Here is a 121896-nt window from a genome sequence, read left to right as displayed (position 1 = left end):
ACAGGGTGGGCCGGGCGCGGTGGCTCAAGCCTGTAATCCCAGCACTTTGGGAGGCCGAGACGGGCGGATCACGAGGTCAGGAGATCGAGACCATCCTGACTAACACGGTGAAACCCCGTCTCTACTAAAAAAAAAAAAAAATACAAACAACTAGCCGGGTGAGATGGCGGGCGCCTGTAGTCCCAGCTACTCGGGAGGCTGAGGCAGGAGAATGGCGTAAACCCGGGGGGCGGAGCTTGCAGTGAGCTGAGATCCGGCCACTGCACTCCAGCCTGGGCGGCAGAGCGAGACTCCGTCTCAAAAAAAAAAAAAACAGGGTTCAGGAATTCCAAATGTCGTCCTAGCTCTTCCTGAAGCATATTGAATCCTCCAAGTATATCCCGTTGTGCTAACTAGGCTTTAAGTCTTGTCTGTAGATTCATTCTCAAAGTTTCTCCCTCAGAACAAAGAGCATGCCATCCTCTAAACTACTCTCTCTGATTTTTTTCACCCAATTTCTTAGTTTCTTTCCGTTGCTTTTCAGACCCTCGCAGCCAGATTCTGCCCTCATCTTTCCAGTGACACTCTTGGGGCAGATTACTAAAGACCAATTTGTAGACCTGTCCACGTGGCCTCTCAAACTCAACACCGTGGATGTGACGTTGTTCATACTGCCTCTCTGACCACTTAATATTGTCCCTTAGATGTCAAAGGTCCTTATATTAATAGTTTTATTTTTAGCTCCTTTACGTTTTACATTTTGTCCTGAGTCATCTCAGCTACATGCATGGTCTTAAATATACGCTGATAATTCTAATTCACGTAGCTCTCCTGCTGGCTCTTCCCCACTCGTTTAAGAATAACTTCACTTTGCTGGACTCCACCTTGAGTGTCTCATTTTCAGCTCAAGCTCATGCTGTGCTCACACTCATGCTGTGCCTTTACTTAGATTTGTTGTGGTTGTTGGTTCCCCACAATCTGGAAAGCTCCTTAACCTAAATCCTATTTATTCCTTAATGCTTAGCACAATTTATTACTCTTGTTTCCATGGCACATTGTACTTCTGTTTTAGAGACTACCTTCCTTTGAAGCATATGGCAGGTTCATTTACTATCCAGCCCACCACAACTCAGTTTTTGAGCTCCTCTGTGTTCATCCTTTTATGGCTAACCCTCACCGGCATGAGTGCTTAGTAAATGTTGCATTGGGATGAATTTATTCCTACAGGTTGCACTTGTTCTCTCGCCAAGTTTTCTGGCCAAATAATTCTGGAATGATTTCCTTACCTTAAGGGAGTCTGATCTGGGAAGAGCCTGGGACGTGATGTAACTTCATAGGCTGTAGAGTCGAATATTCATTTACTTAAGCTCTTAGCTCCGTTAGAAAGCAGTGTTGATTCAGAGGCCGGGCGTGGTGGCTCACGCCTGTAATCCCAGCACTTTGGGAGGCCAAGACGGGCAGATCACTTAAGGTCAGGAGTTCGAGACCAGCCTGGCCAACATGGCAAAACCCCATCTCTACTAAAAATACAAAAATTAGCCAGGTGTGGTAGCGCGTGCCTGTAATCCCAGCTACTCGGGAAGGCAAGGCAGGCGGAGGTTACAGTGAGCCAAGATCACACCACTGTACTCCAGCCTGGCCAACAGAGTTAAACAAACTGTCTCCCAAAAAAAAAAAAAAAAAGCAGTGTTGATTTAGAGCTACGGTCACCTGATGCTCAGGCCAGTAGTATTTCTCCCTGCACCATGCTCTTGTCCACGGCAGATGCTGTAATGCTCTACACTAGTGAAAAACTAAGCTTGAGATGCATAAAAGAACACGTAGAGATGGGGAGTCAGTTCTCCATACATTTGGTGAGTAGAGGCATTGGTGTTTTGTTCCAAACTGTACAATCGAGAATGTTCGTATAATGACCGCTTTGGAAGATGGAGACTGTCTTCCTCTGGAGCATAGGACAGGTTTGTTTACTATCCAATACAATAAAAAGTGTTTCCCTCTGATGCAAAACCCAGGTCAGTTTGCTTGTGGCCTCATTAGATTTGGGCTGTGGCGCAAACCCACTGCATGTGCAGTATCCACCTAGATCGCCCCGTGTCGCTCCCATGGGATCTGGGGCTCAAGCTCATGTTGCATGCTATGTTCTAAGTAATTAAGTCTATTGTCTGACCCAGGAGTCATTCTACTTTAGCATACTCAAAGGAATTCCTTTATACCATTTATCGGCTTGTACACAATAGCCAAAGGAATATTCCTATCTATGGCTGATGTAATAAACTATCACAAATTTAGTGGCTGAAAAAGTTATTATCTTCCACTTTTGGAGTCCAAATTCATGGGGCCAAAATGAAGGTGTTGGTAGAGCTGTGCTCTGCTCTAGGGCAGGATCCGTTTCTTGCCTTTTCCAGTTTCTGGTAGTTGCCAACATTATTTGGCTTGTGGCCACATCACTCTAGGCTCTGCCTCTGTGGCAACACTGCCACTTCCTCTTCTGTCTGAAACTTTCCTCTTATGTAGACATTTGTGACTGCATTTTAAGGTCACCAGATCATGCAAGATAATCTCCCCTTCTCAAGACCCTTCATCACATCTGCAAAGCCCATTTTTTGCCAACTAAAGTAACATTCACACGTTGCAGGGATAAGGATGTGGCTATCTTTTGGGGAATCATTACTCGTCCGATCAGCATGGTAAAGCTTGCAAGTAAATTAAAATTTTGTCACTTTGTTCACAAATCAATTTAGCAGAAGATGGGAATAGGACTAATTATAACCCGTATCCCCACAACAACTCCTAAGTTATTTCCTTATAAATACAAATCCCATACAGGACAGTCTTGGGTAATTATTATTCTGTACTCATAAGTTTCCTGGTTTGGTGAGATTATGTTGTCCCTCTGTTTATAGTCTTACGGTAACAATTAGTTGACTTCTACAGGTCCAAACTGCTATTTAAACTGCAATTTGAGTTCCCAGAGGGCAGAAAGTTCTGTTTGAATTGTTCTACAGCCAAAGTTGCTTTTTATTGTTTTGGGATGTATTCTCTACTTATACCACAATTTTCGAGGATTATTTCAGGTATGCTTTCTGAGAGACTCCACGTGGTTGACAACTATGATCAATCCCACTGGTGAAACCAGATTCGAAATAAACTTATCCGCAGGGTCCATGTCTGATTGGCAACCTTCCAGGCTGCTGTGCATGTATGGGTAAGGTAGAGGCAAAGAATGAAGAAGTGAGTCGGCTCTACCAGCTCTCTGTGGAGCCTTGGTTCACAGTAGGAGGGGTGGATGCTCTCGAGAAAACTCCACCATTCATACCAACAAACTTATTCTGCTTCATATACTAACATTTCCAGATATTCCTATTTTCAAAGTTATTTTGAGTTGACAAGAGATTCACTGTGAATTTACCCAATAGCATAATAAATGAATAAACTACCTTTTTTTTTTTTTTTTTTTTTTGAGACAGAGTCTCACTCTGTCACCCAGGCTGGAGTGCAGTGGCGCGATCTCGGCTCACTGCAACCTCCGCCTCCCAGGTTCAAGCAATTCTTCTGCCTCAGCCTCCTGAGTAGCTGGGACCACAGGCGCCCTCCATCACACCGGGCTATTTTTTGTATTTTTAGTAGAGATGGGATTTCACTGTGTTAGTCAGGATGGTCTTGATCTCCTGACCTTGTGATCCGCCCACCTCAGCCTGCCAAAGTGCTGGGATTACAGGCGTGAGCCACCGCGCCCGGCCTGAACTACCTATCTTTCTATTTAAAGAACAGATAGAAGAGCTTGAATGTAATATTTATTTGGTGAATTTACATGTGAGGTCATTTACAAAAGAAAGATACAGACAGATGCAGCTTTCAGTGCAGTTTCAAATATTTTCACAATAGGCAATACTCCATGAAAATTTGGAATGACAGTATAGAATGGCACATGCTTCAGTTTCCTTTGTGTTTCCCTACCCAACCCCAAGGTGAAAGAAGGGAGAAGAGTAGAAGAAAATGTCGGTGTTAATGTAAATACAGCCATGCAAATAAAAACTTTTTTAAAGTCAGAGATCATTCAGAGATGTAGAACATTTCTGTATTCGGGGCCTATCAGAAGGTGCATAATTTAAAAGCAAAATGCAGAGGTCTCAAACTTTCCATCATCCAAATCATCTTGAATTATATTAACTGCACCAACTAATTAGTGGTCTCCCCAATATTTTCCAAAGATTGACTTTGAAAGGGAGTCATTTCTAATAGTTTCTTTAAAAGATAGCATTTGTAGACAAATCTTTTTGGTTTCAACAGAATTAAGCACCCTTAAGGGGTGTAAAAATGCTCCTTTACTCCCAACAGTGTAAACCATAATTATAATTCGTTCTTAAATAAACCTCTCCCCATCCTGAGTATTTCAAAACAAAAGACCGCTGAAGAACACAACCCTTCCCTCACCAGAACAATCTAGCATATAAGCACAAGGATGGTCTATAAAAGTGGAAATTCGAAATAAATCTTAAAGTGATTTTTAAGTAAGGGGGCAGAGTAAAGATAAAACACTGCTGTCAGTATCCCTAGTGAAGACCTGGACCTGGGTGGGTAGTTAGTCCTTAGAGATCAAGGTTCGCTCACTACAAAAAAAGCACTCTACATGTCCTCAGCATCTTCAAAAATAAGTGGCTCAAAATTCCTTAAGCACATGTAGCCATAGTTAAAGCACTAAACTTGTTATTTCAGGAAATACTATGCTCTGGCTCCAAGTCTTACATCCTTTTTGACCCTTTAGCCACATTTTCTTCACTAGAAATTTTAAGCTATTTCAATACTCCCATATATCACACTTACTCTACCTTTATTTGGGTTATACATACAAGCAATCTGCACTTTGATTTTTAAAAAGTTCTAAAATTTTTAAAGACATGGGGTCTCACTATATTGCCCAGGGTGGAGTGCAGTGGCTATTCGCAGGTGCAATCATGGCACATTACAGCCTCGAGCTTCTGGTCTCAAGCCTCTTGCCTCAGCCTCCCAAGTAGCTGAGACTATAAATAGTATATACAGTGCCACTGTACCCTCTATCCTACACTTTTAAAAGCACATCATTAAATAGTACTAATTATTATAGAAAATAGTTACAGACAATTATAAACACACTTCTGTTTCATCTTACCTCTTTGTCTGGTCCACTCCCCCATCAATACTCAGCCTTCCAGCACATATATCAATCAGAATATTTTGCATCTGCATAATTTGCTGTAAGAAAATATGCTGTTGTGGACTTTAAGAAGAATGTACATTATCCATTAGAGTGGAAAGGGGCCAAGAGGATTAATAAGTGCCACCAAGTTTCTAAAACTCTGCAGAATCAGAGGCATTGTGCATGCTGACAATGGTTTAAAGGGTCTCTCAATTTTACTTTAATCCCCCCATTGAACCTGTTTCTTTCAAAAAATCAACTGAAAGCGGTTAATTGAATATAAATCTATTTTACAGCATTTACTGTTAATTTAAAAATCAACATGCTGTAAAATACATTATTCACACATATATATAAAGACGAAATCATCCAGAACATAATCAACTCCCAACCCCCATTAAAAAAAAAAAATCAACAAATCAGTTTTTATTTGCATGGCCAATTATCACTTGTACTCTTTGCAACTTTATTTAAATATCCCTTTAACATGTTCTAATCTTTTGTTGCACAGGGAATAAAAGCTGCAAGACTGCAAACTTCCTTCAACAGCCACACCCACAACACCTAGACATGAAACAGATGTAACAAGTAACAACACCACAAACAGAAATACTAATTTCCACCATTCAACACAGTTCATGACAGTGTCTTTAGGGTTCAGTTGAAGAGGGGTAAACTTTTAAAAAGAGGGTCAGTCTGCTTTCCCCCTATTTTATAATGTTGGTGGTTTTAATCCGTATTTCTTTGCAACTTCTGTCTGGGCATGGGCGGCATCGCAAAGTGAATACAGATGGGCCATCTCCATTTCCGATTTGGCCAGGTTAATAGCTTTGTTGAACATGTCAATGGCTTTCTCCATGTTTCCTCTAAAAGAACAAAATTTTTAAGTCTCAGATTCAACAAGCACTTCACAATATTCAATGAAGGTTGTAAGTGATGCTACATGAAGTCTGACCACTAAGTTTCTACTATGATTCTGGTAAAATGCTTCTTTTATAATAAACAAGAGTACCTACCACATTGAAAGCACTCAATGAATGTTAACTACTATTACAAATATTATGTGCTTACATTATATCTCTTGTATTCTGTGTTTACTGATAAGAACAGTGAGACTACGGAAATTAATTGGCTTATCTAAAAATCACAATTCCGTCTGGTTCCTAAATTCTGCATGTTTCTACTGTTATAACATGAGAGTCCTTTGGAAAGCAGTAACATAATCTTGGGACACTAATGACATGCAAGGCCCTCACCTTCACAGACTGATGTGGACTCCCCTCTTTCCGCTTCATCTCTTACCAGCACGTCCCCAACCCCATGCACCTCTACTCTTCAGGCAGTCTATGTGAGTTCCCTGATGTACTGCACACTCATACCTACATACAATACTCAGATTTACTGCCTCTGCCTGATTCTGGTCAAATCCACAGCTATCTAAGAACTGTTTTAAGTAACTAGTATTAGCTACATATATATGCGATCCTACAAAGAATATTAAGTCCCTACTATATATATATACACACACACACACACATATACACCTACCTGCATATATAGTTTAACTGGCATACATGTTAGTAAGGTACATTTTACCGGCATATGTGCCAGTTAGACTCTACATATGCCAGTAAGAAGTACCACTAGGGTGACTATATTTAATCCCCTATTACAATATATGGCAACATGATAGACTTATTTTTTTTTAAAACTTTTTTCAAGAGTTCATGTTCTGGCATTAGGCCAAGAGCAAGCAAATCTGCAAAATCCTAGGATAATCTGCGATTTCATTTATTCAAATTCACTTATTTAATTGTAAGGTAAGGTTCAGAATGGATTTTTTAAAAGTTCAATTAACATGTGAACAAAATTCCATCAAACCCTAAATCAGAGGTCTTTAATTAACCCAGGATCTATGAAAGCCTTAAATTAAAAGCAAAGTGTTTTTGTGTGCATTATTCTAAGAAGAATCCACAGCGTTACTCAAAAAAGATTAAGAACTACCACCCTATACTATTCTAGTACAAGAATATTTTATTCACATTAACAAATTAGCAATTAAGAAACAATTTAGGCTGGGTGTGGTGGCTCACACCTGTAATCTCAGCACTTCAGGAGGCTGAGATGGGCAAATCACTTGAGGCCAAGAGTTTGAGACCAGCCTGGCCAACATGGCAAAACCCCATCTCTGCTAAAAATACAAAAAGTTAGCTGGGCATGGTGGTGCATTCCTGTAGTCCCAGCTACTTGGGCGGCTGAGGCACAAGAATTGCTTGAACCCGGGAGGCAGAGGTTGCAGAGTCAAGATTGCACCACTGTACTCCAGTCCGGGCTGGAGACTCTATCTCACAAAAAGGAGGAAAAAAAAAAAAAAAAAACTTAGTATTTACATGCCACTGTGGATACAGAATGGTTCAAAAGAACACAATTTTTTTTTTTTTTACCAGCCTATATATATTCTGCCTACTGTAGAGCAGGGAGAGGACTACAGGAGGGGCTGAATGATAGGGAATTAAGAAAACTCATGCTGCTTCCTGACAAGTGATAGTGTCAAGATCAGTGACTTTGGCATCAGTGATATCAGAGCTCAAACCCTGTCTTCTCTATTGGCTTACTGTGCAACCTTGTAAACCTAAGCAGTCTGGGCATCAGTTAAACTAGGCATCACATAATCTCCACCTTTATTAAAGATGGGGGTGAAGATTAATTGAAAGAGTACTTAGAAAACATCTAAATTTCAGTACTTGGCCTAGAGTAGGAAACTCAAATGAATGGCAATGCCAATATTAAGATGGTACACAGTAAATCCCATATATAAAATAGTTGTCACCTTTTAATGGTGGATCTTAAGAGCAATTCTGGATAAACATTTACACAAAATAAGAGGTTAAGGACAGAGCTGCAAAAAAGATTCTTATCCAACTCTGATTTTAAAGAAAATTCAGGGGCTCTGAATTGATGTTGCAATTTGCCCTGTTATTTGGCTGGACGCTTCTTTGTAGGAAGGTCCAGATTTTCTGGCAACTTGGCTACCAATCCTTATGTCACTGCCTAAGCATATTACGGGCATTTTTTCCCCCAACAGGAATAAAAAGGAAAGAACATAACAGACTTTAACACGTATATAACAAGAACAAAACGCTAAATATCTATGGAGCTGCCATACGTTTCCTAATAACAGACTCCAGAAGTTACCTTTGTACTTCAATAGTTCCCATGGTTTCATAGGCAAAATCGCATTTATTGTCAATTTCAATAGCCTTGCTGATAAGTTCCAAACCTCTATCCAGATCTTGCTTCCACTGAAGTTGAAGTAAACTGCAAATGCAAAAAAAGAGTCAGATATGACTATGGCCTAGTATCAGTAGAAATACACATGTATTAATATGACTCAATTTCTACCTTCAATGAACTTATAAGTTAACAGCATCAAATTGTGTTTTTTTTCTCAACTTATATTGGTTTTCTAGTCTAAGTTCCTTATTATAAAAAGTGTTCAAGGTCTAAGCTCTATTACTAACTTATCTTGCATCCCTTATTTTTCACTTTATATAAATTTAAGTGAAATTTCTTAGGATAATTCAAGTACACAAAGGCCACAAACACTTGTGTATGCTTCCTATTTTGATATAAGCAACAGCTGACAGGATATTCAGTTTGAAATTAAAACCCTTAACATAGAGCAAAAATAGTACGTTAATTTCTTTCTTTTTTTTTTTTTTGGTTGAGACAGAGCCTCACTCTGCCGCCCAGGCTGGAACGCAGTGGTGCAATCTTGGCTCACTGCAACCTCCGCCTCCCAGGTTCAAGTGATTCTCACTCCTTAGCCTCCTGAGTGGTTGGGAATCGGGCATGTGCCACCACACCCGGCTAATTTTTTGTAGTTTTAGTAGACACTGGGTTTCACCATGTTGGCCAGGCGGGTTTCGAACTCCCAACTTCAGGTGATCCGCCCGCCTTGGCCTCCCAAAGTACTAGGATTACAGGTGTGAGCCACTGCGCCTAGCCTCCTTAACTAATTTCTGTAAGAATGAAAAGACATCCAGGAGCATTAAGAAGTTTGTCAATTAACTTCTCTACCACAGTCCCCTTCCTCAGTGGCCAAAATAAATACATTTTATTACTATGCAAGAAATTCATTATCTCATTGGAACAACCACAAAAATACATACCCTTTATGAACATATGTTGTGGCATTATCTGGTTCCAAATCAATACATTTATCATACATTTCATCAGCTTTACCAAACTGTTGTTGATCTGTTAATGCCTATGTGAGGAGATACTTCAGTTATATTAAGGTAACTGTCAGCCTAAGCAGTTAAAAGTGTATTTATTATTCATTATAAAAATTTACTTCATTTATTCATTATTACAAAATTATCATGTTTTGGGGATACAGACTGATTTACATTTTACAACTTAATTGTTGGAGTTTTTAGGTGGCACTGCTATAAATATAAAATCTTAACTGTCCTCTTTCTTCAGCAAGTGGTTACCTGCCATAGCAGATAATCTCTGGTAAACTGTTCAATACAGATAATCTCATTCTTAGTGACAGCTCTAATATCACATTCTCATAGGTACAGTCACATCACTTATTCATGATTTATCATAATACAGCTCAAGGGAATTTTTTTTTTTTTTTTTTGGAGACAGAGTTTCATTCTTGTCACCCAGGCTGGGGTGCAATGGCACAATCTCTGCTCACTGCAACCTCCGCCTCTTGGGTTCAAGTGATCCCCCTGCCTCAGCCTCCTGAGTAACTGGGATTACAGGCACACAACACCTTGCTTGCCTAATTTTTGTATTTTTAATAGAGATGGGGTTTCACTATGTTGGCCAGGTTGGACTCAAACTCCTGACCTCAGGTGATCCACCCACCTTGGCCTCCCAAAGTTTTGGGATTACAGGAGTGAGCCACCGCACCCAGCCAGGGAATTATCTTAAGGGCAATATTCATCTGGAGGTATAAATTAAGATGTATGTGTTAAATGTCTTCAGAGGTATGTCTCTGAAATTACTGATTTTTTTTTTTTTTTTTTTTTTTTTTTTGAGGCGGAGTCTCGCTCTGTCGCCGGGACTGGAGTGCAGTGGCCGGATCTCAGCTCACTGCAAGCTCCGCCTCCCGGGTTTACACCATTCTCCTGCCTCAGCCTCCCGAGTAGCTGGGACTACAGGCGCCCGCCACTTCGCCCGGCTAGTTTTTGTATTTTTAGTAGAGATGGGGTTTCACCGTGTTAGCCAGGATGGTCTCGATCTCCTGACCTCGTGATCCGCCCGTCTCGGCCTCCCAAAGTGCTTGAGCCACCGGGCCCGGCCGAAAGTACTGATTTTTTAAAAAGCAGCTATAACTGCTTCAACTAATACATCTCCAAAAATAATTTCCTAATATTATCTAATACCTAGCCCGTATTCGGTTAACCCTGGTTATTTATAAGATGACTTTTAAGAACTATGTGAGTCATTATATTTGGCTGTATGGCTCTTAGTCTTTTCATACCTAAAATAAGCTAACTTAAATGAAATATTTTTAAAATCTCTCTTAAAAATATCAACGAAATATTGTCAGCACATCCTCTTTATAATAAAAATCAGAAAGATGTAGAAAGTAGAAATATTTTTATAGCTTCTGCCATTGTGAGCATGGATGCCTTCCTGATATATTTATCTATCTCTATTTACCTCCCTATTCGTTTTCTTTCACATGGTTTAGTTCATTTTGTATACAATTTTCCCTTTAATAACAGGCAGTGCTATATCTTGCTTTGTTAACTTTAATGTATTTGTAACTTTTAATGGCTGCATAATATACCATTAAGTGAGTGTACCACAATTCTGCAAACATAATTCAATCTTCTGTTGAACATTTACGATTTTCCCCAATTGTTTGTCACAGTTAACAATAATGTAATAAATACTTATTTTGAAAACAAAGGAAGCAGCTATAATCAGCTATCTTAAGGCAAATCCCACAGCTGAAATGTAAGGCACAGTTCTGTGGATATCAGACTATGCTCAAGTTGTAACTTTGCGAGTTGGCCAGCATCTAAACCAAAGCTTTGAGGGCCAAAAAAGTTACACTAAGTATATACACACACACACACACATACATACACGTACTGTATGCATATATAAAGTTACATATACTATATAGTGAAGCTAAAATTAGAAAGCAGATCAAAGAAAAGAAATCGGAGTGCAAAATGACTGTAATAACGCTAGTGCTGATGAGAAGACAGCTCATACACACCACACCTATCTTGAAGGCAGAACGGCGATAGGGAAATATGCTATTGGTAAAGCTCTGCAGAAGAGTTGTGCCCCAGCAGCGGCTGCTACTCGGCGGCCTTTGCTCTTCCAGATGCTTAGAGAAATCTGCACCAAAAAAGCCCTTCTGAATTCCAAGACAATGATGAAGATGTTGCTGTCACTTCCCAGTGTGTTACTAATGATAAGGCATCAACTCAAGTGTGCCCATTCATAGGATTAAAATGTACACTTCAATGCAGTTATATATAAGACCTACCTCTAAAGAAGTGATCCAACACAAACCAATTTTCTCATAGTTCCACCCTCAATAAACCCTTAAAATCCTTGTGAAATTGTTCTTATAACCTGCCTAGCGATACCATGAAGGAAATTAGAAACAAAATAAGCAACCTTAAGAATGGTGTAAGGAGGGGGGTCAACCAGGGATGGTAATATATATATATATGTACATATATATATTTTTTTTTTTTGGAAATACAGTCTCACTCTGTTGCCCAGGCTGGAGTGTAGTGGTGCAATCTCAGCTCACTGCAACCTCTGCCTCCTGGGTTCAAGTGATTCTCCTACCTCAGCCTCCCAAGTTGCTGGGATAACAGGTGTGCACCAAACCACACCCAACTAATTTGTGTATATTTTTAGTACAGATGGGGTTTCTCTGTGCTGGCCAGGCTAGTCTCCAACTCCTGGCTCAAGTGATCTGCCCGCCTCAGCCTCTCAAAGTGCTGGGATTGCAGGCAGGAGCCACCACGCACAGCCAGGGGATGGTAATTTGTTATTGTTTCCTATTTCTGTGCTGTGGAGAAAAACCCAACATGTCTTTTGTAATTAAAAAGAAAAATTAAGTATATAGAGCATCAGTCCCCAACACTTTCCCAGCACTTCTGGCACCACGGACCAGTTTTGTGGAAGACAATTTTTCCATGGATGGGGGTGGGAGGAGGAGGGATGGTTTTGGGATGAAACTGTTCCACCTCAGATCACCAGGCATGAGAATCTAATGCTGCTGCTGATTTGACAGTGACAGGAGGTGGAGCTCAGGTAGTAATGCTTGCCCAATGCTCACCCGCTGGGCGGCCCCATCCCTAAGAGGCCACGAAGCACCTGTACCCTGATATAGAGTATTGAGATGGCTAGTTTATGCAGATACCAAAACCAATTTTCAGCTTTAAGAAAGAAAACTGAGTCATTCAGAGGTCATTTATTTGAGGGGAAAATGTATGACCATGACCTACAAGAAGCTAATCATTTTCATTTAAATGGATGATTTAAAACTAAGAAGTTTTCAAGAATTTCAGACAACAATAAGAAAGTTAAAACAATTCAGATATAAATCCTGCTTTCCATACCTTCAATCCTAGACCAAGAGAGTTTCAAGAATTTTAGATAAAGCAAAGATAAATTAAAATAAACTGTTACAACAACCTAGCCATATAAAAAGGCAGTGACCAAACAGAAAGAAATGCCTTTCTGTGGATATTTTCTCCACCAATTGCATACGGTAATTTTTTCCTAAGGCAATTACTTTTTGCAAAACCAATCCAAACGAGGATAGGAGAGAAATTTTTGCCTGAAGCTTCCCCATATTGAGTTTAGGGCCATGATTTCCAAACTGTGTAACAAAGGAGCCTCTTCTGAGGTGATTCAGGACCAACCAGGAGCCATGAGAATCAATCAGCAACAAAGCCACCTGCTTCCAAAGAAGCTGCAACCATGACAGCACTGTTTTCTGATTTCCACACTGAGATGTAGCATACGTTTGCAGTTATTTTTTAAAAATCTGAAAAAACATTTACCTGGGCATATAGTGCATAGCCTTCGGCACACCTTGGAAATTTCTTTATGACTTCTTCAAAACCTCTCATAGCTGCTTGGATTTGTGAAGAGTTGTTTCCCGTATATGCCTGGCGGTACTATAAAAAAATCAAAACAGGCCTGTCAAATCAAGAACTCAAAAACTCATGGGATGTTAACATAAACATACAAAATTACATACATATTTCCAAAAAACAGGTAATTTGCTAACATAATCTGCAGCATCTAAAAGGGTTCCAAGTAGGTATCTCAGCAGCAGACAGCCAAACATTATGTACAACTACGACTCCATGGCCACTATACCATTTCAAGATGTTCAATATTGTAGAATAGGGCATACTAATCTGTAAGAAGTGAACTTTGCAATAAATGAATTTTAAAGCTAGTAAAATTTTTGTCATTTTTTTCATTTATAATATACATTTGTGACACAATTTCTTCCTTTAAATGGAAAATTCTTTTAGAACTCTAGCCATATAGCTAACTGGAAGTACCTTATTTTACTAGAAATGCACTTTAAAAAAAAAAACACAGCCTTTTGAGCTTTGTGTTTCTGAATATTAAGAAATAGTTCTATGAAACAGGGGTGAGAGAGCAAGTTACATGGTGTCATATTTACAAAGTATTTCCTCAAAATGTTTTTGCTCTTTATATTGATTTATGGTGGAGAAGCAGGGAGACCAGTTCTGTTTACCGAAATATAAAATCAGGGACAAACATCCATCAAGATGAACCCAAACAAATGTCTAGAGAAATACAAGAGCTAGGTATTAATAAGCACCTTTTTTCCTCAGTAGTTATCCTTTGGGAAAGAAAGAAAGAGAAGACTTTGTAGACAATGAGATACTGATTTCTGTTGACACTGGAAAATAAAGGTGATGTTTAGGAAAATACAAAAGATAGTAGTACCTACCAATGCAAAACATTTCTGTGCTTGTGCCAGAGCAGACTCAGGTCTTAACCTAATACATTCATCAAAATCTGCCACTGCTTCTTCAACTTGATCAAGGAGTATTTTCAGCTAAGAAAAAAATATGTAAATAAATGTAATTCAAATAGGTCCACCAGTTAAGTATGTGCTGTGTCTCATCTCTATTATTACAGCTCAGCATAATGCTGAGCATGTAGTAATTATTCAATACATAATTACTTTCTAGAAAGAGAATTTAAAAATCTTGAAATTTAAAAGGCAAGATTCCAAAACTTAAAAATGTTATCCAACTTTTAGAAAGGACTACAAGCCAACCATTTCTGCACTGCAATTCTGACCACTATTAAGCAAGAAACCCCTTCTTCTAGAAAACGAAACATCCTGTACATTCTAATATCAAGGCAGGTTAGACATCAGATAATTACCTTTCAAATTAATCTTCAGACACTACCAGTAAAGATTAAAATGTCAAGAATTTTAAGAGGTTATCTCAACACTTAACACCCTTCTGAAAGAAATAGTCATGCATAATTACATTTCAATCAACAGACCGCATATACAACAGTGGTCCCAAAAGATTGTAATACTGCATTTTTACTGTACCTTTTCTATGTTTAGATATGTTTTAGACACACAGTTACTTACCATTGTGTTACAACTGCCTATAATATTTGGTACAGTAACACGCTATATAGGTTTGTACCTTAGGAGCAACAGGCTACAACATACAGCTTAGGTGTATAGTAGGCTATACCACCTAGTTTTGTACAAGTACACTCTATGATGTCCGCACAACAAAATCGCCTAATAATGCACTTCCCAGGCAGGACCCATGCTCCTATTAGGTAAAATTCTCCATTAGAAAGAACTTCAGCTCTTCTGTTATTATCATGCATAGCCCACACTTTCTACCATAAGGCATTCTAAGAAGCCATGTTAAGCCCATTATAAAGCCATGTTTTCCCCACCTGAGGCAGTAATTGGAAACTGTTTCTTCTCTATATATTTCCACTAAAAAACTAATATGCCTGTTACAAAACTTCAAAAGATAAATATATTTATTTTTACTATTTGGACAGTCCAGACTATTTCCTTATATAGCAGGAAGCTCACAAAAATCATCCTGTTGATTCTAGAATTAACTCAGATTCCTTACTAAATGTTATTAATGTTTCACTCATTGAAAACCTATGAACCAGAAACACCAGAAAAACAAACTTGAACTAGTAAGCCAACAGTTTTTGCCTGCCTTTACTCTTTTTTCCTAAGTAAATACCAAAATTAAAGACAAATATTCAGGACAAACAAAGGCCAATTCAAACTGTAAACCACTGTGCTACTTTGTTCACAGCTATCAGAAATTATAATAAGAAAAATCAAGAAAATTATACAAGAAATTCTCAAAAATGTTATCAAATAACTCAATCCAAAAGTCAGACCTCTAGGTAAGAAAACAGACTTACCTGTCCTCGGTGGTGATAAACATCTGCATTCTGAGGATCGATATCAGCAGCCATGTTAAAATCCTGAGTGGACAGCAAAGGCTGCTGCTGTTGCATGTACATGCTGCCTCTTTTGATGAGAGCATTTGCTCGAAGCTATACACCCCAAATGAGGAAAGGTTCATCATTACTTTTTTCTCCTCCAATCTAGTTTCTTTAAATAACAGCTTTTTTCTATCATCCACATATCACAAAGGTCACCCTTTTAAAGTATGCATGTCAGCTGTTTTTAGTATATTCACTAAGTTGTGTACTGATTACCACTATCTAATTCCAGAACATTTTCATCACCCTTAAAAGAAATCCCATACAAATAAGCAGTCACTCTCCATCCCCGTTCACCTCCTACACTCTTCAGCCCCTAGAAACCACCAATCTATTTTCTATTTCTACGAATTTGTATATTCTGGATGTTTCATATAAGTGGAATCATATATTATATATAGCCTTTTGTATCTGGCTTCTTTGAGTTAGCATAATGTTTTCAAGGTTCATCCATATTGCAGCATGTATCAGTTTTTCATTCTTTTTGTTATGCCTGAAAAATATTCCATTGTACATATCCATTCACCAACTGATGAACATTTGAGCTTCTTTCACTTTTTGGCTACCATAAATAATGCTGCTATGAACATTCATATACAAGGTTTTTTAAAAAGTTTTTTAAAATAGAGATGAGATTTTGCTGTGTTGCCCAGAGTAGTCTAGAACTCCTGGGTTCCCAAAGTGCTGGGATTACAGGTGTGAGCCTCCATACCCAGCTCTCATGTACAAGTTTTTGTGTTAATGAATGTACTAAATTCTCTTGGGTATATACCTAGGAGTGGAATTACTAGATCATACGGTAACTTTTTGAGGAACTGCCAAACTAATTTCCAAAAGGGCTTTCCCATTGTATTAATACATTTCCACCAGCAATGTATGAGGGTTCCAATTTTCCACATCTTCAAAAACACTTATTATTATCCACCATGTTTTTTATTAGAGCCTTATTGTCTTTTTGATTATAGCCATCCTAGGAGGTGTGAAGTGGCATCTCACTGTGGTTTTGATTTGCATTTCCCTAATGGCTAATGACGCCATCTCGTCATTTATTATTGGTCATTTGTATATTCTTTGGAGAAATGTCTATTCAGATCCTTTGCCCATTTTTAACTTAGGTTGTCTTTTTATTGTTGAGCTCTTAGCAGAGTTCTTTATTCTGGATACAAGCTCCTAATCAGATACATGATTTATGAATATTTTTCCCATGTTGAGTGATGTGTTTTCTCTTTCTTGATGGTGTCTTTTCACACAGAAGTTTTGTTTTGTTGTTTTGAGACAGGATCTCTGTCACCCAGGCTGGAGTACAGTGGCACAATCACGGCTCACCACAGACTCGACCTCCCAGGCTCAGGTGATCCTCCGACCTCAGCCTCCTGAGTAGCTGGGACGACAGGCACATGCCATCATGCCCAGCTAATTTTCAAGCATGAGCCACCACCCCCAGCCAAGCACAGAAGTCTGATCACGTCCAAGTTATCGTTTTTTTTTTTTTTTTTTTTTTTTTGGTTGCTTGTGATTTTGGTGCCATATCTAAGAAACTACTGCTTATCTAAGGTAACATTTAGTCCTCTATTTTATCCTAAGAGTTTTATAGTTTTAGCTCTTACATTTAGGGCTCTAATCCATTTTGAGTTAATTTTTGTACATGGCATATGGTAGGCATCATTACTACTTGCCATTAAAAGTCATGTGATCATGAAAACAATATGTTTCTTTAAAATTTTGTTCAAAGCAATAGTACATACATATAGAACAAATAGTAACATCCTCCACAATTATAACAAAAACATATAACATATAACCATTATAATCATTAGGAAAATCAGCAGAATATTAAAGATAATATTATGAGGGTATCTTCAATTTGAAAATCTCATTTTGAAAGAAACTTTTAACAATATTTAGGTCATAGAAACAACTATTATATCCCCCCAAATATAGCAGATGAGAGAGGCCACAGAGTTCATTTAATGCAATGAGGAAACAGGTCAGAGATGTTAACAAACTAATAAGTAATATAGTTAATTGGTGGTTAAATTCTGTTTTGTTACACTGAATAGAATGTAACAATTCAACAGATGCCCCTGAATCTTAATTATGAAATGCATAACATATAGCACATTAAGAATACTCAGGCCGGGCGCGGTGGCTCAAGCCTGTAATCCTAGCACTTTGGGAGGCCAAGGCGGGCGGATCACGAGGTCAGGAGATCCGGTGAAATCCCATCTCTATAAAAAAATATATAAGAAAATTAGCCGGGCGTGGTGGCAGGCGCCTGTAATCCCAGCTACTTGGGAGGCTGAGGCAGGAGAATGGCATGAAACCGGGGGGGCGGGGGCACAGAGCTTGCAGTGAGCCGAGATCGCGCCACTGCACTCCAGCCTGGGACACAGAGCAAGACTCCGTCTCAAAAAAAAAAAAAAAAAGAATACTTAGAAAATGTTAGGCTATTTCAACTGTACAACAGCAAAACTTTTGGCTTATTTATACATTCTATTTTTAGAACCTTTTTTCATGTAACATAAAACCTTTCTGAATATATTAATGTGTTAAGTGTTTTATAACCTGGTGCTACATATTACACGTTACTTAAAGCATTATCTATAGAATTGCTGTATCACTTTTACCACTGCCCAAATACAGTCCAATACAGTAGGCAGTGGTTACAGGGCAAAGATGAAACTACCAGATGCTATAGGAAAAAAAAACGTTCTTTTCTAAATAAAGATAAATATCATTGACATTTATATTTTCAGATTCACTGCACTAATTACGTTATTGTTAAGAGCAGTTTCTTCAAAAACAAAAACAGCCCTTCGAAGAATGGCAGTTGAAATGCTTTAAAAAATCTGGCAAAACATAATGAAAGGCATCACCTTCTATTTAATAATTTCTTCACACACATTTTTAAATGTACCTTCACATTAGCTTCTTTCAAACTGATGACTTTATCTAAATCTGGTTTGGCCGCATTGGCATTGCCAATAAGCAGGTAGAAGGTAGCTCGTAGTAGTAATGCTTCTGCCATGTATTTGCCTTCAGCATCTATTTCTTTTGAGCATTCACTTATGATTTTATCGTAGTTTTCTTCTTCCATATACTGTTTGGCCTTTAAATATCCAGAACTGAAAATAAAAACAAACATAGGAAATTATTTACTAAGAAAAAATTAAATGTGCCCGGGTTTGGTGGCTCACGCCTGTAATCTCAGCACTTTAGGAGGCCGAGGTGAGCGGATCATTGAGGTCAGGCGTTCAAGACCAGCCTGGCCAAAATGGTGAAACCCGTTTCTACTAAAAATACAAAAATTAGCTGGGCATGGTGGCGTGTGCCTGTAATCCCAGCTACTCTGGAGGCTGAGGCAGGAGAATTGCTTGAGCACCTGGGAGGCGGAGGTTGCAGTGAGCCGAGATGGTGCCACTGCACTCCAGCCTGGGTGACACAGCGAGACTCCATCTCAAAAAAAAAGAAAGAAACAAAAGAAAACAAAGAAAAGAAAAAAAAAGAAAAGAAAGAAAAAAAATTAAATGTTAAAACATGCTATATTTAGCACACCTGAGTACATTAAGCAACTGTCTATTTCCCCTTAACAAGATAATCAGCCAGTGTGGGATGGAGCTGGGGTGGGGAAAGGGCGGTGCGGTTAAACAGATTAGGATTTTTTATGTAGATGGGGATTTTCTTGAAACCTTGGACAAGGAGTTTTAAAAAGGAAGCAGCACGGTCCTGAGTAATACCTCAGCTTAGACATTTAGATACTGAAAAGATGAGCTAATGAAAGAGAGACTGATATGCAATATGGGTAAGGATCCTGTCTTATTCACCTTCATATCTGATGCACATCAACGGTATTCAACAGGTGTTTAATGGTTAACAGAAGAAACAGGGAAATAGGAAATAAGTGAGTTTAGAGTCACAGAAGCTAAGGCAAGAGGTGTGAGCAGACCTAGAATTAATAACTGAACTTATTAAAGAAGCGAATTTAAAGGAAGACTCTTCCATCAATTAATACTTTAAAAAACAGCCTTCTCTATGTTTTAAAGAGCAGTGAACACAGTATCTCTTATTATTCTTCTAAGATGATGACTTTTATGGAGATGCTTGTAGATGTAATCTTTTTAACTGAAATTTCTACTAGGTGTCATGAGGTACATGAGATATCTTCCAAACATAAGGCATTGTAAATTAAAGTACATTTTCTTATTTCAGTTGTTATATCTGTATAGAGAAAACTGGCAAATGACTTAAAAGTTACGTCAGGCCAGACGCGGTGGCTCATGCCTGTAATCCCAGTAGTCTGGAAGGCTGACGTGGGAGGATCACCTGAGCCCAGGAGTTCAAGACCAGCCAGGGCAACATGGCAAGACCCCATCTTCATAATTAAAAACAAAAAAAAATTAGCCAGCCACGGTGGTGTGCACCTAGAGTCCCAGCTACTCAAGAGGTTGAGGCGAGAGGATAGCTTGATTCCAGGAGTTGGAAGCTGCAGTGAGCTATGATCGCACCACTGTAGTACAGCCTGAGTGACCCCCTCTCTCTCCTTTTTGTTTTTTGAGACAGAGTCTTGCTCTGTTCCCCAGACTGGAGTACAGTGGCATGATCTCAGCTCACTTCAACCTCTGCCACTGGGACTCAACCCATCCTCCCACCTCAGCCTCCCCAGTGCTGAGACTATAGGTGGACACCACCATGCCAAGCTAATTTTTGTTAAGTCTTCTGTAGACAGGGCTTCTCCATGTTGCCCAGGCTAGTCTCAAACTCCTGGGCTCAAGCAATCTGCCCACCTCAGCCTCTCAAAGTGTTGGGATTACAGGCATGAACCACCATGCCTGGCCTGACCCTGTATCTTAAAAAAATAAATAAAAAAAGTTATGTCAGTGAAAAATCTTATAAGCTCTATCCTAACCTCTCCTGTAATTACATTCAAATGTTGCATACATTCTAGTTTTGTTTCTCAGGTCACCAGGCTAAGAAAACACAAACAGGCCAGGTGCAGTGGCTCACACCTGTAATTCCAACACTTTGGGAGGCCAAGGTGGGCGGATCACCTGAGGTCGGGAGTTCGAGACCAGTCTGGCCAACATGGTGAAACTCCGTCTCCACTAAAAATACAAAAATTAGTTGGCATCGTGGCGTGTGCCTGTAATCCCAGATACTAGGGAAGCTGAGGCGGGAGAATCGCTTGATCCCAGGAGACAGAGGCTGCAGTGAGCCAAGACTGTGCCACCACCGCACTCCAGCCTAGGCGAAAGAGACTCCATATCAAGTAAAAAAAAAAGAGAGAAAAGAAAGAAAACACAAACAATGATTTAAATCAGATTAAAAGTAATGTCACTTACTGAAGAACATAAGTGCTACTTATTTATAAGGATGATTTCTACACCTCGCAATAACTTCGTAAGGTAAATATTACTAGCTCCATTTAAAGGATGATAAAGCTAACGCTCAGAGTAAAATGGCATTTAAAACTTAGGTCCAATTCCAGTTAGTGTGCTGATGATAGCTAGCTACATCCTACCATCTCTCAATAAAGCTTTTAGAATAATGGTATTAAATTCATTATAGTTTTTCTGGGACAAGGACTACTTCCTAACCAGAAGAAGAAATTGTTGGCATAACAGTCACAAGAGCTAATATGACATCTTAAACATTTACTTCCCAACTACAATCTTCTCAAAGATTGTGTATCAATGAACTAAAATTTGTACACTGCAGTATAATTATGCATAGTATCTTCTCTTAAAAGGTCACCAACAATGGTAGAAAAATTGGAAGATAAAAATCAAAAGCAATTTGTTTCTTCAAACCCTGCAATATGCTGCAGATGCAAAACCCAGTTATGCTCAGCTACTAGAACAGTATTTCCTTTTCTTCCTAACTCATTACAAAATATCATGTTGATAATAATAATGTACCTTCTCTCAGGGAGGAGGGCTACCCTTGACAGAAAAATACAAGTATTGACAACTATGAATGGAATAAAGCAGGCTAGATGGCTTATACGACATTATATCACTAGGTGTCCAGCTAGAAACATAGTATCCTGTACTTTTCAGCTCTCTACAGACCCCAACAGGAAGCCCTCCAAAACAGGCATCTTCCTAGATAAGCAGAAAAAACCTTGAAAAAACTCACTCTTTGGACATCCCTAAAAGTATCTCAGTTTACAAATTAAAAACTTCCCTGCACTAGAACATCTGCATGTTGAGCTATACAATAATTTTCAAGTTATTGCCTCTATTCAAACACAGTCAGTCACTGGATTCAATGGGAGTCCTCTTGAGAAGATCACACAGGAACTTGAGTAAAAGCAGGGCAGACTCCTGGCAGTAAAACCTTGAGTCACCAGAGAAGTAACAGACATATGCTAGAAAGAAAAGTGTTTTTATAATAATAATAATATTATATAATTTTAAATTATATTTCTGTCTATCTCTATCTGTAGATAGAGAGCTGCTGTTGTGACATGGCTCAGAACCCATCTGGGCCCTAAGGAATATTCAAAGCCACCAGAACACCACTAAGCAGACACTATGCTTGATATACTTACTTTTCTTTCACTTCTAAAGCCTCCCCTTCCTTGTCTTTATCTTCATCAGACTTCTCTCCTTTAAGCATGGGCTGGGAAATGATATCATCCGTGAAAGAACTGAAGTAAGATTTGATAAACTGTGGAGATGGCATCAGAGGTTCACGATTCTGAAATTTAGTCATGTTCAAAGACATCAGAATGGGAAATACTAACCAAAAAAGCAGGTACATTGTAGAACACTAAGAATAACTGTCATAAAAATTGGATTTTCATTTTTCAAATAACTAAAATTAAGCTCCAAGCCACAGAACAAAAGACAGTGGAAAAGGTGAAGCTGCCAGTCCCAGCTGGTCAAAGCAGGTTTTAAACAAGAGCCTTTTCCCTCTACAAAGATGTAAGACCACATCTTACACAGGTGCTGAAAATGTTAAGTCCATTTACCTTGGGCTTTCATCTAAAGATCTTTATTACAGGTAAGTGCCACTGAAAACCATACTGAAATCACATTTCCTGTTTTGATTATTTATTTGAGGCATAGCAACCTAATTCACAATTATGGGAGTATTTTGTTCCTCCCGAAACACAATTATCATTATAAAGTTTTAAATGAAATGGGACCACCACACCCAAAGGGCTCTCATAATGTATTTTGCATCCTTTATCTACACAATTCAGCCCAAAGAGTTTAATGGAAACACAGAATTTTACATTGTATGTGTAACAAATATCATTACTGTTATTTTGGTAATGTCTTCATATTCGAAGTAAGAAAAAAAGGAATTGGCTTTGTAAGTAAATTATCTAATCTAGGATAGATCAATGAGGGATCCAAAGAGAACTAAAAAGGAAACCTAAGAGAAAACCCACACTGATCTGTGGGCACTCTCTGGGGAGAGATTCAATTTGTTTTAATTTAGGATAATAAAATATTTTAAGTCAAATGGTCATCTATCAAGTGATATATATGCCTAACTTTAGTACTTTATACTAAAGACACTCTGAGAAGAAATACATAGTGGCAATCATTTACCATTTTAGGGGAAAAGCTTAAATAGAAATTTAAACAGCACTTACCTGAAGCTAGATAAATCACTAATGTTTTTTAGTTTCCTATTTCAGCTTAGAAAAGAAGCTATCACCTCCCTGCCTTCTATACAGAGTTATAAATTTAAAGTGAAAATAAACTGTTACAAGAAAGGGATTTAAGTATCAAAGGAACACGATACAAATTCTAGTTCTGCCACTTATTAGCTATGTGATATTATGTATGTAATTAAACTTCTAGTATCAGTGTTCTCATCTCTAAAATGGCAATAGAAATACTTGCCTTATTTATCTTATACAGTTGTTATAAAAAATCAAAACAATAATATAGAAGGTATTATGTGATTTACAAAGTGACAAACAGATTAGAAAATGTGGAAACTGATCTGTAACCTATGTAAATACACATTATTTTCTATTTTCTTACCATCCTGCAATCCAACCAGTCTAATTACTCCACACTATGTATAAGGAAACTAGACTCCTTCGAGGTTCAATTTATGGACCCTACCATGGTGTTTTACAAAGTGATTTCGAGAAACACTAGTCTTATGAGATGCTCAAGGGAAAAAAAAATTCATAGTTTAAAAAGACTGGGGCCAGGCGCAGTGGCTCACGTCTGTAATTCTAGCACTTTGGGAGGCTGAGGAAGGTGAACTGCTTGAGCTCAGGAGTTTGAGACCAGCCTGGGTAACATGGTGAAACCCTGTCTCTACTAAAGTACAAAAAATTAGCCAGGCGTAGTGGTGCATGCCTGTAGTCCAGCTACATGGGAGGCTGAGGCATGAGAATTGCTTGAACCTGGGAGGCAGAGGTTGCAGTGAGTCAAGGTAACAACTGCAGTCCAGCCTGGGCGACAAAGAAAGAAAAAAAAGAGAGAGAGAGAGAGAGAGAAACTGGGAATCACTTCAGCTATACCCCTCTTAAGAGATTCATGACACGCCTTAGTAGATTATTAAAGTCCTGCAGTGAAGAAACTTGTTTTAAGTGTTTCACTCAGCTAACATCCAGAGATGTAAAATTAAAAATACAGATTACTAAAACCAATTCAAGAAAAAAGCAAGCAAGCTATTATTAAAGGAAAAAGAAACAATTACCTGGCTATTACTGGGATTTAACAATGAATCTCCAGTGATGTTTACTGATGCAAAGAGAGTATGTAAGTACTCTCTTTACTTACATCTCACCTTGGGCACTTAACTATAGCATGCCTTTTATACATAGTAACAGTCAGTCTCTCTCACTACATTTTAATTCTATAAGGGCAAAGGCCATGTCTTTGAACCCATCCCTCCAAAATGCCAAACATGTAGCTTTGTTTAATAAGTGATCGTTGAATTAAACTACCTGTTAATAATAGTCTAATGCCAACTTACACAGTATATCTTTAAAAACTTAATAATATAGAAAAATATTTTTCTGTAAAGGGCCACATAGTAAATATTTTAGGCTTTGGAGTCTATACAGTCTGTCACAACCACTCAACTCTGCTGTTGTATCTCAAAGGCAGCTGAAAACAACATGTGACTGAACATTTATAAAAACAGGTAGCAGACTGGATTTGGCCTATGGGCCACAGTGTGGCAATCCCTAACAGAGATGAATTCCAATACTCTCCAGGTAGAGTACTGGATAGAGCATATATTCTTACTGAAGAAGGACAAGCCATAAAAGCCCAAGATAATAGGAAGAAGAAATATAACCCAGTTCTAATTGCAGTTGTTGCCATTACCACTATGCCTAAGCTTAAGTAGCATAAACGTAGAAAATACCCCTCACAATGTACATAGTACTCCCTCTATTCCCCAAATCAGATAAATTTACCTTATATTTTTCTTTGGCTTTCTCTTTTCCAAGGAGTTTAAGAACTTTATCGGCTAAAAGCATGCTTTGTTGATTTTGGAACCCTTCTAATATACACACAGCAGTGACATCTAGAAATGATGAAAACCACAACAGTAAATATAAAATTACTGCAAAGATGGTCAGCAGCATCAAATGGGTACAATGTAACTACAGAAAGCCAAACTAAATTCATGACCAAATGGGACTGTTTCATTTCCAATTGACTGATTCTTAATACCTAACTTTATATTCTCTATGACCAAACTGAAAGCTCAGAAAGTCACTCCACTTCTCTGGGGTTTGCTTTCTTTACCTGTGAAATGAAAGGGGCTATGCTGCATGATTTCTGGTGTTTCTCACCACTCTAACATTCTATATATAGCAAATAAAACAAGGAATCCAGGAATATTCTCTTCTGGCTAGCAACTCTAAGGCATATCAACATAGTGTGGCTCTCTCACGTCTGGTGTTTTTTATAGGCCTCAGAGTTATTCCTTGTCTCCAAAGCCATCTTGCCACAGAGCTCTCAAATAAATCTGCCTCCATACCTTTTCATCTGGTTATGTCACAGCTCAAGACGCACGCAGTGGTTTGAAATTCAAAAGATAAGTGGTTCCTTAATCTCTCAGTCTTTCATTCAAAGCACTCAAACAATGACGTCTCTTCTCTTTCTGAATTAAATTTCTTGTAATTCCACATCCTTGCTCCACCAAACAAGTCAATCTGCTGTTATATTCCCCTGATAACCATGGCTAGTGCCAATGTCAATGTCTTTTTTCCCCATCCTGTTTCTTCTACGTGACACTTCAATCAACCTCCTCTCTACCAGTTATTATGTTAGCAACTTCAAGGTCTGGTTCAAAACTCAGGATTCCCTTTTCTAAAACAATACTCTTTCCACATACTACCAAAGTATGTGCCACCACAAAAACCTCAAATTTTGCTAAAATGTTCTCTAAAATACCCTCATTTGGGAATCTATACTTTTCTTTTCAGAAAGGGGCCTTTTCCTTTTACTGATGCTTTTAAAGCAGACTTAAATATGAAATGGAAAGAACTTTTAGACTGTAGAAAATTATACTTTGGTTTTGCTTCATGTCACCTAGAAGAATGTACTTCAAAGGCCAGAGGTATACTGTAATTGCAGCTTGGGAAGCAGAGAAATGACCAATCAGAGATCACAGAATATTTATGGCATTTACTGAGAATGACAAATTCACTCTGATGCTTTGTACCAACTACATCATTTCCAGTTAGGTGTAAATTAGGTATAAAACAATTTCCAATTGGGTATAAAATAATGTTTGAAAATGCCGAGGGCAAAAAACAACGTTTTCTTTAATGATTCATCTCAAAGCTATGTTTATACATATTATACATATGTTTATAATATGTATAAACATAGCTCTCAAAGCTGTATTTATACCTATTAAATGAAATATGTAGAACCTTAGAAACACTATCACTTGCTAAAACCTCTTTTCTGATTTCTTTATTCAGAGAATTATACTAATGCTGATGAGCTGCTAAGTTTAAAATGTGTAGTATATAAACTCGTAATCTTAATACTCATTTAATTCCATAGTTGAGAACAGAGACAATACTTAAGTATCAGCAATCTTAATTTAAACTAGAAGACACAGTCTTAATTGCAAAGGAATCCAACTTCTAAAAACAACTGATTCTTACACTCACAAGGCACAGTTTCATATACATTTACCAATGACTACAAAATCTTAAGTAATTTTCATATGTAAACACAAAATGACCCTCACCTTCTAAACATTCCTTCTTATTGTCTAGCTTCTCATGGGCTTTTGCACGTCTAAAGAGAGCTTTCACATATTTGGGATTAAGTTCAACAGCCTTTGTACAATCTTGTGCCACTTCTTTCCATTTTTGCTGGAATTGAAAGTATTCAAAAAAAAAATCACACTGAAGAAAGTACTGTTCAATAGAAATCAGTTCAAACTTAGTAGGCTGAGTATTAAAAGTCCTAGAATAAAAAAGTATTCCTAATAGAAACAAAGAGTTAACATCTGCAATACATTACAAAAGCACATATCAATATCAAAAAGTTAAAGAAATAGCCTCAAACTGTTGAGGAGAATAGAGTCACCAGAAACTTCCTATACTATCTAATTTTATAAAATCTGAAATATACTTAACTTTGGAGTATATCTGCAGTCAGCAAAACTACAGAATTTGTTCTTTAAAAAGTTTTGCAATTAATGGAAATAAAAACAACATCCCACAATTTTGAAACAACTTCAAAAAATACATTAGGTTTATTTAAGTAGCATTAACTGAAAATTTAAGCAAATAAAGAGAAACAAAAGGAACAGAAGAAACAACCTACAGTACATACCAACTGTTCAAAGGCAGCAGCTCTGTTTTGATAAAATGTAGAAAGGTCGACATTCTTCTCTGTAGGGCACAAGCTAATAGCCTCAGTATAGCACTGAATAGCTTGTTCATATTTTCCTGCTTTAAAATATTTATTGCCTTTATTCTTGGCTGCTTGGGCTCTATCAAGAGAGTTCTGAAATGAAAAGAAACAATTTATCAAACACTAATCAACATTCACAGACTCCGACCACAGTAATTAAACAATAAACTGATAAAAACAGGAAGACAGAATGACCGTTTATAATGTAAGTTGCTTCATACAAATATCTTCACGGACTAGATTCTAACTAGTAGGACTGTTGAGTCAAAAAGCACATTGTGGCCAGGCATGGTGGCTCATGCCTATAATCTCAACACTTTGGGAGGCTGAGGCGGGCAGATCACTTGAGGCTAGGAGTTTGAGACTGGCCTGGACAACGTGGCAGAACCCTGTCTCTACGAAAAATACAAAAAATAGTTGGGTATGGTGGCACACGCCTGCAGTCCCAGCTACTCGGGTGGCTGAGGCTTGAGAACTGCTTGAACCCAGGAGGTGGAGGCTACAATGAGCCGAGATCACACCACTGCACTCCAGCCTTGGTGACAGACTGAGACTATGTCTCTGCCCACCCACCCCTCCCCCCAAAAAAGCATGAGAGGTGCCCGGCTATATTGCCCAGGCTAGTCTCAAATTGCTAGGCTCAAGCAATCACCTTACCTCCATGTTCTGGGCAGATGGGATTACAGGTGCACACCACCATGCCCAGCTAAAAGACACACACACACACACAGATATACATATATACTTCTTTTTCCTCTCTCTCTGTCGCCCAGGCTGGAGTGCAGAGGCACAATCTTGGCTCGCTGCAACCTCCACCTCCTAAGTTCAAGTGATTCTCCTGCCTCAGCTTCCCAAGTAGCTGTGGCTACCGGCGCGCACCACCACATCTGGTTAATTTTTTTATTTTTAGTAGAGCTGGGGTTTTGCCAGGTTGCCCAGGCTGGAGGTTTTTAATTTGTGTGCTATATGTTTTTAATTTCAAAAACACTCAGACTTTTTCAAAAAGGCTGTAGAACTTTAAAGTTTTTAAAGGATTTAAAGTGTGCAAAGGATTTCTAGGAAGCTCTAAGTATCTAAGCTCAGAATATTACATAGCTACTTTAAGTTAGCTAGTGTCAACCAGAATGTATATTTTAAAACTGATGTGGGGGGATGAAAGGAACCAAGACAAGCACATATAAATTAACAGATGAACTTAAAATCTTCCATTTGTCAGTAGACTTAATTATCTTCCAAAAGCTTTGAAACGTAAGCTTAATTTCAAGGATACACCATGTTTCAGGACTATGAAAACGTGCCAGGACTAAGAGAGACTGCTACAGGACTGACAGAGAAACACCCACAAAACACCCACAATAAGCAAAACTAGGAATCCCTTATGTAGCTGTAGGCTCTAGGGGGCAATCATCAGGGTGATTGCTAGAAAACTTGCATTTGAGACAACCTCAACAATCCTCCCACTCCACTGGAGGAAGGAGAAATCACAATAGAGTAGGGCTGTGTCATTCAGGAGTGAGGATCTTCTACAAGAGAGACAAGTGGCCGGGTACCATGGCACACACCTATAGTTTCAGATACTCGGGATGCCAAGGCAGAATTGCTTGAGCCCAGGAATTTGAGATTAGCCTGAACAACACTGAGACATTGAGACCAGACCCTCTTTAAAGAGACAAGTGACAGTGACAGGGCATACCATACCTTGCCTCTGTTTTTAAAAAGACCACACTATCAAGAATTGCTAACAATAAGGGAAAACCAACCCATACAAAAAGAGGCCCCCAACTCAAATACAAAAGCAGTATCTGAGAAAGCAGGATAAGCCAAGCAAACAAAAAATTTAGTTTCAAAAAAATGAGAGGCTATCTTGCCATCATTAAAAAAAGGTTCCTTTTAAAGAGCACCAATTAGAAATTCTGAAAATGAAAAAACTTTATTACAATTAATTCAGCAGATTGGCTATATATTAAAGGAGAAAGCTGAGGAGCGAATTAACAAGTAGAGAATGGGGGAAACCTGACAGAATGCCATGGAAAGAGAGGATAGGGAGATGGGAAGTTTGGAGAAATGAAATGACACAAAGTATAAATCCAGAAGTTCCATCATTTGCCTACCTGGAGTTATAAAACGAAAGGCATAGGAAAAAAAAAAAAAATCTAAGGAATCAGAGAAATTCTTGGAGTTGAAGAAAAATGACATGCATTTTTAGACATTATGGTGAAATTTCACAACAAAAATCTTGAAAGTATTTAAAAAGAAAAACAATCCAGTGCCAGACTGTCACCAACATTTAGTACTAAAAACCAATTAAGTAACAATTTCAAAATTCTAAAGCAAGATTATTTTGTAACTAAAGTCTTATACCTAGCTAAACTAACATTTGAGATTGAACACAAGAAAAGAAATAGAAATGTACAGCTTCCTTACTACTAAAAATAAACCCCAAATAGGGAAATGACCAACACAACAAAAAGCAGAAAGGAAGGAAAAATAAGAAACAAAAAAGCAGAGTAAACATGGCAGTAATCGCTAAACATGTAAATAGTAACGATAAATGTGAGTAGTTTAGATCCCTGCATTAAAAGACTTTCGAATTGTTTAAAACCAAAACTAACTACCTGCTGCCTATAAGGCATGATGTAAAACCAAATGACATACTAAGGCCAAACAATTTTTTTTTTTTTTAAAAAAGGAAATGTAAAAAGTTGTGGAAGGTGAATACCAAACAACAAAAATTTTAAAAAAGGCAATATAGACAAAATACCATTCAAAAGCATCAGATGATGTCCAGATAGTTTTACTGATAAAAGGTTCAATCTGCCAAAAAAGGCACAACAATCATGAATCTTCAGGTATCTAATAAAGGTTTAAAATATACTCAATCGGCTGGGCACGGGGGCTCATGCCTTTGGGAGGCCGAGGCGGGTAGATTACCTCAGGTCAGGAGTTCAAGACCAGCCTGGCCAACATGGTGAAAACCCATCTCTAAAAAAATAGAAAAATCAGCTGGGATGGTGGCAGGCACCTGTAGTCCCAGCTACTCAGGAGGCTGAGGCAGGAGAATCACTTGAACCCAGGAGGCAGAGGTTGCAGTGAGCCAAGATCACACCACTGCACGCCAGCCTGGGGGACAGAATGTGACTCCATCTTAAAAAAAAAAAGAAACAAAGGAAACAGACTCAAGTATCACTGTCTCATGCACCACTGGCTCCAAGACAACAGGTCATTAAAGTGAAAGACAAACAGAACAGTATAATTACATTTTTTCTTTTTGCCAAGCAAGTACAATTGAATTTTAGTTGATGTGATTCTACTATACAATAACCAACAGTGTAGTCTTTATCCTGAAGGACCATACTGGAGACCAGTGTAGGAAACAAACAACTGTCATTCTCGCAAAAGAACTATTACTGACAGAAACACTAAAATCCCATTATGAAAATGTACAGTTATATTCAACATAACAATGTTTTAGTCAATGACAGGCTGAATATACAATGGTGGTCCCATAAGATTATAATGGAGCTGAAAAATTCCTACTGCCTAGTGATGTCACAGCCATTGTAATGCACTCCTTATGTGTCTGTGGTGCTGCTGATGTAAACAAACCTACTACAATGCTAGATGTATAAAAGCATAGCATATATTGGGGCTGGGTGCAGTGGTTCATGCCTGTAATCCCAACACTCTGGAAGGCCAAGGTGGGTGGATCATTTGAGGTCAGGAGTTCGAAATCAGCCTGACCAATACGGTGAAACCCCATCTCTACTAAAAATACAAAACAATTAGCCAGGCGTGGTGGTGAGCACCTGTAATCCCAGCTACTAGGGGGGCTGAATCAGGAGAATCACTTGAACCTGGGAGGTGGAGATGGTAGTGAGCCAAGATAGTGCCACTGCACTCCAGCCTGGGCAACAGTGGGAGACTGCATCCCAAAAACAAAGAGAGGCCGGGCGCGGTGGCTCACGCTTGTAATTCCAGCACTTGGGAGGCCAAGGCGGGTGGATCACGAGGTCAGGAGATCGAGACCATCCTGGCTAACACGGTGGAACCCCGTCTCTACTAAAAATACAAAAAAAATTAGCCAGGCATAGTGGCAGGTGCCTGTAGTCCCAGCTACTCAGGAGGCTGAGGCAGGAGAATGGTGTGAACATGGGAGGCGGAGCTTGCAGTGAGCCAAGATCACGCCACTGCACTCCATCCTGGGTAACAGAGAGAGACTCCATCTCCAAAAAAACAAAAGTATAACAAATACAATAATGTGTAGTACATACACTTGAGAATGACAATAAACAACTATGTTACTGGTTTATGTGTTTACTATACATAACTATCCTTTTTGTTATGTTAGTATACTCCTACTTTTTTTTTTTTTAACTATAAGATAGCCTCAAGGCAGGTCTTGAAGGCAAGAGCTACTCCAGAAGAAGGCTTCTTATAAGAGATGACAGCTCCATGAGTCCACGCGTGTTAATGCCCTTGAAGATCTTCCAGTGGGACAAGATGTAGAGAAGGAGGGCAGGGATACTGATGATTCTGACCTTGTGTAGGCCTACACTAACATATCTGTCTTAGTTTTTAACAAAATGTTTAAAAGTTTAAAAAAAATTTTTTTTTAAAAAAAGCTTATAGAGTAGGGATATAAAGAAATAAAACATTTTTGTGAAGCTGTACAATGTGCTTGTGTTTTAAGCTAAGTGTTATTTATTTTTTTAAGAGGCAAAGTCTCTCTATTTGTCCAGGCTGGTATCCAATTCCTGAGCTTAAGCAATCCTCCCACCTTAGCCTTCCAAGTAGCTGTACGTTAAGCTAAATGTTATTTTAAAAAGTTAAAAAGACCGGGCACGGTGGCTCATGCCTGTAATCCCAGCACTTTGGGAGGCTGAGGCAGGCGGATCACCTGAGGTCGGGAGTTCAAGACCAGCCTGACCAACATGGAGAAATCTCGTCTCTACTAAAAATACAAAACTAGCTGGGCATGGTGGCACATGCCTGTAATCCTAGCTACTAGGGATGCCGAGGCAGGAGAATCGCTTGAACCCGGGAGATGGAGGTGGCGGTGAGCCAAGATCACGCCATTGCACTCCAGCCCGGGCAACAAGAGTGAAACTCCATCTCAAAAAAAAAAAAAGTTACAAAAATTTAACAGTTCATAAAGTTAAAAAGTTACAGTAAGCTAAAGTTAATTACTGAAGAAAAGGGCTGGGTGCGGTGGCTCAAGCCTGTAATCCCAGCACTTGGGGAGGCCGAGACGGGCGGATCACGAGGTCAGGAGATCAAGACCATCCTGGCTAACACGGTGAAACCCCGTCTCTACTAAAAACTACAAAAAAAACTAGCCGGGCGAGGTGGTGGCGCCTGTAGTCCCAGCTACCCGGGAGGCTGAGGCAGGAGAATGGCGTGAACCCAGGAGGCAGAGCTTGCAGTGAGCTGAGATCCGGCCACAGCACTCCAACCTGGGTGACAGAGCAAGACTCCGTCTCAAAAAAAAAAAAAAAAAAATTATTGAAGAAAAGTATTTTATAAATTTAGTGTAGCCTAAGGGTACAGTGTTTAAACAGTATACTACAGTCGTATTCAGTAATGTCCTAGGCCTTTACATTCACTCACCCACTGACCCAGAGCAGCTTCCAGTCGACAAGCTCCATGTTAAGTGCCCTAAACAGGTATACCATTTTTTATCTTTTATACTGTATTTTTACTGTACCTTTTCTACGTTTAGGTACCTAAATATTTACCATTGTGTTACAGTTGCCCACAGTATTCGGCACAATAAAATGCAGTACAGGTTTGCAGCATAGGATCAATAGGTTATGCCATATAGCACAGGTGCGTAGTACACTGTACTATCTAGGTTTGTATCAGTATACTTGATGAAATCCACTAATGATGCACTTGTTGGAATGCATCTCTATTGTTAAGTGATGCCTGACTACATATTAGGTGGTTGGTAAATTTTTGAGCCAACAAGCAGAAAACTATTAAAGAGTAGCGATTGCATATACACATACACATAAATCCAAAATTATTCAAGTGAGACACATGATCTAAAGTAAATACTTCAGGTAATACACCTAAGAAAACATTGGGAAACATATGTTTTCTAACAGTATGGAAATTTCTTTCCTTTCTTTCTTTTTTTTTTTTTTGAGACAGAGTCTTGCTCTGTCACGCAGGCTGGAGTGCAGTGGTGCGATCTCGGCTCACTGCAACCTGTCTTCTGGGTTCAAGCGATTCTTCTGCCTCAGGTTCCCGAGTAGCTGGGATTATAGGCGCACGCCACCATGCGAAGCTAATTTTTGTATTTTTAGTAGAGACAGAGATTCGCTATGTTGGCCAGGCTTGTCTCAAACTCCAGATCTCAGGTGATCCACCCACCTCGGCCTCCCAAAGTGTTGGGATTACAGGCATGAGTCACCATGCCCAGCCTGGAGATTTCTTAAAGAATTAGAATAGATCTACCATTCGATTCAGCAATTCTACTACTGGGTGTCTACCCAAAGGAAAAGAAGTCATTATATCAAAAAGACACCTGCATGTGTATGTTTATTGCAGCACAATTCACCATTACAAAGATATGGAACTGGCCAGGCGCAGTGGCTCACGCCTGTAATCCGAGTACTTTGGAAGGCAGAGGTGGGTCACCTGAGGTCAGAAGTTCGAGACCAGCCTGGCCAACATGGAGAAACCCCGTCTCTATTAAAAATGCAAAATTAGCTGGGCATGGAGGCACATGCCTATAATCCCAGCTACTCAGGAGACTGAGGCAGGAGAATTGCTTGAACCTGGGTGGCGGAGGTTGCAGTAAGCTGAGATTGTGCCATTGCACTCCAGCATGGGCAACAGCAGTGAAACTGTCTCAAAAAAAAAAAAAAACAGATAGGGAATCAACCTAAGTGCCCACTGATAGAAGCGTAGTATATATACACCATGGAATACTACTCAGCCATTAAAAAACAAAAATGAAATAATGTTTTGCAGCAACTTAGATGGAGCTGAAGGCCATTATTCTAAGTGAAATAACTCAGAAATGGGAAACAAAATACCGTATGCTCTCACTTATAAGTGGGAGCTAAACTACAGGTACACAAAGGCATACAGAGTGATATAATGGACTATGGACACTCAGAGGAGGAGGGTGGCAGAGCATGTGAGTGATAAAAAACTACATATTGGGTACTATGTACACTTGGGTGATGAGTGCACTAAAATCTCAGACTTTACTACCATACAATTCATGTGACCAAAAACCACTTGTACCCCAAAAGATATTGAAATAAAAAATAATATATATTTCCTCTCTTCAGTGTACTGAGACTTGTCAAATGAGGCAGAACCTAGGAACATGCCCCTCAGCTCTTCATGACACCAAATCTACTCTAGAAAACAAGTTCATTTTGAAATGAAAGCTACAATATTAAGGTACAATCTAGCTAAATCTAGTGGAATATGAAGTAAGAAAATCAGGTTTTGCTTAGGATAGTCAGTGAAGGCTACTCATGAGAATCTGCTCTGAAATAAAAATGACTAACAAAAGACAGGAAAGTACTCCAGGAAGGAAAAACAACCCTAAAAGGATTAGCCCACGTATTGAGAGATCAGAAAAGCACCAGCCTCTAAAAACAAGTCCTGCGACATGATTACATGACTACGTTGCAAAAAGCTGTCAATGATACACATCTAGCAATAAGAAAACTATTGTAAATTCTCGGCATTTATAAAATATTAACCTGATGATCATGCATAGTCACTGTAAAAGAAAATGAGCTAGAATTAAGTACATTAATCTGCATGTGAGAAAATAAAATGGGTATTAATTTGTCATCATGACACACTTACACCCAGGTCAAATATACCTGAGGTGGTTTGAAGTTTCTCTTAAAATGGTTTTATGGTTTTAAATTTCTCAAACTCAAAAAGCATATACTATACTTGAATCACAGCTTTATAGAAGTAGGAAATAACTCTGGAACACTTGCTGTATGAGAAACAATGTTTCAATACTTATTGACCAATTGTTACTTTCTTTTCTTTTCTTTTTTTTTTTTTTTGAGACAGTGTTTTTGCTCTGTCACCCAGGGGGGCACAATGTCTGCTCACTGTACCCTAAATAACTCTGGAACACTTACTGTATGAGAAACAATGTTTCAATACTTATTGACCAACTGTTACTTTCTTTCTTTTTCTGAGACAGAGTTTTTGCTCTGTCGCCCAGGCTGGAGTGCAATGGCAGGATCTCAGCTCACTGCAACCTCAACCTCCTGGGTTCAAATGATCCTCTCCCCTCGGCCTCCTCAGTAGCTGGGATTACAGGCAGCCGCCATCATGCCTGGCTAATTTTTGTATTTTTGTAGAGATGGGGTTTCACCATGTTGGCCAGGTCAGTCTTGAACTCCTGCCCTCAGGTGACCCACCTGCCTTAGCTTCCCAAAGCGCTGGGATTAAAGGTGTGAGCCACTGTACCTGGCCAACCAATTGTTACTTTCATATGAATCAAACCTAGGATAATAATACCTAAGATAATAAGGATTCAAATCTAGTAAGGAATAAAGCCTAAGACAATAAAAAAGTCCTTTCCCATCTCACGTCTTGAAATTTTAAAAATCTACAACCAACCCCACCTACTAAATCATAATAACTCTTTGCCTAGGAAGAATATACTTGCATAATGACTGCTTCTGCAGGATTATGGTTGCAGGTCATACATAATCAACTCATTTACAAAAAGTATGCCCAAATGAGGTTTAAGACTCACACGGGGCCAGGCACAGTGGCTCACGCCTGTAACCCCAGCACTTTGGGAGGCAGAGGTGGGTGGACTGCTTGAGGTTAAGAGTTCAAGACCAGTCTAGCCAACATGGTGAAAAACACCTCTTATTAAAAATAAAAAAATTCGCCAGGTGTGGTGGCTAGCTACTTGGGAGGCTGAGGCAGGAGAATCGCTTAAACCTAGGAGGCGGATGTTGCAGTGAGCAGAGACTGCACCACTGCACTCCAGCCTGGGTGACAAAGCAAAACTCCAACTCAAAAAAGAAAAAGAAAAAGAAAAAAAGATTAACACGGAATCCAGCATTAACCGGTAGAACAAAAATGAAGAGCTGGAAAATCTGAAAAAATAAACCACTTGTGAGATTTATACACACACACATACACACACATATATAATATAAGCTTAGGGATGTCAAAGGAACCCTTAATTATTAGTCAAAAAATGAAACTTCATTCATTCAACACCTGCTATGCACCTGTATTAGGTCCTGGGAATACAATGGTGAACAAGATAAAGCCAGTCTCAGCCTTCACAGATTCAAAAGCATAGCAGGAAACAGGAATGAGTAATTCTAGTACCACGTGGTAAGTGCTATAAAAGGGAAAAGTCCAGGGTGTTACAAAATCACATAGCGGTGAGCCTAGGTAGAGAGAAGTTTCCGAAAAAGTGAGACGACTTCTGTGTTGTGATAAGGAGACTAACAATCCGTGAGGCTGGTATTTGTTTGTTTGTTTGTTTTTTAAATCAGGAAAAAGTAGTATCTCAGAAGCAACAGGAAAAGTTATGACATTTAGCGCACAATGTGAAATACTGCCAAGGATTAAGATGCAGATTGAAAAGTGTAAACTAAACTTAGAGAGGAATGTCATTGGTGTCCCTGATTTTAAAAAAATAACTCAAAACAGATCATTTGCGGGAGACAATAATTTCATTTCAAACAAGATGACTAATAACAAGTTTATGCAGTCCTTGACCCTTTACTAAAATGTGTAGGTACATCTTTCCTTCCCTACTGTAGTAGGCTGGCTTAGATTATTGGTTCCTAACCATTTCATGTGGGTTAAACTCTGTGTAATGTTAAATACGAACACAAGAATGACTGCATTTTTTATCATCAGATTAAATAACAATTGGACAAAAAGTTACTATGAAGTCAATAACGCTTTTAAATAAGTGCATTTTTCTAAAGAGTCACAGAATGTTTGAAAAAGAGGTATTGAGAAGTACTATGGATAATATCATCTTCTAAAAAGTCTTGCAATTTAAAATTTTTAAAAATTTTTTAAGTCGAAAAAAATTACTGAAGCAAAATGGCACATCATGGTAGATTTCATAATGGTCCAAAATGGAATATGATCTAACACTTTAAGCACCTCAGTCTGAGACACTATCAACTGTGACTAAATGCTTTTCTTTAGTGATACCTCAATATTTCCATTAATTAAAACAACTATGAATATCCTTTGCACTTCCTGTACAAGTTTTTGCTATCCCAGAAAAAAGGTAATTGTACACTCTAATTGTAAAAGAAAATCTGAAACCCAAAAGAAGCCCAATAATTCTATCAGATCATTTTACATTAAGGTAAACATAAGTCAAAAGACAAAAATGCAGATTTTCCATTCTACTTGCTGATATCAAACCCTAAACAGACAATATCTGTCTATTTATTCATTCCCTTAAAAACTGTAGTTATTGCTGGGGTGGAGAAAGGACAGTTAGGGCATCGGGAATTCTGCCAGTTTTCCATCAGTGAAAGCAAATGCTTCTGGTTGCGACACCTATAGAGGATGCCAATTTAGAGGTGCTATTCAAAATGTACAGCAATTTCTCCAACCACAGATAAGAAATTACAATTACTGATCAATTATATTTAGAGAGTCTAATAATAACTCTAAGGACCAGACTATTAAAAGAAGACAAAAGTAGTTTTTCAACATTTACTGGTCACCAACAGTTAAGATAAAAATTTCTGTTTAAAAAAACCACAAAGACCTTCTTATTGTTGTTTTACCAAAGAACAATCTAGTAATTCAAAGATTCCAGGTGTAGGCCTACAAATTCCACAAGATGAACAATGGTAAATGCAAATGCTTTGCCCTGTTTTATTTGGGGCCAAAAATACATCATTTTAAAGCAGTTTAAGTAACATAAACAGTCCAATCTTAAATTCTAATTTTTAACAGCAGTCAGATGAATAAAAAGGTATTTGTAGTCGGGGGCGGTAGCTCACGCCTGTAATCCCAGCACTTTGAGAGGCCAAGGCGGGCGAATCACAAGGTCAGGAGTTCAAGACCAGTCTGGTGAACATGGTGAAACCCCATCTCTACTAAAAATACAAAAATTAGCCAGGCGAGGTGGCGGGTGCCTGTAATCCCAGTTACTCGGGAGGCTGAGGCAGGAGAATCGCTTGAACCTGGGAGGCGGAGGTTGCAGTGAGCCGAGACCTCGCCATTGCACTCCAGCCTGGGTGACAGAGTGAGACTCTGTCTCAAAAAAAAAAAAAAGGCCGGGCGCGGTGGCTCAAGCCTGTAATCCCAGCACTTTGGGAGGCCGAGACGGGCGGATCACGAGGTCAGGAGATCGAGACCATCCTGGCTAACACGGTGAAACCCCGTCTCTACTAAAAAAATACAAAAATTAGCCGGGCGAGATGGCGGGCGCCTGTAGTCCCAGCTACTCGGGAGGCTGAGGCGAGAGAATGGCGTAAACCCGGGAGGCAGAGCTTGCAGTGAGCTGAGATCCGGCCACTGCACTCCAGCCTGGGCGACAGAGCGAGACTCCGTCTCAACCAAAAAAAAAAAAGTTATTTGTAAAGTAAAACTAAAAAACTCTGAAATATCATTAAATTTAAATTCATCAGTGTTGATCCAGACAACGTGGAAAAGAGTTAGAATTAAGGAAATCTAAAATCTGAAAAGGAGTTGGCTAAGTTTTATTAAACACCAATGGTACAGAACCCCTGGGATGAGGTGGGGTGGCTGAAACCACAATGAAATGTTAAAATTTAGTTTCGGCCGGTGAGGTGGCTTGTGCCTATAATTCCTAGCACTTTGTGAGGCCGAGGTGGGTGGATCACCTGAGGTCAGAGGTTTCAGACCAGCCTGGCCAACACGGCGAAACCTTGTCTCTACTAAAAATATAAAAAGTAGCCAGGCATGGTGGCACATGCCTGTAATCTCAGCTACTCTGGAGGCTGAGGCAGGAGAATTGCTTGAACCCAGGAGGCAGAGGTTGTGGTGAGCTGAGATCGCGCCACTGCACTCCAGGCTGGGTGACAGAGTGAGACTCCGTCTCAAAAAAAAAAAAAAAAATCGAGTTTCATGTATACAAACTATCTCTATTTTTAATGTTTACAGAACTGAAAACTTTTTGGATCTTTCATTTTACCTACTATTCTTCCATGATTAAAACTAAATTAACAAACGAAATAGAAAATGACTGGAGAATTTCAGACATCCAAAAATGATGTAAGACAAGTGATAATTAATTCAAAGAATCCTCTTCATAACTACTTTTAATAGCAGCAGTGAGCTATTATAAATGATCAGAACCAGAATCATCAATTTTTAGTACTGGAAGAAACAGAAGAGATCTAATATTTTAATCTTCTTATTCCACAGGGATGACGCTAAGGTCAAGGAGATAAAATGACTTTCCCAAAGTAGCAATGCTGGGGAGCCCACTATAAAGCTCAGAAATCCTAGTTCTCACAGTCCATAGGTTCTTCTATTATCCAGTCATAAACCTTTTAGAAAACAGGCAATGCTTCACCCTCCCATAGGAAAGATCATACGGTTTTCTCATGGCCTAGCACAATGCCTCACACTGTAGATAATAGTTTGTTCATTCCTATACCAAAACTTCCTTTAAAGCTAATTTGACATCCTAGTAAAAATATCTTCGCCCACGCACGGTGGCTCACACCTGTTACCCCAGCACTTTGGGAGGCTGAGGCGGGCAGATCACCTGAGGTCAGGAGTTCAAGACCAGCCTGGCCAACATAGTGAAACCTCATCTCTACTAAACATACAAAAATTAGCTGGGCATGGTGGCGCACGCCTGTAGTCCCAGCTATTCCAGAGGCTGAGGTAGGAGAATTGCTTGAACCCATGAGGCGGAGGTTGTGGTGAGCAGAGATCACGCCACTGCACTCCAGCCTGGGCAACAAAGTAAGACTCCGCCTCAAAAAAAAAAAAAAAAATCAACATGAATAGTATAAGATGGAAATGACTTGCATATGTGTTTAAGTGTATACACTTGGATACAATTGGAAGTTACTTGACCAACTGTATATACATATGTATAAAACTGGGAGATATTTGACCAAACGTTTCTCTGACCTCGACTTACTCTGGTACTATCACTGAACAACTCCAGACCCAGATAAAATCCACCACACCCAATCCCAGTAGTGTCAAATGCAGCCAGGCTAATTCTCTGCACAGCTGTCAGATACCAAAAGGATTTAACAGTCAGTTCACCAAAACCATACAAAGCTATTCACGAAATACTCCAATGCTTGGACTAACATCAGAGAAATTATATCATGCATATTAGGCTTGGTCATGTACATTTCCAGGTGAAATGGAAAAACTGAATTTAAGATGCTTCCAATCAAAAAGTTTAAGAAGTCACTCCCATTGTTTTGGTATGTGTGTGTAGGCCTGGACCTGGGGCAGTGGGCTGTGTGCAACCAAGCCTGGTGAGCATTGCTGTGGCTGCTACTCTTGTGCAACAAGAGGGAACAGTGCAGTGCAGAGCGTTTTCTGAGAAAGGCCAAGGGGTCCGGAGTGTAAAAGGACACCTCGGGGCTGGGGCATGGCAGGGGAGGTTCCGGGGTCGCTGAGCGCTTGCAGTCAAGGGGGCTTCCGGGCCGCTGAGAGAGAACGAGCCTTGGGAGCTTGATAGTTCTGCTTACAGTTTAGAGGCTGTAAAACAAATGCCACTGAACACCATTTCACTCTTTAGAGCCTGTGTAGTCTTTCTTTTTCTATGCACAAAGCCATCTAATCGGTTGTTTGTTTTTTTTTTCTGCTTTTGTCAACTAACCGTCACTGCAGTTGCCCACTTACCCCCAGAAAAAACACACTCCAAAAGGGGGAGTGGCTCGTTATTAAAGGCTCTTACCGATTAAGTTGTAGGCTTTGGGAATCACAGAAACAGTTCGTATCACAATGTACCAATTGTTAATGGAATTAATGGAATTTAGCTTCCTTCACTTATTAAATACAATCATCACATTTGCAAATGCCCCACTCCCATCTACAACACTAGGAATAAATGCTGTGTCACTGAGAAGAAAAGCAAAAGATTTTTCTGAAACCAAAAGGAAACTGTCAAAGAATGCCAGTAACCTGTCATCGGGCTACTCTGTGCCCTCCTCCGGCAGCCAGAAATGAGTCTCCCTAAACCCATGTGTTGCGCTGCCGCTTGGCAGCTTCCGTCTGATGGGAAGCCCCTTCACCGACACAGCTCGCCAAGGAAAAGCTGTACCCGCGTTTCCACCTCTATGGCCTGGGGCTACTTCTCACCATGTCCAAGTGAGCACCGGGACCTTCAGGGTGTCCGCTGCCTGGGGCCGGACTGGCCCTGCCCTCCGGGGTCTTCCGTTCGCTGTTGCGCTTCAGGCCGCTGGCGTCGCCCCGGCCTCTGGACTCCCGGCGCCGTTGCTGCCGACTCCACAGGTATATGGCACCCGCGCCTAGCAGCAGGGGTGCCCCGACCGCCAGAGCCAGCTGCCATCGCGGCAGTCCCCCCGTGCCCGGGCCCGCAGTCCCGCCGCCGCCCACCCCACTCCCGGAGCTTGGTGCAGCTGCTGCGACCACCGCCGCCTCCACAGGCTTAGAGGCGGCCATAACGAGTGTCCTCCGCCACCGCCTCCCTGCCTGTCGCGAGCGCCACAATCACCAAGCAGCGTGCGAAGGAAGACCCAGGGAGGGAAGGCAGGCAATGAGCGAGCGAGCACGCTAGGCAGAGAGAGCGGACGACAGAAAAGGGCCAGAGGTCACCGGAAGCCCAGGGCATGCCGGGCCAGACCTGGCCGTCTTTCTCCTCCAGTCTCAACCGTAGAGGGAGAGGAGGGGCGGAAATCACTTCCGGGTTAAGAGAAAGCGTGGGTGTGAGTGGAAGTCCTCGGAAATCCTTTTTCTTTCTTTTCGCCCCGCTGCTTTTCGAGAGATTGACTTCTGGAGTCCCGTCGTAGCTGGTGTTGTCCCCTTTACTTTCAGGAGAGAAGCGCAGATGGCCCTCTTGCCTATTGAAGCCGAGGAGGGGCGCCTATACAGCTGGCTAGCGGCACTCAAGAGATCAGAGCAGAGGAAAAAGCAGCGCCGTAGCACTGGAATGGGCGGGAGTGGCAGACGAGTTGTGAAGGCTATTGGCTGGCAAGGATGGTGGGCGGGGCGTAGAGCTAGCTACCCAGTTTACTGGTTGATTTCGGATCCAGTTTTCCCGTTATAGCCACGTTGGCACCTCTTGAACCTCTGTGGCCGTTAGCTCGATTTTCTGCCCGCGTGCCCGGGAAACCAACAGATTGGAAGGACTTTTAAAGATGTGTGAGGAAAGAGCTCCCTGCTGAAGAAGCCTGCTGCATCACTGAACTTCTTATCACTAACACAGCCAGATTTTAGTTTGGACGAATTTGAGGTTATAGGGGAGGTTAGCGATGGCAGAAGACTAGGTGGAAATGGCACTTCTAGGTTGGCTGCAGTCGAAACGGTTTGAGCGTGGTCGCTATGGCTTGTCGTCGGCACCAAATTACGAAAGCGATGACTTCTACGTTGTTAGGGGTTTCTTAAACTGAGTTGGTAGAAATGCGAAGCGTCAGGGTTCCCGCCGGCTTCCAGCCTTTCTTGACGTATTTGTATCTTGAACTGATATCTACGTGACACACCAGCCCACATCTCGCTCAGGTCCGCACACCCCCCGGGTTATTTTGCAATAGCTGTCTCAGCCCTCTTCTCTCATTCCCAGGTCGTAATTTCAATTCATAAACTTTCGTTTCTGTAATAGCTTTATCAACTCTTTTTCCGATGCTCTGCCCCAGATCTCTTAAAACATAAAATTACCTTGCAAGGCATTGTTTGGAATTCACGGTATTTTCATGAAGAAAAGACAACTATTAATAGAAAAAGTCCAGAACTATGGCGCTCCATTTCTGGTATACTGGTTTGCGGAAGCCTTACATTAAAATTTCGTAAATGATTGTTTTGCTTTCAAGTGCAACAACATCACAGTAGAGCTACAAAAAGATTTAAAGGAGATATTTTACCAAGTGGCACCAAAATGGACTGATTAAAATAGAATGGCCTGATTTGAAAGAATTTCAGGATCACCGGTTTCTCCTGCTTCATGTAAGTTCCTATTAGTAAATTGCCTTCGGGCAACAGGGTTTCTTAGCAACAGACTAAAAAAATGGGCTAAAAATAGGAATGGAATTGAGTTGATGATTGCAGGCAATCGGCTTCTCTCCCCTCCTGATCCCCCAATCCCCAAAGGCAAATTTTCCTCCCCTTAATATAAGCTCTGCCTTGCCTTTTTCAGAACAGAAGTTAGGATTTTTTGTTTTCTGAAATTTCAGTTTTTCTGTGGCCTGTTGGAGGATTGTAGAATGCTAACAATTACAAACTTGATAGGAACTAAAACATATTTAAAGTTTTTTTTTTTTGAAAAACCTTTTTCTTATTTATTGGAGTAAGCAATACACTGTTATGGTTAAACTCCAAAAGTTACAGAGTTCACTGTGAAAAGTCTTCCTTCAATCCCTGTCCCCAGCTGCACAGTTCCCCTCTCCAAAGGGAATCGCTGTTATTTTCTTGAAACATTTTTTAGATTAATATTTATCTGAAGGCCTCATTTTGTTTGGCTTTATTTTGAAGGTTGGCATTAGTAAACGAATCTGTTCTGGTTACTTTTATACTTAAATAAACATCTCATTTCCATTCCCTAGCCTATGCTGCTCTCTTCTTTTCCCCTCCATTTCCTAATTGATGGTAGTGTAGAGCCACGTTGAGGATGTCGCTTACTGGCTTTGGGACCTTACTGATCTGCTGCATGTTTTTCTAATCTGTGAAATGATGAAAACATCTACCTCTCAGGCTATAGTAAAGATTTACTTAGATAATATTTAAAGTTCTTTTGATGTTTGTTACAAAGTAATAGATACAAAGTAATGCTTAGTTCTCAGTTTTTCTAAATGTTAAAGTCAATAAGTCATGTACTGCATTTCATTTCTAAAAAATTGAAGTTGTGTATATGTGAACATAGACATTATCATTTTCTTGGTAGATTAGTGGAACTCAACTGAAGAAGCTTTCTTCACCTTTGATCTGTGTCTTAGGAGGCAGTTGAATGAGTTAGTCTAATGGACTAGGTTGTGGAAGACCTGAGTTACTTTATTTTTATTTTTATTTTTTTTGAGATGGAGTTTCTTGTTGCCCAGGTTGTAGTGCAGTGGCACCATCCTGGCTCACTGCAGCCTCCACCTCCAGGCTTCAAGCAGTTCTCCTGCCTCAGCCTCCGAGTAGCTGAGATTACAGGCCACTACCATGCCGGGCTAATTTTTTGTGTACTGGCCAAGCTGGTCTCGAACTCCTGAACTCAGGTGATCTACCCACCTCAGCCTCCCAAAGTGCTGGGATTACAGGCATAAGCCACCATGCCCTGCTGACCTGAATTCATATTCTAGATTTTAATACCACTGAGTTGTGTGTGTGACCCTGGGCAACTCTGCTTTCTTTATAATGTGAGGAGGGGTGGATTAGATTATTTTTAAGGCTCCTTATTGTTTTAAAATGATGTAATTGTGCCCCTTCAATTGTCATTGCTACATGAAAATCCTTTCAGATTGCTAGAGTTGGTAAATAGCTGGTTGACTGGCGTCCAAGCCTTCCAGCCAGTGCACAAATCTGCTTATATTAAGCACGTACATATAGAACAGTTCTATTCTCTTTCAGCTGTCTGATGTTTTCATTCAGTTTTTCCTTACTGAAAAATTACTGAAAAGAATTGTCTACATCTGTTACTTATTTGGCACCCATTTCATCCAAAATCTGTTGTAATCTAGTTTACAACTTTATAATTAGTCTGAAAGTGCTTTAGAAGTCATAAAATTCATTTTTTTATTTTATTTTTTTTGTGGGGGAGAGGTTGGCTGTCACTCACTTTTACTTGATACCATTGATTATTCTCTCCTTGAAATGTTTTTTCCCTTGGCTTTCAGGAGAATAGATTCTTGTGGTTCTTCTACACTCTGACCAAACTCTAGATCAGTGCTGTCCATCACAGCTTTCTATGATGTTGGAAATGTTTTATATTTATGATGTCCAATATGGTAACCACTAGCCACATGTGGCTATTGAGCACTTGAAATGTAGTGTGACAAGGACTACAGCTTTCATTATTTAATTGACTTAAGTAGTATCATGTGGCTAAAGACTACCATATTGGACAGCACAGCTCTAGATATTCCTCAAGTGAGGAATTTATTAGAATATGTCTTCTTCTTTATCTTCAATCTCTCCATTAGTAACCAAAGTAAATCTCATTGCTTCAGGTACCATTTCTGTGCAGATAATCACAGTCTATATATCTTTTGGCATAGCTTCTCTTTTTACCTCTAGCCCTATGTTTCCTACTAATTACTCAGCAGTTTTTCTTGGATTTCTGACTTTTGTCAAAAATACAACTCATCATCTTCCCCCACTCATTCTTTCTCTGTGTTATCCTTTTTTCTTTTTTTTTTCCAAGACAGAGTTTTGCTCTGTCGCCCAGGCTAGAGTACAGTGGCATGATCTCGGCTCACTGCAACCTCTGCCTCCTGGGTGCAAGCGATTCTCCTGTCTCAGCCTCCTGAGTAGCTGGGACTACTAGCGCCCGCCACCAGGCCCGGCTAATTTTTTGTATTTTTAGTAGAGATGGGGTTTCACCGTGTTAGCCAGGATGGTCTTGATCTCCTGACCTGGTGATCCGCCCACCTTGGCCTCTCAAAGTGCTGGGATTACAGGCATGAGCCACTGTGCCCAGCCTGTGTTATCCATTTTTTCTAATAATACCACTATTACCTGAGCAGTTACTCATATTTGAAACCATAGACCTTTTTAGATCTCTCTCTTTTTCAACCTTACCTACCCAAGCACAAATGATTATGTTGTTGTATTTATATATACACCTAAACACAAAATCAGCTGTTAAGTCTTCAACAAATTCAACTTTGTTGTAGTATCTTTCTTATAGTTTTCTTTTCACATCTTCAGACACTTCTTAGTTCATGTAAGTGAAAACTCCTAAGAGTACGTATAACACATAACAGATGCTCTATAAATAGTTTCTTCCCATCTTACTCAGTTCAGGCTGCTATAACAAAAATACCATACAGCTACTTAGCTAATAAACTACAGAAATTTATTTCTCACAATTCCTGAGGATGGGAGTTAGAGATCAGTGTACCAGCATGGTCAAGTTCTGTAAGAGCCCTCTTCTGGGTTGAGGACTGCAAATTTGGTTTGTGTCCTCAAATAGTGGAAAGGGGCAAGAAAATTCTCTGGAGTCTCTTTTATAGGGGCACTCAGGCATTCATCCCATTTTTAAGGGCTCCATCCTCATAATCTAATCACTTCTCAAAGGCCTCAACACCTAGTACTATCACATTCCCTTCTTTTTTCTCTTTTATTCATTTCGTTCATCTTCCCTAACGCCTATATTTGCTTGCTTCCCAGATAACTTCTCTGCCTCTAGTTCCTCTCTTCTATGTGTTACCCTGAACCTTGATATCAGATTGTTCTTCATATAGCATAACTGTAATTTCACTCTTGAGCACAAAGACTTTTAAATCCTTTTCACTTTCACTATAAGGTTCAATGTTTCTGCCCACCCATGCCTCCCTTCATACACCTCTTCTCTTTCCTTGGTCTAAGATATTAGCACCTAGCACTATTAGAAATTACCTATGTGGGCTGAGTACAGTGGCTTGTGCCTGTAATCCCAACACTTTGGGAGGCTGAGGTGGGCAGATCACCTGAGGTCAAGAGTTCAAGATCAGGCTGACCAACATGGTGAAACCCTGTCTCTACTAAAAACACAAAAATTGGCCGGGCGCGGTGGCTCAAGCCTGTAATCCCAGCACTTTGGGAGGCCGAGACGGGCGGATCACGAGGTCAGGAGATCGAGACCATCCTGGCTAACATGGTGAAACCCCATCTCTACTAAAAAATACAAAAAAAAACTAGCTAGGCGAGGTGGCGGGCGCCTGTAGTCCCAGCTACTTGGGAGGCTGAGGCAGGAGAATGGCGTGAACCCGGGAGGCGGAGCTTGCAGTGAGCTGAGATCCAGTCACTGCACTCCAGCCGGGGCGACAGAGCGAGACTCCATCTCAAAAAAAAAAAAAAAAACACAAAAATTAGCCAGGCGTGGTGGCACACGCCTGTAATCCCAGCTACTCAGGAGACTGCAGGAGAATCGCTTAAACCAAGGAGGCGGAGGTTGCAGTGAGCTGAGATCTCCCCACTACACTCCAGCCTGCCAATAGAGCGAGACTCCGTCTAAAAAAAACCTCTCATTTTGTACAGCCAGAGCCCAGAACAGAGGTGGTGTCATGGGTAATTTCATGTGTCAGTTTGACTGGGCCATGGGATACCCAGATACCTGTTTAAACATTATAAATGTGTCTGTGGTGGTGCTTTTGATTCCTTGATTTTTATTTTTTTATTTTTATTTTTTGAGACGGAGTCTTGCTCTTGTCACCCAGGCTGGAGTGCAATGGCATGATCTCAGCTCACTGCAACCTCCCCATCCTGGGTTCAAGCAATTCTCCAGCCTCAGCCTCCCAAGTAGGTGGAATTACAGGCGCCCGCCACCACGCCTGGCTAATTTTTGTATTTTTAGTGGCGATGGGGTTTCGTCATGTTGGCCATGCTGGTCTTGAACTCCTGACCTCGTGATCCGCCTGCCTCGGCCTCCCAAAGTGCTGGGATTACAGGCATGAGCCACTGCATCTGGCTGATTTTTATTTTTAGTGTATGAAGGGGTGGCCTGCCCCTCCACAACTGTGGGCGTTTCTCGTTAGGTGGAACGAGAGACTTGAGAAAAGCAATGAGACACAGAGACAAAGTATAGAGAAAGAAAAAGTGAGCTCAGGGGACCCGCACTCAGCATACAGAGGACCCCCGCCCGCCCGGTCTCTGAGTTTCCTCAGTATTTATTGATCATTATCTTTACCATCTTAGAAAAGGGAAGTGGCAGGATAATAGGATTATAGTAGGGAGAAGGTCAACAGTAAGACATATGGATAAAGATCTCTGTGACATGAATAAGTTTAAGGTAAAGTGCTGTGCCTTGATATGCATATGCAAACATCTCCATAAACCTTTTTAGTGCATAAAGAGCAGCATTCCCGCTAGCATGTCCCACCTTCAGCCCTAAGGCGTTTTCTCCCATCTCAGTAAATAGAATATACAATTGGGTATTTACACCGAGATGTTCCATTGCCCAGGGGCGGACAGGAGACAGATGCTTTTCTCTATCTCAACTGCCAAGAGGCCTTCTTTCCTCTTATACTAGTCCTCCTCAGCACAGACCCTCACGGGTGTCAGGCGAGGGTCGAGTAGGTCTTTGCCTTCCCACAAGGCCATATTTCAGACTATCACATGAGGAGAAACCTTGGACAATACCTAGCTTTCCTAGGCAGAGATCCCTGCGACCTTCCACAGTGTATGTGTCCCTGGGTACTTGAGATTAAGAGAATGGTGATGACGGCCGGGCGCGGTGGCTCAAGCCTGTAATCCCAGCACTTTGGGAGGCCGAGACGGGCGGATCACGAGGTCAGGAGATCGAGACCATCCTGGCTAACATGGTGAAACCCCGTCTCTACTAAAAATACAAAAAAAACTAGCGGGCGACGTGGCGGGCGCCTGTAGTCCCAGCTGCTTGGGAGGCTGAGGCAGGAGAATGGCGTAAACCCGGGAGGCGGAGCTTGCAGTGAGCTGAGACCCGGCCACTGCACTCCAGCCTGGGCGGCAGAGCAAGACTCCGTCTCAAAAAAAAAAAAAAAAAAAAGAGAATGGTGATGACTTTTAACCAGCAGGCTGCCTTGAGGCACTTGTTTAACAAAGCACACCCTGCACAGCCCCAAATCCGTTAAACCTTGAGTCACCTCAGCACATGTCTCTTGCAAGGACAGGGTTGGGGGTAAAGTCACAGATTAACAGCATCTCAAATACAGAACAAAATGGAGTCTCTTATGTCTACTTCTTTCTATATAGATACAGTAACAGTCTAATCTCTCTTTCTTTTCCCCACAGTGTATCTATTATAGGTTTTTGCTTCAAAAAACATAGATATAACAGGTTATTTTAGACTGATAACCAGTTAACTTTGATTATTTACATGTACACACAAACTACTACACTTTAACTCCACTTCCTTTTCTCAATATTTTGTGCTTTCAGTTTCACAATTTACGTATTTTTATATTGCATATCCATCAACAAGTTGCTGTAATTATTATTTTTAATACTTCTTTTTGCCCTACTAAAGATATGTGATTTACACATCCCCTTACAGTATTTAAATGCTACCATTACAGTATCAGAGTATTATAAATTAAATTTGGCTATGTACATATTTTTACCAGTGAGTTTTATACTTTCAGATGTTTTTGTGTTTCTCATTAGTGTCCTTTCAGCTTGAAGAACACCCCTTAGCATTTCTTGTAAGACAGGTCTGGTGGTGATGAACTCCCTCAGATTTTGTGTGACTGGGAAAGTCTTTATCTCATGTTCATTTCTGAATGACAGTTTTGCTGAGCACGGTATTCTTGATTGACAGTCTTTTTTTTCCTTTAGCACTTTGACTATATCATACCACTCTTTCCCGGCCTGTAAGGTTTCTGCTGAGAAATCTGCTGCTAGGCATATTGGAACTGCCTTACATGTTACTTGCTTCTTTTGTCTTGCTGCTTTTAGGATCCTGTCTTTGTCTTAGATCTTTAGAGTTTGATTGTAATATGTCTTGTGGTAGTCTTATTTGGACCGAATCTGATTGCAAATCTTTGACCTTCCTGTACTTAGCCATTTATATCTTTCTCCAGGTTTGGGAAGTTTTCTGCTATTACTTCTTTAAATAAGCCTTTTACACCCTTATCTTTCTCTACTCCCTCTTGAATGCTGATAACTTGCATATTTGCTCTTTTGATACTATCCCATAAACCCTATAAAGTTTCTTTGTTCCTTCCCACTCTTTTTCTTTCTTCTCCTCTGTATATTTTCATATAACCTGTCTTCAAGTTTACAGATTCTTTCTTCTGATCGATCAATCCTGCTCTTGATGCTCTCTATTACATTTTTTCATTCATTGTATTTTTCAGCTCCAAAATTGGTCTGATTTTATTATTTCATTTTATCTGTTAAATTTCTCATCTGACCCTTTATTGTTTTCCTAATTTTATTGAATTGTTTCTCTGTATTTTCTGAAGTTCTTTAAGCTTCTTTAAAACAGCTGTTTTGAATTCCTTGGCAGATAGTTGATATATCTTTGTGTCTTTAGGGTCTGTCACTGGCATCTTATTTTGTCTGTTTAGTGATGTCATGATTCCCTGATTGTTCTTGATCCCTATGGTCGTGTGTCAATGTGTGTGCATTGAAGAAGCAGTTACTTATTCCAGCCTTCACAGTCTGGCTTTGTCTGGGAACATCCTGTAACAGTAAGCCTGTCCAGATATTCTAGGCAGGTCATTTGGTGTGGTCCCTGAGCCTGTGACCACTGCATCCCTTGCAGCTCTAGGGAGTGCTATGTACTCCCTATGGTGACCAGCACAGTGCCAGGCTGAAACCCCATTAGCCACTGAAGCTGACTTAGCACTGGGATGGAATCCTGTGGCTGCTGAGGATGGTGCAGCACTTGGGTGCACCCAAAATCCACAGCTGCTGAGGCTAGTGCAGCACTGGGGTACATCTGAAGCTTGCAGCCACTGAGGCCTACCTGTTGCTGTGGATTATTTGGAACCAAACCACTGTAGTTGGCTGATGGTGATGTGGGCTGGAACTCAAGTTTGTCTCCCAGGGGCTATAGTTTCCCATCTGCTGCTGGGATGGGTCTAGAGTCTCAGTCTGCAGTTACTGGCTTGAAGTCATGGGGCATGGGGGTCTACCCAGTGCTGAGTTTTACTGTGGCAGGCCTGGTATTGGGGTCCAAGGCAGTGTCTTACATTTACTTTCCTCTCTTCCTCCCAAGCAGACAATATCTTTTTCCAGGCTGTGCTGCCTGGTCTTGGGGGAATGGTGACATGGGTAATGTAAAACTGTTCTTCCTACCCACTTAAATGTGTCTTTTCTTATTATTATGCTATAACCAGGTGCTGTAATCTCTCACCTGGTTTCCTTAGCTCTTGTGAAGGTATTTTGTGCATGGATAGTTGTTCAAATTCATGTTTCTCTGGGGGAAAATGGTTGGAGAGTCCTATTCCATCATCTTGCTCTACTTTCCTGTGTGAGAGTGTTTTGGTTGAGATTGATATTTTAATTGGCACAGTGAGTAAAGCAAATTGCCCTCAATGTGGCTGGCCCTCATTCAATCAGTCGAGGTACCAAATAGAACAAAAACTTGACCTTCCCGTGGGAACTCCTCCTGCCTAAGTTCCGTGAGCTGGGGTATTTGTCTTTTCTTGCCTTTGGACTTGAAGTGAAATATCAGCTCTTCTTAGGTATAGAGCCTAGTGACTTTCAGACTGAAAATACACTATCAGTTCTCCTGGGTCTCCAGCTTGCTTACTATAGGTCATGGGACTTCTTAGCCTCCAAAATTGTGTAAATAAATAAATAAATAGGCCAGGTGCGGTGGCTCACGCCTATAATCCCAGCACTTGGGGAGGCTCAGGTGGGTGGATCATGAGGTCAGGAGTTCGAGGCCAGCCTGGCCAAGACAGTGAAACCCTGTGTCTACTAAAAATACAAAAATTAGCTGGGCATGGTTGTGGGCGTCTGCAGTCCTACACATACATATATCCCACACACACAGATATATATACACACACACACAAATATCTATATATGTGTGTGTGTGTATATATATCTGTGTGTGTGTGGGATATATGTATGTGTATATATATATTTTGTGTGTGTGTGTGTGTATCTCTTGTAGCCCAGGCCAGAGTGCAGTGGCGTGGTCTTGGCTGACTGCAACCTCCGCCTCCTGGGTTCAAGTGATTCTGCCTTAGCCTCCCGAGTATCTGGGATTGCAGGTACCTGCCACTGTGCCCAGCTAATTTTTGTATTTTTAGTTGAGACGGGGTTTCACTATGTTGGTCAGGCTGGTGTCGAACTCCTGACCTCAGGCGATCTACCCACCTCAGCCTCCCAAAGTGCTAGGATTACAGGCATGAGCCACCACACACGGCCTAAATATATATTTGTATATATTTAATAAATATATTTGCATAAATATATGTGTACATAGCTTACCTCTGTAGCGATCTATCTATCTATCTATCTATCTATCTATTTACCTATCTTATTTGTCTATAATTAGTCATGTTTCTCTGAAGAACCCTAATACAGATTTTGGTACTAGGAGGGGGGTGCTAATGTGACAGAAAAATACCTGAACGTATGGAATTAGCTTTGGAACTGGGTGATGGGTACAGGTTGGAAGAGTTTGAAGTACCTGCTCAAAAAAGCCAACGTTGCTGTGAAGGAGGTGTTGATAGAAATATGGATGTTAAAAGCAATGTTGGTGAGGGTTCAGAAAGTAAAGAGGAGAGCTAGAAACAAAGTTTCTATTTTCTTAGAGAATACATAAATACATGAACAGAATATTCATTCAAATGTGGATGTTAAGGGCCATTTTGGTGAGATCTCAGATAGAAACAAAGAACAAACAATTGGAAACTGGAAGGTGATCTCTATTATAAAGTAGCAAAGAATGTGGCTGAATTGCGTTCTAGTGTTGTGCAAAGTAGAACTTGCAAGTGGTGAAATTGGATATGTAGCAGAGGAGATATCTAGGTTAAGTATCAGAGGTACACCTTGGGTCCTCCTTACTGCTTATAGTAAAATGCAAGAGAGGAGAGGTGAATTGAAGAAGGAATGGTTAAGGAAAAAGGAGCCAGAACATGGAGATTGGGTACAACTTATGGACTTAATCAGCCATCTCATCAGAAGCCAAGAATAGAGATGGGATTTTACCAGCAGCAACACTGCCAGCTGAGACTAAGGAGACAGAAAAAATGAGACAGGATGAAGGAAAGCTATCAGATTTTCTGGATGGGACCATCCATTTTACTGGATGGGACCATAGAGCTATTTGGCTCTGAAAATACTTTATGCTTCAAGAAAAGGGAAGACTGACTCCAACGGCAATTCAGAAACCCTCAAGGCTGCCAGTCCCACTACAGGCCTGGGGAGTAGGTCCGGCCCCTCCCGTTTTTCAGAGAGTGGGTCTGCCCTTCCAGTTTTGGTGGGTCAGGAACCCTTGCCTACTACATCAGGGTCAGGGTTGCCCTGGCAGACAGCTTGTGGACTGGCCTTACTCCTTAAGCTGAAGGGGCAAGGCTACCCTGGAGAGCTGTGAGAATGGTGCTACCACCCCAGTTTGGCTGGGGGGCAGAGAGATGAACCAAAGAGGATTATTCTCTAGTTTTAAGATCTAATGGAATTTTCCTTGCTAGATTTTGGACTTGTTACAAGAGCCATCTCCTCTTCCTTCTTTGCTATTTCTCCCTTTTGGAGTGGGAATGTCTATCCTATGCCTTGTCTCATCATTATATTTTAGAAGCCCATGACTTGTCTGGTTTCACAGGTTCACACCTGGAGAGAATTTTGCCTCAGGATCAATCACACCTTAGTTCTCTCCCATACCTGATTTAGATGATATTTAATGAGACATTGGACCTTAGGCTTTAGAGATGATGTTGTAATGAGTTAAGACTTTTAGCACATTAGGTTGAGATGAATGATGAATGTATTTTGTATGTAAGAAGGACATGAATTTTGGAGGTCAGATGCCCCACTCTTAGTACCAAAATCTGTAGTACTCTACAAGTGTTGCTATAACAAACAGAGTGAGTGGCATAAACCACAGAAATTTGTTTATCATGCTTCTGGAGGCTGGGAAGTCCCAGATCAAAGTTCTGGTCTATTTGTTTTCTTGTGAGGGTTCTCTTCCTGGCTTACTGTAAGCCACCTTCCCTCTGTTTCTCACATGACATCTTTTATGCATGCGGAGAGAGAGAGAATAAATTCTCTGGTGTTTCTTCTTATAAGGGCACTAATTTCATCAGACCAAGGCCCTACCCTCATAACCTCATCTAACCCAAATTACCTCCCCAAAGTCCCATCTCCAAATACCATCGCACTGAGGGTTAGGGCTTCAACATGTGGATTTTGGGGGAACATGGGGGACAAAAATACTCAGTCCATAATAGCATATAATAGGTACTCAATAAATATTGTTTTAAGTAAATAAATATTCACTAAAGGTATCAAAGAAGGAAAAAGTGACATTCAAGATTGTGCTAGCCATTTTTGTGTTGCTATAACAGAATACCTGAGGCGGGGTAATTTCTAAATAAATTTATTTAGCTCATGGTTCTGCATGCTAAGAAGTATGGCACTGGCATCTGCTTGGCTTCTGGAGGAGGCCATGTACTAGATCAAAATACAGCAAAGAAGTTCAAAGAGGATGCGAACATGTGTGAAGACAAACCAAACAAGAAACCTTGCTTTGTAATAACCCACTTTCTTGGGAACTAATCTGTTCACAGAGAACTAATCCAGTCTCTAGAGAGCAAGAACTCACTACCATGAGAACAGCACCAAGCATAAGGGATTCACCCCATTGACTCAAACACCTTCCATTAGGCCCCACCTCCCAAATGCCACATTTGGGATCAAATTTCAACCTGCGTTTTTTTTTTTTTTTTTTTTTTTTTTTGAGACGGAGTCTCGCTCTGTCGTCCAGGCTGGAGTGCAGTGGCCGGATCTCGGCTCACTGCAAGCTCCGCCTCCCGGGTTCACGCCATTCTCCTGCCTCAGCCTCCCGAGCAGCTGGGACTACAGGCGCCGCCACCTCGCCCAGCTAGTTTTTTGTATTTTTAGTAGAGACGGGGTTTCACCGTGTTAGCCAGGATGGTCTCGATCTCCTGACCTCGTGATCCACCCGTCTCGGCCTCCCAAAGTGCTGGGATTACAGGCTTGAGCCACCGCGCCCGGCCGTCAACCTGCATTTTGGTGGGGACAAACAAACCATATCCAAACAATAGTATGGACGGAATAGGTAGGATTTGCATTTACTTAAAAAAAATATTTATTGTCTCTTACTTGCTTCCCCTAAACTCCCAAAATACTTTTTCTGGGACTTTCTCAAAACTTATTACTTTTCTGCCTTGTTTTATAGTATTATATTTGTCCTAACTCATCTACTGGATTATAAGTATCTCAACGTTAGAAGCTGTGTCTGATTTATTTTGTATCCTGTACAAAATCTACAATGCCTTCTCTAATTCTGTATGTCAGAGCAAAGTAATATGTTTTCTCTTTTTGTATTAGATCATACCTCAGTTTCTATTTCTTCCTCATAATTACTATATTGCCATAATTATTCATTCTCATATCTGCTGCCTGTGCTCAATTCTGAGTCCCTGAAGGGCAGGGACCATATTCTAGTCATCTGTGTACTCCTGTATCTATAAGAGGGTTGGGCATATGATGGGTGCCTGTTAACTTTATTTATCCACCCAACACAATACCTGAAACATGGTCAATGCCAAATAAAAAGTTGATGAAGTGTTTGTTGAACAAGTTTCTAACTGATATTGTTGTCAATATTAGCAGCCTGGCGCCACCATTGCTGTCCAGTACCACGGGTGTCAGCTGGGACACCAATGCTCCTGCTGCTGCGGCTGCCATCACCAGAAATAGTCTACTTCCATCACAACCACCTCTGTAGCCTCTAGCTAGATCCCAGTCCCTAGCATGCTGTGGTCACTGCTACCACCTCCACTACTGAAGCTGCTTCCTGGAAGACCTGATTGGTTTGTGCTTTGTATCTCATTTATGATATATAGAAGCCTGTTTCTTTTGAGCCCTTATGCCGTTATTTTTTTCCCAATCCTGATGGTTTCTGCATTATTCAACTTCCATGAAAGCATCAGTTGAGTGGGTGGTACTGCTTCACTTCTCAGAGGGAATGTCACTTTATGATTCAATCAAGTGGTTGCCCTTTTTGCTGTCAGAAGGAGCATCTGCATTTATCTTCAGGGAACAATCTGTAGTAACACTAGTTTCCTCTCCTTAGCTGTGACTGATAGCTCATATGTATATTTTATGCGCTCATTTGCCACCTTTCTTCCCACTCACATGAATTTATAAGATCTTTCCATCTTCATCAATTTAGTTCATTGCCACCCACAAGAATTTGTGTCATTTGTAAATGCAGAATTGTTGCCCTGCACTTTAATTTATAAAGATATTACATACAGATTATGCTCATGGTGCCCTACACAAGGATGCTGGGGCAAGTGGGGATTGAGGTTCAGCCTGCACTTTGCTCAGCACAGCCTTAAGTCAGACTTTGTCTGCCTGGAGAAAGGTGCTTCTTTTTATGATTTGCATGAAAATGCTGGTCCATTACTAAGTGATGGGCCTACAGTATTCACTCATAAAAGGCATTCAGACTAGTAGCCATGGTTACGCAGTGCTGATCTTAGCATTGCTCTAGCACTGAACCTGAGAGCCTCTAGTCCGTGCTTTTCCATCTTTCTGCCATTTTTTCCCACCAGTGGAAAATAGCCTTAACTTCAACAATGAAGAAAAGACCCAATTTTGTCAAATTTTGAGAAACATTCAAAACTGCAAAAAAAAAAAAAAATTGTTTTTGTAACTATGTTCTGACTATCTGTTGCTGCTTCACAAACTACCCCAAAACTCGGTGTCTTGAAACATTGTTTTATTACATATCATAATTTTGTTGCTCAGGAATTTGGACATGGCTCCTCTGGTAATATCAACAGAGATCACTCCGTGTTATTCAGCTGCTGAATGGGTTGGTCTGAAGGGTTCAAGATGGTTTAATCAAGGTTAATGAAAGGGGCCAGGTGCGGTGGCTCACACCTGTAATCCAAGCACTTTGGGAGGCCGAGGTGGGCGGATCACTTGAGGTCAGGAGGTTGAGACCAGCCTGGACAACATCGTGAAACCCTGTCTCTACTAAAAGTACAAAAATTAGCCAGGCATGGTGGCAGACACCTGTAATCCCAGCTACTTGGAAGACTGAGGCAGGAGAATCGCTTGAACCTGGGAAGCAGAGGTTGCAGTGAGCCAAGATCACACCACTGTACTCCAGCCAGGGCAATACAGCTAGACTCTTAAAAAAAAAAAAAAAAGTTAATCAAAGGGCAGATGATCCCGAGTATACCTGATCTAATCAAGATGAGCCCTTCAAAGAGGTCAAAGAGATTGGAAGTGAAAGATTTTTCCTGCTGGCTGTGAAGAAGCAAACTGCCCATGGAGGGGTCACATAGCAAGGAACTCTAGGAGCTTAGAGTGATCCCTGGCCAACAGCCAGCGAGAAAATGCCCCACAACTACAGGAAACTGAATTCATCCAATAATGGGTGGACTTGGAAGACACATGAGCCTCAAATACCTTGATTTCAGTCTAATGAGACCCTTAATAGAGGACTCAGCTAACCTGTGTTCAGACTTCTAAGTCTTAGAGACTGTAAGATGATACATTTGTGTGGTTTTAAGCTGCTCAGTTTGTGGTAAGTTGAAATACAGCCAAAGAAAACTAATAAAGATACCTAAATAACAAAAATTAAAGGAGAATTCTACCCCATACCATACACAAAATGGCAAATAGATTAAAATCCCAGGAAACTAAAACTTTAAACTTTTAGGAGAAAATATGAGAGAATATCTTGATGACTTTGTGATAGGGTAAAGGATAAGCTTATGAAGAAAAAGATCAGTTTGGGTACATTAAAAGATTTTAACTTACAGAAAACATATACTGCAAAGGGTCGGAAGATAAGACATACTGGGAAAAGGTATTTGTGATGTTTAAAACTTATAGAAGGTTAATATACAGAATACATGTAGAACTCCTATAGATCAGTAAGAAAAAGACAACTCTGAAGAAAAATGAGCAAAGGATATAAACAAGCTACTTGTAAAAGAAGTGCAAATGGAAAATATACATATGAAAACATCCTTAATCTCACTAATAAATAGGGGAATACAAATTAAGACACCAATGAAATTTCATTTTTGCATCTACAATATTGGCAACAGTTTTTAAATCCAGCAGTACCAGTGAGGCAAGGATGTCAAAAAATGGAATTGTAAATTGATTTAACTACTTTAGAGAGCCAACCATTATGAATACTTTTTGTGAGTTCCTTTTCTCAACTGTTACGGTTTAATAAAATGGAAGAGTCAGATACCTCCAATCCAGAGATTTCACCTCTAGATAGAAAACACTGCACACACAAAAAACCTGTTTAGGGCACCATTGCGTGTAATAGCAAAAAGTGGAAATTACATAAAAGCTTACCAGTAGAAGAATGGATAGATTATCATAAAGATAACACCCTTGATGTTATCTTTCACCATTGAAGCCAAGAAATAGAACTGTGCCACCGCCTTAGAAGCTTCTTCTATGACTGCTATCCAAATCACAAATCCTCTTCTACCACTTATAAGTAACCATTATCTTGACTATCAACAATAGTTTGCTTGCTTTAAAAAAAAAAAAGAAAAAAGTTGTGTTGTCACTCAAGTGTGCAACCCCAGATGCCGTGGTTTAGTCTTGTCCATTAGCAAAAATTGATGTTTTCTAAGTTTCTTGTAATCTATATTGGTAGATGCACCTAGAGTCTGAACTAGACCAAGGTTTGATTCCTTTGCAAGGCAGAAGGCAGATAATGTCTGATTGTCTCTCTGTAATATTAGCAACCCTTTATGCTTAATGCTCACTAATTCAGTGGTGATCACAAAATGGCAATATTCTAATTCTCTTCTCACGTTTTCATTTATTAGTTGATATTTTTATAAGGGGAAATTGAAATTCAGACTGTTCCATCTGAGGCTTTGAGTCTTTTTGAAAAACAAACAAACAAAAAAATCCTACTTGTCATTCATAGTTTCCTTGTTCTCTATTATGTCAAGAGGTTCCAAGGTCATTTTGTTTATTTCCTGCAACAGACCAGGAATCAGCCACTTTTTTCAAGAAGCCCTGTTTTGTTTTGTTTTCTTTGTCTTCATTTATTTTTTAATCTTTTGTTGCTGCTGCTGCTGTTGTTGTTTAATGAGAATTGGCATTTCAAGACCACAGTCTGGGTTTTCACTGCATTTGGGTTGGCCCTTGCTTCTAGGCCTTTTCAATGGACAGAGTCAGGATATAAATAATACCTTGAGTATAACTTTTTTTTTTTTTTTTTGGTGTTTTTGGTCCTTATTGTAAAAAAATATTTTGGTTAAATATATAAATACTTTTTTTGTTTGTTTAGTTTTTTTTTTTTACATTAAGTTCCAGGATACATGTGCAGAATATGCAGGTTTGTTACATAGGTATACATGTGCCATGGTGGTTTATTGTACCTGTCAACCCATCGTCTAGGTTTTAAGCCCTGCATGCATTAGGTATTTGTCCTAATGCTCTCCATCCTCTTGCCCCAACCCAGTAACAGGCCCAGGTGTATGCTGTTCCCCTTGAGTTCATCTTGACATGTCCCATTCAAGTTCATTTCTGCCACAGTTGATTTTGCTAGGTATAAAATTCCTAGCTCATACCTTCTTTCTTTCCTTGTTTATCTTTTTGCTTCTGTGCATATTTTTTATTCTAATTGTGCTGACAGTATGCTTTTTGGCAACCATACTTCCAAAGCAATGTTTCCTTGGTATCTTAAGTTCATATATTTTCCTTGGCCATAAAACATTGCTAGCAAAAGGTCTGCTGATAATCTAATTGTCTTTTCCTTATAACTCATGCTCTCTATTACCTCCCTCTCCCCATCTCTGCCCAGGTTCCCTTAAGGAATCTTTCTTTCTCTCTTAAAATATAGCAAACATACTATGATATGTCCTGGTGTTGGTTGTATGGGGTTGATATTTTCAAATATATAGTTTCTTTTTCTTTTTCTTTCTTTCTTTTTTTGAGACAGGATCTCACTCTGACACCAGACTGTAGTGGATTGGCGCGATCTTGGCTCACTGCAACCTCCGCCTCCTAGGCTAAGCACTTCTCCTGCCTCAGCCTCCTGAGTAACTGGGATTACAGGCCCACGCCACCATTCCTGGCTAATTTTTTTATATTTTTAGTAGAGACGAGGTTTCACCATTTTGGCCAGGCCAGTCTTGAACTCCTGACCTCAGATGATCCACCCACCTCGGCCTCCCAAAGTGCTGGGATTACAGACGTGAGCCACCTCTCCCTGCCAGTATACTTTTTCAATATGTAGTTTTAAATCTTTTTTTTCTCTTCAGGAAAACGTTTTTTTGAGTTACGGTATTTGCTCCGTTCCCTTGCTTTGCTTTTCTTTTTGGGGGAGTTCATCATCTATAATGTCACTCTCCTTTGCATATCTTTGTAATGGTTAGTCTTGAATTCTTCTGATTTCTTTCTTCATTTATTAAAAAAATATTTTTTATCTTCTATTTATTTGGAGACATTATTGATTGCATTTTTTACTCATTCCTTCTAGCTTAACCCTTTCTGACATGATTTTTTTCTCTTTATTTCTGAGTATTTCCTGAGTTTTATCATATCATTTGTATGTTATTCTAATTCTGTTTTGTTCTTTCATGTCTCATACTATTTATTTATTTATTTATTTTGTAGATGGAATCTCACTCTGTCACTCTGGCTGGAGTGCAGTGGTGCGATCTCGGCTCAGTGCAACCTTTGCCTCCTGGGTGCAAGCAAATCTACTGCCTCAGCCTCCTGAGTAGCTGGGATTACAGGCACCTGCCACCACACCTGGCTAAGTTTTTTTTTTTTTTTTTTTTTTTTGTATTTTTAGTAGAGATGGGGTTTCACGATGTTGGCCAGGCTGGTTTTGAACTCCTGACCCCAGGTGATCCCCTGCCTCGGCCTCCCAAAGTGCTAGGATTACAGGCATGAGCCACCGTGCCTCACTTCATATCACTTTGTAACTATCATTTAGTTCATGTTGAAATAGTGGCTAACAACACTGATCTGTTTTGTAGGTACTTTTTTTTTTTTTTGTCATGCTTTCATTGTCTGTAGGTCTATAGTCTCATTTTTAAAACAGAAATGCTATGTGAGATTCTACCTAGATATTTTCTGTCCCTCATTTTTATGTACAATTCTGGAACTCTTAGAATGACATAGGGTGCAGGAAAGTTTTTGAAATTCCACAGAGCTTCCTCTTCTGTTGTGCTTGTGTAGTGTTTACAAATATGGCAGCTTGCTTTCTAAGATGTGCTGGCTGTGTTCCCCATCCCATTTTGTTTTAGATCAACTCTTTATCTCTGTTGTCCCTGTCTACTGCAGTTTTGATTCCACTCTTCACAGTTTCTCCTCAGTGTGAGCTTTGTCCTAGCAGGTCAGATTTGAGAGTTTATGGTGGCTGGACAGTTCAGCCCTTTCAGTCCTCCTTACCACAGGCTTTTTGTACTCACTCAGTATTGGAGAGGACAAATCCTTCCCAGTTTCAGCTACTATTCTCCAATTGGTTCCCTGTGCTTTCCAAACTATTGGCTATTTTGTGGTTCTCCTGTTCTCAGGTCTGGAGGATGCCCTATTGCTTCTTTCCTCTTCCTCCTGCATGGACAACCATACCAGGTCTATAGCTATATTGGTGGTTTGACCTCACAACCTGCACTTGGGAGTAGAGGACATCTTGGGGGTCAACTTGTCACTTAGTTTTGTTGTAGAGCTGTCCATAGGTTTCTTTCTTTTTTCTGCTACAGTTGCTCTATTAGTTTTCATGTGGGGATTCAAAGAGATTAAAAATCTGTGTCGTCATTATTGCTTTTTTCCCAGAGTACCTCTAACTCAATGGCATTTGGATCCTGTAGCTACCCATTTAGAGAAGTTTCTTTTTCTTGATATGTCATTTTTCTTTTTTACATGAAATAATGACAAGAAGTTGCAAATAAATATACACGGAAGTCCCATGCATTCTCCACCTACTCTTCTAATGTTGACATCTTGTATAACTATAGTATAATGTCAAAACCAGGAAATTGACATTGGTATAATCCATATAACTTACTCAGATTTCACTAACTATGCACACACTCATTTGTGTGTGTGTGTGTGTATGTAGTTCTGTGCAATTTTATCACATCCATAGCTTTGTGTAATTGTCACAATCAAAGTACAGAACTGGTCTATCATCAGAAAGCTTCCTCAAACTAAACTCTGATAGCCACTTCCCCAATCTCTAACCCATGGGAACCACTAATCTGTTCTTCATCTCTATGATTGTGTTATTTGAAGAATGCTATATAAAAATTATTTGTATTTATATAGGATTATATTTTTATTTATACAATTATAAAATTCCTTTTGAGATTGAACTTTTTTACTCAACATAGTTCTCTTGAATATGTCAAGTTGTGTGTGTTAAGCCTATACATTCATGTGCAGGCTCTTGCATGAAGATAGGTTTTAATTTCTCTGGGATAATTGCCCAAGAGTACAATCACTGGGTCATATGGTGGATGTATTTTTAGTTTTAGAAGAGATAGGCAAACTATTTTTCAAAGTGGCTGTACCATTTTTTATTCCCATCAGCAATGTATGAATGATCTAGCTTCTCTGCTTCCTCTTCAACATTTGGTGTTAATACTCTTTTTAAATTTTACACATTCTGATAGGTATGTAGTAATATTGCATTGTGATTTTAGTTTGTCTTTATCTAATGGCTAATGATGTTGAACATCTTTTCATGGACTTATTTGCCATTTGTATATCTTGTGAGATCAGATGACATTGGGTACATTCAGGGTGTTATGGCCATAGACACCATTTGTATATCCTTCTTGGTGAAATGTCTTTGATGTCATTGGCTTGTTTTCTTGTTTTCTTTTCTTTGCCTGACTGCCTGCCTGCCTTCCTGCCTCCCTCCTTCTCTCCTTTCCTCCTTCCCTCCTTTCCTTCTTCTCTCCTTCCTTCCTTCCTTCCTTCCTTCCTTCCTCCTTCCTTCCTTCCTTCCTCCCTCCCTCCCTCCCTCCCTTCCTCCCTCCCTCCTCCCTCCCTCCCTTCCTTCCTTCTTATTGAGATGGGATCTTTACTGTCACTCAGGCTGGAATAAAGTGGCATGATCACAGTTCACTGTAGCCTCAACCTCCTGAGCTCAAGCCATCCTCCCACCTCAGCCTCCTGAGTAGCTGAGACTACACATGCATGCCACCATGCCTGTCTAGTTTTTTTAAAAAAAAAATTTATAGAGACAGCATCTCCCTGTGTTGACGAGGCTTGTCTCAAACTCCTGGTCTCAAGCTATCCTCTTATCTTGGCCTCCCAAAGTGCTGGGATTACAGGTGTGAGCCACCATGCTTGGCCTTTGTTTTCTTTTCTTTTCTTTTTTTTTTTTGAGACGGAGTCTCTCTCGCTCTGTCTCCCAGGCTGGAGTGCAGTGCCTGGATCTCAGTTCACTGCAAGCTCCGCCTCCCGGGTTTATGCCATTCTCCTGCCTCAGCCTCCCAAGTAGCTGGGCCTACAGGCGCCCGCCACCACGCCTGGCTAGTTTTTTCATATTTTTTTAGTAGAGACGGGGTTTCACCATGTTAGCCAGGATGGTCTCGATCTCCTGACCTCGTGATCCGCCCGTCTCGGCCTCCCAAAGTGCTGGGATTACAGGCTTGAGCCACCGCACCCGGCCTGGCCTTTGTTTTCTAATTGGATTGTTTGTTCTTTTAATGTTGAATTTTGAAATTTTTTAAAAAAATATATTCTAGTTACTATTCCTATGTCAGATACATGGTTTGTAAACATTTTCTCCCAGTCTTTATCTTACTTTTTCATCCTCTTAACAGGAGCTTTCATAGAGCAAAAGTTTTTAATTTGGTGATGTATAATTTATCAATTTTTCCTTTTATAGATTATGCTTTTGGTGTCAAGTGTAAGAACTCTTGCCTAGCTCTTGATCCCAAAGATTTTCTCCTATGCTTTTTTTTTCTAAAAGTCTTTACAATTTATATTTAAGTCTGTGATCCATTTTGAGTTCATTTGTGTGTAATGTTCTTTTTTTATTTTTATTTTTATTTTTATTTATTTTTTATTTTTTGATACGGAGTCTCGCTCTGTTGCCCAGGCTGGAGTGCAGTGGTCGGATCTCAGCTCACTGCAAGCTCCGCCTCCCAGGTTCACGCCATTCTCCTGCCTCAGCCTCCCGAGTAGCTGGGACTACAGGCGCTCGCCGCCGCGCCCGGCTAATTTTTTGTATTTTTAGTAGAGACGGGGTTTCACGGTGTTAGCCAGGATGGTCTCGATCTCCTGACCTCGTGATCTACCCGCCTCGGCCTCCCAAAGTGCTGGGATTACAGGCGTGAGCCACCGCGCCCGGCCCTAATCTTTTTTTATTTTTTGAGATAGAATCTTGCTCTGTTGCCCACGCTGGAGTGCAGTGGCATAATCGTGGCTCACTGGAACCTCAATCTCCTGAGCTCAAGTGATCCTCTTGCCTTGGCCTCCCAAACTGCTGATATTACAGGCATGAGCCACTGCACGAGGCTGAAGACGCATTTTTAAATCTGTGGATGTTCAATTGCTCCAACACCATTTGTTGAAAAGGCTATCCTTCCTCCATTAAATTGCTTTTGTACTCTTTCCAAAATTCAGCTAGAAATACATGTGGGTCTATTTCTTGATTATCTTGCTGGGGCAGTTAATCTGTATTCTATTCAGGCCTTCAACTAATTGGGAAATCTGCTTTACTCAAATTCCACCTATTTAAATGTAAATCTCATCAAAAACATCCTCACAGAAACATCCAGAATTAATGTTTGATCAAATATCTGGGCACCATAGACCAGCAAGCTGACACATAAAATTAATTATCACCCTGTATTGTATTTTATTTTGTCACCTATTTTATTTTGAGAAGTTTCCTGTGTCATTAAATCCTATGATTGTTGATGATTGCATAGAATTCTATTGTAAAAATATAATGTATTAGCCTGATCTCCAGTTGTTGTACTTTTAAGATATTTCCACATCTTACAAGCTTTAGCCATTTTAAATAACGTTATATGAACAAACATCGTTGTATGTTTAGTATCTACTTGTAAAAAATAGAGAAATTTCTGGGTCAAAGGATGCAAAAATTTTTTAAAGCTTTTAAATGCGTGTTGCCATATACCTTTCCATAAAGACCTTATTCCTACTAATAACATATGACGTTTGATCCTCAGAAAAGATTGTTATGGAGCTTCATTTAAGTTTTTTTGTTTTAATAGTCTGAAAACTTCACATTATTTTTTGACACAAACTTTAGTTTTTGCATTTATTTTCCTAAATGTTGTCTTTTGTCAGTTATCTTTATGTGTATGATGATCCTCTTCTTTATTGTAAATTGCAACATTTTGTCCCTGTCAAATATGAGGCACCCAGGACTCTGAATTCCCCCAGTTCTTGTTTGGATCACTTCTTTTTTTTTTTTTTTTTTTTTTTTGAGACGGAGTCTCGCTCTGTAGCCCAGGCTGGAGTGCAGTGGCGCGATCTCGGCTCACTGCAAGCTCCGCCTCCCGGGTTCCCGCCATTCTCCTGCCTCAGCCTCCCGAGTAGCTGGGACTACAGGCGCCCGCCATCTCGCCCGGCTAGTTTTTTTTTTGTATTTTTTAGTAGAGACGGGGTTTCACCGTGTAGACCAGGATGGTCTCGATCTCCTGACCTCGTGATCCACCCGTCTCGGCCTCCCAAAGTGCTGGGATTACAGGCTTGAGCCACCGCGCCCGGCTGGATCACTTCTTATGGCGAGGCTTGTAGACTCAACAGAAGTGCTGAGACATTACCTTTAGATTCTGTGACATTGCAGTTAATAACTGAAAGGAAGCCTTTTCTGAAGTATAGCACACTGATGAACTGGATTGATAAAGTGGCTTTTTTTTTCTGAGACGGAGTCTTGCTCTGTCGTCCAGGCTGGAGTGCAGTGACATGATCTCGGCTCACTGCGAGCTCCTCCTCCCGGGTTCATGCCATTCTCCTGCCTCAGCCTCCCAGGAGGTAGCTAGGACTACAGGCGCCCGCCACCACGCCCGGCTAATTTTTTTGTATTTTTAGTAGAGACGGGGTTTCACCGTGTTAGCCAGGATGGTCTCAATCTCCTGACCTCATGGTCCGCCCGCCTTGGCCTCCCAAAAAGTTTTTTACATAGTAGTAAATTTTAACAGTAGTAGCTCATCTGTTTTAGGATAATTGGTGCCTTCGGGATTGAAGAGACCTTGAGAGGTCAACCAACTAATAACATTTCTGGAGACAAAGCTGCACAGATTTCATCTTTGGCAGATGAGAGTAAGGGCTGTGTTTGAAGGTCTGTTGTGGAAGAGATGATTTATTGGCTCTTCAAAACCTCTTCCAATGTCTAACAGTATTATGAAGCCCACCATTAACCAAAATCCTGAAGAATTTAATGATGCTTAATGCTAAGGTAACTGGATATTTATTTATTTATTTATTATTTATTTATTTTTTTTTTTTTTTTTGAGACGGAGTCTCGCGCTGTCACCCAGGCTGGAGTGCTGTGGCCGGATCTCAGCTCACTGCAAGCTCCGCCTCCCGGTTCACGCCATTCTCCTGCCTCAGCCTCCCGAGTAGCTGGGACTACAGGCGCCGCCACCTCGCCCGGCTAGTTTTTTGTAGTTTTTAGTAGAGACGGGGTTTCACCGTGTTAGTCAGGATGGTCTCGATCTCCTGACATCGTGATCCGCCCGTCTCGGCCTCCCAAAGTGCTAGGATTACAGGCTTGAGCCACCGCGCCCGGCCTAGGTAACTGGATATTTATATAACCAATATTTTGTAGGCAAATCTCTGAAAACATACTTTTGTCTCCTTTTTTTTTTTTTTAACACCACTAGTGGTATAGTTTAAAAACAGTTCTTATAATACATGCTTCATGGCTTTTTAGAATAAAAAATAATGGTGATATACCCTTAGAGACATGCTTCAGGACGCTTGGTTAAAAAAGGTGTGTCTGATGACCACCTCAAAAGAGTGGCAAACTTCACAGTATAACGTGATAACATACATGGAAATGAATGATTATACTATGACACATTGCCACTAAACAAGATTCTGGCAATCAGGTCATTGAATAGAACATAGCACACAGTTTCAAGTATTTAAGCACTGCTTTCTGGGAAGTAAAAACTGACTCAAAACCATTGATGTATTTTGGCCATTAAAAAAAGAAAAGAAGATGTAGCAGTTTAGCTCTTCTGGACATAGCATTTCCTTTCTAGAATGAGACCAGTTCAGTCAAACCTGAAATCAGTATGAACAATGATGCCTTCCCTTAACTGTTAAGGAAAAAAAAAAATTGAAATTAAAAAAAATAAGTTACTACTGCCACAGAGGCATGGCACTGGGAAAATGAAATAAATAAAAGGAAAATTGGGTGGGCGTGGTGGCTCACTCCTATAATCTCAACACTTTGGGAGGCCGAGGTTGGAGGATTGCTTGAACCCAGGAGTTCGAGACCAGCCTGGGCAACATAGTGAGACCTCGTCTCTATAAAAATAAATAAATAAAATAAATAAAGGGAAAATCATTTTCTCATCATTGCATAGTCTCCTAAGAGAGAGGGCACTGAGAAGCCACTTGACAGCCCAAGGATCATTTTCACTGATTACCTGGGCACCCACGATGTCTGGTCACTTTATGAGAATACATACACCACAAACTTCCTATTCTCTAAGAGAAGGTATTTTTTTCACATTCAGCATGATAAGAAAATACTCAAACTCTCAGCTCAGAAGGTGCAACTGTTGGCAGCTTTTGCACACATCCTGTAGGCTCAAAAAGGTGCAGGGTCAAAAGGGCAACTCCCTTTGGTACATGTCCCCAGCAGCAACTCCTCAAGGCAGGTGCCCAGGGCCCTTGCTAGGGAAGCAGGTGTCTGGGCTTCAAGGGTGGGCTGGAGCCTCCCCTCAGGCCAGGGCTCCCAAGAAAGCCTAGAAGAGCTTCTCTCCCAGTGCTGAAAGACTTGACACTTTCTGCTGTTGATTTTTGCTGCCCCATGTTTGTTTTTAAGAACCTTAGCGTAGGCAGAGTAGGGAGCTATTTTTCCTCATATTTTTAAAGAAGAAATAGGCTTAGCTAGGGAAGAAATGGAGTTGGAAGTCTCATTTTCTATAATGTAGTCGAAATCTTTTTTTCTTTTTTTTTTTTTTTTTTTTTTTTTTTTTGAGACGGAGTGTCGCTCTGTCGCCCAGGCTGGAGTGCAGTGGCCGGATCTCAGCTCACGGCAAGCTCCGCCTCCCGGGTTTACGCCATGCTCCTGCCTCAGCCTCCCGAGTAGCTGGGACTACAGGCGCCCGCCACCTCGCCCGGCTAGCTTTTTTTGTATTTTTTAGTAGAGACGGGGTTTCACCGTGTTAGCCAGGATGGTCTCGAACTCCTGACCTCGTGATCCGCCCGTCTCGGCCTCCCAAAGTGCTGGGATTACAGGCTTGAGCCACCGCGCCCGGCGAAATCTTTTTTTCTTTCTGGGGTGTATTTACATCTTGTTGTTTTGGGATAATTTTTGGTTAAAGATTTGAAGAGTTCCCTTTCATTCCAGTATTAGGAGGTTCCCCAGGACCACTCTTAGGTTCTTGACTTGCTAAAAAGGACTGACAAGGCTCAGCATATAGTTGTACTTATGGCTAAGATTTATTATAGTGCAAGGATACAAAGCGAAACAAGTAAAGAGAAAAGTTGCATAGGGCAAGTCTGGAGGAAATCTGGCTGAAGCTTCCAAGAGTCCTCTCCCAGTGGAGTTACAAAGTGCACACCTAATTCCTCCAGCAACGAGTTGTGGCACATGTGCAAGGCAAGTGTTTACTGTGGAGGCTTAATAGAGACTCGGTACCCCAGATATTTCCTGGGTGTTGGTCAGGTCGGCACACTCTGCCTACCACATACACAAACTCCAGATTTGCAGAAGAAAGTCAGTTGTTCAGCATAAACCACATTGGTCGGGCAAACAATTTAGACCACTCTTATAATTTAAGGAAAATGTTATGTTACTGCAAGAACTGTTTACCAGCCAAGTTCCCAGAAGCCAGCTAAGGGCTAATCTTGCAAGCCGGTCCTTCTAAGGATCAGCAGTTTCAGGCCTGCTATGTTAACCATTTTCTGTGTAGCTGATCTCCTTGGTCAAGGCATTTTATAGCAAAATTATTATCAGTAGGGTCCCACGACACAGTATGAAACTAACCTGAATATTGACTTTACTTAAAATCCGGAGGTCTTGGATTTAGCCAATTAAAACAAATCCCATTAGCTATAAAGGTTAATTTTAGGAAGCCAGGTGGCTTTCTCCTTACGTTTTTGTATTAACCTTTTTTAACCTAGCCGGAGGCATCAATTCAAGCACAGCACATCTCTGGGTAGTAAATTGAAGCTGACCTGCATGCCTTCTTGGGCTGAGGCAGGCCATGATAGTCAAGATATTTACACAGGAAGTACAATCCCAGGGAGCATTCTTAGAAACGAAGAATTCAAATTCAGTTACCCCGTGAAAACATGCGTTAGTCAGGTAGCACAGGTTAGCGGAGCTCCCAGTATGGCTTCCCACTGTGAGGACTTCAGCCCACAGTTTCCCTGTCCAGTCTAAATAATTCAGTTAAGTTCTTTGTTTTAGTAGGACTGCCTGAAGGCAGTTTGTTTCTGTCAGTTTTGCTCATAAGCGTGGACAATATCTGGAGGTGTTCTTGGAAGCTAGAGGAGCTGGGGCCAGTTGCTGCTCTCTCATAATCAGTACTGTTGGGTGTGATCATAGGCTCAGCAGTCAGTTTGAATTCAAGCCCTCACAGCATCCTGGAAAGGCAGCATTGGTGTTCAGGAGCAGTTCTGAAAAAACAGATCATTAATGTCCTCTTTCTCCTGCCCCAGGTGCCGAGTTTTTTTCTTCTTTGCTATTACACAACAGTGTGATTCATTCAGAAATCATAACTTCACCAGCCATTGTTTATTCTTATCTAGACCTTTTATGAGGAAGGGTAGGAAGGGTTGGGTGTTAGAGGGACAAAATGATTTACATAGAAAATCACTGTTTCATGTAACAACCAGAAAAACCACATCATGTTTCAGAATGGGCTAGGACAAAATCCTGAATTTTAAAAAATGTTCAGACTGTGTTTACATTACCCTATCCCTTTTGTCCTGATTATTTATTCAGGAAGCAGCCTAGAAAATATCAATTTCTGTCTAGGAGCAGCTGCATTTAGCAATCAAACTGCCTAACTAAGAAGAGAGGTGAGCAAAGAAGAGTCAGACTATCAATCCATCATTGCAAATTTCAAAATACTCTGGCAAGCTGAACACAAATTAATAGCAGTAAGCTATCCCTAGAATGGGTCAAGAGCCCTATCTGTCAGGAGTGGATGGAGGGGTCCCACTCTCTGCGATGTGCTCTCCCCCAGCTTGCAGCTTTTGACAGGGTTCTTGGGATCAATCATTTCTGGTGCAACTAGTTCCGTTTCAAATGGTCCTATCAAAGAACAAACGCTTTCCCGTAGGCATCTGCAAGTGAGCCATGTGATAGCATAGTTTATGGCCCCACAGAGGAGTGTTGTAAACAAACCTGCAATAGTTCCAGAGACTGAGTTCTGTTCCTTGAGCCTATGCCTGTCTTCAGAGATTGAAACAGTCCCTCACAGACAGTATCAAGTTTCAGCTTCGCATAAGCTCCAGGCAGTTAGGATCTGTGACTTCAGGATTCCAAACTAGCTAGCAACTTTTCTTCTTTAGCAGCAGCAAAGCCAAGAAGATACAGGGCCAAACAATTGTATTCCAAGTCCAGTTGACAAGACGTGTTTTCTAAGCCCTTTTTATATTGGCAGGTTTAGAGTCCAATTGACCCGCTCCAAAATAAGCACATTAGGCTGGAAAATCACTAGCCTCTGAGGGTCAGACAGACACCTGATTTTATAAGAACTTATTAGCAAACTAAAAACCGCTTTTTAAAACTCAAAAGGTGTTTTTTCCAGTGGAGATGCACTATCCTTCTATGTTGTCTACCTTTTCCCGTAGGCTCCAACAGGCCAAAATTATAGCAAAATAATCAGTTATGGAGATTTCAGTATTTAAATACTCAGAGTTTACATTGTAATTCATCTACTAGCAACAAAAATCAAGAGGTGCATATTCTCCTAATATTTCTTACAGAGTCACTTTCCCTAACTGGGGTAATCCCTCAAGCATTTATGAAATGATCAGCATATAATATTTTACATCAGTTTTTGTCATATGTTCACTCAGGTGCAATAGCCACAAAATAGAAGCCATTTTTTAAAAATCTCTTTTTTTTTTTCATTGCAGGTTTTCTCAAACTCCTAGTAGTACAGTGGTAAATTGAGCATGTATGACTTACATTATACCTGCTGAGAGATTTCTAGTTGGAATGCAAGGGGCTGCTGTACCAGGCGATGGGGTATTATTCCCCCCACTCCCCTTTCTTGCTGGTTTGTCTAAAGTCTTGTTCTAGCTCTTGGAACTGACTTAACAAAAATGGTAGAAGTCTGCATTGCTTTCTCTTCCTTCCCACTTGGAAGAGAAAGCAATGCAAACTTTTAACATTTGTGGCCCATGCAAAATGTGTTTTGGGAATGTTTGGGCCCTTTCTCTTCTCATCTAGAGGAGAGAGCAAAACCCAAAGGCATCAGCCAGGCTGCACTTTTTAATCCCTTCATTTTAGCTACCCGTGGCCAAAAGTATCCAGGGAATCTAATGAGCCAGTTGTCCTGGGGTTGAGTCTGTTATTTTGAATTCTGTAGGTAACTTTTACCTCTCACAATAGACATCATCTCAGCAGCTGATTCGTACTACAGATGGCTAGGTAGCCACTGGGCATTGAAGATTCACCATCATGTCCTCTTCATCCTCCCTTTTCCCAAACCCTGCTTTAGCCATATTTCAGTGATTTGGGTTGTTTTTTTAGCAAATCCTACTTGTGATAGTAGCTGTCATCCCAGTTTGGGGATTTGCTAGAACTCAGCATATATAGTCGTACTCATGGATAAGATTTATTATGTTGAAAGGATACAAAGTAAAACTGAGAAAGAAAATAGAAAAGGCATATGGGGTGCAGTCTGGAGGAAATTAGGCACACTCTTCCAAAAAGTCCTGTTCCAGTGAAGTCCCACAGGATGTGCTTAATTCCTCCAGCAATGAGTTGTGATAACACAGGAAGTCTTGGCCATTTGCAAAAAATAAAAATGTTACAAGATATGTTAAGCTTTGGCTACTTTTCCTTAGTAACATAAAAGTTGTGATACCATGCTCTACAAACATTGGTCACAGTTACCAAGCTTATCTTTTTGCAGCTCAAGGAAGGATTTTCGTATGGCAAATGGCCAAGAATTCCTGACTGAAAATGCAAGACTTCTCCAAGTTCTCTTGAAATACTGTCAGGATGGTGGAAAGAGCCTGGACTTTGTTTTTCTATTGCCCACTTCAAACTTGGCTTTACCACTTAGTATTAATTTCACTTTGGCAAGGGGTGATCTATTTGCATCTCAACTTCCTTATCAATAAAATGTCATACAGATCTCCCAGTCACAGGGTTGTTATAAGAAAATTAGCATATATGGGGTCTGGCGTGGTGGCTCATGCATGTAATCCCAGCACTTTGGGAGGCCGAGACAGGTGGATCACGACGTCAGGAGTTTGAGACAAGCCTGGCCAACATGGTGAAACCCCGTCTCTACTTAAAATACAAAAATTAGCTGGACGTAGTGGTAGGCGCCCATAATCCCAGCTACTCAGGAGGCTGAGGCAGGAGAATCGTTTGAGCCCGGGAGGTGGGGGTTGCAGTGAGCCGAGATCCTGTCATTGCACTGCAGCCTGGGCAACAGGACAAGGCTCCATCTCAAAAAAAAAGAAAAGAAAAGAAAAGAAGAAAAGAAAATGAGCATATATGGAATACTTGGCGGCTCCATACTTGATGCAAAGTAGGAGTTCCATAAACATAATATTCTCTTTACCTTGAAAAAAATGCCCAAATGCCCACTAAAAGACAGGGACTATAAAATTTATATAAACTTTATTTACAAAAGCCCCGACTAGAAAAAACCTAAATGGTAGGCTAAAATGACCATCACTGGTAGACTGAATTTTTAAAAATTGTGGCATGTTGATGCAATGCAATACTACACACAGCATCAACTACTGTTACTGCAAAAACATGGGTATATCTCACTGACATAATGTTGAATAACATAGGATAATGCATACTGTGTAATGCATTGAAAGTAAATTCAAAAACAAGGTGACACAGATCATTAATGGTAAACTTTTGAAGGGAGTATGGATTGGAAGGGGGATACATGGAGCCAATTGGGGTGCTGGCAGTGTTCTATGTCTTTACCTGCATGGTGGTGGTAACACAGGGGTATACGTGTATAAAAATCCATCAAGCTGTGCACTTATGATTTGTACATTTTACATGTATATTATTTACATTTGTACATGTATAAGTAATACCTCAATTTTAAAAACTACTCGTTTTGATCCAGGAGCTGGATTTTATATCAATATCATTTTATATGGAGAGTATCTAGCTCTAGATATGACATGGCAACAGCTGGCTACCTGGCAAGCTGTGGTCAGTGTGTTCCTTGTATGTGGCCCCATTTCAGAGCTTGCCTGGAGCTGACAGGCATATTGTGAGGGTCATGCTCCATCATCATTGACAGCTGGAGATGCCATCACATGTCATTGGCAGCAAAGCACAGGGAAAACCAGGCAGTGGACTCTGCTTCCCACCCTTAGGCTGTGAGGCACAAGCCCCAGCAATGGAAGGATTAGAAAGCCTCTCAATTTAAAAAGACAAGGGGAGGGGAATGTGGGCTGCACAATTTATAAATAGACATTGCCCAAGGCTGCCTGATGATGAAGTGGTTGTTTAGTAAATCTTTCTCCTTTAAGGATGCCAGTATCGGAGACCATTTTAAAAAGACCAGTTTCATTTTGTCTTTTGGGGAGATCCTGAGTTTCATTGTCAGCCCTGTTGGGTGATATTTCCCTCTGTCGGATTTAGGGGCAGGCCTTCAATATTTGGCATCACCTTTACATGGAGCACAAAGATGATGATGATGATGATGTGTCTTTTGCCAAATGGATGAGCAGCTTCTGGGGCCACAGCTGGAGAGAGGAGGATCAGAGAGGACTCCGGGAACGCCACCGACCACAAGCCACCAGTCACAGGAAAACCTCCCTGCCCTGCCCAGTGAGTGATTGTCATGGAACCAGAGGGGAGAGCTGGAATAGGGGAGGGGGTTTCTCTTAAATAATTTTTTGAGGAGTCTTTGGATATAAAGTTTTCTTTGGTTTAAAACCAGTACTTCCAAGTCTTTCTCATACCCACAGAAATCTCTCTTATTATTCCATCTTATCTTTCAAGGGACCTGATTTTCATCTAATGGGTAATGATTTCTTCATTTTTAGTTATCTGAGATATCTTTAACCACTCTCCAGAGCTCCTGATAAGACTGAGATAATCCCACTGAGTGACAGAATTTAAGCCAAAGGAAAGAAACTTAATGCTATACTTAGTCTGTGTAGCCTTGTGGCTCAATGTGTGATTTCCATTTAAAATACTGAAAATTGTTCCACTCTTTGGTAGACCTTCTAAGGAACTGGGGATCCCACATAACAAGTCACTACCTTTGAGACATTTGACATACTTGCTTTTCTTTCAGGGAGGCCATTTGGTTTCTAGATGGGAGAGGGAGCTAACATTCTCCTGCCCTCGGCACTGTTTTGTTATGGCTAGGCAGAGCACCTGGTATCTGGGGCACAAGATGCAGAAAAGCTCCCAAGAGGGGAATGGTTGGGCTTGGTCAGCTGTGGACTCAGTGGCAGGTACAGGTGGCTGTTCTCTCTGCTCTCCTGTGATGCTAGAAGGCTCCACAGTAGACATGTGTGTCCTCCGCTTCACAGTTACACAGCAATAATACAGCTTTTCTTTTTTGTAAGTCACATCAAATGTCAGCTACCAGAGGATAGTTTCCCAATCCCCTGCTGTTGCCAACCCCAGAACCAAGTAAGTTTTGTTTGGGGTAATATTATTTTATTTTTAACTTCAGGCTTCCCAGACACATAATGTCTATAAGACATGTGAAAGTGTATAAGGCAACCTCTGTTACTCCTGGTGATCAGCAAGTTTGAGGAATGAGAATTCTTTGAGACACAAATATTTCAAAATAGATCCCTTGCCAAATGCGTACTCAGGGACAAAGGGCAATCTTCAACGCTTCTTTCAGCTTCAGGTTGCTAAAGTGAAAAAGATGGGGGTGTTGGACTGAGTGATCTCTAAGAACCCTTCTACCTCTGACCTTTCATGTTCTGTTATAAAATAGACACCTACTTATTGCCTCTCATTTTAATCTATGTTCCACAATAAGCAGGCTGTGTGAACCGGGAGTATATTAGTTTCCAGTTTCCAGATGTGAGAACAGGGATAAACAAAAGCAAAAACCGTAATTTACTATTTATTACAATGGCCCCTTGGAGCCACAGGAAATGTGAAAACAAAAAAAGAAACAGGCCGGGCGCGGTGGCTCAAGCCTGTAATCCTAGCACTTTGGGAGGCCGAGACGGGCGGATCACGAGGTCAGGAGATCGAGACCATCCTGGCTAACACGGTGAAACCCCGTCTCTACTAAAAACTACAAAAAACTAGCCGGGCGAGGTGGCGGGCGCCTGTAGTCCCAGCTACTCGGGAGGCTGAGGCAGGAGAATGGCGTGAACCCGGGAGGCGGAGCTTGCAGTGAGCTGAGATCCGGCCACAGCACTCCAGCCTGGTGACAGCGCGAGACTCCGTCTCAAAAAAAAAAAAAAAAAGAAACATAGTTTACTAGTTCCTTGAATAAACGTTAGCATCTATAGGGCTTTTAAAACGGAGATAGTTACCCTATTTACATAATTCACTTTTAGGTTACAATGTTGTTTGCCTTAATCTGTGGAATCACAGCATCTATTATGTATAACATTTGTAAACTGTGTCCTTGTGACATCTTTATCTGCTCATCCCTGCTTCGGGCATTTGCCTGAATTAATCTGTTTAGATTCTCTGAGTCAGCAATGAATTCCATAATTATTAGACTAACATGCAGAATAAAAATTGCTGGATTAAAGAAGTTAAAAATATGACTGAATAGAATGGAGAAACAGTAAGCATAGAGCACAAATCAGAGGAACCAGAGGTCAATGGGCAGAGTCCTGGAAAGTAGTTGGGAAGTCTAATACTTCATTCTTTATGTACATAATGCTGTATATGTATAAGTGAATCTATACTTGAATACTTAACTCTTTCTATCTCTAAAATGTAATCAAATATTCTTACTTTTGGTGCGGTGCCGTGGTTCCCACGTGGAATCCCAGCACTCTGGGGTGCCAAGGCAGGAGGATCACTTGAACTAAGGAGTTTGAGACCAGCCTGGGCAACATAGTAAGACTCCGTCTCTCCAAAAAAAAAAAAAAAATAGCAGGGTGTGGTGGTGCTCCCATAGTCCCAGCTACTTGGAAGGCTGAGGCGGAAGATCACTTGAGCCCAAGAGGTTGAGGCTGCAGTGAATGGTGGTCATGGCACTGCTTTCCAACATGGGTAACAGAATGAGACCTTGTCTAAAATATATATATATATATTCTTATTTTAAGGAACAATTTGGTTTTCAATTTTTCGTCTGCTTTGAGCTAATGAAAATACCTTAAAGAGAAAAGCTTACTCGTATCCTTACTTTTTTCTTCTCTCCCAGCTGCTCTAAGGCCCTTCCCTCTCTCAACCTTTTAATACTCGATAACCATCAATATTACATTCAGTATTATATGCATAGGAGGAGAAGAGCTTTCCCCCTTGCCTACTTTGAATGTGGTTTCTTTTTTTCCCCACTTCTCCTTGAATGTAGTTTCTAATACATCTTCATCAGTCTCATGATTCACACAAAACCACAATGATCAACATTAATTTATGTAACATATTTATTGAACACCTACTGTGAGCCGAACATTGTCCGAGTATCACAGGGTGAAAGAAGACATGCCCAGTCCCCACACTTGTGGAACCATCAGTCTAGTAGAAAATACACATTTTGGCAGAAAGAATGAGGTACAACAAAGGGAAAAGCTTAGGCCTTTTTATAGAATGCTACTTTTTCTCCAGACTCATTAGAACCTGTGTTTGCTGAATTAACGTGAATAAAGAAATCCGACGTTATCGTTCTGTTGTCCTCAGTGAAAGAAACGTAATATAAAGTTTCTCTTGTTATTAAACTGACTTGCCTTCTCTCTCCAACATCACATGAATACAAAACTGAAGTAAAACAGTTTCCCTGTCATGTATTTATTCTGTGGAAGTGCATTTTTAATACGTTTAGTCTGTTTAGCTTTCTAGTCATCATCTCCTTCAGCTTAACATGGTTCTCTTAACATTGTTCTATGTAGTCTGGGGCTCATGGAAGGGAAGATTGTGCTAAATGAAAGATCTTTGGGAGAAGAAACTGAGTTTATTGGCCCAGGGCTTTTGTAACTCCAGATGGGCTTTCACAGTGCTTCTTCTATGCTCCAGGGAAGGCACCGTATGTACTTGCCCACATGATATAGTTTGAAGGATATAGAATAAGTTTCTACCGATGTACACCCAAGATGTTTTCTTTTTTCTTTAAAGTTCTGGAATACATGCGCAGAACGTGCAGGTTTGTCACATAGGTATACATGTGCCATGGTGGTTTGCTGCACCTGTCAACCTGTCATCTAGGTTTTCAGCCCTGCATGCATTAGGTATTTATCCTAATGCTCTCCCTCCCCTGGCCCTCAACCCTCTGATAGGCCCCAGTGTGTGAGTTGTTCTCCTCCCTGGATCCATGTGTTCTCATTGTTCGACTCCCACTTGTGAGTGAGAACATGTAGTGTTTGGTTTTCTGTTCCTGTGTTAGTTTGCTGAGAATGATGGCTTCCAGCTTCATCCATGTCCCTGCAAAGGACATGATCTTATTCTTTTTATGGTTGCATAGTATTCCATGGTATATATGCACCACATTTTCTTTATCCACTCTATCAATGATAGGCATTTGTGTTGGTCCCATGTCTTTGTTATTGTAAATAGTGCTGCGCTAAACATATGTGTGCATGTGTCTTTATAGTGGAATGATTTATATTCCTTTGGGTATATACCCAGTAATGGGATTGCTGGATCAAATGGTATTTCTTGTTCTAGATCCTTGAGGAATCACCACACTGTCTTCCACAATGGTTGAACTAATTTACATTCCCCCCAACAATGTAAAAGCATTCCTATTTCTCCACAGCCTTGCCAGCATCTATTGTTTCTTGACTTTTTAATAATCGCCATTCTGACTGGTGTGAGATGGTGTCTCATTGTGGTTTTGATTTTGCATTTCTCTAATGATCAGTGATGTTGAGCTTTTTTCATATGTTTGTTTGGCTGCTTTAGTGTCTTCTTTTGAGAAGTGTCTGTTCATATCCTTTGCCCACTTTTCGATGGGTTTGTTTGTTTGTTTCTTGTAAATTTGTTTAAGTTCATTGTAGATTCTGGATATTAGATTTTTGTTAGATGAGTAGATTGCAAACATTTCCCCCCATTCCGTAGGTTGTCTGTTCACTCTGATGCTAGTTTCTTTTGCTGTGCAGAAGCTCTTTAGTTTAATTAGATCGCATTTGTCAATTTTGGCTTTTATTGCAATTGCTGTTGGTGTTTTCATCATGAAGTATTTGCCCATGCCTATGTCCTGAATGGTACTGCCTAGGTTTTCTTCTAGGGTTGTTATGGTTTTGGGATTTACATTTAAGTCTTTAATCCATCTTGAGTTAATTTTTGTAAAAGGTATAAGGAAGGAGTCCAGTTTCAGTTTTCTGCATATGGCTGGCCAGTTTTCCCAGCACCATTTATTAAATAGGGAATCCTTTCCCCCTTGCTTGTTTTTGTCAGATTTGCCAAAGATCAGATGGTTATATAACTGTGGTCTTATTTCTGACTTCTTTATTCTGTTCCACTGGTCTATGTGTCTGTTTTGGTACCTGTTACCTGTTACCATACTATTTTGGTTACTGCAGCCTTACAGTATAGTTTGAAGTCAGGTAGTGTGATGCCTTCTTTTTTTTTCTTCTTTTTCTTTTTCTTTTTCCTTTCTTTCTGCTTCTTTTTTTTTTTTTTTTTTTTTTTTTGAGATGAAGTCTCATTCTGTTGCCCAGGCTGGAGTGCAGTGGTGAGATCTCGGCTCACTACAGCCTCTGCCTCTGGGGTTCAAGCAATTGTCCTGCCTCAGCCTCCTGAGTAGCCAAGACTACAGGCATGCACCACCACACCTGGCTAATTTTTGTATTTTTAGTAGAGATGGAATTTCACCATGTTAGCCTGGCTGGTCTTGAACTCCTGACCTCAGGTGATCTGCCCGCCTTGGCCTCCCAAAGTGCTGGGATTACAGGTGTGAGCCACTGCACTCAGCTGTCTTTTTTTTTTAATAAACTTACCTTTCTCCATTGTATATTCTCCCTCTATGCTCTCACTTTAAAATGATGAAAGACGTTTGTAATTTTAGTTTTTATCGTTGATCTACTTTCAGTTGGCTACACTCTCATTCTTATAGTATCTCACTACAGGGCAGGTGGGGCATGGCCCTCTTAGGGGAGTTCTCACAACCCTGGGAGAGAACACATACTATCAAGTGTCATGATTGGCAGTGGCTTCTTGTATTTCAGGTTATATTTGAATTTAATTTTCATAGGAGGCAATTCCTTTATCCAAGGAAATGAAACTAATGATAGAATTTCAGGTACCAGTGACAACTCTATAGGGAGCTTTTAGCATAATGTTCTGTGGACTTTTCTGTCTTCTAGGTGCCAAGGTGGAGGAATTGCTAGAAAGGCAGCGGAGAGGAGTGGTCAGGAGCAAGTGCTCTGGAGCTGGCCTCCTGTGTCCTTCATTTACTAGCAGCATAACTCTGAGCAAGCTGCTTGAACTCTCTTTGCCTCCAGTTCCCCACATGTAAATGGGATTGGCGATCATAGTACAGACCTCATAAAGGTGCTGTGAATATTCGATAAGTAATGTATATATATAGTGCTTTGGACAGTGCCTGGTACCTATTAACTTATTTATTAAAAAAGTAAGTTTTTTTTACACTAAATGTATACAATGTATACATTTAGAAAAGGAGAGGGGACTTTATTTCTTGTAAAGCTTGCAGCCTGCAAGGTGGCCATCCCACAGCCTGAGAAGCATAGCCTCCAGAAAGACTGGAGACAGGCACTTCAAAGGAGGAGGGGTAAGGAGTAGGAGCTTTATGCTGAACAGGTTGGCTAAACATCCATATGTAACAGCTTATAGAAGGAGCTATGAATATTCCTGAAGGTGGTCCTGACACAGTTCTGTGGACACAGGAATTTTGAACAAACATGCATGTAGCATGTATGACCCATGCTCACTTTGGGATGGAGACTTAACATTTAAATATATTACAGTTAGGCCCTATTCATGAAAAGATCTTCTCAGGGCAGGAAGGTGAGTGAATGTGCAGCCCCCATAAACCGGCTAGGACCAGTCCATGGTTGGTAGTCTTGTTAGGAGAAAGTTATTGAAATCAGTCTCTTGTCCAATCAAAACTGTAGTAATGGCTGGTGGAACAAGAGAATCAGCTAGTCAGCATGTGATGGAGCTACAAATTGTTTTAATGCTGCATATGTCAGGGCCGGTGCTTGTTTAGCTGCTAGAGGAAAGTAAAAACCTTGTGGCAGTCAGAACATAGTTTATTCTTAAGTGTAGGGGTGCACGACTTAACCCTTGCCTGGCATGGCCTTAGATTCTGTTTATAATTAGGTATCTTATTGCCACAAAGACTTTGTTCTGTCAGTGTTATGATCTCTATGTTAACATGAATGCTGGTCAATTGTTGTGTCTAAACCATACACGACAGGGAGTACAATGAGGCGCATCTAACCTCCTGTCCCGTCATGGCTCAGAACTAAGTTTTTAAGGTTTTTATGGAATCCCCTTGGCCAAGAGGGGGTCTGTTCAGTTGATGGGGGGCTTAGGATTTTATTTTTAGTTTACATACCTAATAAGATGCTTTCTCTCTTTCCATCTCCTCCCTCTGCACCTCCTCCTCCTCCTCTGTCAGAGGTGTTGACACTTGGAAATTTTTTTCCAGATGCCTTCAATTAATTACTGCACAAAATTCTAGAGTTTTTCGTTTTCCCTTTACCTCATTGTCTTTTATGTTTCTCTTTTATATTACAATGGGAAGATCATTGGTAATTTTATATTGAACATTGGCAGGTAGCATATGTTCTGTTATGGACTGAATGTTTGTGCTTCCCCGTGCCCCATTCATATGTTGAAGCCTTAATCTCCAATGTGATGGTATTTGGAAATGGAGCCTTTGAGAGATAATTAGGGTTAGATGAGTTCATGAGGGTGGGGTCCTGGCCTAATGGGATTAATACCCTTATAAGAAGAGACATCAGAGAGCTTATTCTTCCTCTCTCTCTCCCAATGTGTGCATTAAAAAAAAGCAGTCATGTCAGGGTGCAGTGAGAAGGCAGCCATCTGTAAGCCAGGAAAAGAGCCCTCACCAGGAACTGAATTAGCCAGAGCCTAGATCTGGGACTTCCTACCCTCCAGAACTGTGAGAAACAAACTTCTGTTGCATAAGCTACTCAGGTTATGGTATTTTGTTATGGCAGCCCAAGGTGACTAATACATTTGCATAACAAGCATCATCACCAGAGAGTGGAGAGCTAGTAGGGAAAGCATTATTATCCATGACCTAATTTAACATCATTTGGGGTTATGATCTCAGTGTCATATGGTTTAGATGGGCTTAGTTTGGCTACTGCAGCTTTGGGATGAGTAAGACAAGTCCTTGAATTTTGCTTTAGGAAAAGATTCCAAGTGCCTAAGGTGTGAAGTGTTAAAAGCTCACAGGAGTTTCTTCTTCTAGCTCTCCTCTGTTTGCCACTGTATAACTTGTGATAGGGTGTTGATGACAGTTTTGCATTGATTTAGTGTGTAATAGTGTGACCAAGCAGGGTCTGTTCATTTCCCCAATTAAACAAAATTATTTTACTGATTAGTTTAAAACACTGTTTGGCTTCCCAAAAGGATGTACAGTACATGGCTACTAAGCTTATCTTTATTATTTCTAAAAGAAATATGATTTTACCAGTTGAACATTTGAATGTTTGCCCTGATAGTGTTTCCATGTATAGCTAGTCTACTCATGTGTAGTCCTCTGGCTCTGATGATGGCATTAGACTACGTTATAAAATACTCCTCATATAAAATTCTTTTAGATGAATTCCTAAAGACCTATAGATTATTATTACTAACTTTATAATAGAATTCTGTTTAAATTGGCACATGGTTAAAAGTCATATTTACAGGGAGTTTCACATGGAAATAGAATAAAGTTGTTGCTGTTGTTAAAGATAAAGGATTTAGTATTGCTAAGCCAGGAACCAGATGTCACATGCTTAGGCATGTCACTTTATCTCTCTAATAAAGTCACTAGTCACATAAGTCTTAGGCAAGACTTAGCCTCACTAAGATGCATTTTCCTCATCTGTAAAAGGGGAAGAATCACTCCCTTGCAGACTTTATTCTGAAGTTAGCTATCAAGGACATGGCCCCAGAGTGCCAGGCACATACTGTGCACTAGGACTCAATATGGGTCTTATTATCCCAGCACCTGGATCTTTCTCATTGTGTCTCATCATGCTGTTAACCACTGACTACAAGGTGGGAGGGATACAATTGAAGGGTGATTGCAATTAAAGCCAAAATAAAGAACATCAAGTAGTTAAGCTCTTGAGGTGAATATATTACATAACCAATCTCCCCCTCCCCACCTTTCCTTGTAGGTTTATTGGCACTTTAAAAAAAAAACAAAAACACACACTTTCTTTTTTTAGATCTGTTTTAGGCTCAAAGCAATATTGAGTAGAAGGTACAAAGATTTTCCATAGCCCCCATACTCCCAGATATGCATACCTCTCCCATGATTAACCTTCCTGACTAGAGCGGTACATTTGTTCCAGTTGATGAACCCACACTGACACATCATTATCACCCAGAGTCCATATTTTACACGTTAGGATTCACTCTTGCTGTTGTACATTTTATGGGTTTGTACAAATGTATCATGGCACGCACCTACCATTATAGTGGCACACGGAATAGTTTCACTGTCCTAAAAACCAATTTCTTTTTAAAGGAGAACCAATGACTTGGGGATAGAGAGTGCATGGGATTTTCTTTGACGGAGATCGTTGTTCTGGGACCACAGGGGAAAGAGTCATGCTGTTTGGAGCACTCTAATTAGGAGAGTCGGTGTACAGGGCAGTCATGTCCCTCAGTTGGTGTCTGCTGCAACGCGGTAGCCCAGAAGCCCAGGGTGAGCTCAGAGTGGGAGAAGATAGCAACCCAGGTTCTACAGCATGATTCACAAAGTAGGGGATAGACAGGTGAGGCTATTTTAAGCCATTTGGGACATTGTTTTCGGTCTTATTGAGGAAAATTACCTTAGGAGGTCATATAAAATTCCAAAAATAGAACTCACATAGCAAGTAAACATTTTTAAAGAGGAGGAGCTTCTCCGTGTCCTAATTACAGTTCTCTTTTAAGCTCATTTTCCACAAAGTCATATGCCAAAGCAAAGAGACAAACTGGAAAACCTATCTGCTGTAGGGAGTTTTAAGTACACACTTTGTGTTGTGATCAAACTCTTGCCATTCTTTTTAGGCTCCTTAACGGAAAAGGACATTTGTACAAACTTCCATTTCACTCCCAGTTGCAAAACTTTAATGTATTATTTTTTTTTCCTGACAATATAATACATGCTACCCAGATATAACTATGAAAAATACTAAAAAAAAAAAAAAAAAAAAAAAAGGAAAAGGAAGAAAACAATAGCACATCACAAAGAAAACCTTTGGTAAGAGTTTGATATGTTTTAACATTACCAATCTTGGGATATTGCCCTACTTGAAATCCCTCAATGTCTCCTTATTCCAGCTCTCTTGGCTCCTCTTGGTCCACTGTGCTCCCCAGCACCACTATGCCAGCAAGCTTCTTCCATGGCAGTGGATCTGCCCATGTGGTGCTCATCTCCAGGCAGAAAGCAGTCCTTGTCCTCTAACCCTTGCTCATCCTTCAGCTTGTAGCTCAATGGTCACACATTCACAGAATTCTCTCTGGATCCTTCTTCCTTACCCCCCTAACACCCACCCCAATATATATAGGTTTACCCCATTCTACCTTCTCATTGCACCTTGAACTCCCCTTTATAGCGTTTATCCAAGGACGCAGACACATGCCCTATTTGTTAAACATCTATCTCCTGTGCAGATGCAATCTCTAAGAGACTGTTTTGCTCCCCATCCTATCCACAGCACCTACTACCATGACTGACTTATTTAGTAAATGGACTAATATATACAGATTTATCTTAGGTATCTTAGCAGCTTTACACATCTTTAACCATATTTCTGATTATTTGAGAGGAAGTTTCTAGGTATGCATATCTAGAAAGATATACATATGTTTGCCAGTGCTGCCATAACAAAATACCACACACCGCGTGGCTTAAACGGGAGAAATTTATTTTCTTACAGTTCTGGAGGCTAGGAAGTCCAAGATTAAGGCTTCTGTTGGGGCCTCGCTTGTTTGATTGCTGATGGCTGCCTTCTCGCTGTGATTTTCCATGGTCTTTCTTCTGTGAGTGAGCAACTCTGTTGTCTCTCTATGTGTTCAAATTTCCTCTTCTTGTAAGACACCAGTCAGATTGGATTAGGGCTCACCCTAATGGCCTCATTTTACTTAATCACCTCTTTAAAGCCCTACAGCTAAATGCAGTGACATTCAGAGCTGTTGGGGGTTAGGATTTCAACCTATGATTTTTGGAGAGATATAGTTCAACCCATAACAACATAAGATGGCTGGATCTAACGAGGGGAATATTTTAAACTTATTATTTTTTCTTTTTTACATCTTCTTGGACACCAATAGTTTAAGCTTCTTAGCACATATTTCTCAAGGCTTTCTGAGAAGGCTGCACACATTTATAATCCCATCAGTAAGGGATGATAGTTCCTGTCTCCCTGTACTCTTGCCAGTGTTGGTATTGTTAAAATACATTTTTTTTTTTTTGCTAACCTGAACGGTAAAATGTTGTTATTTTATTTTACAGAATCTTTGACTGCTAATTAAATATTAACATTCATAACCATTTGGTATTTCCTTTTCTTTTATTCTTTATACTGTACATTCAATATATATTTAATGAACCCATGCCATGAACAAGGCAAGGTGCTGGGTACTAGCAGAGAGTAAAGCATAGCCCTTGATATGATGCAGCACACAATCTAGTGGAGAAGAGAGGCACTGAACAAAACTACCCAAATTATTAATTACAGTTGTGATAAGTTTCCCAGAGGAGAAGTACTGGAACCCAAGAGAGCATCTGGCAGGAACCTGAACCAATCAGAGAGGTAGGAAAGACTTTCTGAGGAAATGCAGTTTTTGCTGTGACTGAAGGATGATTAGCCATTAGAAAGATGAGGGAGTAGGGTCGTGGATGAGGTCACTGGCAGGGAGGAGCCTGTGCCAGTGCCTGCACTACACAGGAGCAGGTGAACTCAAGAAAAAGATCAAAGACCAGTGACAAAGGAAAGGTAGAAAAGGAAGACTAGTCTAGATCCTTGGGGAGCCCCAACAGCTGTGAGCTGATAGAAGGAAGAAGTGAGCACATGTCTAAATCACAGTGGCAGCCAGATCAAAGGGAAAGCAGGAGGGTGCGGTGGTAGCAAGCAAGGAAACAGTGTTTTCTTTCTTTTTTTTTTTTTTTTTTTTTTTTTGAGACGGAGTCTAGCTCTATCGCCCAGGTTGGAGTGTAGTGGCCGGATCTGAGCTCACTGCAAGCTCCGCCTCCGGGGTTCATGCCATTCTCCTGCCTCAGCCTCCCAGGTAGCTGGGACTACAGGCGCCGCCACCTCGCCCGGCTAGTTTTTTGTAGTTTTTAGTAGAGATGGGGTTTCACCGTGTTAGCCAGGATGGTCTCGATCTCCTGACCTCGCGATCCGCCCGTCTCGGCCTCCCAAAGTGCTAGGATTACAGGCTTGAGCCACCGCGCCCGGCCGGAAACAGTGTTTTCAAAAGGCTCCTGTGGATAACAGAGTTGAATGCTACTGAATGACTAAGACGAAGAGCAAAAAGTGCACAGAATTTGGCAACATGAAGACCAACATCCTGATCAAAATTAGCTGTGGGTGAGGAAGCTGGACTGGAGTGAGTTGAGTGAGTCCGAGAAATTGAGAGAGCAAGTGTCATAATTATTTCAAAAAGTTTGCTTGTCTAAACTGTGTGTCCTTTGCCCATTTTCCAGTTGTGATGTTAATGATTGATGTCATTATATTATATGATCTCTTTTTATGTGTGTGAGACGTACTGATGTATCTTTAGGATATTTATTAAACATTAGTAATATGTAGCAAATTTTTTAAAGTTCATTTTTTCACCTGTAGTTTAAATTTGTTTATGTTGCTTTTAATACACATTAGCTTTATATATTTTTTTATTTTATTTTTACTTTTTGGAGACAGAGTCTCGCTCTGTTGCCCAGGCTGGAGTGCAGTGGCGCAATCTCAGCTCAATGCAACCTCCGCCTCACAGATTCAAGTGATTCTTGTGCCTCAGCCTCCCAAGTAGCTAGGATTACAGGTGCCTGCCACCACACCCAGCTAATTTTTTTGTATTTTTAGTAGAGACAGGGTTTCACTATGCTGGCCAGGCTGGTCTCAAACTCCTGACGTCAGGTGATCCACTCACCTCGGCCTCCCAAAGTGCTGGGATTACAGGCATGAGCCACCGTGCCTGGCCTAGCTTTATATTTTTATATAGTAAAGTTGATTTTTTTCCTTATGACTTCTTCCATTGCTCTTTTACTTAGAAATTGTTTCTCCATGTAAAAATTACATGAATATTTACCTTTATATTTCCTAAACATTTATGGCTCCATTGAAACATTTAAAAAATAATTTTGGGATTTATTTTTACATATCAGCTTAAGGATTGGCATCTTTTGTTTTAGTGTTCTAATGATGGAATAGTAAGCAACAAAGCTAGTCTCAGGATGTTCTACTTAATGTTTTAACCAATTGACTCTGCTGCCTCACTGTAGGAGAAAAGTCTTACTGATCAAGAAAATGTGAACCCTGAAAATCTGAGACAGGTCTCAGTTCATTTGGAAAGTTTATTTTGCCAAGCTCGAGGATGCGCACCTGTGACACAGCCTCAGGAGGTCCCAACAACAAGTGCCCAAAGTGGTCAGAGCACACTTTGGTTTTAAACATTCTAGGGAGGCATGAGACATCAATCAACATATGCAATATGAATATTTTTTTTTTTTTTTTTGAGACGGAGTCTCGCTCTGTCGCCCAGGCTGGAGTGCAGTGGCCGGATCTCAGCTCACTGCAACCTCCGCCTCCCAGGTTCACGCCATTCTCCTGCCTCAGCCTCCCGAGTAGCTGGGACTACAGGCGCCCGCCACCTCGCCCGGCTAATTTTTTGTATTTTTTGGTAGAGACGGGGTTTCACCGTGTTAGCCAGGATGGTCTCGATCTCCTGACCTCGTGATCCGCCCGTCTCGGCCTCCCAGAGTGCTGGGATTACAGGCTTGAGCCACCGCGCCCGGCCATCAATATTGATTCTATCTGGAAAGGCAGGACAACTCAAAGCAAGGCAGGAAGACTCAAAGCTTGTGGGGGCTTCCAGGTTATGGGTAGATAAGAGACAAATGGTTGCATTCTTTTGAGTTTCTGATTAGCCTTTCCAAAGGAGACAATCAGATATGCATGTATCTCAGTGAGCAGAGGGGTGACTTTGAAAGAATGGGAGGCAGATTGGCCCTAAGCAGTTCCCAGCTTGACTTTTCGTTTTAGCTTAGTGATTTGGGGGCCCCAAGATTACTTTTCTTTCACATTTCCCTCCTTTTTTTTTAAATAAAATTTTTTGGAATAAGTATTTTAGAAGGAAATGAGTTTCTGGTCTCAGGTTTCATCTGCTCTCTCATGGAAAGAATGGTTTATTCCTAGACAGGTAGGTTTCAAGTTATTAGGCAGGCTCATTTTTAGCAAGTTGTGAAGTCTCATGTCCTATGAAGAGAAAATAGGAGGAGGAAGGAAGAAAAACAACAACAAACAAAAGAACAATTCTGGAATATCAATATTGGCCACATTACTCTGAAGTCCACACATCAGTAGGCAGGTATGAAAGTGGCTTATATATGTAAATAGGTTGCTGTTATTTTCTTGTGAAGTTTAAGTTGTCTAGCTTCAGTTTGCAGGGCTTTTTGAAAGCATGGCCTGGATTTTGGTGACTCCAAATGAGAAAAATATGGGAAAAAAAGAAGGAAAAAATGGAAAACATTGGTTTGAAGACTTGTAGCCAAGAAAATTTAGAATTTGGTCCAAAATGTAGAAAATAACAAAAATTGAAAAACATTAGGCAAGTCTAAAATCTAACAACAGGTATGCTATAGTTTTTGAAACAATTTTTCTCTCTCCAGTTTCCCATTTTTACCAAAGACAAATCATGGTAGGACTGCTTTGCTTTATTGTACTTGGCCTAATCATTTGTGTACAGTTCAACAAGAGTAATTATTTTTTACATAGGCTTTTAAGTTGGCTTTGATGGAATTTTGTTCCATAGAAGGAATCTTAGATAAGACTTTTTTTAAAGCTGAGCTGAGTTGGTTGATCCTCTCCTCTTGAGGTTCTAAGATAAAACCTGGGGCTCTTAGGCCTGTAAGAAAGTTACATTCTTTACTTACCACAGGTCAGGAACCCTGTACAGGAATTGTGTAGACAAGTTTGAGGCCAGTTTTCCCCAGGGACTTTTATTGGCTTTGTAAGTCAAGTTTGATTCCTTAAAGGAAAGCACACCATTCCAGTCAAAGCCTTGGTGAAATAACAAGTTTCTCCAACTGTGTCCTGCTATAAATGAAAAGATCCTTATTGCACTTAGGCAAATAACTGTATTGCCATAAGTTAAGAATACTCACAGTTTCCAAACTCTGGAGAAATCAGGTAGAGAGAAAACAAATATGCCCCACATTTTGTTCATAGGACTATACTTAACTCAATTATTAAAACCTATTGTAAATAGCTTAAAAGTTTTCTTGACTCTGAAAAACAAAACAAAGGCTTAGCAACGTTTTAAGCAAAAAGTTAAAAAGATTACTTCAGACTTCTATTATTAGTTTAGTTGATGCAGTTAATTCCTGTTCTGCTTGATAGTCATACACATTTCAGCTCTCCATGAGTCCTGACGTTTTTCTTCTATTCTGTGTCACAATCTCCAAAGTTATCAGAAACCTGCATTCAAGAGCACCTGTTAGAGTTTTATGGCTGATTATAAAACCACCTTCTAAAGAGGACCAAAACAAGACAACAATTGTCCATGGATGACAAAAAAGTTTTAGGGCAGCCATAGTTAAAGACACAATTGACAAGTAAATTTGTTACTTCTGTGGCACACAGTAATTTAACCTAACAATTATAATTATTACTGATAATGTCCATTAAGTCATATTGGAATTATAGGAGTTTCCCATAATTTTGGAACACATACCAATAACATATTTATAGAAATACAGCCCTAAGAAAACCAAACACCATTTTATATTTGACAGTGCTTCCTGTATAATTGTTATGCCAACTGAGCCAATTATGTCATTTTTGGACTTTAGGGAACCTATTATCTTAAAGGACTGATTAGGTCAGAAAAAGACATAATTTATTATTTGATTTGGAAAGTTCATCAAATATCAAAGGTTTAAAACACTTGATATCGGCCGGGCGCAGTGGCTCAAGCCTGTAATCCCAGCACTTTGGGAGGCCGAGACGGGCGGATCACAAGGTCAGGAGATCGAGACCATCCTGGTTAACACGGTGAAACCCCGTCTCTACTAAAAAATACAAAAAACTAGCCGGACAAGGTGGCGGGCGCCTGTAGTCCCAGCTACCCGGGAGGCTGAGGCAGGAGAATGGCGTGAACACCGGAGACGGAGCTTGCAGTGAGCCAGGATCCGGCCACTGCACTCCAGCCCGGGCGACAGAGCGAGACTCCGTCTCAAAAAAAAAAAAAATAGGGTCACAGGTCACTATAAAATAAGTCATTTCATTTAACCAAAGTGATAAAAGATTTTTTTTTTTTTTTTTTGAGACAGAGTCTTGCTCTGCCACCCAGGCTGGAGTGCAGTGGCCGGATCTCAGCTCACTGCAAGCTCCGCCTCCTGGGTTTACGCCATTCTCCTACCTCAGCCTCCCGAGTAGCTGGGACTACAGGCGCCCGCCTCGTCGCCCGGCTAGTTTTTTGTATTTTTAAGTAGAGACAGGGTTTCACCGTATTAGCCAGGATGGTCTCGATCTCCTGACCTCGTGATCCGCCCGTCTCGGCCTCCCAAAGTGCTGGGATTACAGGCTTGAGCCACCGCGCCCGGCCAAAAGATTTTTTTTAAAAGGCGAAATCCGCCGGGCGCGGTGGCTCAAGCCTGTAATCCCAGCACTTTGGGAAGCTGAGACGGGCGGATCACGAGGTCAGGAGATCGAGACCATCCTGGCTAACACGGTGAAACCCCGTCTCTACCAAAAAATACAAAAAACGAGCCGGGCGAGGTGGCGGGCGCCTGTAGTCCCAGCTACTCCGGAGACTGAGGCCGAAGAATGGCATAAACCCGGGAGGCGGAGCTTGCAGTGAGCTGAGATCCGGCCACTGCACTCCAGCCTGGGCGACAGAGCGAGACTCTGTCTCAAAAAAAAAAAAAAAAATGAAATCTTCATTCTTTGAGATAGGAGACTTAATTTTCCAAACAATAAGCCCTAATAAAAACTGCATCAAGCCAATTACATTTGTTTTTCAAAATGTTATAAACAATCTATAAAATTTTAATCCTGACTGTAAGATATAACTTCCATAAGCCTTTAAAAACCTTTATAACATTTATTAAGTAGTTGGCTAATGCTTCAAGAAATTCTTGTTAATTTTTTTTTTTTTTTTTTTTTTTTTGAGACGGAGTCTCGCTCTGCCGCCCAGGCTGGAGTGGAGTGGCCGGGTCTCAGCTCACTGCAAGCTCCGCCTCCTGGGTTTACGCCATTCTCCTGCCTCAGCCTCCCGAGCAGCTGGGACTACAGGCGCCCGCCATGTCGCCCGGCTAGTTTTTTGTATTTTTTAGTAGAGACGGGGTTTCACCATGTTAGCCAGGATGGTCTCGATCTCCTGACCTCGTGATCCGCCCGTCTCGGCCTCCCAAAGTGCTGGGATTACAGGCTTGAGCCACCGCGCCCGGCCGAAATTCTTGTTAATTTGACATAAGGGCCTGGTCTTGCATCAGTATGCCTTTGACACTGATGATTAATTTATAGAGAAACTGGCCAGGTGCAGTGGCTCATGCCTGTAATCCCAGCACTTTGGGAGGCCGAGGTGGGCAGATCATTTGAGGTCAGGAGTTTGAGACCAGCCTCACCAACATGGTGAAACCCCATCTCTACTAAAACACAAAAATGAGCCGGGCATGGTGGTGGGCACTTGTAATCTCAGCTACTTGAGAGGCTGAGTCAGGAGAATTGCTTGAACTCAGGAGGCAGAGGTTGCAGTGGGCTGAGCTTGCACCACTGCACTCCAGCCTGGTAGATAGAGCAAGACTTTCTCTCAAAAAAAATTATAGAGCGGTGGCTCAAGCCTGTAATCCCAGCACTTTGGGAGGCCGAGACGGGTGGATCACGAGGTCAGGAGATCGAGACCATCCTGGCTAACATGGTGAAACCCCGTCTCTACTAAAAAATACAAAAAACTAGCCGGGCGACGTGGCGGCGCCTGTAGTCCCAGCTGCTCGGGAGGCTGAGGCAGGAGAATGGCGTGAACCCGGGAGGCGGAGCTTGCAGTGAGCTGAGATCCGGCCACTGCACTCCAGCCTGGGCGACAGAGCGAGACTCCGCCTCAAAAAAAAAAAAAAAAAAAATTATAGAGAAACTGAACTTATTTTATATCTCAAAATTGGCCCTTACAATCTCACACACCCACCTCTTCCTTGATAGTCCCCAGGCCTTGAGGAGTTGAATAGCTTTAATTTCTGGCCCTGGCTCTCAGGAATGCAGTTTATTTTGATTGGCATTTTCTACAGGTCCTGAAGAAAGGGCTTTAGTTGCTGTCAGCATTTAACATTTAACAGGACTTGGTTTCCTTTTTAGACCCAGGAGTCCAAGCCTGTAACTCAATGACACAAGCACTTTAAAAGTGCATAAACAGAGATGCACGATGTTAAGAACCTTAAATAAAAAACATTTTTAATCTCAGTTCTTTTTTAGCAAACCAAAACCTAATAATATTATGACAACTTGATCATATAAAAGTTTTTGGTATTTTAAAAAATATATTTAGAAAACCCCATCATCTCAGCCCAAAATCTCCTTAAGCTGATAAGCAACTTCAGCAAAGTCTCAGGATACAAAATCTGTGTGCAAAAATCACAAGCATTGCTATACGCCATTAACAGACAAACAGAGAGCCAAATCATGGGTGAACTCCCATTCACAATTGCTACAAAGAGAATAAAATACCTAGGAATCCAACTTACAAGGAATGTGAAGGACCTCTTCAAGGAGAACTACAAACCACTGCTCAATTAAATAAAAGAGGACACAAACAAATGGAAGAATATTCCCTGCTCACGACTAGGAAGAATCAATATCGTGAAAATGGCCATACTGCTCGAAGTAATTTATAGATTCAATGCCATCCCCATCAAGCTACCAATAACTTTCTTCACAGAATTGGAAAAAACTACTTTAAAGCTCATATGGAACCAAAAAAGAGTCCGCATTGCCAAGACAATCCAAAAACAAAAGAACAAAGCTGGAGGCATCACGCTACCTGACTTCAAACTATACTACAAGTCTACAGTAACCAAATCAGCATGGTACTGGTACCAAAACAGATATATAGACCAATGGAACAACAGAGGCCTCAGAAACAACACCACCCATCTGCAACCATCTGATCTTTGACAAATCTGACAAAAACAAGCAACATGGAAAGGATTCCCTATTTAATAAATGGTGCTGGGAAAACTGGCTAGCCATATGTAGAAAGCTGAAACTGGATCCTTTCCTTATACCTTATATAAAAATTAATTCAAGATGGATTAAAGACATAAATGTTAGACCAAAAACCATAAAGACTCTAGAAGAAAACCTAGGCAATACCATTCAGGACATAGGAATGGGAAAGGACTTCATGACTAAAACAGCAAAAGCAATAGCAACAAAAGCCAAAATAGAAAATGGGATCTAATTAAACTAAAGAGCTTCTGCACAGCAAAAGAAACTACCATCAGAGTGAACAGGCAACCTACAGAATGGGAGAAGATTTTTGCAATCTACTTATCTGACAAAGGGCTATTACCCAGAATCTACAAATAACTCAAACAAATTTACAAGATAAAAACAACCGCATCAAAAAGTGGGTAAAGGATATGAACAGACACTTCTCTAAAGAAGACATCCATGCAGCCAACAGACACATGAAAAAATGCTCATCATCACTGGTCATCAGAGAAATACAAATCAATACCACAATGAGATACCATCTCGTGTCAGTTGGAATGGCAATCATTAAAAAGTCAGGAAACAACAGATGCTGGAGAGGATGTGGAGAAATAGGAACACTTTTACACAGTTGGTGGAACTGTAAATTAGTTCAACCATTGTGGAAGACACTGTGGCGATTCCTCAAGGATCTAGAACGAGAAATACCATTTGACCCAGCAATCCCATTACTGGGTATATACCCGAAGGATTATAAATCATGCTACTATAAGACACATGCACATATAAATCATGCTACTATAAGACACATGCACACATATATTTATTGTATATATACCCGAAGGATTATAAATCATGCTACTATAAAGACACATGGACACATACATTTATCGTAGCAGTGTTCACAATAGCAAAGACTTGGAACCAATTCAAATGTCCATCAATGATAGACTGGATTAAGAAAATGCGGCACATATACACCGTGGAATGCTATGCAGCCATAAAAAAGGATGAGTTGGTGTCCTTTGCAGGCACATAGATGAAACTGGAAACCATCATTCTCAACAAACTATCACAAGGACAGAAAACCAAACACCGCATGCTCTCACTCATAGATGGGAATTGAACAATGAGATCACTTGGACACAGGGTGGGGAACATCACACACAGAGGCCTGATGGAGCGTGGGGGACTGGGGGTGGGATAGCATTAGGAGAAATACCTAATGTAAATGATGAGTTGATGGGTGCAGCAAACCAACATGACACATGTATACCTATGTATCAAACCTGCACATTGTGCACATGTACCCTAGAACTTAATGTATAATTAAAATAAAATAAAATAAAATCCTTTTGTTATGTCTTACACAGACCATTCATGACATGCTTGAATTTTCTGGTTTGTCCTGAGCATCCCTCTTTCTTAAACAACCAGTCATTTTACTCTAGGACTAAATTTACCATACAAGAGTCTTTCTCCTATGAAATTATTTCTCTTCAAGCTTTCTTACAAAGAAACTCCCTCTTTATTTTTGTAACTATTTTTTTACATCTCTCTTGTTTCCTGTTACCTTGTTTTACATATGACCTTTAAATAAGCTTTGAATTAGACAAAAATTGTACTTCTCTTTTAAAATAACACACCTTTTCTTTAAGAAAGAATGTTTTCTTACAAATATATTTTTATTGGAAAATACCCAAATGATGAACTATCTATTGTTTAATTTAACTTTAGATTCTAAATTATGACAATTTTGTCTACAAGTATTTATCCCATTACATTTACCTAATCATTTTATTTTAATTGTTTACCTGGATTATTTATGAAAACTGTAATAGTCATCATTTAAAGTTATGGAACCACCATTTTAAGACTATAGCTGAGACAGTGAAAAAGATTGAACTTCACTGACTCCATCTTGCTTTTAACCTTCTTTTAAGTTTGTCCTTGTTTATTCCTGGGCATAGGCTGAACTAACTTTGGGAGGAACTTAGTTTATAATTTAGCTTTGAAACAAAGACAATAACAGTCCTTTGCCAAAACAAACCTCACTGCCTGTGGACTAGACTGCCTGAAGTCACAAGATGAGAAGTTATGGTAACCTTACTAAATTCAAAATGTAGCTATTTTTATTAAACCAATGTCATTGTCAAATTATTAAATATTACACAAGTAAAGATCATTCTGGTTTTGGCTGGGTTTATAGTTCTGTAACCCCTATGTCCAATTTTGTCACCTTATAGTATTTGGTAGGGATAAGCATAAAATTACTTGATTAATACATGCAAACAAATATGTATGCTGGCAATTCTTAAAACATTTCTAGTATTATTTTACCAATAATTTTAAAGTTAGCTTCTTATTGAAGGTTTTACTTAAGTTACATAAAGTTGAAAACACATTTGACTAGTCTTTTCTTTTGTCCTGATAAAGTATTGATTCAAGTGCTTTTATTTTTCTTTAAACCAATTAATTAGAGCTCTTTTATATATTTTCAGTAGTGAAACACTGTGTCCGCAACACATAAATGCATAGAGGTATTAGGGATGCTGAAAGAAGTACATCTTATAGATTCACAAAAACTGTTGTTTTTTTTTTCCTTAGACATTCAGATTCTTGATAACCAGTTTCACAACCCTAGGCAGTTATCAGCTAAATAGCTTTAAGTTTACATATTAAAGGAAGCAATCAGGTGAAAAATCTAGTAGCAAAACTTACATTATAAGGTATGGAGAATAAAAGTCTAGTATGCTAGAGGAAGATTAACGATGGACATCAAATAAAACATAAAATTATAAAAATCTATTATAGGATTGTATAAGGAGACTAATTTTGTTTACATAGGGACTACCTATCTTTCCACTGGATCTCTGAGCTTTGGGCAGAGCCCACACTGAATCCTGGCTTTCCAAAAATGGAGAATTATCCTGAGGCTAGCCCATATGATGTTTTTACAGTGCACTTAATTTTTTTTTTTTAAATAAAGACATTTCTAAGTGTCTAAATACATTCTTCTTTACAAACCCAAGAGCATCTTCTGTTGCAGTAATTATTTTAGACAATAAATCAGGTGACAGAATACAAAAACAAGCAGTTTAAAAGCTGAGACAAACTTGTCTGTTTACACTCCTGTGGTTCCATAAGGAAAAACAGATTTCTCCGACCAAAGGGAGTCTGGCACCTTCTCTGTTTTCGTTAAAGAACCCTGGGCTATTATATACTGTTTTAGGTCTCTCATGCAGCAGAGGGTGCAAGAGAAAGGAGAGACAGCAGAAGTAAATGAAGAAAACAGGATTCAGTCAACCGTGAAGAAAAAAACTTTTGCTTAAAAAAGGACAAGGTCCTAGGAGACAAAACAAACAAACAAACATACAAAAACAACAACAAAAAAAAACCCAAAAACACGAAGGCCTTTTAAATACAAACACACACACATACACATATACACACACATCTTCAATATTAGCTTTTAATTAAGCTTACTTTGGCCGGGCGCGGTGGCTCAAGCCTGTAATCCCAGCACTTTGGGAGGCCGAGACGGGCGGATCACGAGGTCAGGAGATCGAGACCATCCTGGCTAATACGGCGAAACCCCGTCTCTACTAAAAAATACAAAAAACTAGCCGGGCGACGAGGCGGGCGCCTGTAGTCCAGCTACTCGGGAGGCTGAGACAGGAGAATGGCGTGAACCCGTGAGGCGGAGCTTGCAGTGAGCTGAGAGCCGGCCACTGCACTCCAGCCTGGGCGGCAGAGCAAGACTCCGTCTCAAAAAAAAAAAAAAAAAAAAAAAAAAAAGCTTACTTTATTGATCTCCTTGAAAAAAACTTTTTAAATCTTATACCATATTTTAGCTAGGACAAATGACAATATTTCAGAAGTACCAAGTATCAAACCAGAAAGGGCTTTATTTAAGAAACAAAACCCAGGCTGCCATGGTGGAAAAAAGAAGGCAGGACCTTAGCTATCAAACTGCAGTGTGGGGTGACAGCCATTGCTTTCAGTTTGGCCTGGAGAGCAAAAAGATGGCCTTGTTATGTAAATAAAGACTCTTAAGTAGTCAAAGTAAAAGAATCTTTCCTTTTTTAATTTTTCCTTTTGCTGGCTATTCTTCTCCCTCCACCATACCACTTTTTTGGTGGGAACATAGCCACTTCAGAGGCCTTGTTCCCCATAATTTTGGAAATTTCCTTTGATTTGATCAAGTCAGATAGAGTTGATCAAACCCAATGGGAAAAAGACTGAAACAATAACAAAAACAGAAATAACAATAAAAAAACAGTTAAACAAAACAAACGATGGCACAACTTATATGGTCACTGAGTGCTCTAATGGCAAAGAGAAATTAATGCCAGCTGGAACTGGATATAATCTTTTTTTTTTTTTTTTTTTTGAGACGGAGTCTTGCTCTTTCGCCCGGGCTGGAGTGCAGTGGCCGGATCTCAGCTCACTGCAAGCTCCGCCTCCCGGGTTTTACGCCATTCTCCTGCCTCAGCCTCCGGAGTAGCTGGGACTACAGGCGCCTGCCACCTCGCCCGGCTAGTTTTTTGTATTTTTAGTAGAGACGGGGTTTCACCGTGTTAGCCAGGATGGTCTCGATCTCCTGACCTCGTGATCCGCCCGTCTCGGCCTCCCAAAGTGCTGGGATTACAGGCTTGAGCCACCGTGCCCGGCCTTTTTTTTTTTTTTTGAGACGTAGTTTCACTCTTCTTGCCCAGGCTGGAGTGCAATAGCATGATCTCAGCTCACCGCAACCTCTGCCTCCCAGGTTCGAGCGATTCTCCTGCCTCAGCCTCCCGGCTGGGACTACAGGCACACACCACCACGCCCAGCTAATCTTTTGGTATTTTTTAGTAGAGACAAGGTTTCACCGTGTTATCCAGGCTGGTCTCGAACCCCTGACTTCAGATGATCCCTCTGCCTCGGCCTCCCAAAGTGCTGGGATTACAGGCATGAGCCACCACGCCTGGCCTGGATGTCAATCTTAACTTTAGCCAAGACAAATGCTAATTCAGTTCCTTACCTAGGGATGGGTCTCAGGCTATGGACTGCTCTCTACCATCCTAACAAGCAGGAAAAGAAAAAAGCAAACACCTCATCTTCCCTGTTGGAAGCAAGCTCAAACTCCATTAAAGAGTTACCTGCCTTCCATCATCATGGAAACAGGAAATCTTGCCTTCCCTATTGGAAGCAAGTAAAACTAAACTCCAAAAAAAAAAAAAAAAAAAAAAAAAAGGGAGAGAGAGGAGTTGTACAGCAAAATAAACTTTAGATCTTGACCAAATTTTGGGAGATCAGGGACTCTCTGGAGGGGGTGCTTTCAGACCTCAGCAAATTGTCCTATTGGTTTGAGCCATAAAGTTAGCTCATGCTGGTACCAAGCACCAATAGGTTTGTCAAAGGTCAGGGGCATCTCCACTCAGAATCCCTTCATGGTTGCCAAAATGTGAACCCCCAAAATCTGAGGCAGGTCTCAGTTAATCTAGAAAGTTTATTTTGCCAAGGCTGGGGATTCACGCCCGTGACACAGCCTCAGGAGGTCCTGACGACGTGTGCCGAAGGTGGTCAGAGCACAATTTGGTTTTATACATTCAAGGAGACATGAGACATCAATCAACATATGCAAGATGAACACTGGTTCGATTCGAAAAGGCAGGACAACTCAAAGCAAAGGTGGGAAAACCCAAAGTGGGCAGGGGCTTCCAGGTCATGGGTAGTTAAGAGACAAATGGTTGCATTCTTTTGAGTTTCTGATTAGCCTCTCCAAAGGAGACAATCAGATATGCATTTATCTCAGTGAGCAGAGGGGTGACTTTGAAAGAATAGGAGACAGGTTGGCCCTAAGCAGTTCCCAGCTTGACTTTTCCCTTTAGCTTAGTGATTTGGGGGCCCCAAGTTTTATTTTCCTTTCACAAAGATAACATATCAATTCAACATGAGATTCATTTAGTTAGTAGTTTATAAACATTCTGCCTCTGTGCTAACATTGCACAGTCCTTTTATATTGTAAATTTTTCCATTCTGTATTCTCAGCTTCCTGTGCTACCCAGAAGTCCATCATCTGACCGCCATCCTAGAAGGCATTCTCATGAGGACCAGGAATTCCGATGCCGATCATCTGACCGTCTTCCTAGAAGGCATTCTCATGAGGACCAAGAATTTCGATGCCGTAGCCACGTGCGGGATTATAGAAAATACTCAGAGGATGGGTCATTCAAGGAGCCACTGGAATCAAAAGGCAGATCCCATTCCAAAATTGAGAAATTTTCAGAGTCCTTTGAACGACAGCTGTGCTTTAGAACCAAACGTTCTGCCTCTTTGGTATGTAACAGAGCTACTGAATATTTAAGCCACTTTAGAAAAGGAAACCCAAAGGTTTTGTCCTCTTTAACATTGAGGGGAACAAATGTAACTTCTTCATTTACAGCTTAGTGATAAGATCTTTGAAAAATGACATTCAGTTTAACACAACCCAGATTGAATTTTTAAAAATTATTATTTATAATTGAAGACATCTGGTATAGGAAGAGTTCCCAGAACATTTTTCTTACCAAAGTCTTCTAGTTTTTCTTTTTCTTTTTCGAGATAGGGTCTCACTCTGTTGTCCAGGCTGGAGTGCAGTGCCCTGATCATGGCTCACTGCAGCCTCGAATTCCTGGTCTTAAACGTTCCTCCCACCTCAGCCTCTTGAGTAGCTGGGACTACAGGCATGTGCCACCATGACTGACTAAATTTTAAACTCTTTTTTTCTAGAGATAGGGTCTTGTTATGTTGCCCAGGCTGGTTTCAAACTTTTGGGCTCAAGCAGTGCTCCTGCCTCAGCCTCCCAAAGTGCTAGGATTCCAGGTATGAGTCACCACACTCAGTCCCCTAGTTTCTTGAGCCTACTTTCATCAACCTTATTATAAATAATTGTAACTCATTCTCCTTTTACAATTTGGGAGAAAAAAAACTGCCCCTGTGGCTTCTCTCCTTTCATATTTAATCCTCTAGCAAATAGTCCATGATGGTGTTTTGTTCTCCTATACTTAAAAACACAAGAACGACCAAATACTGTCTAGTAAGTATCCAGGAATAGGAGTGGGCTAGGTGCTCACAGTGACGTCATGGGAGTCTCAGTAAAGTAAAAGGAAGAAGAGGCAGACATGAAATGGGGGGAAGCATAGAAACTCCACTCATGATGGTAAACTTGATAAATAAAGTAATAAACTAAAGATCAATTAATGTGGGGGTAGTTTCAACTCTACAGCATGCTCCCTGACTGGCCTTGAGCAAAATGCTTCTTTTTTGTAGGTCTTTGGTTTTTTGTTTAATTTTGCAAAACCGGAATAATAATGGGTTGCTGCCGTGTAGTAGACAAAACAAATAACTGAACCTAAGCGTAATGACTCCTGGTTCTGGAGCTAGACTCTGTGAGTCCACTGGTGAAGATACGTGGGTGCTTTGTGTTTCATTGTCCATCTGAGCATGGTGCTGTCTATCTAGCAGATTCACTGTTGAGACTGTCACTGTGCATCTTTGCCTTGCAGGTAACACCTTACTTTTGCTCAGAGTGACCCTATCCATATGGTTTCCCTTCAGTAGGCTGCTTTCTCCACCTGATCAGAAGAGGAACAAGGAAGGGAGAATAGTGAACAGCTGTCATTTTACTGTATTTAAACCTTATTATTAAGAATTCTTATAATCCCAGCACTTTGGAAGGTTGAGGCCAGGAATTTGAGATCAGCCTGGGCAACATAGTAAAATCCTGTCTCTATGAAAATTAAAAAAAAAAAAAACTGCCAGGCATGGTGGCCTGTACCTGTCTTCCTGACTGCTTGGGAGGCTGAGGTGGGAGGATCCCTTGCGCCCAAGTTTGAGACTGCAGTCAGCTATGATTGGAGCCATTGTACTCCAGCCTGGGCAACAGAGCAAGACTCTCAAGGAAGGAAAAAAAAGAATTCCTGTTTTGCTTTTTTAAAAAAATACTGTTTGTTTTCATATTGTCTCAGGCTTACAGAAATGTTGCAAAAATAGGACAAAGAATTCCCATACACCCTTCACCTAGATTACCTCCAAATGTTAACATGTCCATATTTGCCTGCACTATCTCTCTTCTTCCCATTGCCAAACACAGGCACAAGAACTTTCTCTGACATAAACACAATACAATAATTAAACTCAGGAAATTAATACTGATATAATACTATTATCTCTAATTCATAAACCTTATTTATATTTTTTGCCAGTTGTCCCAATAATATTCTTTATAGTGAAATTTGAAATCATGTGTTGCTACCGATGTTCATGTCCCTGTGGTCTATTTTACCCTGGAGCATTTTCTCAGTCTTTCCTTGTCTTTCACGACATTAACTAATATTATTATTATAAGCCCTAGAAGTGTATAAAGTCATTTTGCTTAAAAAGATCTTCATCGTATTATCTCTAAAATATAAAATATGCTTGTTGCGTTCATTTTCCACGTTCTTCCTTTTGAGTTCCAAGATACTTAGGGAGGCATTTTCTACTTTTTAAACTCGAGACTCTTTTTCATGGTTATATATAATAAGTAGAAACCTGTTAGGAATTTATAAAATTTTTAAAATTTGCACATTATATAACTAATTTTAATTTAAATATTTTATATCAGTTTTTAAAGAGTACTTTATAAAATCTTAATACAAAATTAGAAATTCAGAACATATACAGATACACTTCAACTTTTCCCTATTTGATAATCTACACACTTTCCTAAGGCTAACTACATTAAAAAGTATTATTTTTCAGCAAATTTAAAAATGATTTATATCGTCTTTTGTTTGGGGACCAAATGTATACTAATAACTAGATTTAAATTTTACATATTTTTACATCAAAAAGAACCAGAAACTGTTTCTATGTCCTGATCATGACCAACAATGTTAAATTCTTTCATTTTGATATTTAAAAATTCAGTCGGCTTATTTTGATAATTTTCACATTTAGCATCTAAGTGATGTGATAAAATGTATTTCCGAGCATTATTTACAAGCATTTCTCAGATGCTCTTTAATCATCACTCTATTTTTTCTTACAAGAGACCTTAATGACTGCATTAACATTGTAGAGTGACTGACACCACTGTGTTAAACAGATAGATGCCTCAGTAACTCTCAGCTAGCACGGCTGAGCAAGCATGACCTTGCTTATGTGACCGCCACTCACCACTGCTTGACTTCACCTGATAAACACTGTGGGGTTTCCCAACATTTCTAGTTTGAATAGGAGAGGAGTAATGGTTTTGCTTGTTTATTTTTTAAAATAGAAGCATAAATAGATACCGTGGCCACATTTATTAATGCCATCGTTTTGATAATTCCTTTGAAAGGCACCCTCTGGCCATACAAACTAAAGAAGCAAGCCCCCACCCTCCAGTAGGTCCCTATCACTCTGTTTACAGTTATCATTGCACTTATCACTGTGGATTATTTTTTCACTTCCTTTTAGGCTTATTGATGACTGTCTGTATCCCTCCACCGAGGTGTAATATCTAGGAAGTAGGTCTATTTAGTGTTATATCTCCTGATCCTACAACAACAGTATGTGTTCAATGAATCAGTGAATAATGTGGAATCCTGGGGACACATGTTGGGGGTTGTTAATCTGGTTGGGTGTCATTCCTTAACACTTCATTCTTCCCACAGTCCTCACATGAAAATTTAGTGAAAACTCTACTATTAATGTAATTTAAGGGACTGAACACAGAGAGCTAAGAATCATTCCATGTGTGATCTCACTTGACACTTTCCTTTTCAAAAAGCACCAGGGGACTATTAATTTCATCGTGCCATGAGATCACGCCCCTCAGTATGTTCAGAGGCAAAGAGTCACAGGCGTGTGCAGGTTGTACTTCCTTCCCAGACCATCTGCTGATGCCTAGTCCCCTCTATTCGTTTCTTTGTGACCAAAACCTCTAGCAACATCCTTAGGTTTATGCTAATGTATTTCTAGAAACCAAGAGGTGGAAGTCTGCTAAACCATCAGGGCTTTCTCTGTGTCTGATTATTAAGAGAGATGTGGAGTGTTGTCAGCTGCTTGTGCATTTTTACCTGTTTCTGCTCTTTCCCTTTCAGGGACCTGAAAGCAGAAAGGAGAGAAATGAAAGAGAATGCCTGAGGATGGAGATAAAATCCCGAAAGAAAGTAGAGGAAGAAAGGAGCTCTAGGAAAGAAGAACATGGAGAAGCACACATGGCTCCCCTGTTTGAAAAAGGGCCTGAATAATACTCTGCTTCCGCCTCATGACATCAGATGCTAGTTTTGGTTTTTTTCTTTGAGCCCTAATTCACCATTTCAGGATGTGGATGGGGGCGGGGTTGGGGGTAAAAACAGCTATAAAAAGCAACTGCAGATGCTGAGTGACTGCAGTGGGCAGGGTATGTAGCTGCTCCAAGATGACTTGCATCATACCCCATTTACTGCTGGCATCTTAGTTGAGAGTATATTCTGCTTGGTTGCCTTTTTATGGGAATAAAGAGAATAAAAGGTATTTTAATAGAATAAAGAAACATTTGAAAACGTAATACAAGGTATTTAAAGAGCCACCCACATAGCTTCACCAACCCTTCTTACACATCAACTCACAAATCATCTCAAATAAAAGTCATTGGTATGACTCTTGAGTTTACTTTCTTGTCAGAAGTAATTATGTAAGTATGTCTAATGGCCATCATTTAAGGAGAACTGGTAATTAACCTGCCAAGTACTATGCTGGATGCTTTAATGCACTATCTAAAATAAGCTTCACTACTCTGAGGTGGGACCTTAGTCAGGATTCTCCAGAGAGAAAGAACCAATAGGATAGAGAGAGAGAGAGAGAGAGAGAGAGAGAGATAGATGGATATATATATATAGATAGATAGATAGATGATAGAGATATAGAGGTAGAGATAAATAGGGATAGAGATATATGAGACGGGATTTATTAGGGGAATTGGCTTACATGATTATGGAGGCAGAGAAATCCCAACATAAACTGTCTCCAAGCTGGAGAACCAAGGAAGCCAGTAGTGTGGCTCAGTTCAAGTTCAAAAGCCTCAGAACCGGGGAAGCCAGTAGGGTGGCTTAGTCCAAGTTTGAAAGCCTTAGAACCAGGGAAGCTGATGATATCACTTTCAGTCCTAGGTTGAAGGTAGGGTAGGGGAGAGTCACTGGTGTAAGTCCCTGACTCCAAAGGCCACACAGAACCTGTAGTTCTAATATCCAAGGCAGGAAAAAAGGGCATCCTAGCTTTGAGGGAGAGGGGGGAGAGAGAGAGAGAGAGAGAGAGAGAGAAAATTCTCCTTTCCTCCACCTTTTTTGTCTATCCAGGTCTTCAACCAATTGGATGGTGCCTGCCCACATTGGGTGAGGAGGATCTTCCTTATTCAGTCCACTGATTCAAATGCCAATCCTTTCCAGAATCACTTTAACAGATATATCTGTGCAGAAAAAAATAGTGCTTTACCAGCTGTCTGGGTGCCCCTTAATCAAGTCAAGCTGGCATCTAACTTTAACCACCACAGACCTATTTTTTTCTTCACTTTCTAGATGAGGAAACAAATTTTAGAGAGTTCTGTAGCTTGCTGGTGTGGTGGCAGAGTTAGGGCCAGAGACGAGTTCATTCTGATGCCAGAGCTTATGGTCCTAACGTGAGGCAGGATGTTCATTTTCCTCTAGTAGCAGGTTCTGAGACTGTGTGTGATATGCATGTGAATGGGTGGATGTGAGTGAGAACAGCAGGAGCGGGGTAGGTTGCAGTTTTGATTACATGGGTGAAGACTGATTCTCTGAGGTCAGATTTATGCACTGGGTTTTAACTTTGTGGAACCATACTCTATCAGTAATTGTTTTCTCCTGAAAGCAAAGATACTGGAGTTCTCTAATGCTCTCTCTGTTTATTCCTCATCTGTCTTAGACCTTCAGATGCCCAAGGGCAGCTACATACTCCGTTTTGTGAAGAGGAAAATCCCCCAAAAGTACTACTCATAACTAATACTGTAATTGATTGCTTGTGCAAGCACTGACTTTGACTTAGTAGAAATAAGAAGGAAAAGGGGTGTGTTAGTTCATTCTCACACTGCTATGAAGAACTTCCCAAGACTGGGTAACTTATAAAGAAAAGAGGTTTGACTCACAGTTCTGCATGGCTGGGAAGGCCTCAGAAAACTTACAATCATGGCAGAAGGTGAAGGGGAAGCAAAGACCTTTCTTCACATGGTGTTAGGAAAGAGAGAGCTAGCAGGAACAGGAAAAACTGCCTTATAAAACAATCAGATCGCATGAGAACTCATTATCATAAGAACAGCATGGGGGAAACCACCCCCATGATCCTCCCACCCAGTTTCTCCCTTGTCAAGGGATTGTGAGGAGTACAATTCAAGATGAGATTTGGGTGGGGACACAGGCAAACCATATCATTCTATCACTGGCCCCTACCAGATCTCATGTCCTCACATTTCAAAACACAATTATGCCTTCCCAACAGTCAAAAGTCTTAATTCATTCCAGCATTAAACCCAAAAGTCCAAGTCCAAAGTCTCAAGGCGAGTCCCTTCTACCTATGAGCCGGTAAAATCAAAAGCAAGTTAGTTATTTCCAAGACACAATGGGGGTAGAGGCATTGGATAAATGCTCCCTTTCCAAATGGGAGAAATTGGCCAAAACAAAGGGGCTACAGGTCCCATGCAAGTCCAAAATTTAGCGGGGCAGTCACTACATCTAAAAGCCCCCAAATAATCACCTTTGACTCCATGTCTTACATTCAGGGCACACTGATGCAAAGGGTAGGCTCCTATGGCCTTGGGCAGCTCCACCCCTGTGGCTTTGTAGCCCCCCTGCCCAGCTACCCCATACGCCAGCTGCTTTCATGGCTAATGTTGAGTGTCTGCAGCTTTTCCAGGTGCACAGTGCAAGCTGTCAGTGTATCTACCTTTCTGGGTCTGGAGGATGGTGGCCCTCTTCTCACAGCTCACTAGGCAGTGCCCCCATAGGGACTCTCTGTGGGGGCTCCAACCCCACATCTCCCTTCTGCACTGCCCTAGCAGAGGTTCTCCATGAGGGCTCCACCCCTACAGCACACCTCTGCCTGCACAGCCAGGTGTTTCCATACATCTTCTGAAATCTAGGCAGATGTTCCCAAACCTCAATTCTTGTCTTCTGTGCACCCGCAGTACCAATCCCACGTGGAAGCTGCCAAGAGTTGGGGCTTGCACCTTCTGAAGCAACAGCCTGAGCTGTACTTTGGTCCCTTTTAGCCACGGCTGGAGCGGCTGGGACACAGGGCACCAAATCCAAGGCTGCACACATCAGGGGAGCCCTGGACCTGGCCCAGGAAACCATTTTTCCCTCCTAGACCTCTGGGTCTGGGATGGGAAGGTCTGCTGTGAAAGTCTCTGACATGCCCTGGAGATGTTTTCCCCATTGTCTTGGTAATTAACATTCTGTTCCTTGTTACTTTTGCAAATTTCTCTAGCCAACTTGAATTTCTCCCCAGGAAATGGATTTTACTTTTTTATCATATCATCAGGCTACATATTTTCCAAACTTTTGTGCTCTACTTCCCTTTTAAACAGAAGTTCCAATTTCAGATACTCTCTCTCAAGTTCAAAGTTCCACAGATCTCTAGGGCAGGGGCAAAATGCCACCAGTTGCTCTGCTAAAGCATAGCAAAAGTGACCTTTGCTCCAATTTCCAAGAAGTTCTGCATCTCCATCTGAGACCATCTTAGCCTGGACTTCATTGTCCACATTACTAACAGCATTTTGGTCAAAACCATCTGACAAGTTTCTATTAAGTTCCAAACTTTCCCACATTTTCCTGTCTTCTTCTGAGCCCTCCAAACTGTTCCAACCTCTGCCAGTTACCCAGTTTCAAAGTCGCTTCCACATTTTCTGGTACCTGTATTGCAGTACCCCACTCTCTGCAGTACCAGTTTCCTGTATCCGTTCATTCTCCACTGCTATAAAGAGCTGCCTGAGGCCAGATGCAGTGGCTCATGCCTGTAATCCCAGCACTTTGGGAGGCCAAGGCAGGTGGATCACCTGAGGTCAGGAGTTTAAGACCAGCCTGGCCAACAAGGTGAAACTCCCATCTCTAATAAAAATACAAAAAATTAGCCAGGCATGGTGGTGGGTGCCTGTAGTCCCAGCTACTCAAGAGACTGAGTCAGGATAATTGCTTGAACCTGGGAGGTGGAGGTTGCAGTGGACTGAGATTGCACCACTGCACTCCAGCCTGGGCGACAGAGAAAGATTCCACTCAAAAAAAAAAAAAAGAACTGCCCAAGACTGGGTAATTTACATAGAAAAGAGGTTTTATCCACTCACAGTTCCACATGGCTGGGGAGGGTTCAAGAAACTTACAATCATGGCAGAAGCTGAAGGGGAAGCAAGGACCTTCTTCACATGGCAGCAGGAAAGAGAGCTCTTGCAAGAGCAGGGAAAATTGCTCTATAAAACCATCAGATCTTGTGAGAATTCATTCACTATCATGACAACAGCACTGGGGAAAACTTTCCTCATGATCCAATCATCTTCCACGTGCAAACACTGCTCATTGCAGCCTCAACCTCCCAAGCTCAAGTGATCCTCCCACCCTAGCTGCCCCAGTAGCTAGGACCACAGGCATACACTGCCACAGCCAGCTAATTTTAAAAAATTACTTGTAGGCCGAGCGCGGTGGCTCAAGCCTGTAATCCCAGCACTTTGGGAGGCCGAGATGGGCAGATCACGAGGTCAGGAGATCAAGACCATCCTGGCTAACCCGGTGAAACCCCGTCTCTACTAAAAAATACAAAAAACTAGCCGGGCGAGGTGGCGGGCGCTTGTAGTCCCAGCTACTCGGGAGGCTGAGGCAGGAGAATGGCATAAACCCGGGAGGCGGAGCTTGCAGTGAGCTGAGATCCGGCCACTGCACTCCAGCCTGGGCGACAGAGCAAGACTCCGTCTCAAAAAAAAAAAAAAAAAAAAAAAATTACTTGTAAGGATTGCGGGGAGGTTTCCCTATGTTGCCCAGGCTGTTCTGAAACTCCTGGGCTCAAGAGATCTTCCTGCTTTGGCCTCTCCAAAGTGCTGGGATTACAGGTGTGAGCCCCCATGCCTGACAGAATAAAAATTTTAAACATGTTTGTTTACCTTCTTGGAGATAGATATGGTTAATATCTTGGTGTATGTACTTCCAGAATGCTATTTACGTGTGCATGTGTACATGAACATAAGTACACATTAAACACTTTTTCAGTCATAATCTTCAGTTAAGAATATATCATTAACATCTCTTTAATCAATAAAATTGTTTATTACATACTTTTAAATGGTCTTTAAGTGGAGTCAAGTTAATCTTTTTTTTTTTTTTTTTTAAGACGGAGTTTCATTCTGTCACCCAGGCTGGAGTGCAGTGGTGCAATCTCAGCTCACTGCAAGCTCTGCCTCCTGGGTTCACGCCATTCGCCTGCCTCAGCCTCCTATGTAGCTGGGACTATAGGCGCCCACCACCACGCCTGGCTAATTTCTTTATATTTTTTTAGTAGAGACGGGGTTTCACTGTGTTAGCCAGGATGGTCTCTATCTCCTGACCTCGTCATCTGCCCACCTCAGCCTCCCTAAGTGCTGGGATTACAGGCGTGAGCTGCGGCGCCCAGCTGTCACGTCTATCATAAAAACTTTCCCTCATAACATACCAAGAGATACCATTCTTGATAGCCAATAGTAACCAACTTAGCTATCTTCCTTTTCACAGAAAACTTCTTGAAGAGTTATCTACATTTCCCCTCAGTTTTCAGTCTGCTGCAACGTGACTTCTATCCTTACCCTTTACAGAAACTGTTCTCTTCAAAGTCACCCTTGAGGTCTTTACTGTCAAATTCCGTGTAAAAGGCCCTCGACTTTGCTTGACTTTCTAGCAGCATCAGACATTGCTGATGACTCCCTCCCTCTTGAAGCCCCCTCTCTGGCTGGCTGTTGACTTATATTCTTGTGGTGTTCCTTGTACCTCTCCGATCACTCCTGGTTGTCTCTGGTGCTTTGGTGAGAGATCTACACACCTTAAATATGGATTTTCTTCAGAGCTCTGCCTAAGCACTTGTCTCAGTCACCTTATCTTCCCTGGGCAATCTCAAACATGTCCAGGGTATCTGCCACCTATGTACTGATGGCTCCCAAATCTGTCCCTGTGGTGAAGACTCTCTCCTGAGCAGCACACTTATACATAAAAGCATCCCTTGGACATATTAGTTACAGGTTTCACAGACATCTCAAATTCATCTTTTGAAAGTAAACTGTTCTTTCTTGCCCTGTGTGCTCTCCTCCCCCTCTCTCCGTGTTCCCTATCTCAGTGACTGGTAGCATCATTTAATAGTTGCTCGTAGAAGAACTTGCCTGGGTTTGGAGCCACTTGTACTCCTCCACTTCTCCCATTCTCCATCTAATTAATCATCAACTTGTGCCTATTTTGCCTCTGAATTTCACTTGGATCTACCCAATTCCCTCCATTCTCATTGCTACTACCTGATTTCAGGCCCTTTATATCTTGCTTTGTTTCTTACAATAGAAATAATAATATTTTAGATATATTTGGTTAAATCAGATATATTGCAAACATTAATTTTTATCTTTTTCCCCCTTATATAAATGTGGTTACTAGAAAATTAAAAATTACATATATGTCTCATATTATACTTCTATTAGATAGCACTGATCTATACCTTGGCTAACTTTCAAGCCTCTTTTTATATTACTAAAATTTTAATTTTTAAGTTTAACTGAGCTTAAAATGTATTGAAATTTGCTATAGTATACCTCATGTAGGTTTCACTATGTAATGGAATGATTTTCTTACATGTCTGTCTTCCTCTCTAGGCTGTGAACTCTTAGTGAGAGAAACCATATCGTAATCATCTTTCCATTCCCAAAACTCAGTAGGCACCTATCATGTAGTAGCATCTCAATATATACCTGGCCTTCCATATGCACTGCATCATCAGATTCGACCAATCACAGATCAAAAATATTCAAAAATAAAACCAATCACAATCATAATAATCAATAAAAAACTATCCAAATAAAAACAATATAGTATAGCAACTTTTTGCATAGCATTTATATTGTGTTAGGTATTATAAGTAATCTAGAGATGATTTAAAGTATGTAGGAGGATGTGAATAGGTTATATGCAAATACTGTGTCATTTTATATAAGAGAACTGAGCATCATCAAATTTTGGTATCTGTGAGGATCCTGGGACCAACCTCCTGTGTATCCTGAGGGACAACCATATGCAGTTTGAGGGTGTGACTCTAAACAAGCAGAACCCAAAAGCTTGAATTAATTCTGCCTATTGTAGGCAAAACACTGTCATAGATTACTCTCTCACAATGAAAAATTGTATTTGTAGTTAATATTTTCCCTCCTAAAATGGAAACTTTTTTTGCTTATAAAAGTAATAGCTGACACATTTTCAAATAACGCAGAAAACAATATGACAGCCTCCCGGAAAAGCCAAGTGTCATTACGACCTTAACACAGCTCATTATTACTGTCAAGACATTCTGGTTACTCTACTCTAGGGGGCAGACTTGAACCAGCATTTGGACAGGTAGTGCTGGACCCAAGCCTCAGTGTTTGGCCAATGACAAAATCACTATCGTTACTTTTTTTTGTTTTGTTTTAGATTCTGTCTCCCAGCCTGGAGTACAGTGGTGTGATCATAGCTCACTGCAGCCTCAAGCTCCTGGGCTCAAAGGATCCCCCCATTCAGCCTCCTGAGGGGCTGGGATTACGGGTGTAAGCATCAAATCTCTTGAGAACTTCTTCACTATCACAAGAAAACATGGGGGAAACTGCCCCCATGATCCAATCACCTCCCACCAGTTCCTTCTCTCAACACGTGGGGATCACAATTTTAGATGAGATTTGAGTGGGGATTCAGAACCAAACCATGTCAGATGGTAAACAAAGATCAAAGAAAAATATAGCATCATGTCATGAAGAATCAAAAACAGTTAGGAAATAGAGACAATGGAAATTTTTTTTAAGTGTGTTTCCAAAAAAGCCTGTGTGATTGTGTGATGAGGTGGTATTTGAGCTCAAGTGTGAATGAAATTAGGGAAAAGGGTCTCAGACAGCAGTACATCAGTGTAAAGGCACTAAGGTAAGAGCTTGCTTGGCTTTTTTTAAAAACAGCAAGATATTCCTGGAAAGGAGTGCATGACAGGTGCGTAACGGAAAACGAAGCTCGAAAATGCAAAGGGTGGATAATCTGTTACCTAGCTGGTTGTTATTCTAAATGTCGTGGGAAGCTACTGGAAGGTTTCGAGTGAATCACATGGTGTGACAACTTCATGGAGGGATACATCTCAGAGGCAACATTGCTATGCCACTTCAGATATATTACCATGCTGCTTTCCCAAAGGTCCATCGTTAGTCATTGTTAGCTCTGTGGCTAGAAGACAAGGAAGAGTTTCTTGAAGTGGGAAAAAATTATGGTACTCTCCTTCTAAGTTGAGAACATCCTCTTGGCAAACAGCATGGTATATGAAGAGGTTTGTTGAATGAGTGAAAGAAATAATGAATGAAACAACAAGTGAAGGCATTTTTTTTTTTTTTTTTTTGAGAGTCTTACTCTGTCATCTAGGCTGAAGTGCAGTGTTGCGAACTCCTCACTGCAACTTCTGCTTCCCGGGTTCAAGTGATTCTCCTGCCTCAGCCACCCTAGTAGCTGGGATTACAGGCATGCCCCACCATACCTGGCTAATTTTTCTATTTTTGGTAGAGATGGGGTTTTGCCATGTTGGCCAGGCTGGTCTTGACCTCCTGGTCTCAAGTGATCAGCCCACCTTGTCCTCCCAAAATGCTGGGATTACAGGTGTGAGCTGCCGTGCCCAGCCAGCAAAGCCATTTCCTAAGTATTATAAACATCTTGAAACAGTTTCCTCTCTGCTTTGCTAATTCATGGATATTTACTGAGGGCTGCATGTACTGCAGGGTAATAGGTGGGGCACACCAAGGTGAGTAAGACACAGTCCTTGCCTTCAAGGAACTTCAATTTTAGTTGGAAAAATAGACATGTATACAAAACAGAATTCTTATATTGAGATTTTGACTGAGGCATCAAGATACATAGTTGTTCTCCAATATCCACAGGGGATTGATTCCAGGACCCCCTGTGGATACCAAAATCTGTGGATGATCAAGTTTCTTATATAAAATGGTACAGCATTGACACATAACCTATGCATATCCTTCTGTACACAGTTGACTTTTGAACAATGTGGGCTTGAACTGTGCAGGTCCACTTATAAGCAGATTTTTTTCAACCAAACACAGATGGAAAATACATTATTGAGGAATGTCAAACCAGTGTACATGAAGCACCAATTCTTCTCATATATGGGCTCCAAAGGGCTGACTTCAGGACCCGGAGTATGCATGGTGTTTGGTGTACTTGGGCGTCCTGGAACACATCCCCTACATATAACAAGGAATAACTGTACTTTTAATCATTTCTAGGTTGCTTATAATACCTTATACAATATGAATGCTATATAACTAGTTGTTATACTGTATCATTTAGGAGAAAATAAAAAGAAAAAAAGTTTGTGAATGTTCAGGACAGACATAACCATTTATCTTTTCTCAAATATTTTTTTCATGGTTGGTTGAATCCATGGATGTGGAACCCACAGATACAAAGGACTGAGTGTAATAGATGCTCTGTACCAAAACTAGGAGTTTTGCAAAATGGATAAAAGACCTAAATGTAAACCTGAAACTATAAATTCCCTAAAAGAGAACAAAGGGAAAAAGTTTCTCAACACTAGCAGTGGCAATAATTTTTTGGATATCATACCAAAAGCTCAGGCTATAAAAGCAAAAATAAATAGATGGGACTATATCAAACTAAAAAGCTTCTGCATAGCAAAGGAATGGCAGTCTACAGATTGGGAAGAAATATTTGCAAACTATGTATGTATAAGGGGGTTTAAGCTGCCATATGAAGAGGCCCATGGGAAAAGAATTGAGGGTGACCTCTTGCCAGTAGTTGTCAAGGAAATGAGGCCCTCATTCCAAAAAAACTGCAAAGAACTGAATCCTGCTAACAGCCATGTGAACTTGGAAATGGATCCTTCTTTAATCGAGCTTCACATGACTGACAACTTGATTGCAGCCTTGTTGATAAATACCTAGGCAGATACAGCCAGGTCCCTGGTTAAATTCAACCTTCAAGCCAGAAATAGTCTCAAGTAAATCGTGAACTGGATTGAGAACCCGCCCTCCCCTTTGGTGTGCTTTCCTCTGACTGAGTCTCAGCCTTCACCTATTTTACATATACCTACCCTTTCCTAATTGGTTTCCTACACTATCGTGTCCAGTTTTAAGTGGCGTCTTTGCTTTAACCTTTTTTGCATACTCACAAGCCAATCAGCATACACTCCCTATTCTGAGTCCATAAAAAGCCCTAGGCTCAGCCATATTGGAAACTCTCCTACCTTCAGGCAGGGCAACCACTCCGGGTAACCTCCTCACTAAAAGCTGTTTCATCACTCAATAAAACTTCCTGCCTTGCTCACTCTTCCAGTGTCCATGTATCTACTTCTTCCTGGTTGTGAGACAAGAACCCAGACCAAGCTGAACTAAGGAGCAAAAAATTCTGCATCATTTTGGAGGCTTGTCTGGCATTTGTCAGAAGGTTGAGTAAAATGTGGACCCAACAATCTCTTTGACTTTTGTTTCTGAGCTTTCTCATCCTCAGACTTTTTCTGACGGCAGGGGATACTGCAACCCCCACCCCTCGCCCCCGCGTTGCTCTCAGGGGTCAGGAATGTTGGACTTGGTCCAACCCAGTCTTTTCTATGGCATTTTCCTTCTTTTTTCAGGACTGTAATGGCATCTATCTTTTCTTTTACAACAGTGGGGGTGTTCCACCCCTACCCCAATGCCCACAGGCATACAGATGGGCAAGCTCCCTGTCCTGCTCCCCTCCCGGCTGGGGCACATGGCACAAGGGTCCCACATGGCCTGCTGACCAGCGTTTCTCACTTGCCCTCCCTTCCTGCTAGGTGCCCAAGGAGTCTTTTCTCCCCTTGTTTAGCCAAGAAGGAGGAGATAGCAATTAAAAGTTTCTTTCCCTGTTGAAGAAACCCACTTGCGTAAGAATAAATAAGAGGTTTCTACCCCTGGCATCTTCCCAGCCCTGAACTTAAGCTTTTTTTTCTTTCTTTTCTCCACCCTGTTAACAGTTAGCACAGCCCTGTAGATATAGGGAGCTTTTCTTTTCTTTTTTTTTTTGAGACGGAGTCTCGCTCTGTCGCCCAGGCTGGAGTGCAGTGGCACAATCTCGGCTCACTGCAAGCTCCGCCTCCCGAGTTCACACCATTCTCCTGCCTCAACCTCCCGAGTGGCTGGGACTACAGGTGCCTGTCACCACGCCCAGTTTTTTTTTTTTTTTTTTTTTTTTTGTATTTTTAGTAGAGACAGGGTTTCACCGTGTTAGCCAGGATGGTCTTGATCTCCTGACCTCGTGATCTGCCTGCCTCGGCCTCCCAAAGCGCTGGGATGACAGGCATGAGCCACCGTGCCTGGCCGATATAGGGAACTTTTCTACGCAATAATTTTTTTCTCCTTTTGGAAGGCATCTTGTTAGGCCACAGGACACCCTTTTTTGCACCCTTGTTTGAGGAGGACTCAGCTCTCAGCTGTACCTTAGCATTTGGCTTATGGAAAGGAGGCCGCAGAGGAGCAGTCCCCCTGGCTGCTGGCTGCAGTCTGGCGAGGGACACCTGGGACTTGAGGATTCCATGTACCCGCTGAGGCAGTTCTTTTGTCTCAAACTCAATTCCAAGCTTAAGGTTGAAGACTTAGGATAGAAAATTGAATATGAGGAATCCAGAGGCAGACAACAATGGAAGTTAAAATGCGCAGCATTGGTGACCATGGCTAATTCTTGCCAATTAAACCAAGCCTCCTGTTTCATGGATAGAGGTCATGCCTGTATCCGTGGCATAAATGAGGTCTAGGGAACGAAAAGGTTGTGACAACAAGCAGGGACAGGGCATCGGTGAGTGAGTGCAAATATTCCTACCCCCTTGGCTGGTCTGTTAGTATGAATGAAAGCCACATTGGCACCCATGGGTGGCACCCTGTCAAGGTTGCTGGGACTCAGGGATATAAGGACATAAGTAAGAAAAGGGATGCCTACTCTTTCTCTCCCTCATGTACCCTGGGTATTCACTGGGAAGTAAAAGGAATTGGGGATGGCTTAGCCCCTCTTCCCAGTTGGGTAACCATTCATCTTCCCAAAATGGGGTCCGTGGCACTCTCTCTGTTTTAGTCCATGCACTTGCTGAGGCAGTTCTTTTGTCTAAAGAACCATTCATGAATGGGTAACCATTCATCTTTAGTTCGTACCTCCCTTGAATGCATCCTGAGTCCTGGGGGGAGCACCTTGGAAAAAAAGCCTTCTTTTTCCTTTTTCCTCCTCTGTCCTCCCTTTGTGGATGGGTAATTGCATTCCCATACCATAGGACACTCCTCTCAGATGCATCCTCTAAACTAGGAAAAGCTAATTTACCAAACCTTAAACTGCTTGGCTTAGAATTGAGCTCAAGGGAAGGGAACCCAGAAGCCTGACCTGCCAGCAAAAGGGTAAAAGTTTTTTTTAAACGGTCAGACTTTTGGCCACGTTAGGCCAAGTCTTTTGGCCTCTCTCCCTATGCAAACCGATTAAAAAAAAAATGGTAAGGATTACTGCTTACATTCTTTGTAAAGTTTTGATTGATTAAAAATGATTCATGAAGTTTGCCTTAAGCTATAGTCAATCTGGTGTACTTTGTGTGTTTTTCTGTACAGTTCTGTCAGAAAGAGGGGTGCCTTAGGATAGAAAGTTGGCCTAGGACCCCATAAGCCCACTGTTCAAGTTAGCCCAACAAACTGGTCAGTAACAAACTTGACTGCAGGCCACCATATTGTTTTATGTCTTTGGGAGCTTGAAATGTAACTACGTGGCAGTACTTAATTTTAGTCTCTGACATTTTACAGTGGTGGCCTGGGTTCAATCGTGGCTTGGGGAATGAGTACTTTCAAGTAAACAGCTGTGTGACTTCTACTATTTGCTGATTCTCTTCCCGCCCATGAACAACTTCTAGCTTCCATTCTCTGAGTTACCTTTAGAGGTTCTAGATTTTGTAAAAACTGCTTCCCATCTTTTTGAAAATATACCTTGCACATTCAGTTAAGTCACAACCTTAATTGAAGCTTGTTGGTTTCACCTGTGAGGTTACTTTTGGTAGAGTTCAAAAGCCAGAAATGTTGGTGGCTTCACATGGCTAAGGTTGGGTAACAAGGGATTTAAAAGGATTTTCTTAAAGAATGCTTAGCTTAATTAAAAGTGGATATCGAAGCTATAGGTATATTTAAGAGACCTTTATGTTTTTCTCTTCTTGGATCTTGTTTTTCTGGAAAAGGTTTTTTCTCAGTTGACTGAATTACTTTCCTCCATTTTGTCTTGCCACTCTTAATGCACACATGAGAGGCCCTAAGATAACTTCTGGGCACATGAGACTGCTTGGGAAAAACAGAGAGTGTGCCACTGACCCCATTTTGGGAAGAAACCTCTATTTTCCTCATGGAACCCCAGGAATTGAAAGTGGATAGATCCCTCTAAAAATCTGTTTTTGTCTTCCAGCTATGCCTGTTTATTGGGCCCTAGAAACTGCATGCTTTCCTAGCCCTGTGTATTAGTCAGTTTTTACACTGCTGCTAAAGACATACTCAAGACTGGGAAAACTATAAAGAAAAAGACGTTTAAGGACTTACAGTTCCACATGACTGGGGAGGCCTCATAATCATGGTGGAAGGCGAAAGGCATTTCTTACATGGTGGTGGCAAGAGAGAGAGCTTGCACAGAGACACTCCCATTTAAAAAACCATCAGATCTCATGAGACTAATTCACTGTCATGAGAACAGAACAGGAAAGACCCACCCCCGTGATTCAATGATCTCCCACCAGGTCCCTCACATGACACGTGAGAATTATGGGAGCTACAAGATGAGATTTGGGAGGGGACAAAGGTCCAAACTATGTTATTCTGGTCCCTTCCAAATCTCATATTTTCACATTTCAAAACCAATCATGCCTTCCCAACAGTCCCCCAAAGTCTCAACTCATTTCAGCATTAACTCGAAAGTCCACAGTCCAACATCTCCTCTGAGACAAGGCAAGTCCCTTCCAACAATGAGCCTATAAAATCAGAAGCAAGTTAGTTGCATTTTAGATACAACATGGGTACAGGCATTGGGTAAATTCAGCCATTCCAAATGGGAGAAGTTGGTCAATACAAAGGGCTACAGGGCCCATGCAAGTCCAAAATCCAGCAGGGCAGTCAAATCTTAAAGCTCCAAAATGATCTCCTTTGACTCTATGTCTCACGTCCAGGTCACACTGATGCAAGAGGTGGGTTTCCATGGTTTTGGGCAGCTCTGCCCCTGTGGCTTTGCAGGGTACAGCTTCACTCCCAACTGCTTTCACAGGTTGGTGTTGAGTGTCTGCAGCTTTTCCAGGCACACAGTGCAAGCTGGCAGTGAATCTACCATTCAGGGATCTGGACTGGTGGCCATCTTCTCACAGCTCCACTAGGTGGTGCCCCAATAGGGACTCTGTGTAGGGGCTCCGACCCTCCCATCCTCACTGCCCTAGTAGAGGTTCTCCATGAGAGCACCGCTCCAGCAGCAAGCTTCTGCCTGGGCATCCAGACATTTCCATACATCTTTTGAAATCTAGGCAGAGGTTCCCAAATCTTAATTCTTTTTTTTTTTTTTTTTTTTTTTTGAGGCGGAGTCTCGCTCTGTCGCCCGGACTGGAGTGCAGTGGCCGGATCTCAGCTCACTGCAAGCTCCGCCTCCCGGGTTTACGCCATTCTCCTGCCTCAGCCTCCCGAGTAGCTGGGACTACAGGCGCCCGCCGCCTCGCCCGGCTAGTTTTTTTGTATTTTTAGTAGAGACGGGGTTTCACCGTGTTCGCCAGGATGGTCTCGATCTCCTGACCTCGTGATCCGCCCGTCTCAGCCTCCCAAAGTGCTGGGATTACAGGCTTGAGCCACCGCGCCCGGCAAATCTTAATTCTTGACTTCATGCACTCGCAGGCTCAACACCATATGGAAACTGCCAAGGCTTGAGGCTTCCATCCTCTGAAGCCATGGCCTGAGCTCTATGTCAGCCCCTTTCAGCTGTGATTGGAGCAGCTAGAACGCAGAGTACTACGTCCAATCCTGCACACAGCATGGGGACCCTGGGCCTGGCCTATGAAATCATATTTTCCTCCTATGCCTCCACCTCTGGGCCTATGATGGGAGGAGTTGCTGCAAACATCTCTCACATGCCCTGGAGACATTTTCCCCATTGTTTTGGTGATTAACATTTGGCTCTTTGTTACTTACACAAATTTCTGTAGCTGGTTTGAATTTCTCCTGAGAAAATGGGTTTTTATTTTGTATCACATCATTGGGCTGCAAATTTTCTGAACTTCTATGCTCTGTTTTCCTTTTAAAACTGAATGCCATTAACAACACCCAAGTCACATCTTGAATGCTTTGCTGCTTAGAAATTTCTTCCGCCAGATACCCTAAATCATCTCCCTTAAGTTCAATGTTCCACACATCTCTAGTGCAGGGGCAAAATGCTCCTAGTATCTTTACTAAAATATAGCAAGAGTCACCTTTGCTCCAGTTCCCAGCAAATTCCCCATCTCTAGCTGAGACCACCTCAGCCTGGATTTCATTGTCCATATCACTATTAGCATTTTGACCAAAGCCGTTCAACAAGTCTCTAGAGAGTTCCAAACTTTCCCACATTTTCCTGTCTTCTTCTGAGCCCTCCAAACTGTTCCAACCTCTGCCTGTTACCCAGTTCCAAAGTTGCTTCCACATTTTTGGGAATCTTTTCAGCAGTGCCCAACTCTACTGGTACCAATTTACTGTATTAGTCATGTTCCACACTGCCAATAAAGACATACCTGAGACTGGGTAAATTATAAAGAAAAAGAGATTTAAGAACTTACAGTTCCACATGGCTGGGGAGGCCTCACAATCATGGCAGAAGGAGAGTGGCATTTCTTACATGGTGGTGGCAAGAGGAGAGCTTGTACAGGGAAACTCCTGTTTTTAAAACCATCAGATCGTGTGAGACTAATGTACTGTCTGAGAACAGTGTAGGAAAGACCCACCCCCATGATTCAATCATCTCCCACTAGGTCCCTCCCACAACACATGAGACTTATGGGAGCTGCAAGATGAGATTTGAGTGGGGACATAGAGCCAAACCACATTATTCTGATTACTCTGTTTCTTGAAGGGCTCCACCCTGAAGCCAATAATCAGATTAGGAGATTGGCAGATGAAAAATGTTACAACTACTGGATCTTCTTCTGTCTGTCTGTGTAATCATATATGTGTTGTATGTGTGATGTTTATATAAAAAAGAGCACTAATTAATTTGTTTAAAGAAAAATAAGTGCTTAGATCAAATATTTTTTGAAGGAAAACTAAAAGCTGTAATGCCTTTTAGTTCATGTGACTTTAATCTTTGAGAAATAGAGGCAATTTGAAGGTAATTAGTAAAAAGCAAATGTCATAAAAATGTAAATATGTGGGCTGAATCCTGTAGGTCAGGTCAGGTTTTAGCTAGGTTTGCTAAATGTTTTAAGGTTGTAAACTGCTTCTTTGGCCTTTGAGAGTTGTTCGACTAGCCTGCTTTACAACTTGGTAAGGCCTAGGGACATATGAAATTAACTGTGCTCTTAATTATGCTGGAAGGAGTCAGAGTTTAATTGGTGTCTAGTGCATAATTAAAGTAACTTATCAGCTTTTACATTAAAGTTAAAAATTGCTAAGAGTTACCATTATAACATGTAATCGAGACAACTGAAAATGGATTTACAAACAAGGTGTGTAAGAACAGTAAAAAATGTGATTTTAGTAAAATATTATAAGAAGGCTTGGAAAGTAAGTTTTTGCCTAGGGTTAAATAATTGTTTTGAATTAGATGAGATAGAGCTGAAGGTTTAAACAAGTTATGCAAGGATTTTAAAAAATTAATCTTGCAAAAAAATTTTGTGCATGAACATAAATTTTGTGCGTAAAATAAATTTAAAAGGGTATTGTATAGTTTTTCCATAAATTGTGCATTGAAATAAAAGCACAACAAAGTTCTCTTAAGGCACAAATCTGCTCTCTAGTAAAGTTTGTAAAGAATTATTAGAGGTTTATAAGAATCTCACCTCATGGTCAAACTGGTAAAATTGGATAGAATTGTCTATAAGGTTTCATTAGAAAATGGGGTTGACATTAACAGTAGACTAATGTAAGGGTAAAATTTGGCTTTCTCTCTTGAATAAGATTTTCATGTAATAGCAAAGGATAATGAAAGTTTGTTTGCCTTTAAAAAATATTTTTTGAGTCCTCATTTTGGGTAAATAAATAGCTTATGGTAATCTGGAATTCTATTTCATCATATCAAGTGCTTTGAACCTCTAACATATTAAACAGGCTTCCCAAAATCAAACTTCAGCTTCAAAAATCGTCTTTCCTGACCTCTAGCTTTTGGATGCTACAGAGGGCCCCTGGATTATTTGGAAACAGGATTATTTAACATATTTAGTTACTTGGGATTGCCAAAGTGATGTTCATCTTTAGGTAATGTTTTAGTGAATAATAATATATGTTCCAAAATTGTAGAGGATTTCTAAAACTCTTAATGTCTGAGTGTATGCTATCAATCATAATTAAGATTCTTTTGTTAAGTTATTGTAAACCACAGAGATAACCAAATTTCTTTGTTAATTGTGTCTGACTGTAACTACCCTGGATATTTTGTCATTTACCGACAATTGTCTTGCTTTGATCCTTTTCAAAAGATGGTTTATAATCAGCTATAGGACTTTGACAGGTGCATAAAGTGCAGGTTTCTGATAACGTTGGAGACTGTGACATGGGAATAAAGGAAAAACGTAAACAAAGAGCTAAAATGTTCATGAATATCAATCAGAACAAGAGTTAATAGAATGGACAGAACTAAGATAAAACTGAACTAATGTTTTTAACCTTTTTGCTTAACACTTTGCTGATCTTTGTTTTGTTTTTCAGAGTCAAGGAAACTTTTATTTTGAGCTATTTACATTCTTTTTTTTTTTTTTTTTTTTTTGAGACGGAGTCTCGCTCTGTCGCCCAGGCTGGAGTGCAGTGGCGCGATCTCGGCTCACTGCAAGCTCCGCCTCCCG

At 40.8% G+C, this 121896-nt stretch overlaps 2 protein-coding genes across 3 annotated transcripts; one reads left to right on the top strand and one right to left on the bottom strand.

Annotated features, from left to right (window-relative positions):
• Nucleotides 1-3760: 3760 nt before the first annotated feature.
• TOMM70 (translocase of outer mitochondrial membrane 70) lies at nt 3761-42661 on the bottom strand. The gene is made up of 12 exons (XM_033211477.1): nt 41890-42661; nt 27508-27681; nt 26915-27041; nt 25119-25228; nt 22269-22417; nt 18636-18843; nt 15635-15769; nt 14154-14261; nt 13222-13338; nt 9328-9425; nt 8351-8473; nt 3761-6021 (listed from the first exon to the last, which is right to left on the bottom strand). The coding sequence occupies exons 1-12, from the start codon at nt 42211-42213 to the stop codon at nt 5868-5870; spliced, it is 1827 nt and encodes a 608-aa protein (XP_033067368.1). The 5' UTR covers nt 42214-42661; the 3' UTR covers nt 3761-5867.
• Nucleotides 42662-42810: 149 nt separating this feature from the next.
• Nucleotides 42811-104265, top strand: LNP1 (leukemia NUP98 fusion partner 1). 2 transcript variants are annotated; one of them, XM_033211478.1, is made up of 4 exons: nt 42811-43710; nt 74558-74746; nt 99667-99954; nt 103725-104265. In XM_033211478.1, exons 2-4 carry the CDS (start codon nt 74591-74593, stop codon nt 103872-103874), a joined length of 594 nt encoding a protein of 197 aa, XP_033067369.1. In that variant the 5' UTR covers nt 42811-43710; nt 74558-74590; the 3' UTR covers nt 103875-104265. The 2 variants fall into 2 exon arrangements, with proteins under 2 accessions (XP_033067369.1, XP_033067370.1); XM_033211479.1 differs by having other exon boundaries at nt 43189-43269.
• Nucleotides 104266-121896: the final 17631 nt, after the last annotated feature.

This window comes from Trachypithecus francoisi, unplaced genomic scaffold (genome assembly GCF_009764315.1).
Source record: "Trachypithecus francoisi isolate TF-2019V2 unplaced genomic scaffold, Tfra_2.0 Lachesis_group0, whole genome shotgun sequence".
Classification (NCBI taxonomy): Eukaryota; Metazoa; Chordata; class Mammalia; order Primates; family Cercopithecidae; genus Trachypithecus; species Trachypithecus francoisi.
The sequence above is the reverse complement of the archived record's forward strand: the minus strand, read 5'-3'. Positions and strand labels throughout refer to the sequence as shown.

Excerpts from the sequence above, each read along its gene's own strand:
- TOMM70 (XM_033211477.1), bottom strand. The coding sequence starts at position 42,213 with ATGGCCGCCTCTAAGCCTGTGGAGGCGGCGGTGGTCGCAGCAGCTGCA. Across the intron at positions 27,682-41,889 it reads CCGGTGCTCACTTGGACATG|AACTCTCTTGATAGAGCCCA; the intron begins GTGAGAAGTAGC and ends TTTTCATTTCAG. Across the intron at positions 14,262-15,634 it reads TTTATCACCACCGAGGACAG|CTGAAAATACTCCTTGATCA; the intron begins GTAAGTCTGTTT and ends TTTTTTTCTTAG.
- LNP1 (XM_033211478.1), top strand. The coding sequence starts at position 74,591 with ATGGAGCACAAAGATGATGATGATGATGATGTGTCTTTTGCCAAATGG. Across the intron at positions 74,747-99,666 it reads AAACCTCCCTGCCCTGCCCA|CTTCCTGTGCTACCCAGAAG; the intron begins GTGAGTGATTGT and ends CTGTATTCTCAG. Across the intron at positions 99,955-103,724 it reads CCAAACGTTCTGCCTCTTTG|GGACCTGAAAGCAGAAAGGA; the intron begins GTATGTAACAGA and ends TTTCCCTTTCAG.